At 39.6% G+C, this 144179-nt stretch overlaps 5 protein-coding genes, 1 long non-coding RNA gene and 1 pseudogene across 10 annotated transcripts in view; all 7 read right to left on the bottom strand.

The window, feature by feature from the left end:
• The window catches only part of LOC113018955 (uncharacterized), a 17424-nt gene extending 543 nt beyond the window's left edge, over window positions 1-16881 (bottom strand). The window contains exons 1-11 of one of the 3 annotated variants that reach the window (XM_026162416.1): window positions 16833-16881; window positions 15175-15300; window positions 14753-14788; window positions 6960-7226; window positions 6067-6333; window positions 3151-3432; window positions 1379-1498; window positions 1257-1272; window positions 1063-1118; window positions 671-721; window positions 533-589 (exon numbers count right to left, since the gene is read on the bottom strand). In XM_026162416.1, coding sequence (XP_026018201.1) covers window positions 533-589; window positions 671-721; window positions 1063-1118; window positions 1257-1272; window positions 1379-1498; window positions 3151-3432; window positions 6067-6333; window positions 6960-7226; window positions 14753-14788; window positions 15175-15211 — 1189 coding nt within the window. In that variant the 5' untranslated portion in view covers window positions 15212-15300; window positions 16833-16881. Of the gene's footprint in view, window positions 1-532; window positions 590-670; window positions 722-1062; window positions 1119-1256; window positions 1273-1378; window positions 1499-3150; window positions 3433-6066; window positions 6334-6959; window positions 7227-14752; window positions 14789-15174; window positions 15370-16832 lie in introns of those variants that run through there. The other 2 variants (XM_026162417.1, XM_026162414.1) reach the window with 2 other exon arrangements.
• A 20823-nt stretch (window positions 16882-37704) lies between these two features.
• LOC113018951 (immunoglobulin superfamily member 1-like) lies at window positions 37705-44889 on the bottom strand (annotated as a pseudogene).
• A 2642-nt stretch (window positions 44890-47531) lies between these two features.
• On the bottom strand, window positions 47532-51409 carry LOC113018970 (uncharacterized). The gene is made up of 3 exons (XR_003271895.1): window positions 51361-51409; window positions 50788-50906; window positions 47532-47589 (listed from the first exon to the last, which is right to left on the bottom strand). It is a non-coding gene; the product is annotated as an uncharacterized LOC113018970 (long non-coding RNA).
• Window positions 51410-63734: 12325 nt separating this feature from the next.
• LOC113018959 (uncharacterized) lies at window positions 63735-69636 on the bottom strand. The gene is made up of 9 exons (XM_026162421.1): window positions 69423-69636; window positions 69022-69300; window positions 67870-68142; window positions 66658-66768; window positions 66514-66529; window positions 66351-66430; window positions 64712-64768; window positions 64508-64570; window positions 63735-63860 (listed from the first exon to the last, which is right to left on the bottom strand). The coding sequence occupies exons 2-9, from the start codon at window positions 69095-69097 to the stop codon at window positions 63799-63801; spliced, it is 738 nt and encodes a 245-aa protein (XP_026018206.1). The 5' UTR covers window positions 69098-69300; window positions 69423-69636; the 3' UTR covers window positions 63735-63798.
• A 5274-nt stretch (window positions 69637-74910) lies between these two features.
• Window positions 74911-80942, bottom strand: LOC113018958 (uncharacterized). Its single transcript, XM_026162420.1, has 10 exons — window positions 80910-80942; window positions 80623-80658; window positions 79990-80292; window positions 79582-79851; window positions 77085-77327; window positions 76784-76892; window positions 76506-76597; window positions 75712-75774; window positions 75521-75590; window positions 74911-75466 (listed from the first exon to the last, which is right to left on the bottom strand). Exons 4-10 carry the CDS (start codon window positions 79739-79741, stop codon window positions 75460-75462), a joined length of 744 nt encoding a protein of 247 aa, XP_026018205.1. The 5' UTR covers window positions 79742-79851; window positions 79990-80292; window positions 80623-80658; window positions 80910-80942; the 3' UTR covers window positions 74911-75459.
• Window positions 80943-82975: 2033 nt separating this feature from the next.
• Window positions 82976-135993, bottom strand: LOC113018948 (obscurin-like). Of its 3 annotated transcripts, none has more exons than XM_026162403.1 (25): window positions 135910-135993; window positions 135309-135341; window positions 132743-133006; window positions 132342-132620; window positions 130823-131086; window positions 130422-130700; window positions 128625-128888; window positions 128225-128503; window positions 126707-126970; window positions 126306-126584; window positions 117428-117691; window positions 117027-117305; window positions 111522-111788; window positions 103333-103632; window positions 102687-102947; window positions 94580-94828; window positions 94209-94328; window positions 94080-94095; window positions 93909-93976; window positions 92782-92844; window positions 92626-92685; window positions 87894-87959; window positions 86748-86810; window positions 83717-83779; window positions 82976-83297 (listed from the first exon to the last, which is right to left on the bottom strand). In XM_026162403.1, the coding sequence occupies exons 1-25, from the start codon at window positions 135944-135946 to the stop codon at window positions 83290-83292; spliced, it is 4389 nt and encodes a 1462-aa protein (XP_026018188.1). In that variant the 5' UTR covers window positions 135947-135993; the 3' UTR covers window positions 82976-83289. The 3 variants fall into 3 exon arrangements, with proteins under 3 accessions (XP_026018188.1, XP_026018189.1, XP_026018190.1); XM_026162404.1 differs by having other exon boundaries at window positions 94209-94325; XM_026162405.1 differs by lacking the exons at window positions 132342-132620; window positions 132743-133006.
• Window positions 135994-141676: 5683 nt separating this feature from the next.
• The window catches only part of LOC113013673 (obscurin-like), a gene marked incomplete at its 3' end in the record, with an annotated part of 14682 nt that continues 12179 nt past the window's right edge, over window positions 141677-144179 (bottom strand). The window contains exons 4-10 of the mRNA XM_026154765.1: window positions 143677-143967; window positions 143277-143534; window positions 142778-143026; window positions 142499-142606; window positions 142183-142245; window positions 142043-142102; window positions 141677-141714 (exon numbers count right to left, since the gene is read on the bottom strand). Coding sequence (XP_026010550.1) covers window positions 141677-141714; window positions 142043-142102; window positions 142183-142245; window positions 142499-142606; window positions 142778-143026; window positions 143277-143534; window positions 143677-143967 — 1067 coding nt within the window. The remainder of the gene's footprint in view (window positions 141715-142042; window positions 142103-142182; window positions 142246-142498; window positions 142607-142777; window positions 143027-143276; window positions 143535-143676; window positions 143968-144179) is intronic.

Genomic DNA, 144179 nt, shown 5'->3' with positions numbered 1-144179 from the left:
CTGTCATGTTTAAAAATCTGTTTCTTTCTCTGCTGCTGTTAGCTCTCATTTCAGTGTCAGAGAAGCTCAACCCTCCTCCACCCCTGCAGAGGATTACAGATTACTGCTGTCTTCATATTCCTTCTGATTCTGGGAGACACAGCAAACCTTCTGGCAACAGCAAGTGTGGACGATCCATCCTGAAGGAGCTGGTCTACCTATCCAACTAGAATGGGATGCAGGTACTGTTGTCATTTTTGGGCTTGCCATTTTGTTGCCTCTCCAGTGAACCTGCTGTCACTTTTAGCAGGTCATATGGAGTCACCATGGTTTATGCTTCCTAACTGGATGTATTTATGCCTCTTAAATTTAACTGGCTTTTGTTTTATTTATTTATTTTTGAGGAATGCACATGACAAGCAGAGAGCATGTTTCTTCGTCTCTGTTAGAAGGCTCATATGAATGAATGATTTTAAATTTAATATAGATACTACTGTCCTATGAAAACATGTAAACTACTGTATTTCATGTTTTTATAACATCAAATTCTTACCTTTCATTGTGAAGTTTTTTAACTCAATCAAAGAATATGTGAAATCCCCAGATTCAGCTGGAACAGAGTTACATAGTCATACATAAATAAACATCACACAGACTCTATATACCTTATTGCCTTATTTATGTACTTTACCATTTTGTGTGTCGTCGCAGTCTTTGATTGATTCATAGAAACAAGCATCATCTACAAAATCAAGGCTGATGTTAAAATAACTAAAAAAATTAAAAAAAATATAAAAAATACTGACACTCAAAGCCATGTAAATATATTAAATGTGGTTACAACATTACAAACAGCAAATGCATAGCATTTTTACATCACTATAAACTTTCCAAAGAACATTTAAAAAGAATAAAGAAAACAAAAATGAAATGACAATTTCTGGGTAGATGATCAGATACATATACAAATTTTAATTATTAACCACTATAGTATGTGGATAGCATCCACTTCCTTATTTAGTACATTTGTTACATATTTACATTACAGACCAACAGCAACAATAATAGCAAACAAAGGCTGACCTTGGAGAGGAGAACTGTTTTGTCTCTCAATTTCATTCTGATTTGTGTTCTGAGTCCTGGTGGAACATAAGATGTAGTAAAACAGTAGATTATTATTATTATTATTATTATTATTATTATTATTATTATTATTATTTAATAAACACAGGATTTAATTCTTGTATGCTAAAAAGAGAAGTGAAATGTGAACCAACCTGACAAAGAATGAATCTGTAAAAAAAGACAATTACTTTTTTTAGTGTTGTAACACTACATGCAGCTTTTTAAACACATCATAGATCATATTCAATCTAATACCAGAAGAAAATGGTCTCACCCTTTGACCGCTTGAAGACATACAACAACAGAAGAAGAAGAAGAAGAATCAGTAAAATTCCACAAAGGAGTCCAACAATCAACCAGGTGAGAAATGAAGATCGTTCAGGCTCAGGTACTGCTGTAATAAATAATATACCCTAATTAGATTATTATGATGTGAATCACCACCACAATTTACATAGGGAGTTTACAAAACATGTCAGCTATATTACAATGTTCTTAATAATAACTGATAATTGCACCTTTTATTGCAATCTGTGGTGGGGTTTTTTTTCCTGCTTTATTTGTCATCAATTCATATTCCCATTCACTGTCTTCTTTGTCGATCTTATACTTTTCATATATACACTCAACAAAAAAATAAACGCAACACCTTTGTTACTGCTCCCATTCCCCATGGGATGGACGTAGAGACCTAAAATTCATTCCAGATACACAATATAACCATGTGGTCACAAATCAGTCCAAATGTGTGGTAGTGGGCACATCTGCCATATTGAGATAATCCATCCCACCTCACAGGTGTGCCACATCAGGATGCTGATCTGACATCATGAGTAGTGCACAGGTGTACCTCAGACTGCCCACAACAAAAGGCCACCCTGGAATGTGCAGTTTTGTCTCACAGCAAAATGCCACAGATGCCACAAGCAATGAGGGAGCGTGCAACTGGCATGCTGACAGCAGGAATGTCAACCAGATCTGTCGCCCGTGCATTGAATGTTCATTTCTCAACCATAAGCCGTCTCCACAGGCGTTTCAGAGAATATGGCAGCACATCCAACCGGCCTCACAACCGCAGACCTCGTGTAACCACACCAGCCCAGGACCTCCACATCCAGCAGGTTCACCTCCAAGATCGTCTGAGACCAGCCACCCAGACAGCTGCTGGAACAATTGGTTTGCACAACCAAACAATTTCTGCACAAACTGTCAGAAACCGTCTCAGGGACGCTCAACTGCATGCACGTCGTCCTCATCGGGGTCTTGACCTGACTCCAGCTCGTCGCCGTAACAGACTTGTGTGGGCAAATGCTCACATTCGATGGCGTCTGGCACGTTGGAGAGGTGTGCGCTTCACGGATGAATCATGGTTCACATTGTTCAGGGCAGATGGCAGCTGAGAATGTCCCAGTTCTTGCATGGCCAGCATACTCACCGGACATGTCACCCATTGAGCATGTTCGGGATGTGCTTGACCGGCGTATACGACAGCGTGTACCAGTTCCCACGAATATCCAACAACCTCGCACAGCCATTGACGTGGAGTGGACCAACATTCCACAGGCCAAAATTGACAATCTGATAGACTCCATGCGACGATGTGTTGCACTGCATGAGGCAAATGGTGGTCACACCAGATACTGACCGGTTCTGGGTCCCCAGACCCCCAATAGCGCAAAAAACTGCACATTCCAGGGTGGCCTTTTGTTGTGGGCAGTCTGAGGTACACCTGTGCACTACTCATGATGTCAGATCAGCATCCTGATGTGGCACACCTGTGAGGTGGGATGGATTATCTCAATATGGCAGATGTGCCCACTACCACACATTTGGACTGATTTGTGACCACTGTTTGGGAGGGATGGTTATATTGTGTATCTGGAATGAATTTTAGGTCTCTACGTCCATCCCATGGGGAATGGGAGCAGTAACAAAGGTGTTGCGTTTATATTTTTGTTGAGTGTATATAAATGACTAATGACAATATTGATTTCCACATTCTTTATTCCTGGAATATTCACTCTTTGATAGTGATGGAAAACTCACCCTTTTTATCAATCCTGACTGACTGGCTGTCCTCTGTGTAGTAAACTGGGTTTCCTCTTCCTCCTCTGCACCTGTAGAGTCCTTCCTGTGAGACACTGATTTGTCCATTTGGGTAGAAAACTCCATCTTGTATGATCAGAGGTTCAGATGAGTTCTCATCTCTGTACCAGTAGTATTTCCATCCAGATGATGATGATGAGTTCACAGAGCAGGTCAGGGTCACATTTCCTCCTACTGGGATGTTTCTCATATCAGATGTTATTTGGGACTTTGGTTGATCTGCTGTTGAGTTAAGATAGAAAAAGAAAAAAAGTAAATATATTATACTGTACACAAAGGTCAGGATCTACACTGTACTAATGTTACAAGCCTTCATTTCCCCTCTTGTCCACCTCTGCTTCAGTTTCCAAAAACAAATACAAGGAAAAGAGACCAAACTGAAATGGTACGAGCACATCACATTTTTATCACCCAACATTGTAAAAGCAGTGTTTCCCCTTTCCTACTCCATGTATAAAAAAATACTTTTACTTTTTTGTGTGATTCTTTGTAGGTCCCACTGCAACAACAAATTCGTGAGATAACCCAACAAGTGTTAGTAAGCTTAGTCTCAGATGTCAGACCACTCAGGAGGAGATGAACATGCTTTACAGAGAAACCAGCCATCTTCCCATGTCATAAAAAAAATCCCTTTTTAGTTTGGAAAAAAAGGCTCAAAACTCACAAATTACTGTTCATTAACTCAATAAACTCCTGGTCCAAACTTAATAAATAAATTCTAAAAATGTTCACAACACTTGGCTCTGTAAATGATGATCAATGTCACCAAATCATTATACATAGTTCTAGGATGTCTCATCCCACCTTAATCCAGCTGAACAAGGGAAATAGACTACTGATTATAGCTCTATCAGTCACCATGGCAACAAGTAAAAAATGAGTAAATTATTAGTAAGGAAAATTTTGACATCTCCTCCTGAAATATTACAACAACAAACCTACATCCATATGCTCTTTAACCTCCTACAAAACTTATTTTCTTCTTTTTACATTTTTTTCTCACTCGGCACGCCCAGCTGTGAGCCCTTTCTGTGGGTGCATAGACAGTGCACAGGCTACAACCTCCTCCATGCATCTGAACTCACGCACAAGGCTCAGATTATGTCCACTCTGGTTTTACTTCCATACCAATGGGTTCAGATTGTAGTAATGACTGGGTGTCAAGCTAAATCTGGCAACCTAATCATTTTTCCCCTCTTTATTTATGTTAATATTGCACTCAAGTGATGGAGCAGCAGGTCAGCATTGCGGTGACATCATTAGCCGTGTGCAGATCCAAACTCAGCACCAGGTCCTAAAGTCAAACGAACACTGTCGCATCACTGAGAGTTACAAACTGTCTAAATTCTTTCATCTTTAATAAAATGATCAGTGTTGTTGCTCTACCAGGTGTAACGATTAAATTTGACATCCAGGCATTCATGAAAACAGAATTTATGAAATTTAACAGAGTCAGAAGCTAGCAGGAAGTTACCTAAGGTGGTAACATGGTATAAAGATGATATACCATGTTCTGACTGAGGGAATTCTGAAAAATTCAAAGTACAGCTCTGCTATCACTTCCGACCTCAATAAAGACAGGAAACTAAACAGCAGTGATGTTTTTAGGGTTACTGAAGTTGGGCTAGCTGGTATATTATGAAGTGACACGGGGTGACTAGCTACACACCTACGTATAGCATAATATAAACACATTAGCACAGTTAAGCTGGAGGATGAACACTAATTTTTTTCAAGTTGATAAAAGTTAACGTGGGGGTTCCCAATGGTTAGGGACAAATGCAATGGTATGGCAGGATGCTGTAAACAGAACAAACTTAAGTCAGGGGAACAACTGAGATAATCCATCCAAAATACGAGGTTAGTCATTAACGCAGAGCTTCCCAAAGTGTGGGGCCCGGCCCCTAGGAGGGGTGGACTGCTAGCATAATGGACAGGTTTTTTGACGGGGCGCCCACACAAACGCAAAGCAGGAGATGCAGCATTTTTCTTGTGAAACAAAGGGGGTTGCGAAAAAAATTTGGAAACCACTGCATTAACATACTGCTGTATGGGCTCTAGGTGCATCGTAAGGTTTTCAAAACTGAGTTTTAAAATGAATAGTTCTAATAAAAAGCGAGGCAGACTGACAGTGATAACTGACTTTTTTTAGGGTTTTGTTCAGATTAAATAGAACAAGATACAAAGCATTAAAACATGTTAAAGACACAACAGCCTTAATAAATGAAGAGTAATTTGGACCCGGAAGCAGGGTTCATCACATCCTCACTTAAAGACTGCATACCAGTTGAAAGTTGATGACAAAGTGGTGACAAACTGTCTACAATGAGGCAACTATCAGGTGCAGCTCTTTGTCTGACTAACAATGTAACATGCTTTGTAGACCATTGAATTCATCCTGTGCTGACCATGATGACATTTGTCAAATGGAGATCACACAACAAACATGACTTACTTGATGCTGACAATGTGAAGGCTTCACTCCACTCTGTTGAAGAATATGAGTCATCTCTGCGTCGACTCTTACACATGTAGTCTCCACTGCTGGACTCAGAAACTCTGAATGTCACATCATTATTGTGTGTCCACTGTGTGGGTGTCCTGGGTCCTCTCCAATCATACTCCCAGTCAGTGGTTTCACCTCCTTCCTGCACCTCACATGTCAGAGTGATCGTCTCACCTCTGAATATCTGAGGCCAGTTGGGTCGTTGTTTTACAACAACTTTATTGGAAACTGTTTACACATATTAACAGTTGAGATACAAACAGAAACATGAAATCAACACAGAAAACTTAACATTGTATGTCTGATAATCATGAGTGAATGTATATTTCAAACTAAATTACTGAACTCACAGGTTTTCTCAATGGTGACTTCATCACTTCTATCAGTGTAGTAAACTGGGTTTCCTCTTGTTCCTCTGCAGCTGTAGATTCCTCCTTCAGATACTCTGATATCTCTGTTTTGTTGATCTCTGATTTTACCTTCAGAGGTTCTTTGGGTTCGTCTGAACCACTCATATTTCCATCCATCAGAGCTCTGCACAGAGCAGGTCAGTGTCACACTGCCCCCTACTGGTATGATTGTTGTTCCTGCTTTCACTGTGGCCCTGGGTTTATGTGCTAATATGAAATAAAATATACACATCATGATCTATTATAAAGCTACACTTTAAAATATGTTTTCAGTGGATTCAATTTCTGACTTGAGGTAAAATCTACATATTTCACTATGATCATATTTCAGTTTTGTTTTTTGTTTTTTTAATTTTTATTTTCTTTCCGGTGTCCATCTCAACACTGTTCCAGTGGTGTAGTAAATCTTACATCCCAACGTAAGAATGGTATACCAGTTTTTCAGTTTTCTGGCCTGAAGAAGTCGCACTTAATTAATACATGAACAAAATAGTGAACTACTTGTAACTAATTAGTAAAGTAATGCAGTTCACTGCTGAATGATAGACAATGATGGGTTAAGAGGGATTTGTATTTGTATGATTTTTGCTTAGATAACAGAAGTTTTTTTTTTCTAATTTCATTCACAAGTGCTGCTGTTACACATTAAAACGAATATGATGCATTATAGAGTGCATTAGCATTGTGTATACTGTGAGCAAAGTAACATGTAAGAAACAGTGGTCATGGTCAAATTTTCAAGTTTCCATGACAACATTATTTAAATGTACACTGTATTTTATCATCCAGATTAGTGTTTAAATGTATTGTTTGTTTTTTCACTGAGGACTTACCTAATACAGTTAGAGAGACAGTATTACTGTGCTTTGGTTTATGTGAGCTCTTTGTCCGACCTGAGCACTGGTATTCACCACTGTCACCAGTAGATCTAATTTCTAATCTGTAGTTTTTCAGTGTGTTGTACTGGATAAATTCTCGACCATTCTTGTTAATTTTGTATTCCCATTTACTGTCTTTTCCTTTGTTCATGTTACATTTGAAGGTAACAAACTCCCCGGTGAAAAAACTGGACCAGCTGGGTTGAATAGTTAGCACAGCATCTAGATTCAAACACAAGAACAATATAAGCAATCTGAAATACTTTTATGACATCAAAGGCAACATCTGTGTTGATGTTGTCATAAAATGAGAAACATATTAAAAATGAATAAATAAAAACAGAAATGGAAAGTGTTTAAGGGTGAGTATGCAGTATTTTCTGTTCAATCTTTACTAGATAGATAAAAAGGAAGTGTATCAGACATTTCTTTACTCTATATATTGATCACTTTAGTATTATTAATATCACTTGCTCACTTAGTTATATGCATGTACAATAGCACCCCAAATGGGCCTTATGCTCTATCACACATACACATACAGACAGAGTGGGGCCATTGTGAGTTCAGGTGAGATCTTAAACAGACAGACAGTGAAACTCCCATCCTTATCTCAGAGAAGATCGAGGGAGGATTCGGGATGTAATTCTTTAGGTGCTAAGTAAGAAAACAGCGTCGTAATTCTTAAACTCTGAAGAGAAGGATTTAAGGATGAGGCTGAAGGTATCGCCCCCTCGTGACATGAGCCAACTTGAATTTCCTTTGTCTGTGAGTTTGGTCAAGGTATAAAAGGACAGCTGGAAGACTTTGGGCTCTGGGGAGTAGTGATGGGAATAACAGCGTTACTAACAGCGTTACTTTTTCAGTAATTACTATTCCTATCGTTACAACGCCATTACCGTTACTAACAAGAAAATGCGGTGCGGTCCGTTACTATTTTTCAACAAACAGACGGTTGAAGCTGTGTTCAGCTTACCACACCCTATATCAGTTGAACGGAAGTAGCTGACTACGTAAGTAATCTGGAAGCTACAGCTTTAACCCTTTAAGACCTACCATAGAACCAAGTCCACCAGAGCTTATATTATATTTTTATATGCTGTAGTGCCATTTATGGGAGCATTTCAAGTTGCTATACATCAATACAACCATTATAGCCTAAATTTTAATAATATGTCTGCACATTAAGTGCACAGTAATTACATAAATTGCAAAAAAGTGCAATAAACTACAAAAAAATTGAAAATCGTTTTGGATTCTTTTAACATATATTTCTAGTTAGAGAAATTTAAGAGGCTTATCCCTCAAAACTGTAAATACAAAAAAGTTGCACAAAATAGTTTTCCACCACAGGAAATTTATTTTGAGTGTCTTCATAGTTTTATTTTTGAAATACACCAATTTTTATATGTAATGGGGAAGTCTTTAGGACCCAGGGGACCCAATGGAGGGTATAAAAGAGGAAGTAGCAGCAGGTGCTCTTCATTTTCCACTGACGAGCGGCTGTGAACAATGGTTGTGTGAGTAGGTGAAGAGCCTGAGAAGTTTTAATTGTCTGCTACACAAACAGTTGTTTTAAACCTCTACAGCAGAGGTTCGAGGTACAGGCTGTTTTTCTTTTAGTGTTTTTTTTAAATTTGTTGAAATGTATTTGATGTTTATTGTATTTTATGTTTTAGTAGTGATTTTTACAAGATAAGCCAAGATAAGCCAGGTGTGCAGCAAACACAGTTGTCTGCTGGAGGTATGTTAACTTAATATATTTGACATTAAAAAAAAGTATATTGATGCACTATAATCTAATTTATATTGTATTGCCTCCTGCAGGGCAGGCTGCACATGTGAATTTGTCACTGTTTTTTTTCTCCTCCTTCTCCTTGTTGTTGTGTTTTTGGTTTTGGTAGGGTCACCTTTTAAAACTGTTTTTTTATGCCGGGTTTGTTTTTATTTCTACTGGGCTGGTGCAATATTAGTCGGGCATTGTGCAATCCCTGAGTGGGGCTCTTACCTTAGGGGAATTAGGATCTTTAGAGGTGCTCTGTGTGGATTTGCAGTAAATAGGTTTTTATTAAGAGTGATTTTTAGTGCCACCGATTATTGCCTGAACTAGCACTTAGTGCATGCGATAAGTGTTCTGATTGGGCTCGTATTTATTTGGGGTGGATTTGTTTCTTTTAAAGCAGCGAGCATCTGGGACCGCCAAGGGAGAGCAAGCCCTCAGGTGATAGTTGCATTGCTGGCAGGTTGCACCAATAACACTATCTTGTGGTCGTTAGTGACCTTTTACCATTTTGATGTTTTAGGCCTTTTGCAAACCCTTTGTGTTCTTTTAAAATAATAAATTTTAACATATCTGACTGATATTGACCCTCTTGTCCTGTTTATTCTGGGCTCGTTCCTGTGAGAGCTTTGGGCCTGAAAGTTTGCACAAGTAGTATAGAGGCCCTTAGCGGTTACTCGGTGGCTTTCGCTCGCTACATATATACTGCAGGAAAAACGAAAATAAATATTATAATGCAAATTTGTAAACAAAAAACAGCATATGCATCAAAATAAACTATTTCCAGCAGTGCAATATGAGTCCTAAGCATCCCAGAAACGACACAGAAAGTCATAAAGTCAAAGATAACTTTTAAAAACACAAGTACAGGCTCATTAGGCCCTGATAGTAAAAAACTACATTTCCACGAAAATGATGTCACTTCCGGTTTCGGGCAGGTAATGGCGGACATGCGAAAATTCGCACTGACGTCTATTCTAACGTAGGAAGTGTTATGAACAGCTGATCGGATCGGCAAAGCGTGTTTCTGGAATATTGTGTTTTTGTTGCTGCAAGTGCTTTTTATGCAGTTTTTGCAAAGCTATATGTGGAAGGAAACCGTGACCTAGGACAAGCTGGTGGCATAAGATGTAAGTACAACTCCTTCGGTTTTATATGCAAAAAAAAAATATTGCGCTAGCTTACGTGGTTGCAGCGCTACCGGGATTTAAAAATAGTTATGCAAAACAGAGAGTGCCCGCTCCAACCGGCTTTAAAGGGTTAAGCAGCTATGGGCGCTCCCACTGACGGTAATCACAATTCTGCCCGACGATCACTTTCAAGCACAACAACTGAACCTAGGGGGACAAAACAATCGCATGAGTGCTGCTGTTTGACTGAGGAAGAATATAGTAGCCGTGGTAAGCCAATCACATGACCACTTCAAGATGACAAAGCAACAAGGTGATATATACCAGTTTTTAAATTGTGTTGATAGGCCACGTAAAACCAGAGTCATGATAAACAATATATATACTTTTTCCTCATAGTTTCTGTCTTAGGACAGCGCTAGCAAGCACTCTCTGCTTATGAGCAAAAAACAAAACAAAAAACAGCCCTTTCGTGTTGGTGGAAAAATGTACCATGTCAACCAATCAAAAATGATGTGGCAACATGACATTTGGTTGTTTAGGAAGAGGGGGACGTTTTACGAGTGACGGCGAGAGAGAGAAAGAGAGAAAGAAAGACAGCAGAAAAAGAGAAAGAGCGAGTTTTGAGATGTGAGAGATTTGTGACGTTTAGCGTGTTTGCAGTGTGTAGTTAATGTGTTGTCTTGTGTAGTTAGTGTGTAGTGTTGTGGATAGTTTTGTGTTGTGTGTCAGAACAATGAGGCGACTGCTGTCTCCAGGTAGAAAAAGGAGTGATACGCCTGCTGCTGTCAGACCTGCAGGTATCAGGCTGTGATGTTCTCCTTTATAGTGGACAGACATTTTTGGAGTGGCACAAATAATTTGTGTGGAATCTTATTGAATGTAGAACAGCTGATTGTTATGTAAATCGTTTTGAAATGGTTATTAAAAAAGGAGTAAAAGGTAAATGGCTGCAAATAATTTTGTTGTTTGCAAAACTTGTGCATATGATTTTCAAATTGATAATTTATATTTGCATTCAAAGTTATGAAATATGATTCAATAAACATGGGTGTGGTTGTTACAGTAAAAAAATATCACTTTTTCTACTAGGATTTTATGTTTTTTGTCTGATTTTAGATCAATTGTGTTAATACAGTATGTCAAAATGAAAACAGAACTGTAACAGACACGTGAGGTTGTGCTGAAAAGAATGATACCAAACAAGGCAAAGTAAATAGTTTTTAACCCTTTAAAACCAGTTGGAGCGTTACTCCATTTTGCGTAACTATTTTTAAATCTCTGTAGAATTACAACCACGTAAGGTAGCGCAATAAATAAATAATACATTTTTTGCATATGAAACCAGAGGAGTTGTATTGACATGTTATGCCATTAGCTTGTCCTAAGTCACGGTTTCCTTCCACATATAGCTTTCCAAAAATTGCATAAAAAGCTCTTGCAGCAACAAAAACATAATATTCCAGAAATATGCAACACTTCTTAGGTTGCAATAGACGTAAGTGCAAACTATCGTATGTCCGCCATTACCTGGCCGAAATCAGAAATGACGTCATTTTTGCAGAAAATGTAGTTTTTTACCTTCAGGGTCTGATAAGCCTATACTGGTGTTTTTGAAAGTCATATTTGGCTTTATTCTTTTCTGTATAGTTTCTGGGATGCTTAGAACTCAAATTGCACTTCTGCAAATAGTTTATTTTAATGCATATGCTGTTTTCTTTGCAAATTTGCATTATAATATATAAATGGTAAATGGCCTGTATTTATATAGCGCTTTACTAGTCCCTAAGGACCCCAAAGCGCTTTACATATCCAGTCATCCACCCATTCACACACACATTCACACACTGGTGATGGCAAGCTACATTGTAGCCACAGCCACCCTGGGGCGCACTGACAGAGGCGAGGCTGCCGGACACTGGCACCACCGGGCCCTCTGACCACCACCAGTAGGCAACAGGTGAAGTGTCTTGCACAACGACCAAGACTGTCCAAGCCGGGGCTCGAACCGGCAACCTTCCAATTACATGGCGAACTCCCAACTCTTGAGCCACAATCGCCCCATAATATAATACATAATATAATATTTATTTTCGTTGTTCCTGCAAGATATCAAAATTGGTGTATCTCAAAAGTAAAACTATGAAGACACATAAAATAAATTTCCTGTGGTAGGAAACTATTTTGTGCAACTTTTTTGTATTTACAGTTTTGAGGAATAAACCTCTGAAATCTCTCTAACTAGAAATATATGTAAATCTCCCTCTTCCCGCTCCACCACAACCACCCACACATGCAGGGCCTTGGAGTAGGGGTATGTCACCAGGGTGCAGAGGAGGCTACCCCCCCTCTGTCCCGTTCTGGCTGCCTCTGCCTCAATTTTATCCCACAACTTAGACATTCACATTACTCACACTCTCATTACACATACATATAGGATCTTGGGGGTGGGCACGATACACGGAGTCCAAGTTACCATCAGGGTGTACACCTCACCCCTGGCGTGGTTGCCCACCTCTCAATTTTAAATACACGTAGACATTGAGGGCTAGCAGGAGGGACTATGTGCTTACCTGCTGCTCCTTGGCAGGTAGCTCCATGCCCTCCTGGGTTTTAATTGCACCTTAGAACACACATGCAACAACACTACAATGAGCGGGTGGAGGGAGGTTTGGAGTCTTCTCTCACCCCCATTCTCTGCGGCCTGCTGGAGCGGGAGGGCTAGGAGGAGGAGTTGGCCGTCCGACTGCAGTCTGGAGTGTGGGGCCTCCCTGCTGCTGCGGAGTCGGGGCGGTCTGCCTCTCCCCACCGCAGGGAAAAGGGTAACACCACCTGGGTCTGGGTGCAGCTCCCCCCTCCAGGGGCAAGGGTACCTAGACCCGGTTCGTAGAGTACGCTTGGGGAGTGTGATCGTGTGTACAGCGTCTCTTTATGTCTGTCTCCACGTTGGTTGAGTGTGGAGTAAGTGCATATGAGAGCATGAGGGGGGGAATGGATGTTTGTGTCTGTGTGTGCCTGTATGTTTGTGTCTATATGTCAGGTTGGGTATCAGACACCACCTCTCTGGGGACATCTCAGGCCCTCCAAGGTTTGGAGGCCTATCTCCACCCACCACCACTTCCCCTGCCAGTGGCGGACTCCCTCAGGTGTCGGTGCGTTGGTGGTTCTTTGTGTCTGGGGATGGGCGTCCAGGTACACACCGGCTCACTCCTTGGCGGCCGCTTATCGGGGCCTGGAGCCTGGGGCTCGCTCGGGCCACTTCGGAGGTGGGGTGCCCCCGGGCTCTTGGCCTGGGGCTCGGTCACTCAGGCACAGCTGGCTGCCGGCGGAGCTCATGGGCGCGTCACTGCAACTCCCCCTGGCTTCTGCTCCGCGGCTGCTGAGTGAACCCTCATCTGGGACTCTCCTCAGCTCTTACTGGGACAGTGGCGCGGCTGCCCCTCTGTTGGTCTTCCATGGTCTCTTGTGTTCTGGGGGCCTCTGGGTGTCTGGAGTTTCGATCTCCTCCATACCTGCTTCATACCCTGGAGGACGGGGCTATGGCTCCCCACACTCCCTAGCAGATCGTTACATGGAGAAACCTTTGGAATGCAAGCATGCTGATCCACACAGGTATGCACACAGGTGTACATATGGGTGTTCACAGACGCGGACTACAGCTTTCTTGGCTGCTGCCTCAAAGCACATTGTGCGCTGTCTATCTTGTGTGCTGCACAATATCGTTTATTATTTAGTATCTACTGATATCTACTGCTAGCTAGTTTATTGTGATGGTGCTGTTTTTTTTATTATGTTGCTCTTTGCTGTTTGCTTTCTCTTCTGTTTTTTTTCTCCATACAGGTGACCCAGGTGCTTTGTTTGTTTTTTGCTTTTTTTTTTTGTTTTTTTTTGTTTTTTTCTTTCTTCCCCCCCTTCTCACCCTCTCTTCTCCCCTTTGGTTTTCTTTCTCTCCCTCTCTTTCTTTCATTCTTTCTCCCTGTCCTATCCCACAGTCATGTCCGTCCCGTTTGTAGCAACCGAAAATAAAATAAATTCATAATTATAATAAAGGTCAATCAAATAGACCAATATGGCAAGGCCATGATGATCCACTTGGTAAAATAAATCCGCTTGGCATCTTTCTTGGCCTTAAGACAACAATTCTGATGGCTAAAGATCCAAACGGGACACAAAAAAAAAAAAAAAAAAAAAAAAGAAATATATGTAAAAAAAAAAAAAAAAAGATTTGCAATTTTTTTGTAGTTTATTGCACTTTTTTGCAATTTATGTACTTTCTATGAACCTAGTGCATACATATTACTAAAATGTGGGCTATAACTGTTGTATTGATGCATAGCAACTTGAAATGCTCCCAAACATGGCGCTACAGCATGTAAAATATAAAGATAAGCTCTGGTGGACTTGGTTCTATGGTAGGTCTTAAAGGGTTAAAGGTGAAATGTAGAGGTAAAATCAAAAGTAGTTAAAAATGTCCAATTATACACTGGACCCCAGAGGGTTAGACTTTTTTTTTTAAGTAACGCAATAGTTACTTTTCATTATTTTTAGAATCTTGTAACTCAGTTACTAACTCAGTTATTTTTTTAAGTAACTATAATTAATTACTTTGTCAGTGTTACTTGCCCAGCACTGCTAGGGAGACAATTGGAGTAATTTTGAAGGTATAAAAGGATCAGGGTGGCTGATCTTCAGAGACCAATCTGATGTTGGACTAATGTGTTTCTCTCCATGTTGCAGCACAATATTAAACCACTTTAAATCATCTTCACCTGGTGTTAGCAGTTTATTTTAAAACTTCCACGACAAAAGAAAATAAAAAAGTAAAACTGTTCAGTCACCTTGAGCGTGTCCAGTGCAGAGAAGTGTACAAAGCACTATAATAAAGACAGAAACTTCAGACATTATCAAACTAAAGAGACTGAAGTACAGAAAATAAACAAATAAATGCATGCATAAGCACTTGTGGTTTATCAGTTTCTACTATAATGTGTTATTATCTTATATTATTATGTAAAATGCATCAAATTATTATTGAGGAAGAAACAAACCTTTCTTAGATAAACTAAAGCAGCTCCACTCTGATCTGAGTCAGTGCACTAAAATCTAATCCAGTCTACAAACAACCATGTTGGTAACAAACATGAGAGTCCTCTGATCACATGACCTGAAATGGTACAAATGACTGATGCTCTGTTCTTCTTACTAAAACATGTTTATGGTTCAGTATGAATCAAACAATAGAAGTCAGTGATGTACTCACAGAATAGGCCCAGCTCACAGAGCAAAGTGGCTCCCATCCTCACATCCAGCAGTGACACGTCTGAAAACTTCTACAACTTTCTGTAAAGAGAGAGAGTGAAGCAGCAGCACAGCAGATACCAAAGAGCTGTGAAGGAAACAAAGAGGTTATAAAACTTCTCTCTGCTTCCTTCCTTTTACAGAGAAATAACAAATTAACAAGATCTGACCAGATTTTTATGAAAAGGCCTTTAACACTTGGACTAAACTGACCAATAACAGACAGACAGTAAGTTTCATTACACATGTGTGAGCTGACTGAGGGTTAAAGAGGAAATGAGGAGAACACAAGTCCAAGACTTGTTTTAAATGTGAAATACATTTAGTTTATTGAAATATTATTCAAATGTAATAATAATAATAATAATAATAATAATAATAATAATAATAATAATAATAATAATCTTTTTCATAAACTGTAAGTATTATAAAACATTTGTCTTACATTATTTCAAAGGCTATTTATAATTTTAATAAATATTTCCAAACCTCAAGCACACAGATGTATGAATACAGGAGAGTAAATATCAATAAATATATCTACAGAGTAAAACCAAACTCCCTCTACCTGCAAGCAGACACTGCTGGAACTAATTAAAGGGTTTTTTTTTCTGCTTTCTTCCTTTTACACAGAAATAACAACTTAACACGATCTGACTACAGCATGCTGTGATGTGTTTATACTATAGTATAATAGTATAATAATATAGTATAATATTTACACAATAGATTCTCAGAACTATTACTAATCTTAATAAATTCATACATCCACTCACACAAAAATATGAATTAAAAACAATAAATGTCAACAAATTTGTCTAAACAGTTAAACAAAGTCTCTGAATGCTGTTACACTGCTGGATCTAGCAAAAAGTTTTTTCCCCCTGTGGAATTGTTGATACATTTGTGGGAACTTTTTATTTTACTGCTTTCCTCCAGTTTTTTATCAGTCTTCAAATTTCTAACAAATATCTGCTAACATTAAGTAATAAAATTACATCTCAGTAATATGTTTATTATGGATGCTGGGAGTGCCCTTGATGGACTCTAATATTATACAGTTAAGGGTTTTAATGTATTAAACGTCAAAGCCAGACAAAAACTTTGAAAAGCAGTTTGCTTGAAAGTGTTTCACACACTGGAATAACTGCATTGCAAGGCTTAAAACTTGACTGAGGTCTTACAGAAACAGGAGATTGCCTTTGCCTGCTCATTTTGTTATTAAGCAATTTTACCACTGATAATTATTACCCTCACAAACAATACACTACATAAACACCTCATTCAGATTGGTTCAAACTGCTGTAGATGGATAAGTGAATAAAAGCATTATAAAGGAAGAGAATACACTTTTCTTTACACTGTTTCTTTCATGCCACAGAGACAATCCCAAATAGGGTGCTGCTAATATCTAAGCAGCCATTAATTTCTCATACTAAAGGCTGTAACACAAAATTATTATATTGATTCAAATGTAAAGTAAATAAACCACAACATCTCACTCTAAAAACAGCTGGAGTATGATGGAGGCAACCTGCCACTTAAGTTTTATAAGCAGTTAAGAAAATAGTTTGAGAGATGAATAAAGCATTAACTGATAAACAGAGATGTCATACTCACGGACAGTAAACCTTCACAGCAGGTGTTGTTGATCCATGCACTTTCTCACAGAGCAGTTGAATCTATAACTAAAAATATTTCCTAATTGAAAAAAAACTGAGCTCAGTAATGTAAAGTACTGCATTACATCAGGGCCAATTCCTTTAACGTGAAATTCTGGAGTGGTCATAAATTCACACACAGAGAGTTAGCGGCCTCGAGCAAAACTGACATTTAGCAGAAGTGAGCTTGAGGCCAGATGGCGTGCTCTATGTTGTTTCTCTCTTCCTTAAAAGTAGCTGTAACTGCTGCACTCAGTAACCGCACAGTGGGGCAGTTGGGTAATGTTGCCCAAATCAAACATTGGCTAACTTTAAACAGGGACGCTGTTCAAACCACACCAGGTAATGGATGAGTGTCAAGGATTGCTGTCTGGCAGGCAGGAGATTGGGCCCAAAATTCAGGACTCACAACACACAGGAGTGAACTCAAAATACAGCTTTATTTACTGACTCAAGGAAATTATAGAAAACTAAACTACATGGGGAAATTATAACCTAAACTTCAAGGGAACACACAACATGAGGGAGAACACAACACTGACAAAAAGAAACACGGGGCTTAAATACACTGAGGGATAACGAGGGCAATGATACACAGAAGGAAAGCACAGCTGGGAGTAATTAGGCAGGACGAGACAAGGGAAGCAAACTAAAAACACTGACATGAGACACAGACCTTCAAAGTAAAACAGGAAACACACCGACTGTATTTATGGATGATGTAAGAAAAATTCTGCTTCTTGTTTGGTTTCCTGATGCACGTCTTTTTTTTTCAAAGATATTAAACCACAACAGAGCTATACTAAGGGTGATTGGACTTTCCACCTGTTGAATTAAATGTGCTTTTTGCTGTTCACTTTAAGAGTTTGTGTTTGGGTTCTCGATCTTGCACCCAAATAGATTCCTTTTTAAAATATTTCCAATGTGGTGAAATTCTGGTTTTAAAGATGGTCATAACTTAGTGGGCAGGATGTGGGTGAGCATGGGGAAAAGAGAAATACTGTTTTGAAACAGAAGTGTGAGGTGATATTTAATCCTGCTTCCTCTTTGAGCTAACACGTGTGTCCTTAAAAGTAGCTCTGAAAGCTCTATTCACAGAGATTTTTTCCCCTGAGGCTCATGGGAAAAGTTAAAGTTAAAGAATATTTGATAATCACAACGTAATAAGCTGTTTAAACTTCAGCAAATGAATTTAGTTGTAGTATATAGTGAAATCAACTGAGATCAAATCAAAGGTCTATTTCATATAAATAGAAGTCCGTTTCCAGTGAGAACACGTCTGCAGAAACTATATTTTTCTGTTTGTTTGTGTGTGTTTTTTAACAAGTCACATGCAAACAATGAATATCTGTGATTTTTTGGAGAGCACAGCAAAGCTGCAAACACAGCAGTATGGGTTAAGTAAGGGGTGAACAAACAAGAATGTAGTTTCAACATTTGCACTTCTTGTTTGGTTACATCATCAATGTCCTTTTTATGCACATTCAGTTGCAGCAAGACAAGTGTTAATTGTGCCATGCTATAGTTAATAGCTTCTAGCAGGATCTATGCTACATGTTTGACATCCAAGAAAATCTGAAAGCAGCAATAAAGGTATCCAAGCAGTTCAGTAGAACACAATCGATTTGGAAATATCATGATCAACAGTTATTAGTGAAATACAGCTGTGCTTCCTGCACTGCTCCCTAGTGATCAAATGGCTGTTACACTTGATGATGTATCATATTTATAAATCTCAGTGTTATTGGGTTTGGCTGTTATAGTTTACATTCAAGTCAATACAGCATCAGTCACAGCATTTATTTATTTATTTCAACATAATGTATAATACATTATGCAGTACAAATATGTATTGGTGCCCTAATGTAGCATGGCAAAACCTTTATTTAAACCTGTATTGTCAGTTAAACCAGATAATACAAAAAACCCCTCAAAACAACAACAAAACAGAATATTGTGTCTATATCATTACATACAAGCAAATCCCAGCACACTGCAATTACCATGGGAGACAGGGAATACAAATCTGTATATGCTACCACATATGAGATGCTATGATATATGCTATAATATGATGCTAAAATACATTAAATTAGACACGCCACTCTATTCTGATATTCCATTATTCCAATTGAACTGTCAAATATACAATTATATACGATTCTGAGACTTCAAATATTTACATATGCATGGGTCACTCACAGTGCCCTATGCAATGCTTATGCAAAGTTTTATCAAGAGTGTCTCACTCAGAGGATGTAGGGAACATATACAGCATGCATATGCTTTGATCATTATAGTATGATTATACTATGCTTCTCTTTGGCTTTGCTGCTGTTGCTCTCTTCACTGACCTGTAAGGCAAACACAAAAGACAAAAAGTAAGGATGTTATGTGGTGAGGCCATTTAATCTTGTCAAGGAATATTGTCAATTTAATGAGACAGTTCAGTGCATCACTGTTGTGAGTTCACCTGGATTTTCCATGTTCACATCAGTGGAAAGAGGACTCTCATGTGGTTTATGATGCTTCCTTGCTAAGATAATCAGATGAATGAGCAAAAGAAAATAATTAATACATTTACATTAGTACTGCAGGTCAAAACCTTTCCTAATTCGTTTTTTGCATGTATTTTATCTTTTTTGCATGTGCGAGTATTTGTACTATACTTACTGTTCTTTCTGGAATTTTTAAGGTCGGTAAGAGAGTATGTGGCTTCATGAACTTTATCTGCTTCTGAAATATATATATTTGTATTTATAGGATTATAAAAAAAATCACCAGAATTACTGTTTTTAACTCAAATGTTTATGTATCTCTAACCACTCTGTGATATTCAAAACATGACATGTACCATTTTCACAATTTGCGGTCTCTTCCAAGTCAGCGATTGTTTCATAGTCGTGATTATCACCTTAAAAAAATAATACGCCAGAGTCAGAATTACAATTTAAAGCTATGACCTGTAAGTATGTGTATTTCTAGCTGCTGTGTGCTATTCAAAAGATACTGTGTACCATTTGGACCATTAGCAGTCTCTTCCGCAAGATGGAGTGTTTCATAGGGTTCATAATGAGCTTGAAGAAACAAAGTCAGAGGATCATGTCAGTACTATTAGAGCAAATACATCAACACAGTTTTGTTAAAGTGCAAAGACACAAAATTCGAATTTAATTTAATTACAGTTTTAGAAAGTTTGATTAACAGTTTGATCTCCCTGTTGGAGCTCAGTCTGGGGAGAGTTCTTTTTTCTCCTCGTCTTTCCTCACATTGTGCATTTTCCATTGCTATAACTCTCTGACCTGTCTTCCCCGTGATGTTTGTGTAATGGATGTATGGTCGGAAGGCTAAGATGGCGCTGGGAAGGCTGGCAGCCTTAACCCAATTTCCCCCGGGATGAATAATATTATCAATCAATCAACAGTGTATTAAAAATATTGTGTTGTAATGATATGGAACAATAACTTTTGTTGATCCTTCAGTTCATTTAGTTAGATATACATTTCTGTGAGTAAATTCTGGTTTAACTCAGTTTTTAGGATTTTTTTGATTATTTGCACAACTTTTTGTGTTTTTGATATTTGATTGATGACCAGATGACCAGAACTCCTGGACTTTAAGAAGACTAATTATTAATACTAAACTTTGGTTTAAGCACTGACCATGCTGAAGAGATTTGTATTCATGGGTTTCATCCTGATTGTCTCCATGATTTCTGGTGGAGTCTTGACTGTTGATGTCCGACTGGATCGGCCTAATGAAAACATAACAAATGCACAGATAATAACATAATACAGTAAATTTAGTACAGTAAGAAAATTACTGCTGAATGTTTAAAATGAAAATAGGAATGCAGAGATTTATACCAACCCAGTGAAGCATAAATCTGTCAAAAAAGGAAAATGATTTTTTTTTGATAATCCAAACTGTTTTACTTCTATTTAGTGCTATGATGTTTTTATATTTTGTATCAAGTAAGAAAAATGTCTTACCCTTCACTTTTCTATAGCAATACAGAATACTCTTTCCTAAGAGCAAGAGAATAATAAGAAGAGAGACTCCACAAACCAGTCCAACCAACCAGGAACAGAGGAAATGAAGAGCTTTCAGGTCCTGATGGAGCTACTGTGATTGTAAACATTAACAGTAAACATTAAGAGACTTTATGTGAGAATTTTTTTCTAAACATTAAAAAACATATATTCTCAAAGAAGTAGAGTCAGGTGACAAGAAGACAAAACACATACTCAATGATATACGCCATCAATGAGTACTCTATTAAAAAAAAAAAAATCCATCAACTGTTTTGATCCTGCTCACCTTTAACTGACATCCAGCTCTGTGCTGACTCTCTTCCTGAGTACTGACACTTGTAGAAACCTTCATCAGACTTTGACACTGCAGAGATCTTCAGCTCCCCTCGGGGATCATTTTGAATAAGTTTGTCATTGTGATAGAAAAACACATTGGAAAGTATTTTTTGTGTTCTCAAACTGCAGCTCAGACTAACAGAAGCTCCCTCAGTCACAGGATGAACAGGACTCACCAGGATAGGATCATAATAATTATCTGTGAAACAATCAATGGTGGTCCTGTTAGATCAGAAAAAAAGCTGAAGGGCACCAAAGTTACATGATGATGTGATACCTGCTGTTCTGTGTATAAGAACTACTGTACACTAACTTTTTTTTACCAAATGGACAGCTGACCTATAAAATGTAGAGTGCCTTAGACATGAAATGTTAATCTCATGAGACTTGGGCTATTTCCATATATCAGTTAGTAACAGCTAAAAGACTTTGGGCTCTAGGTTGACAGTTGGAGGTATTTTGAAATATGGGAATTGTCCTTGTCTTCAGAGTGAGACTTGTGTTGTAATGTAATGTTGAGCTGATTTGATGCAGCATTAATGAAAACAACTCACCAGCTGCTTGTTTATGCAGTGGCACATAACAAACACAGCCACACAGGAAAAGAGGAACATGAGGTCTTACTTTAAGTGTACAGTGGTCCCTCGTTAATCACGGGTGTTACATTCTAAAAATAACCTGAAATCTGCAAAGTAGCCAACTTTATTTTTTACAATTATTATAGATGTTTTAAAGCTGTAAAACCCCTCACCACACACTTTATACACTTTTCTCAGACAGGCATCAACATTTTCACACTTTTCATTCTTGTTTAAACATTCTCAAAGTTCAAACCTTCGTAGAAAAATAAGTCCAGTATTATAGAATGAAACCAAAGATCAAACCCTGTTTTCAGGTCCAGAACATGAGAATCAATGGTACGGAAGTAGAGGAAGCAAGAAGAATAAGTTGAGTAAAGTTTGACTTATCTGACTATTTTGTTTTGCTTAATGCGCCTTATAATCCACCTATGGTCCAAAAAATACAGTAACTTCTACTTTCCTTTAGCAAGTCCAAAAGTCCAACTTTTTGTGCAATGGCTAGAATCTTCCTCTGCCTTTTGGTTGCAACCACAGGTGCCTTTGACAGTGCAAAATGTTTCATCAACATTGTTGTGTTTGTTGGGGAGAAAACTTACAAACATGCAGTTCAGCACTTCAGAGTGATAGAAGATTTATGTAAATTTGACAAACTGAACGCATTCTGTACACGACAGGAGACAGCACGAGATTGATTGGCAATGGTCTACAGCCAACCAGGACGCAGAACACAATGCGCTGTAAAAGAAAAACCAACCCAAAAACCATGCAAAATCGCACGAAAAAAAATTTGCAAAACAGCGAGGCCACGAAAGGTGAATCGCATTATAGTGAGGGACCACTGTACTGTACTCTGCTTTGCTGGGTTTTGCAGTTTTTGTTTGTTTGCTTGTTGTAAATATGTTAAAAAGTAAAACTTAGTGGTTTGAGCACTCTGTGGAGAACCCACAAAAACATACGTATAATAACATACTCAGACATTTACTGCTTATTCACTGATAAGGGTTGAGCTAAAATAAGACTGAAAATTGCCTAAATGTCCCACATTTTGTCCATTTTTAACAGATTTACTTTCATACAGCAGTGTAGTGGGGAAAAACTGTGAGGTAATGATTAACATAAAGGGGGAAAAAACGACCAAAAGAACATGAAGAATGTATAATAACATACTCTGTACAGTGATGTTGACTGCATTGCTGAAATCTCCTGATCCAGACTCACACCAGTACACTGCAGTAGGTGACTTTAATATGTAACTGATGTTACATGTGGATCCAGTCGTTCTCACACAGTTGGAATAGAACAGGGGGCCATCGTTGGGGAACCGCTTCACTCTCCACTCAGTGAAGTTTCCCTCACAGGTCAGTGAGACAGAGGCATACATCGAATTTTGCACACTGTCAGGACTCACTTTGAGAGTTGCTGCTGAATGAACACCTGAAAACAACATGCAGAGAGGAGAACGTGAAATAGCAATTACAACTGCACATGTGCTTGTTAGGCAAAGATATATACCAATATCACAAATGAAAAAAAAATCATTTATTCTTTGGGGGACCTTTAAAGGTAAATAACAGCTGCACTGGTTACAAGAGAATCAAACTGACCTGCAGACCAGACAAACTTTGGTTGACTGTGATCAGTGTGATACTCTGGGTCTCCTCTTCCAGCTCTGCACACATATCCTGCTGTGTGTGTCTGTCCATGAATGATGTAGGAGTCCTGTGCAGTCCCACTGCCATCAGGTAGCAGCTCATAACTGGAGGATTTCTCTGATAGATCAGGAACAGCTTTATACCAGTAGAAGCTCCATCCTGCAGACGGATGTTCAACCTCACAGTTCAGAGTTACTGAGGCTCCAGGACTCAGCCATGATGGAGACACAGTGAGGACAGGACGGGGTTCATCTGTTCAACAAAGATTTGCTCTCAATGTTTCGTCTCTTAACTCTGAATTCAATGTCACTAAAATGTTGACTCACAAATATTTATGATGAACTTTAAGAGTGAGACTATCTAAACATGTCAAATATCTCAACATGTACTAATAAAAACACATTTTTACAAACTGTTTCTATTTCCAGGTTAAATGAACTATGACTCTACTTACTGTCAGAAACTGTCAGTGTGACTGAATCACTCCACTCTGTTGTTTCATGCTGTGAACTTTTCATTCTGCCCTTACAGCGATAGTTTCCACTGTTGGATGATGAAGCAGATCTAATCCTGTATTCATTTTGATTTGGAGCTTTTATCATGCTGTTTGTTTCCCACTCATAATCCCACTCAGTGTCTCCTCCATGGATCTCACATCTGACAGTGATCGTCTCACCACTGTATATCTGAGTCCAGGATGGCTGCAGGGTCACATTGGGCTTATTGGAAACTGTTCACAGAAAAGCATAAACAACAACAAGTAAAATTAGAGTAGATCTAGAAAAAAAAAATCAGTCAACGACACAAAATTTTGTGACCATTAAGTTATTCACAGGCAACAAACCTTGAATGTGACACATGAAACTAACAAAACAGATAATGTAACATTTTCAGGGGATGATGAATACAAAAATCAAAAGAAATGGGATTAATAAATGGATGCTTATTACTAAAATGTATAGTTAATAGCTTTTGTATGTGTGATGATCTTTGTGCAAAGATTTGTTGAGATTATCACACTTGTTAAGGAACTGGGTATATACATACATACATACATACATATGATGTAATTACAGTAAGATGACTGTAAAACAGACATTTGTGTCACAGATAAACTGTTTGGCACACCAGCATCTCTACACTCCACTGTCAGACTCAGCAGCTCTGCTGAATACACAATGTAATGTTATCATGTGTCATCATTTCAACAGCTTTTAAATTGTAAATGTTTAAAATTTACTTGGTATGCATTACTTGGTTACTTTCAGCTGCTCCTTTATTCACATAAAATAAAGAGCTACACGTTTTGTTTGGAAAATGCTCTTCCTGACACAATCCAGGATTCGGTGTCTCCTCCCAGCACTGAACTCATTGCCTTGTCAGACAATATATAAACCAGCATCTACATCATGCAGCCACAGCTACAAGCTTTTATTTATAATCTATAATTGACTGTGTTTTTGTTAGTTTCAGGTGGACAAACACATTTTTAGGAGAAAAACACAGTAGAACTGTGAATAGGTCTGTGTCCACACAGAAACAGTAGGAATACTTGCATCTGAACACTTTGTTTTTACTTGATGTCATTACTGGTTATTATTAAAAAAAAATGCATTACACATATATTCATATACTTTTTGTAATTACTCATCTGAGAAAGTAACTTTGTTTTGGATAAAGTAATTTATCCAAAACAACAGTTATCACAACATTCAAGGCTTGAGCGGTCAGCAAAAGTCGCATTCTCCCATCATCCACTCATTCAAAAATTCCCTCGATAAGCGAACAGGTGATATAACAATCACTACTACTGCCAACACCACCAGAAAGTCAGCACAAGAAAGCAAAGTTGAAAACCAGCACAAAAACACTTCAAAGCAACAGTTCAAATATACACAGGTATGGAGAATGCAATGCAATGCTCTACGCTTGAGTGCTCATCACTGTCTTTGTTACCTGCGCAAGTCAGTGAGTTAGCAGGGCAGTTTCCAAAGTGGATATAGACATAACTACTTTTTTTTTGCACAATAAGATAAGGTCACAATGGTAAATTCAAACTGCTTCCAGGACAAAAACAGTTGCATTATGTAGCTAACACAACTTTAGATCTTTGCAAGCACCTGCACACATAGAATGCTAACGCTAAGCTAGCCAAGAGCCCAGAGTGACGCTAAAGCTGAATAAATGCAGACCCCGCTTGACCCAACCCAGTCAAGTAAGCTGTAGTGAAGCCAGCTGCTGATAAACTTTTTCAGGTAACAAATGGATGAGCAGTCAGACTGCAGTCTCTATTTCTACCTGTTTTTTTTTTTTTTCATGTAATTATTTAGCGGCAAATCTCATCTACAGTTGTCTCAAGGTGCTTTATTTTGTTGGGTAAAGACCCTACAACAATACAATCCTGTTCATGCTTCTAAAGTAGAATTACATTGGAGATCACTTTAAAGTCTGTTTGTTCTGGTTTTTATTTTTGCTTTGTGTTCATACCTAAATACTAAGAAAAAGATCATATGTATGCCTTCATCAGTGTTGCCAACTTAGCAACTTTTTCGCTATCTTTTTCAGACCCCTTAGTGACTTTTTTCTAAAAAGCGACTAGCGACAAATCTGGTGACTTTTGCTGGTGTTATTAGGAAATTATGACCACTCTTTGACTGAAAGCTCGCTCTTACTCTCAAGAAGCAGCGGGCGCTGCCCTGCGCACTTTGCCCATGCCAAAGCGCTCACAGACGGCAGATCATCCTCACTCAGCAGTCGCCCCCAGCTGCTGTCAGAGATGCTGGCCTCTACGTGTCCAAACTAGGGATGGGTACCGGTGGTTCTGACATAAACGGTAGTAACCAGACCAAAAAGCAGCACACATTTCGGTGTGAAATGTCCCTGAAATGTCATACACTTTGGATTCTAGCCAATCATTTTACCTTTGCAAGCGTAGTAGGTGGGCCCAGGTACGTACGTTCTTTTAGAGGAGAGCTACAGATTAAAAATGCCCAAGGCGAAGGGTCAAAAGTCTGGCTGTACTTCACAGCAAAAGATGCAAACTCAGCAGCCTGCAACAAGTGCTTCAAGCTGATACTGTGCAAAGAAGGTAACACCTCGAATCTGATGAAACACCTGGCGACGCATAGCGTTTTTTTAAAAGCCGATAAATGCACCGTATTTGATAGCTTGCTGCGAGACCTCACACAGAGCACATCTACTGCGGGTGAGTTGCCTGTTATCTGACCCGGAGTTAGCAACATCCCCCAAGAACCCGAAGAGGAGAGTCCTGGCCCCTAGCCCTGCCAGTGTAGCAGAAATGATGACGGTTGATGATGGCAGCAGCAGCTGTTCTTCTCTGCATGAGTAGCTTAATGTTGTTCGTGTGTAATTTACGTTGAGTAGGCTAACCACGTTATTAAATTAACGCATGTAAGGTGAACTAGCAAACACCGTCGTAGTTACATGCGGCTGTCTTCTTGTTTGATGGCAGATGCTCCCTTCACCCTGGCCAAAAAGGCTAAAATGACCAAAGAAAAAAGTGGAAAACAGCTCAACATGAGAGGTTTTTGGACAAAATTTGTGTTTTTTCCATTGTTTAAGCACTGCTTCCAGCCAAGAGTGATACCATATATGCCCTATAGCTGCAGAAAAGGCTAACATTGTTATCTTTTTAGAAAAAACAGCTAAACATGAGAGGTTTTTGGACAAAGTGTGTGTTCTCCATTCTTTAAGCACCGCTTCGAGCACGGTTTAAGCACCAGCACCGTTTCAAAAGTACCGGTTTGGTTCTGGTATAGGATAAAACCTAAACGATACCCATCCCTAGTCCAAACTGAAAATGAATCGCGCATGAACAAAGCCACTGCTCCCGCCCTTCTTTTACTCTTATTTTTTGTGAATCACAAGGTTTAAAACTCCATAAACACACACACACAAAGTAACTCCACCAGAGTGCCCATTTCGGGTCACTTTTGCCGGCACCAAGACCGAGTAAGGGAGATGGAAATGTGATAGCTAAAAGAATTTAATTTGTAGTTGTAAATGTATTATAAATGCACTTAGGATGTTTTTTACTCACTTTGTCTCTTCCACAATGTTATTTCTCTCTCCTACAACATGTTACAGGTTACAATTACATAAACATGATCAATTATGCAGATTAGGAGATGACGTTATTTAGCGACTTCTACTGACTTTTAGGATAGCCAATAGTGATTTTCCTTACTGAGGAGTTGGCAACACTGGTCCTCATTAGGATAGGGATTTGTGTTGGTGTGTGGGGCTGTAGCCTAAGTGTTATATTGCTAAATGGTAATTACGTGACAATGTGTTTGAGGTCATTTTACAGGGAAATGCAATAGTAATGTAACAAAGAGTGCAACACATGACCTACTTCTTGGAGTAATCAGTAATGTCCTGCATTACTTTTAATAAAAATGTTCTGTGTAATACATTACTTTTTTGAGTAACAACCCCAGCACTGATCACAATAAAGACCTGAAATAACTCTGCCATCCACAAACATTTCATCCACAGCCTGTAATTAATTTGCATGAATGTGATGTCTTTGTTATGATGCTTAGAGATGGCAGTGACTCTCAAAATGGAGCCAATGAGAATCAAAAGCGAATTGGGATTGCTAAATTCTTATCAATCCCCATCTCTAGAGAGAAGCTACTGAAGTTACATCATTCAAATATTATGTTCGAATTTTTATGACTTCAAATACTGGTCTAAAAAATTTGGTACAAAATTTTCACTTTCACACACAATCAAAACTTTGTATTCCAAAAGAAATATAAAGTTCACCATTTTCCTCAATGGTGACTGGATCGCTTTCTATTGTGAGTGAATTTTTCTTGCTCCTTCCTCTGCAGGTGTAGATGCTCCTTTAGAGATACTGATCTGTCTATCCGATCCAACTTCTAATGTGGACCTGCTTTTGGATGAGGTTTCTCTGAACCACTGATATTCAAAGTCACCAGAGTGCTTCAGGTCACAGGTCAGTGTTACATTGCCCCCTGCTGGTATGGTTGTGTTGTCTGCTCTGAGAGTGGCCTTGATTTCAAGTTCTGTCATTTGGTAATGCAAAGACACAAAAAAAATAAACAAAAACCCTGAATTTACATTTAATACAAACTAAAATATGACTCACACTGGAGTCATGAGATTACAACACATCTGGGAGCAACATCTTAAACAGCAAAATAAAGACAACGTGGTTCAGAAAAGGTAAATGTGTAATATTAGTTGGTTAACCTATAATTTTCAATTCAAGACTTTTAAAAGTTACTATGTGGGATAATCACTACAAAGAAGAATATGATGACTACCTGTGCTTGTGGCTGTTCTTGTCTTCTCAGTGGTGGCTTTTGCTGGATTACTATTGGAATCTGCTGACATGATCACATACATTCACAAGAAGAAAACTGATCGGCACGAAGGCAACAAACTACAAAATACAAAAAATCAACCTCACGGGTGAATTTAACATGTTGTATGTAACATCCAAATATTACTTACAATATAGAATGTATAAAATTTTTTATCAAATATATCAACGAAGGTGCTGGGTCAAGGGAAATATAAAACACTTCACAAAATTGAAAGGCGAAGACAACTATTTCTCACCTTCTGCATTTCCACAGAAAAATGTGCTGAACACTAGAACAAATATTAATATCAAGACATTATCAATCTGGCAGAAAATCAGAATGATGAATAGAATATCAATAATGTTTGTTTGTACGTATATACTATGAGATCATAAACACGCTGGGAACATGACAAAAAATAACTGACAGGAATTTTTTGAAATAAGAAAGAATTACAAGAAATACTAACAGGGTAACTTAAAAAAAACATAACTACAGTAAGTTTAATTACGTTTTCTAAACTTAGTCAAAGAACCAGGTAAAATTTTAAATAAACAATCATATTGATTTAAAAACAAAATTAATAAAAACAAAACAAAACAAACAAACAAACTAAAACATCAACTGAATCCAATCAAACAAAACATATTTTTCTTTAATTAGTTGCACACAAACACAGAAAAACAATGTACTTACAGAAAAATGCCAGCAAAGTATTGCCCATCATCACAGTCCGCAGCTCTCTGATCCACAGATAATCTCAGAGTGTGCTACTTCGAAGAAAGAGAAGTCACTGTTAATAAAAATGAGATGCCACTGTGACCCACTATTATTGTTTTTAAAATATTGGAGTCAATTAAATTTTAAAATGGATTATTAATGAAATAAATCAAATGTAAATAGTAAATGCATTGGTTCTTATATATATTTTTTCTATACCTGAGAAAACAAACCACTTTGTACAACAAGTCTCAATTATTCACACACTTATTCAAATAAGTGCATCTGATATCGCAGCGAAGCATGTGACAGCAATGTGACGATTTGCCTCTCCTGAGCGTGAAATGCAGACAAATGCAAAAGCTGCAGTACCAGCAGAGGGAATATAGATTTAAAGTCAACGGGTGGCGAGTGACCAAGGAAGGTATGAAATACATACCAGACTCCTACTACGCCAGAAATGATTTTTTTTTTTTTTTTTTTTTTTTTTGTGAAATGATTAAGCTAGGTGGCTGATATGTATTTGACTATAATTACAATGTGTTAATAATGTTTCTCTAAATGTTTTCCATGACTGTTTTCATGTTGGCTTGAAATAGAATGTCTCCATCTGCTGGTACTGCAGTTTAATGCAACCTATTACATCCATAAAAGTGTGACATCCACATGTAGATGAGTATGGCTAATGCATACAGGGCGATCGTGGCTCAAGAGTTGGGTGTTCGCCTTGTAATCGGAAGGTTGCTGGTTTGAGCCCTGGCTTGGACAGTCTCGGTCGTTGTGTCCTTGGGCAAGACACTTCACCTACCGCCTACAGGCGCCGATGGCGCGACATAGCAGCCTCGCCTCTGTCAGTGCGCCCCAGGGCAGCTGTGGCTACAACTGTAGCTTGCCTTCACCAGTGTATGAATGTGAGAGTGAATGAATAGTGGTATTGTAAAGCGCTATATAAATGCAATCCATCATTATTATTATTATTACTACATGCTTAGTCGAGTTGCAAAGTGTTTTCTATCAACAATGATGAAAGCATCAGGAGCAACTCTGGACCAGTATCTTGCCCAAGGATACTGGAACATGAAGCCTGGAGCAGCCAGGGGTTGAACCAGCAACCTTGCATTAGTAGCTGACCCGCTCTAGATGACAAATCCATAAATGACAGATGCCATTTATAAGCCCTGTAACAAGACTGAGTTCACTATCTGTTTTTCAGCAGTCAAGGGCACTTTGATGGCATCGTTCTTGGCATCATTTTAAGAGGACGGCTCTAATAACCAGCACTAAAACTCATAATGTTGCCTGCCTTCTAATGACTGCTTGTAGAGTGTGTTTTCAGTTTGCAACTGATTTCCATCTTTTTAACATCACACTGTCAGATGTGCAGATAGACACAGCCTTTTTCTTTCTTTTCTTTCTTGTTTCCCTTTATTTTTATCATGTTTCAGAAACACTTATTTTGCTTGACTCTGATCTTGCAGCTCATAATCAGCACAGATCTATAAATAATCTTAATCTGCGGTTCTGAGCTTTGTCGTGAACACAGACACAGGAAACAACTCTCTGTATGGTTAAACTGAAGCGAGGAATTTCTTTGTTTGTAAGTAATGAGCTGTAAAACTCAGGTGTAATGTCATAACTGACATCTGTTGAACTGTTCTACAGTTAACAGCTGTGAACCTGGGCTACTGCAGGGTTGACAGACAGAAGAAAAAATAATAAGACTTGCCTGATCCCTGTCTGTTAGCACCAGATGTAATTTCATTCTGATACTGAACAGGAAGCATATGCTTATTAAACACTAAAAAACAGTCTAAACCTTTTCACAACGTTCTGCTCTGACATTTACAAGCTGCAGTTCACCTGTCTTTTGATCTACAATGGTCAACCACAAAATGAATGTGCTACCAGTGTTCGATTTTTTGATTAGCTTTTTTGCTTTTTTTTGTTCTGTGGCCACAGTGAAGAGACAAGAGAGCGCAAAAGCATTCAAGCCAATAGATATATAGATCAGTGGAAATGATCAATGGGATATTCAACAACCATCAATGGGGCTACAACGCAGCACAACATCAGATGCAAAATCCCCACAGCTGTTTGGTGGGGGTCTAACTTTCAATGGTGTCTGATAACAGCAAAACTCACAGAGAGAAAAGTGTCACACAAAAAATTCAAGGTTTTAAAAACAAATTAGTAGCTGATCTGCAAAATCCTTTTGCAGCATCTCAAAAATAAAGTGTTAAATTAACCAAACCATACTTCAAAAACAGGCATTCATCGTACCTTGCGATCATGTTCCTGATTGCGTTTCGTAACGAAATGAAAATAAGTTAAAAATCACTTTTGAGTTTTCCTTCTGCTGCTGCTGAATTTGTACTGCTGAAACATTCCACAGAAAACCATTTTGACCAGAGAGCGTACAGTCCACAGCTGTTGCATCCAGTGGGCAGGCAGAAGATAGTAGGGTCAAAGTTCATTCTTTATAAAGCTATATTGTGAAATCATATATATATATATATATATATATATATATATATATATATATATATATATATATATATATATATATATATATATATATATATATACACACACACACACATTTGGTAACAACATGTCCACGTTGTCCAATGCATTAAACACAAGGAGGAGGATAACGTACGAAAAATATCCACACAGTGACACATATGCAAGTATAAAAGGTTAGCCTTAGCATAAGCCTTGGTTTAGTTTAGAGCTGCTAAAAAAGGATTATACATATATAAAGTATACTCACGGTAGTTTATCAGGCTTGTCAGCAAACTGTAGTTACACATCAATATAAATATTTATAAAACTGCTAACTACTGATCAATTTAGATTTAATATTCACATCTGTGCTAGAATCCAAACTAAGAGTGACAATAATGAGGGGACTCAAATACCTGAACTGCTGCTGCCCCTGCTGCACAGTTTCATCAGCTAACAGTGCTGTGGTTTCACTGGTCTCTTGTCATGTTAATGTGATGGAAGATAACGAGAATACTACCAAATTGAAACTCAGTGTGGTGTTTCTGTGTAAAACGCCTGCAGACTGCCTGTATGTGAACAACAAGATTGTTCTCATTCCGGAAGCGTAACATACCGACGATTTATCACATACCGTATAATGCTACGTTTTGGGATGAGAACGTGTTAGAACTACTAACACCTCATAAAAATGTGACAGTCACACAGTTTGGTTACAGCTTTATAGAGAAGTCTACAGTTTTTTAACTGAAATCTTAATAGACAAGTTCACCGATTCCATGTTTTATGTTTTTACAGTCATTGGTACTTTCTTTATAAAGTTGATCATTCAGAAAAACCCACTGTTTGACTGCTGAAACCATGAAATTTAAAACCAGTTTGGTTTATATTTACAAATAATTGACGCAGTCCTGAGCACTTCTAACTGACCAGTCAGTCATTAAAGAATCAGAACCAAGACAATCTAGATGTCTTTAGTACCCTCTCTGATAATCATTTTAAATAAATGCCCAAAAGAGTTGAAAAACGAATATCAATATATTTTTTGCAATAAAGTTTCCACCAATTTATATTTATTCTATATTTGAAATAAGAAGTCTGCGAAATGTGTTCGTATTTTATCATGCACAGAAACAACATCTCCAAAGTATATTCTTCCACAGATATGTTGCTATTAACATTGTACTGGTACATAGGTTAAATGGCCACTCTTGCTTACACTCACAGAAGCATCTAGAATAATTATTTAGGTCAACAAACCACCAAGCAGAAAATAACTAAAGGAAAACCACAGGAAACCATAAGGAGGTTAAAAAATGCAACATTTTAAGTAAGTCACTGGGAACTCAATACAACAAGAGCACAAAACCCACAGAACAAAAAACAAGTGAAGAAAAAACAATGTATGAAACTCAAATAAAAAACTCCACAAATATTAGACTGCCAAACCAAGACATCAAACTAACAAGAGCTAAAAGACTCAAACAGGAACCCAATAAGGAAACACCAAAAGATAAACAATACGACAAATCTCAAAAACCATGTTATACAACTGATTCTAGGAAGATTAATAATATTGATAAATAAAAGGAACCTAGAATAAATAACAAACTATCAAACTAAACTTAAAACCTGTATTTCTAAATTAACAGGAACAAAAGTCATAAGTTAACATAAGTTAAGCAAAAAAAAAAAAAAAAGACTGCAGCATCCAACTCACCATCTGGTTGGCTGGGTCATCATTTCATCCTCATTTGTCTTCTGTTCTTGTTCAGTTATTGTTGCTGCATAAGATATTGTTCACATCCCATTTTATTTTGATAGTATTTTGTCTCTTGTGCCTTGCATTTAGTTTCACTTCCTCCCATTCATCATTTTTTTTTTCAATGCAGGTTCCACTCTTCAAATTAGCCCTCAGTGATTTTCTATAACGGTGTCTTTCATTCGTTCATTCTCAAGTTGCACTGTGGACTCACTTAAAGGGCTGTGAATTATGTTTCATTTTTTACTTTAATTTAAAAACAAGATAAAGAGCTGTTTTTAAGATTTTATAGCGGTGGCTAAATTTGGGTTTACATTACATTAGTTCTCCTCTGAGTCACCACATTGAGGTTGTAATGAATGAAAGCATTTCAAAACAAACACCTCTGTGTCATGAACCGAAGTTCAGCACACAAGCTGGACCCAGAAGCAGAGCCAACACACACAGGAGTACGAGAAAATAAACTTTATTTTAACTGAAGGTGTCCCGGGAGGGTAGAAGGAAAACACACGTGAAACTCGAGAAACCAAGGGACCGGGAGATGAGTCGCGCAGGAACGCCGAAAATGAGACTGTGGGAGGCTGCAACAGAAAAAGGACAAGAATTATTGGGGCGCGGGGAAATAGCAGCATACGTGGGGGAAGAGTATGAGTCTTACGGTGACAGCGGGGCCGTGGGAGCCGGAGGGAGGGGTGAGGGTCCGCGGGGGAGCTCCAAGAAAGTCGAGGTGGCGAGTACTGAAGGCGATCCAAATTCCAGACGGGCAGGTGGCTCAAAAAACACGCCGAGTTGTTTATCTGAGTGCACAGGACAGAATTAGCGCTCGTTCAGACAGATGAGTTCTCACAATCGCTTTCCCGCAGGTGTACGTTACCACTGTAACGTACACCTGCGGACTGGCGTGGAGCAGCAGGCTGGGCTGGATCAAATAGTCCACCTGATGATCGCCTGGGATGGGGTGCAGGTGTGGAGTCAACAGCCACGCCCGTGGGCGTGGGCATCCTATCAGCTTCTCGGACGCCGGGCCGCGGACCATGACACTCTGTTGTTGTTAGCGATCACATGCTTTTTAATATCCCATTTTGTGCACTTTTAACAATGAAATCTGCAGCTTTAAATCCATTATTGAGAGTATTAACAGTGTCTTGCACATGTATAATTTTGAACAGTACAACTAGATTGCAGCAGTCATGGTTCCATCAGTAAAGGAAAGTCATCCAGGTCCTGAAGTAGTAAACAAGTTTCAGATAATCACATTGTTGCCATTATGTTTGACATTTGGTATGATGTTTCTTTATGAAGTTATGTGTTATTTTAATGCCACAGTCCACAGAATATTTTCCCTAAGCTGACCCCACAAGTATTCAGTGGGGTTGAGTCAAGACTGCCATTTCATCCTCTCCACTCCCAAATTCTGGAGGTACTTTGATAAACTCTTTGTGTGAAAGTGAGCATTGTCATTTTAGATGATAGAGTTTGGTCTCAGGGATTGCCACTTGTTGCAGAATGTGTGTCTTCTTACATTCAGGAGTTTCCTGCTTTACTATTGTCGTTTTTGTAAAGATTTAGTTTTTTGTTTTTTGGCTTGGGCCAGCGGATATAAAAGTGCTTTTTGCAGTTTGGTTTAAGAGTTTGTGTTTAAGTGTCTGATTTTACAACCACACAGAATCTTTTTTTTACATCTTATCGTGACATCCTGGTTTTAAGGCTGGTCATGATGCTGTGCAGGATGTGGGTGAGCTTGAGGAGAAGAGAAATAGCGTTTTGAAACAGAAGTGCATGTGAGGCAGGATGAGGTCCTGCTTCCTCTTTGAGCTAACATGTGTCCTTAAAAGTAGCTCTGACGGTGTATTCACAGAAATTTGTTTTCTTTAAGCTTTCAGTTACCTCACAGTAGGCCTGTTCCTGGGGCTCTTGGGAAAAGGTCAAAGTCAAACAATCTCAACATAATAAGCTGTTTAAACTTCAGCAAATGAGTTTCAGTATATAGTGAGATTCAGTGAGATCAGACTACATGAAGTGTAACTTTAAATGAAATCCAACATCTATTTCACAATAAAATAGTTTCCACTGAGAACACATCTGTAGTAATCAGATTTTGTAATTTGTGTCACATACAAACATCTGCAAATTTCTGATTTTTGGAGAGCAGAGCAAAGCTGCAAACAACAGTATGGGTTAGGTAAGTGGTGAATAAACAAGAATGTAGTTTCCTCATCAATCTTTTTTATAAATAATTAGTTGTAGCAAAAGAAATGTTAATTGTGCCATGCTAGAGTTAATAGTTTCTTATAGGATCTATGCTACATGTTTGGCATTTAAGTAAAACTGAAAGCAGCAATAAAGGTATGCAAGCACTCAGGGGCGGTCCTAGCATGTTTGGTGCCTTGGGCAAACAGAGGCAGATATCATCCAAAATGAGGACAATGCTAGATAATACCTCAAACCCACTCAATGACGTGCTGGCTAGTCACAGGAGCACGCTCAGTGAGAGACTGAGATTACCAAAAAGCACCACTGAACGACACAGGAAATCATTCCTGCCTGTGGCCATCTCCCTGTACAACTCCTCCATCTAATACACTGTAAACACTGCAACTGCACTGTAAAAACTTTTTTTTCCTAAACTGAGCGCCTGATGGCTTTGAACCTTTCTCGTCCATCTTCCATTGGTTTTAATTTTGCACTCCAGTATGAACACCCGGATGATCTGATATCCTCGTGTTGGTGTTGTTCCCAGACCATCATGAAAATGTTGTTCCAGGTTCAACATTGCAAGTGACCAATCACATTGTTGTGACGTTATACTTTTGCGCACCAAGCCATTCGTGCATTTATGAAATTCCAATGTTGCAAGGACAATATCAATTCTGCTTACTGTTTATTAAAGGGTTAGGGTTAGGGTCAGGGTCAGGGTCAGTTGATCGGCGGACAGAGGCGGTTTCACGCAGCTTAAGTACAGTTTTTTGTTTTACGCCGGTTTTTCCCGAAGTCGCAAAAGTATGACGTCACAACATTCTGATTGGTCACTTGCAATGTTGATCCTGGAACAACATTTAGTATGATGATCTGGGAACAACACCAACACGAGGATATCAGATCAACCATGAACACCCATCCCCCAACCCGAGGATCACCACAACATAACCTAACAGACCTACACCTTAGTGCACAGATCTGGTTTGTCTAGGGTTTAGTTCTGGGATTTCGCCCAACCCAGGAAAAAATCATGAATATATAATGGGCTTGGATTGACAATATTATGAATAAAATGTGCTCTATTTGGAAGCAGCCGGACTCCTTCCCCTTTCGACAGGTTGTTTGTGAGACTTCAGCACTGAAGCGGCAGCAAGCAGGCGCACCGAGGGCCCTCACGCTCACGCGTATATGTGTGTGATAGAATTCAGAAAAAAACATTGGTGAAGATTATAAGTCTGTATCACAATGTCTGGTGTTTTAGATTTTGTTGGTTTATTTTAATTTTGTTTTGTTTTTTTGCTAGCTGGTTATTAGATGCCGCTCCAGCCAACCAGAACCCCCCCCCCCCCTCCCTCTCCTCCCTGTGGGCAAGAAACAGGCGCACCTCGCATTTACTTCCCGCTAATGGGGGATAGAAAACCAAAACACACCACTGCACAAACATTTCAATAGAGCACAGTCCATTTGGAAATCTCACGATTAACAGTGCACTGCCCCCTAGTGATGGCTGTTACTTGACGATTTATCATATTTCTAAACCTCAGTGTTATTGGATTTTACAGTTATAGTTTACAATTATGATATACAGCAGCATGATGCAAGAAAAATACTGCTGACAGACTGGAAATTTAAAAAGAAATCCATAGAAGTATAAGCTTTTCAAAACTGGACAAAATTCAACTCCATACAGTATCAGTCACACTATTTATTTATGTTAATATAATGTATAATACATTATACTGCACAAAAATGTATTGTTGCCCTTGTGTAAAAACAGAGTATTGGGTCTATATTATTACATACTAGCAAATCCGTGTACCCTGCACTGGAGATAGGGACTAGAAATATTTATATACTATGATATACAAGATGCTATGATATATGCTATAATATGATGCTAAAATACATTAAATCAGACACGCCACTCTAATCTGATATTCCATTATTGCTCAGTTGAACTGTCAAATACACAATTCTATATGATTCTGAGACTTTTGTAAAATATTTATGCATTGCATGGGCCACTCACAGTGCCCTATGCAGTGCTTATGGAAAGTTTTATCAAGATTGTCTCACTCAGAGGATGCAAGGAAGACATATGGCATGCATATGATCTGATCATTATAGTATGATTACATTATGCTTCTCTTTGGCTTTGCTGCTGTTGCTCTCTTCACTGACCTGTAAGGCAAACACAAAAGACAAAAAGTAAGGATGTTATGTGGTGAGGCCATTTAATCTTGTCAAGGCATATTGTCAATGTAATCAGACATTTCAGTGCATGACTGTTGTGAGTTTACCTGCAGTTCCCATATTCACATCAGTGTAAATAATACTCTTATGTGGTTTATGATGCTTCCCTGCTGAGATAATCAGATGAATGAGCAAAAGAAAATAATTAATGTGCATTTCAGTGCTGGAGGTGAAAACCTTTCTTAACTAGATTTTTAAATGTATTTTAATTTTTTTTTTTGTAATTTTAAATTGCACATGTTAGATACTCACTCTCCATCCCAAAGTCTTTAACCTCTATAAGAGAGTATGTGGCTTCAGGTGATTCATCTTCCTCTGAAATGTAATTTTTTTTAGTTAGAGGATTATAAAAAATGATCATCTGGATTAGTGTTTTTAATTCAAATGTTTATACATCTTTAACCACCAGAAGTAACAAAGTACAAATACTTCATCATTGTGCAATTTTCATCTGTATTTGTATTTTTTTTCTGACAACTTTTTTCTTTTACTTCCCACTTTTTAAACAATCATCTGTACTTCCCACTCCCATTTTCAAAACAGGTTTGTTACTTATGGTTTTGTGCATTTATGGGGAGTTATTATTTCATCACTGCGCTTCTTCACAGTAACACATGAAAGGAAATCCTGTTTTTGTACATTATCCTTTAACTCTCAAATCAATAATGTCACTCGCTCAGCATATTTCCAACTCCATAACATCAATCGCCTCCGCCCCTTCCTCACTCCACATGCCACTGCTATTCTCATCCATAGACTCGTTACCTCTCGGATTGACTACTGTAACTCACTCTCAGATAATCCTGCTCCCTTTCTCTTTCTGTTCCTTCCTCTCGTCTTGTTTCTATGGGGGGCAGGGCTTTTAGCCACTGTGCACCCCGACTTTGGAATTCCTTATCCCCTGACCTCAGAAACATCACCTCATTCCCTCTTTTTAAGTCCAACCTCAAAACCCACCTGTTTAAAATTGCCTACTCCTCATAACCTATCCCTGATATTAAACTTTCTATCTGCTATTCTTATTATTGTGTGTATTTCATGTTTTTTATGCCTGTTTTTATTTGCTGTACAGTATCCTTGGGTGTTTTGAAAGGTGCTTTTAAATAAATAAAATGTATTATGATGATGATGATGATGATGATGATTATTATTATTATTATTATTGCATTTTTTAAGAGGCAAAACCATGTGTAATAGTCGGGGGTTACAGTAGGCTGTTTTTTAATGGGTTTTTCAGGCACTTTGTCAGACGTTTTTAAGTGTCAGATAATTTCAAATGAATCGTATTTATCGGAAGAAGGGTTAGATTTAAAGGTAGGGACTGCTCAGTGAAATTTTAATAAACTGGAAATTTAAAGCTTCCATGTAAGTCTTATTGTTTTTAAATCAGACATCAGGTCTGTACATATGAAGTTATGTTATTCAGATTGTGAAACCTGCTTCAAACAAACTGAGGTAACTGTAAAACTAACACTAACTGTGTTTCTTAAAGGTTGCATGAAAATCCACTGCAGTTTAGTGCAGATTAAACAGGTTAGTTTGGTGTATTGTGATGGATTTATAGTAAAGAACAGTGTGCGACTGGTGCTCATTATCAGAGAGGTTGCATAAAGGGTATTAAAGATGAATTTGAAATTAAGCAGATGATGGTTGTATAGTGTATAATATTAGAAAGCATAAACAGTGTAAAGGATAGAAATTAGCAGTAATAACACATCTTGTTGAATTCAAATCCACAAAGAGCAGCAGGTACATTAACTCTATGATATTCAAAAGATAATGTGTACCTTTTGCAGTATCTTCCAAGTCTTGGATTGTTTCATAGATGTGATGATCACCTTGACAAAGATAATAAAATCAGAGTCAGAGTTTCATTTCAATACATTTAAAATAATTATTTATATTTCAAACTGCTGTGTGCTATTCAAAAGATCCCATTTACCATTTGCAGTGTCTTCTGAGTGATGGGCTGTTTCATAGAGTTCATATTCACCTTAAAAAGCCAAGGTCAGAGTATCATGTTAGAGTTTAATGCATTACAGCAATTAAATATTTTTGTGCAAAGACACCAAATTAATTTAACTTGATTTTTTTCCCCCTAACTTTTTGTGTTCTGGATTTTTGCCCTTGATTGATGGTCTTTGAAAAAAAGTTGACCAGAACTTTATGAAGACTAATTATTAATGCTAAACCTTGGGTTTATGACTGACCAGGGTGAAGAGATTTGTATACATGGGTTTCATTCTGATTGACTCCAGGATTTCTGGTGGAGTCTTGACTGTTGATGTCTGACTGGATCGGCCTAATGAAAACATAACAAATGCACAGATAATAACATTGTGCAGAAAATTCAGAACAGTAAAAGAAAACACTGCTGAATGTTTAGAGTGAAAATAGGAATATAAAGTTTATACCAACCCAGTGAAGCATAAATCTGTTAAAAGAGAAAAAAAAGTATTGTTTCTCTCAGTGCAAATCATTTTACTTCTATTTTGTGCCATGACATCATCATATGTTGATGTATTTGTAAAAATGTCTCACCCTTTGCCTTTCTATAGCGATACATTACAAGCAGGAAAATAAGAAGAAGAGAGACTCCACAAACAAGTCCAACAACCAACCACACAGGACATGAAGTCCTTTTAGATCCTGATGGAGCTACTGTGACTGTAAACATTAGCAGTAAACATTTAGAGACTTGAGAAATCTTTCTAAAAATGTTCTTACGAAAGTAGAGTCAGGTGAAAGAAAGACAAACACATACTCATTAATATACTCTATGGTGGCTATGTTAATCATTTGCAGAAATCCATCAAATGTTTTGATCCTGCTCACCTTTAACTGACATCCAGCTCTGTGCTGACTCTCTTCCTGAGTACTGACACTTGTAGAAACCTTCATCAGACTTTGACACTGCAGAGATCTTCAGCTCCCCTCGGGTATCATTTTGAATAAGTTTGTAATTGTGATAGAAAAACACATTAGAAAGTATTTTTTGTGTTTTTCTCAAACTGCAGCTCAGACTAACAGAAGCTCCCTCAGTCACAGGATGAACAGGACTCACCAGGATAGGACCATAATAATTATCTGTGAAATAATGAATGATGTTCCTGTTAGTCAGTGGGTAACCTTGAGAAAAAAAAAGCTGAAGGTCACAAAAATCACATCATCATGTTATTTTGGCAACTTCAGCTTTTTGAAGGTTTTCTGAAGGTTAGGGTTGTGATGTGTTGAAGAACTACTGTACATTTCCTAAAAGGAACTTTTTTTTTTTTTTACCAAATATACATATGACCTATAAAATATATAGTGCCTTAGACACCAAACGTTAATCTCATAAGACATTCCAAATCAAATCTGTCTACTCACCAGCTGCTTGTTTATGCATTAGCACATATCAAACACAGCCACACAAGAAAAGAGGAACATGAGGTGTTATTTTAGATGTACTCTGATTTGATGGGTTTCTGTTGAGTTTACGATTTTCTTTTTATTAATTTATTTTTTTTTTTAGTATATATGTTAAAAAGGAATATTTGGTACTCTGAAAACTCTATGCAGCGGCGACCCCACCTCTAGCAGAATTATGAAAACAATTTTTCTTTTTTTCATGACATTTACTGCTTATTCACTGATAAGGGTCGAGCTAAAATAAGACTTACAATTGCCTAAATGTCCCACTTTTGTCTCTTTTGATAGATTTACTTTCAAACAGTACCGTAGTGGGGAAACACTATGAGCTAATAAATAACATAAACGGGAAAAAAATGACCAAAAGAACATGATGAATGTATAATAACATACTCTGTACAGTGATGTTGACTGCATTGCTGAAATCTCCTGATCCAGACTCACACCAGTACACTGCAGTATCTGACTTTAATATGTTGATGTCACATGTGGATCCAGTCATTCTCCTACAGTCAGAGTACAGTCGGCCGTCCTCAGAGAACTTCCTCACTCTCCACTCAGTGAAGTTTCCCTCACAGGTCAGTGAGACAGAGTCAGAGGTGAAGTGTTGCACTCTGTCAGGACTCACTGTGAGAGACGCTGCTGAACGAACATCTGGAAACAACATGCAGTGAAGACACAAAGCTCACAGATGTTAGGATTCAAAATATCACAGTGAAAATATTCTTTTGCTTTAATGTTTAAAGGTCAGTGCTAAAAGACACAGTGTTCGTATTGGTCAAACTATAATTTTCACTTTCAATGCTAAGCCAAAAACAACCCATTAATTCACATTTTTTGGTTGTTGCATTACTTGAAAAAAGATAGAATCAAACTGACCTGCAGACCAGACAAACTTTGGTTGACTGTGATCAGTGTGATACTCTGGGTCTCCTCTTCCAGCTCTGCACACATATCCTGCTGTGTGTGTCTGTCCATGAATGATGTAGGAGTCCTGTGCAGTCCCACTGCCATCAGGTAGCAGCTCATAACTGGAGGATTTCTCTGATAGATCAGGAACAGCTTTATACCAGTAGAAGCTCCATCCTGCAGACGGATGTTCAACCTCACAGTTCAGAGTTACTGAGGCTCCAGGACTCAGCCATGATGGAGACACAGTGAGGACAGGACGGGGTTCATCTGTTCAACAAAGATTTTCTCTCAATCTTTCGTCTCTTAACTCTGAATTCAATGTCACTAAAATGTTGACTCACAAATATTTATGATGAACTTTAAGAGTGAGACTATCTAAACATGTCAAATATCTCAACATGTACTAATAAAAACACATTTTTACAAACTGTTTCTATTTCCAGGTTAAATGAACTATGACTCTACTTACTGTCAGAAACTGTCAGTGTGACTGAATCACTCCACTCTGTTGTTTCATGCTGTGAACTTTTCATTCTGCCCTTACAGCGATAGTTTCCACTGTTGGATGATGAAGCAGATCTAATCCTGTATTCATTTTGATTTGGAGCTTTTATCCTGCTGTTTGTTTCCCACTCATAATCCCACTCAGTGTCTCCTCCATGGATCTCACATCTGACAGTGATCGTCTCTCCTCTGTATATCTCAGACCAGTTTGGATACAGAGTCACAACAGGTCTGATTGGGACTGTATGTATTCACAAAATGAGTAAATGAATGACAAAAGGGGTCAATTTCCATCAAATGTAGTGATTTTTGGTTCGTTAACTTTGAACTCACCAGTTTTCCACATCCTGACTGACTGGCTGTCCTCTGTGTAGTAAACTGGGTTTCCTCTTCCTCCTCTGCACCTGTAGAGTCCTTCCTGTGAGACACTGATTTGTCCATTTGAGTGGAAAACTGCATCTTGTGTAGTCAGGGCTTCAGAGGATTTCTCATCTCTGTACCAGTAGTATTTCCATCCAGATGATGATGATGGGTTCACAGAGCAGGTCAGGGTCACACTGCCCCTACTGGAACAGCTGTGTTATCAGCTCTCAGTTTGGCCTTTGGTTTATCTGCAGTTCAGTTTAGAAAAAGAACAAAAGTCAATGACTGAATCAAACCAGTTGAAATAACTTGGTGGAAATATGGAAATAATAAATATCACATAACTTTAATGGTGAAGCTGCAACAAACTGTACAACTATCACACAAACACAACACTAATCTTTCATATTTAATTTGCTGCATTTCTAAGTTAAAAACACACATGAGGAACAATCAGTGGATTTAATGTTTCTTAGTGGATGTGGTGGAGCAGCTGAGACAGATCCAGCATTTGTTCTGCATTTCATCTTTCATGTATTAGAGCTGCACAGCATAGAAGTTACTCTCATATGTTTTGTTCTCTTCACTGTGAATAAAAAGCTGCTGTTCAGGTTTTTGTTGTTGGAAAAAAAAACTAAACATTTTACTGACCAACATGAAAGACAGTTATAAAGCTGTAAGAAAGAAGAAGTGCTTTTTCCTTATTTAGATACTCTGGATGAAAGATCTTACATGATACAGTCAGTGTGATGATATCACTCCACTCTGAGAAGAAATAGTCCCTCCTGCCCCGGCAGCTGTATCCTCCACTGTCAGACTCAGTAGCTCTGATGATTCTGTATTCATTGGATGTTGGAGGTGTGTTTAACTTGGCTGCTCTCCATTCATACGTCCACTGAGCTCCTTCACCTCCCTGAATCTCACATCTGACAGTGACTGTCTCACCGCTGTATATCTGAGTCCAGGATGGCTGCAGGGTCACAGTGGGCTTACTGGGAACTGTTCACAGGAAAATATCTGGTTAGACACAAGAAGAAACATGAAGATAAAAAAAAATAAGACTGAATAAATTCTTCTATTTGTCAGGAGTTGTCTCTCATCTCAGGTTTAATAAACTCATAGTTGTTGAATGAAATTGTTAGCACAGAACACAACATAACATCTCTCAGTTTGGCAGCAATAAAATTATTAATCTCACGAGTTTCTGTAACTGTGACGTCACTGCTGTCCTCTGTGTAGTAAACTGGATCTCCTCTCCCTCCTCTGCAGTGGTACAGACCTCCTTGTGAGACACTAATAACTCTGTTTGCTTCATTTCCTCTCATGAGCTGAGCTTTAGAAGAGACTGAATCACGTCTGAACCAGTCAAACTTCCAGCCAGCAGAGCCCTCCACAGAGCAGCTCAGTGTCACACTGCCCCCTGCTGGTATGATTGAACGTTGTGCTGTCAGTGTGGCTCTGGGTTTACTTGCTGTTGAAGAAACAGGAAAACATACATCATGTTATCATTTAGTTCAGGGAAAATAACAATAAGAAAATTAATTAATTAATAAGAAAATAAATATTAAAACTTCAAATACCAGTTCAGTTTTGAATGAACACCAATGAGTAGTAGACAAATGTAAACATGAAAACATTAAATGTTAGCATGAATCATGGTCCAACTCACATGAAACTGTCAGTCTGAAGGCATCACTCCATCCTGTTAAGAGATAGTCACTGCTACCCCGACATCTGTAGTCTCCACTGTGGGACACTGAAACTCTGCTGATCCTGTATTCACTGGATGTTGGAGGGCTGTTTGTGTTGGGTGCTGTCCATTCATATTTCCACACCTTTCTTTCACCTCCCTGAATCTCACATCTGAGAGTGATTGTCTCACCAGTGAATATCTGAGACGAGCTGTGCTGCAGTTTCACAGCAGCCCAAACTGTTCAACAAACAAATAAACACAAATATTCATGAACAAACCAACAGTGAACGAAATAAAATCAAAGTTACAAAGTTCTACTTTAATTTAATCATGAATTTTTGTTTTACTGTGTTTCACAACAAAATTTCACCCTCACGTTGTTTCTGAATTGTAACTGGAGCACTGTACTCTGTGTAGAAAACTGGATCTCCTCTCCTTCCAATGCAGTAATAGATGCCTCCTTCTGAAATACTGATAGTGTGCTCTGATCTTCCAGCTCCTATTTCTGAGCTCCAGAAAACTCTGAATCACGTCTGAACCAGTCAAACTTCCAGCCAGCAGAGCCCTCCACAGAGCAGCTCAGTGTCACACTGCCCCCTGCTGGTATGATTGAACGTTGTGCTGTCAGTGTGGCTCTGGGTTTACTTGCTGTTGAAGAAACAGGAAAACATACATCATGTTATCATTTAGTTCAGGGAAAATAACAATAAGAAAATTAATTAATTAATAAGAAAATAAATATTCAAACTTCAAATACCAGTTCAGTTTTGAATGAACACCAAAGAGTAGTAGACAGATGTAAACAGGAAAACATGAAATGTCAGCATGAATCATGGTCCAACTCACATGAAACTGTCAGTCTGAAGGCATCACTCCATCCTGTTAAGAGATAGTCACTGCTACCCCGACATCTGTAGTCTCCACTGTGGGACACTGAAACTGTGCTGATCCTGTATTCACTGGATGTTGGAGGGCTGTTTGTGTTGGGTGCTGTCCATTCATATTTCCACACCTTTCCTTCACCTCCCTGAATCTCACATCTGAGAGTGATTGTCTCACCAGTGAATATCTGAGACCAGCTGGGATGCAGTTTCACAGCAGCCCAAACTGTTCAACAAACAAATAAACACAAATATTCATGAACAAACCAACAGTGAACGAAATAAAATCAAAGTTACAAAGTTCTACTTTAATTTAATCATGAATTTTTGTTTTACTGTGTTTCACAACAAAATTTCACCCTCACGTTGTTTCTGAATTGTAACTGGAGCACTGTACTCTGTGTAGAAAACTGGATCTCCTCTCCTTCCAATGCAGTAATAGATGCCTCCTTCTGAAATACTGATAGTGTGCTCTGATCTTCCAGCTCCTATTTTCTGAGCTCCAGAAAACTCTGAATCACGTCTGAACCAGTCAAACTTCCAGCCAGCAGAGCCCTCCACAGAGCAGCTCAGTGTCACACTGCCCCCTGCTGGTATGACTGAACTTTGTGCTCTCAGTGTGGCTCTAGGTTTATTTGCTGTTGAGTTAAAAGAAATAAAATGAATGTTGGAGAATATCTCATCCAAATTAAAACATGACTCACACTGGAGTCATGAGATTACAACACATGGATGTATATGGAGGCTATAGTTTGACATATTAATCTAAAAATTTCAATTTCAGAGACTTTTAAAAGTGAGTTTGTGAGATAATCACTACAAAGAAGATTATGATAACTGTCTGTGTTTATAGTTGTTCTTGTCTTCTCAGCGGTGGCTTCTTCTGGATTGCTATCTAAATCTGCTGAGATAATCAGATGAATTCAGGAAAAGAGCTGATCTGCATGAAGTACAAAACCAGAGAATTAGCCTCATGGGTGAGTTTAACAACATGGATGTAATATCCAAATGTTACACACATAATTAAGTATATAAACCTATATAATTTTATAAAATATAAGAAAAAAAAGGAGCTGCAAAAAAGTAAGTACTAAACACATCACACAAATAGGAAACAAAGAAAACAATTTCTCACCTTCTGCATTTCCTGAGAAGAATGTACTGAACACTAGAACAAACATTAATATCCACACATTATCAATCATGAACAGATTTTTTCAGATGCCCCATCAACATATTTGTACCCATATATTATGTGATAATAAACAGGCTCGAAACATCACAAAAACATAATTGAATTTTGTAATTTGTAAAATAATGAAGAAGTAAAAGAAACTCAACTCAAAGTAACTTTAAAAAATGTTTAAATCAATAAGAACAACAACAACAAAAAAAAAACCCAACTGGATCTAATCAAACTCTCAAAGTAACAGAGAGATTTTTTTTTCTCAGTTAGTGGCACACAAACAGAGAAAATCAGTGTACTTACAGAATAATGCCAGCAAAGTATTCCCCATCATCACAGTCCTGCAGCTCTCTCATCCACAGATGTTCTACTTTGAAGAAAGAGAAATCACAGTTAATGTAAATTAAATTTGAGATCCCACTCCACTCTCACCTGCCAGCATGTCCTTGATGTAAAGTGAACAGTGTACCAAGGGTCCTGGAGTTATTGTCATGATCATGGGTCTGTGAACCAGTGTTATGGTTTTTAAAATATTGGAGTAAATGGAACTGGAAAATGGATTATTAATGAAATTAGTCTAAATAAGTTAAACATTTTGAAGCCTGCTCATTAAATTCTGTACATTAAGCATTTTGGGTGCTCAAGTCTAGCAGAGATGGCTGTACAACAATCAGTCCACATTGCATGTCATAATGACTCAGGCTACAAGTCAAATGTAAATGGTAAATGCATTGGTTCTTATAAAACTCTGCTCTATTCTACCTGAGGACTCAAAAAACTTTATACAGCAAGTCTCAATTATTCAGACACAGTTGCAAATGACCAAGGAAGGTATGAAGTACATACCAGATGCCAGAAATGATTGAGCTAGGCGGCAGATCTAAATCTGTTAATAATGTTTCTTTAAATGTTTTCCATGACTGTTTTCATGTTGGCTTGAAATAAAATGTCTCCCTCTGCTGGCACTGCAGTTTACTGCAACCTATTACATCCATAAAACGTGTGACATCCACATGTAGAACTGTGTGTCTACTACATGCTTAGTCGTGTAACTGTGTTGCAAAGTGTTTTCAGTCTAACATTGACACAATGATGAAAGCATCAGGAGCAACTCTGGACCAGTATCTTGCCCAAGGATACTGGAACATGAAGCCTGGAGCAGCCAGGGATTGAACCAGCAACCTTGTATTAGTAGCTGACCCGCTCTAGATGACAGAAGCAAAAGGAACAGTGTGTCATTTATAACCCCTGTGAGACTGAGGTCACTATCTGTTTTTCAGCAGTGGAGTGAACTTTGATGGCATCATTTTAAAAGGACGGCTCTAATTAGCAGTACTAAAACTCATAATGTAGCCTGCTTTCTAATTACTGTAGAGTCTATTTCAGCTGACTTTTAGTTGGCGGTTGATCTGATTTCCAGCTTTTTAACATCACACTGTCAGATGTGCAGTCTGATCTTGCAGCTCAGCCTCAGCACAGAGCTATAAATAATCTTACTCTGTGGTTCTGAGCTTTGTCGTGAACACAGGCACAGGAAAAAACTACCTGTGATGGTTAAACTGCGAGGGATTTCTTTGTTTCACAAACTAGATGTTAGTAGTTAGCAGGAAGTTAGCTCGCTAGCTTCCACCAAAACATGATATCTAGACTTTAAGTGAAGACGTGATGAATCTTGCTTTCGGGCCCAAACTATTCTCCGTTTAATAAGGCTGTTGTGTTTTTAACTTGTTTTAATACTTTGTATCTTGTTCTGTTTAATCTCAACAAACAGTCAGTGATCATTGTCAGCCTCTCTCGGCAATGATGGTTTGGCTTTGGGATCTGCAGCAGAGTTTGGACCCAGACATGGCTAATGACGTCAGACTTAAGACCGGATGCCATGTTCTGACTGAGAGATTTCTGAAAAAACTAAAACGTACAACTCTGTTATCACTTCCAACATAAATTAAGACAGGAAACTAAACAGCAGTGACGTTGGTAGGGTTACTGAAGATGGGCTAGCTGGTATATATTGATGTCCTATGTGATCGCTAGCAAAACAGCTACGTAAGCATAAGATAAACACTAAAGCTCGAGGATGAATTCTAACTTTTTTCCACTCTATAAAAGTTAACTTGAGGTTTCCCGATGGTTAGGGACAAATGCAGTCGCATGGCAGGATGCTGTAAACAGACCAAACTTCAGTCAGAAGAACAACTGAGATAATCCATCCACAATATGAGGTTAGTCATTAATATACTGCAACAACATGGGAATAGAGCAGCTGTGAGAAAATTCATCATTATTGAATCAATGGTACAGAATTGGAGGAATTAAGAAGAATGAGTTGAGTAAAGTTTGACTTATCTGACTGTTTTGTTTCGCTTAATGCGCCTTATCATTCTGTGCACCTTATGTATGAAAACTGACCTGTTCATCGACAGTATGCCTTATGGTCCGAAAAAAAAAAAAGGTACATAAATGAGACACATCTACACCATCCTGCCGTCCTGCCCTGTGTTAGCAGATAACGCTGTAAAGCTCTGTAATGTCATAACTGACAGCTATTGAACTGTTTTGCAGTAACAGTTGTGAACCAGGGCTACTGCAGGATTCTTATACTTTAAGTTAATCTGCAAATGGACATAATTAATGATATGATTCATTAATAGATGTGAGGAAAAAGGCAGTTGATAATTCAGGTATTCATTCTATTCTGCTTGAATATTAAATAGTGACTACAGACTGGGTGTTGCAGCACTCACAGCAGTTTACAAACAGGAAGAACATGATGTAAAGTGAGACACTTAAACTGTTTATATAAGAAACAGAAGAAAAGTCAGACCTGCCTGATCCATATGTGTTAGCAGCAGCTGTACTTTGATTGATACTGAACAGGAAGCACATATTTTTTAAATATCATGAAGCACAAGACTGTGTCCACATACTGTGTATATGTCAAGTAATAATAATAATAATAATAATAATAATATAATATAATAATAATAATAATAATAATAATAATACAGACCAAATTACTCTGTGTTAATCACAGATAAATTACTAAGAGCACTCAAAACTTGTTCACAGCTTTCCTCTCTGACATTCACAAGCTGCAGTTCACCTATCTTTAGATCTATAGCGGTCAACCACTAAATGACTGTGCTACCACTGTTCGATTTTTTGCTCTGTGGCCACAGTAAAGGAGACAAAAGAGCGCAAAAGCATGCAAGCTAGTAGATATACTCTAGAAGTAGCTGTAAATTTACAATCAAATATAAACAGGTGGAAATTATCAACAGGATATTCAATAAGCATCAGAGGGGCTACAACGCAGCACAACATCAGATGCAGAATCCCCAGCAGCTGTTTGGAGGGGATTCTAACTTTCAGTGGTGTCTGATAACAGTAAAACTCACAGAAAGAAACCTTTATAGAAGTGGAAAGTAGAGCATTTAAAAATAAATCAATGGCTGACCTGTACAATGGTTTTGAAGCACCTCATTTATAAACAGTGTTAATTTAACCAAACCATGCGTAAAAAAAAACAACCAGGTATTCAGAATAAAACACTGGAGCATCCTACCTTGTGATCATGATGTAGCTTTGAAGAGTTAGAAAAAGAAAAAAAGTTTTTAAAAGTCACTTTTGAGTTTTCCTTCTGCCCACATTCAGTTTCTGTTCACATCTGCTGAAGTTGTAAAGCTGAAAGATTTCACAGAAATGCATGCTGTTCACTTCTGATCAGAGAGCATATAGTCCACACAGCTGTCACATCCAGTGGGCAGGCAGAAGATAGTAAGGGCAAAACTCATTCAGTATAAAGAAGCATTGTAAAATTCATAAAAATCTGCATGTATATATATATATATATATATATATATATATATATATATATACAATTATGGAGATGAATTATGAAAAAGTCACCACAGTAACACTTATATAAAAATAAAAGATTAGCCTTTAGGACACCATTCATCTGTAACATATATAAAGTAAAGTCAGAGCAGTTTATCAGGCTTGTCAATACAATATAGTTATTAATAGTTATATTGATGTGTAACTGCTGATTACTGATCAATTTAGATTTAGATTTTAGATTTAGACCTGACTAGAATCTAAACTAAAAGTGACAATAATGAAGGGACTCAAATACCTGAACTGCTATCACTGCTGCACAGTTTCATCAGCCAACAGCGCTGTGGTTTCACTGGTCTCTTGTCATGTTAATGTGACGGAAGTGAGAGAACACTAGCAATGTGAAACTCAGTGTGGTTTTTCTGAGCGAAACACCTGCGTGATGCATGTATGTTACCTACGTACACTGTTACTTTTTGTGTCTCTTATTTACTTAAAGGAACACCTCACAAAACTGTGACAGCCACATGGTTTGGTTGCCAATTCATAGAGACATCTATATTTTTTTAACTGAAATCTTAATCGACAAGTGAAGTGTTTCCATATTTTATGTTTTTACATTCATCATTAGCGTCATTTTAAACTTGATCCTTCAGCAAAACAAACTGTTTGACTGCTGAAACGATGAAATCTAAAACACGTTTGGTTATATTTACAAATAAGTGATGCAGTCCTGAGCAATTCTAACTGAGCAAAGCAATTCTGACCAGTCAGTCATTAAAGAAACAGAACCAAGACAGACTAGATATGTTTAATACGCACTCTGAAAATCCTTTTAAAGATAACGCTCCAACACAGAGTTAAATCATGTATATCAATATATCTTGCAATAAAGTTTTCACCAAGTTATATTTATTGTAATTACTGATTTCTGCAAAATGCGCTCACATTATCACAAAAAGACCAAAATAACACCTGCAAAGCATATTTTTCAACTGATATGTTGCTATTCACATTGTACTCATACAAAGATTAAAGGAGTGCTCTTGCTTGCACTCACAGAAGCACCTAATTATTAAGGTCAACAAACCACCAAGCAGAAAGTAACTAAAGGAAAACCACAGGAAACCATCAGAAAGTTTAAAAATGCAATCTTTTAAGAAAGCCGCTGGGAACTAAATAAAATAAGAGGAGAAAACACACAGAACAAAACACACAGAGAAGAATGAACAATGTATAAAACTTAAATAAGAAACTCCACAAATATTACATATATACAAAACCAAGACACCACTAATGCAAACAAAAAGACAGACAGGAACTGAATATGGAAATACCAAAAGACAAACAAATGACAAATCTCAAAGACAGGATTTAAAATTCCATACATTTAAAACAAAAACTTATATTCCCAGTTGATGCCTAGACAGTAGAGGCAAAAACAGGAAGACACCACAGCCAAGGACAGTCAGAATGAATGGGTGAAGAACTTTTCAGACAGGAACCTCACTGAACCTGAAAAGAAGGTGCTGGCCAAAGGACTCAATGTTGCTATTTCCTTACAATAGCTGCCCATAGTGTCACAAGTTTTCATGTTAGTTTGGTTATAAGTTTGTGTGTTATTCTTATTTAGGGTTTAGTGGAGATTGAGGTTAGTGATTTTTTATCATCTGTCTCCTTGGTTTCTGTGTTTGGTTCCTTGTCCAGTCTCATGTGTTTTAGGTCTGTTAAGCTTTTGTTGTTGTGTATAAGTCTTCATGTTCTCTATTTTATTTTGAAAAGGGTCTTATGTTCTGTGTTCGTGTGGTTAGTTTTACTCTCCCTGTGTCATTATGTTTCATTCCAGCTGTGTCCTCATGTGTCTCCACTTCCCCTGATCATCTCATGTGTGTATTTAAGTCCTCAGTCTTCCTGTGCTCAGTGTTGCGTCATCTGTGTTATCTCTCCTACCCATTGTCACAGTTTCCCAGTCAGATCACAGTAACTCACAGTTGTTATCTTGGTTAATCGTAGTATAAATTCACTGTGAGTCCTAGTCATAGTTTCCCAGTTTATGTTCAGGTTTTCCCTCAGTTTTGCATTTTTGTGAATTTTCAGCCCTAAATAAAGGTTGGCTTTTCGTTAAGTCCAGCTTTGTCTCCTTGCCTCTGTCTGCGCTTGGGTCTGCCCCAGCAGCAGCAACAGCGATTAGGATAGGAACTAACAAATGAACACAACCTGTAGCAGAGCTATCAGGATAAAGATTTCGGCCACCCTCTCTAATGCAAAAAAAATTAAAAATCCTCCATCTAACCTCACAACACAAGAAAAGAAGCCCTTCAAATCCCTGAGCAAACACCAAAACACCGTAAATCACCATATCACCAGCTGATGACGGGGAGGTGCACTGTTGTCTAAACACAACTGAGAATCAAACAAAACTCCACATAGTTTGTTTTTGTTTTTGTTTTTTTCAGTGCGCATGCGCCAACCAGCGTGCAGCCTATTACAGTCGCTCCTGCTTTTCTCTTAGTTTAGCTTTTTTTTCTTACGTATTCTTTTTTTTTCTGACTTGTATTTTCCTCCATTTTCTATCTCTTACTCAATCATGTGGATTGAGAGAGTTTTTGTTCTTCTGGTGGCCGTGGAACTGTTACTTTTATCAAGGAACGGGACCGCGGCACATCTCCTACATGCACGGACTGTTTACTCCAGAGATCAGCTGATCGCCCTGATGCCGGCCTAGTTCGCTGGCCAGGCCCGCAGAAGTACCAGCTGAAATTTGGAGGAAAACACATCGGGGATGCAGAGGTCAAGGACAGAAGAGAAGAAAAAAGGTGACGGTGAGACAGCGGAGGCTCGAAGCGAGGAGGAGGTTTAAACCGTGTCTGCCGTCTATCGTGATGGGTAATGTGCGATCGTTGGCAATTAAAATCGACGAGCTCTCAGCACTGGTACGGAGTCAGAGGGAATACCGAGAGTGTAGCCTGATGTGTTTCACCGAATCATGGCTGCACCAGGACATTCCCGATGAGAATGCTTCCGTGGAAGGCTTCCACACTGTTCGGGCGGACAGGGACAGCATCGGAAAGCGGAAAGGAGGTGGGCTTGCTGTTTTAGTTAACAACCGGTGGTGTAACCCTGCCAACATAACAATCAAAGAAAGGATTTGTTGCCCGGACACTGAACTGTGTGCTGTTGGACTCAGGCCGTATTATTTACCCAGGGAATTCTCTCACGTCATCTTGGTGGCTGTTTATGTTCCCCCCTCTGCTAACCCCACAGCTGCATGTGACACTATCCACTCTGCCATAGCTCGGTACAGACTCAGCACCCGAGTGCCTTTATTGTGATCTCGGGTGACTTCAACCATGTATCACTGGACAATACACTATCAACATTCAAACAATATGTGGACTGTCCCACCAGGGGAGAGAAAACTTTAGACTTACTGTATGCTAACGTCAAGGATGCATACAGCTCCTCCTCCCTCCCCCCACTTGGTAGGTCAGATCATAACCTGATTCACCTCACCCCCCACTATGTGCCAATTGTGAGGAGGGAACCTGTGACCACCAGGACTGTCAGGAGGTGGTCAGAGGAGGCCTTAGCAGAACTACAGGGCTGTTTCGAGGTGACCGACTGGGAAACACTCTGTGAGCCTCACGCCGAGGACATCAATGGGCTTACTGAGTGTATCACAGACTACATAACTTTCTGCACCGACTCCATTGTTCCAGCTCAGACTGTTCATTGTTACCCAAATAACAAGCCGTGGGTGACTAAGGACATCAAAGCCCTCCTCAACAACAAGAAGAGGGCTTTCAGAGGGGGCAACAAAGAGGAGGTGAGGAAGATCCAGGTGTTACTAAAGGACAAGATCAGAGAGGCTAAGGACAATTACAGGAGGAAGCTGGAGTGGAAACTCCAGCAGAACAGCATGAGAGAGGTGTGGAGGGGCATGAAGACCATCACTGGATTCAGGCCAACCAACAGCAGGGGAACTGAGGGAGGTGAGAATAGAGCCAATGAGTTGAATCTGTTTTTCAATAGATTCGACACCACAGTGTCTGCTCCCACCCCCACAACCTCACCTGTAGTCAGCCTGGAATCGAGAGCCACACCACTGTGCCAGCCTCTCTCTTCACATGTTGCCTCCTGTGAGATTCCTGACACCCCTCCCCCACCCATCACCTTCACTCAATACCAGGTTGAGATGCAAATGAGGAGACTTCACTCAGGCAAGTCTGCTGGACCAGATGGAGTGAGTCCCCTTGTCCTCAAGACCTGTGCCCCCAGCTGTGTGGAGTCTTTCATAAACTGTTTATGCTGAGTCTGAGTCTGCAGAGGGTCCCGGTGATGTGGAAGACATCATGCCTCGTCCCTGTACCAAAGACGCCACGTCCCAGTGGCCCCCAGGATTACAGGCCCGTGGCATTGACCTCCCACATCATGAAGACCCTGGAAAGGCTCATCCTGGACCAGCTGCGACCCATAGTAAGACCACACCTGGATCCCCTTCAGTTCGCTTATCAGCCTCGTCTCGGAACTGAGGACGCCATCATCTACCTGCTCAATCGTGTCTACACCCATCTGGACCAGCCGGCGAGCACTGTGAGGGTCATGTTTTTTACTTTTCCAGTGCTTTCAACACCATCAGGCCGACCCTCCTGGTTGATAAGTTAGCAGCGATGCAGGTGGATGCTTCTCTGGTGTCCTGGATTGTTGATTACCTGACAGGAAGACCACAATATGTACGTCTCCCACAGTGTGTGTCTGACAAGGTGATCAGCAACACAGGGGCACCACAGGGGACTGTCCTCTCCCCCTTCCTCTTCACCCTCTACACCACAGACTTCAGCCACTGCACAGAGACCTGCCATCTTCAGAAGTTTTCTGATGACTCTTCGGTGGTTGGATGCATCAGCAGGGATGATGAGACAGAGTACCGGGCTGTGGTCGACTCCTTTGTCACGTGGTGTGAGCAGAATCATCTGCAGCTCAACGTGGCAAAGACCAAGGAACTGATCGTGGACTTCAGGAAGACAGGAAACACTTGACCCCTGTTTCAATTCAGGGGGTCAGTGTTGACATTGTGGAGGACTATAAATACCTTGGAGTACACATTGACAATAAACTGGACTGGGCTAAAAACACCACAGCACTTTACAGGAAGGGCCAGAGTCGTCTCTATTTTTTGAGGCGACTGAGGTCCTTCAACATCTGCCAGAAAATGCTGAGGATTTTCTATGAGTCTGTTGTGGCCAGTGCGATCCTCTATGCTGTTGCATGCTGGGGGAGCAGGCTGAGGGTCGCAGATGCCAACAGACTTAATAAACTGATCCGTAAGGCCAGCAATGTTGTGGGGATGGAGCTGGACTCCCTCAAGGTGGTGTCGGAGAGGCGGATGCTGTCCAAGATAAAGACAATGTTGGATAACACCTCCCACCCACTCCATGACATGCTGGTCAGTCACAGGAGCACGTTCAGTGAGAGACTGAGATTACCAAAAAGCACCACTGAACGACACAGGAAATCATTCCTGCCTGTGGCCATCTCCCTGTACAACGCATCCACTTAACACACTGTTTGCTGCTACAACTACACATGTTTCTTTTCCAACTATTTATTTATGAGTGACTTATGTATGTATGTATGTATGTATATATATGTATATATTGTACTATTCTTAGTTAGTGTATTGTCTGTCTTGTCTTAATGTTGGTTTAAAATGGAGCACTGTAACAAAAAATAATTTCCCCCAGGGATCAATAAAGTATTCTGATTCTGATTCTGATTTTGTTGGTTTTTGGTTTTTGCCCTTTATCACCGTCCCTCTTCCCCGCTCTTTTCCTTTCCCTCTTTCTTTCTCCCCTTTCTTTTCCCCAGTCAAGTCTGTCCCGTATTTAACAAGTGAAAATAAAATAAACAATAAAAGCAAAGGTGAATCAAATAGACCAATACGGCAAGGCTGGGATGGTCCATTTGGTAAAGTAAATCTGTTGAGCATCTTTCTTTGTCTTTACACAATAATTCTGATGGCAAAAGAACCATTGTTAGCAGCATAAACTCAGCAACCTAAAATATTGCCAAGAAGCTCACCAGCATCCTAGTGCCTCTTGTGGGGGACACACCACATCACATCTAAAACTGCCTTCACCAACAAGGTCCATAAACTATCCCTGGATCCAGATGAAACCGTAGTGTCCTTTTATCACTTCGCTTCCATACGTACAAGTGAGGCAGTAGATATTGTTGCAAAAATTTGTTGCATTGTATCATGTGCTGGTTCCACTCTTCACATTAGCTCTGAGTGAGTTTCTGTAATGCTGTCTTTCATTTGTTCCTTCTTAAATTGACCTGTGGACTCCTTCCCACTTGATGTGCCTTGAATTATTATTTTATTTTTTATTCTTTACTTCAATTTAAGCACAATATAAGAGCTGCTTTTAAGATTTTATAGCTGTGGCTGAATTTGGGTTTATATCAGGGGGGCGGCAACTCTGGGCATGCGTGCCACAGCTGGCATGCGAAGGGTTAACTGATGGCATGACCATAGCTGGGACTGGCCCAGTGGGCCAATGGTGATTTTTCATTTTTATGGGCCGATGATTTTTTTTTTTTTTGTAACGGTATAAACAATGAAAGGTGATGGATTGGCCAGATGCTGGCAGATGTGTAGAAATAACTCAGTTGTTTGGTGGTGGCTATGGCGGAGCTTCCACAGAGGCCAGCAGGTGGGTAAGGGAAAGGGGAGGCAGGAGGAGCAGAGACCCGAGGCGGTGAACTGAACTTCAGGTAAGAAGTTATGACCTGCAGTCTATCTGGATCAGATATAAACCAAGTTTAGGTGGAGTTTATTTTCGTTGTGCTGACTTTTTACAGTCAGTTACAATAACTCCTACTGCGTACTAGCTAGCATGACGGAGTTTATATACAACTGGGTGGGTGCTATGATGTTACTGATAGTGAACTTTATTTTATTCATAAAGTTAGTTAGTAGAGTTGCCAACTGACCCGTAAAAATGGAGAGAAATATTACGCGTTTCGTATTGAGCTGAAAAGGAACACAGTTTGTCCCGTACTTCAGCTAGGATGGAAAAAGACACAAAGGTGGAGTTATTCTGTCTTTATGCTGTCAGCTGTCTCTTCTTCTCTCATTCAATCATGAAACTGATCAATGATCAGCTGATCGGCTTTTCTCTCTTGTTTGTTTATCGCCCACTTTGCGCCAGAAACAGGAAACAGGCGGATGTCGCGCTAAACAACAGCAGCACATTTAAGCTTGATCATCTGTTGTTAGAATTTATTTAATATTAATTTCTAGTATCAGCTGATGTTTGCTGGAGCCACAGATGTAAAACTGCTGGTCATGATATCGGTTTGGATATGTGGTGAGAGGGAAACATGAAGATGAAACCAGGAGATGTCCTTACTGAATCATCAGAGCTGAACAGGTGATGGAGAAACAGGTTTACCTTTTAGGTGACATGAATGAGTTGAAGTTATGAACTGTTTCTGAGAGACAAATAACACCAGGATTTAGAACTAGATTTTAGATTCAGACTTAACTAGAATTTAAACTTAAAGTTACAATAATGAAGGTACTCAAATACCTGAATTGCTGTAAATGCTGCACAGTGTCATGTCATGTGAATGTGACAGACGAGTGAAAATGCTAGCAAACTGAAACTAAGTGTGGTTTATCTGTGTAAAACACATGTAGACTGCATGCACATGAATTTTACTTTTTGTTGCGTGTGTTTCTTATGAACTTCATGTGAAAGCCACAGCAGACTCGGGTGTGCATTCTTGCTGTACGCACTCAGCTGCAGCTATGCCACTGCCAGCCACACACATCAACAACAACAACCACAAACACAGAACCTTACACAGCTAGCGCGGCATGATTGTGATGCAGCACAGGTGCATCTGCCTTCCCTGCTGTGTCACCAGTGATCACGCCCCGCCAGAGTAATATTCCCAAATAAGTGATGCAAAGCAATTCTGACCAGTTTGTCTGTCTTTGAAGGTTCTCAGTCATCCGGGTCATTGAAGCTTAACGAGCTTGGAAATAAAAGAGTCTGGACTTCTTGAAGTTGCTTGAAGACGTTTCACCTCTCACCCAAGAAGCTTCTTCGGTTCTAGGGTCAAATGGTGGAGAGTCGACACAGAAAGTCATAAAGTCAAACATAACTTTTAAAAACACCAGCATAAGCTCATGAGGCCTTGATGGTAAAAAACTACATTTCCGCAAAATGACATCACTTCCGGTTTCAGGCAGGTCATGGCGGACATGCGATAGTTCGTGCTGATGGACGTAGGAAGTGTTACGAACAGCTGATCGGATCGGCAAAGCGTGTTTCTGGAATATTATGTTTTTGTTGCTGCAAGCGGTTTTTATGCAGTTTTTGCAAAGCTATATGTGGAAGGAAACTGTGGACTAGGACAAGCTGATGGCATAGGATGTAAGTACAACTCCTCCGGTTTCATATGCAAAAAAAATTATTGCGCTAGCTCACGTGGTTGCAGTGCTACCGGGATTTAAAACTAGTTACGCAAAACAGAGTGTGCCCGCTCTGACCGGTTTTAAAGGGTTAAGACCTACCATAGCACCAAGTCCGCCAGAGCTTATATTATATTTTACATGTTGTAGTACCATTTTTGGGAGCATTTCAAGTTGATATACATCAATACAACCATTATAGCCCAAATTGTAACAATATGTATGCATTAAGTGCATAGTAATTACATACATTGCAAAAAGGTGCAATAAACTACAAAAAAATGTAAATCATTTTTGTTTTTTTAACATATATTTCTAGTTAGAGAAATTTAAGAGGCTTATCCCTCAAAACTGTAAATACAAAAAAGTTGCACAAAATAGTTTCCTACCACAGGAAATTTATTTTAAGTGTCTTCATAGTTTTATTTTTGAAATACATCAATTTTTATACACTGCAGGAAAAATGAAAATAAATATTGTAATGCAAACCTGCAATAAAAACAACGTATGCATCAAAATAAACTATTTCCAGCAGTGCAATATGAGTCCTAAGCATCCCAGAAATGACACAGAAAGTCATAAAGTCAAACATAACTTTTAAAAACACCAGTATAAGCTCATAAGGCCTTGATGGTAAAAAACTACATTTCGGCAAAATGACGTCACTTCCGGTTTCGGGCAGGACATGGAGGACATGCAATAGTTTGCGCTGACATCTGTAGGAAGTGTTACAAACAGCTGATCGGATCGGCAAAGCTGTTTCTGGAATATTATGTTTTTGTTCCTGCAAGCGCTTTTTATGCAGTTTTTGCAAAGCTATATGTGGAAGGAAACTGTGACCTAGGACAAGCTGATGGCATAAGATGTAAGTACAACTCCTCCGGTTTCATATGCAAAAAAAAATATTGCACTAGCTTACGTGGTTGCAGTGCTACCGGGATTTAAAAATAGTTACGCAAAACAAAGCGTGCCTGCTCCGACCGGCTTTACAGGGAGTGCAGAATTATTAGGCAAGTTGTATTTTTGAGGAATAATTTTATTATTGAACAACAACCATGTTCTCAATGAACCCAAAAAACTCATTAATATCAAAGCTGAATGTTTTTGGAAGTAGTTTTTAGTTTGTTTTTAGTTTTAGCTATTTTAGGGGGATATCTGTGTGTGCAGGTGACTATAACTGTGCATAATTATTAGGCAACTTAGGCAACAAAAACCAAATATATACCCATTTCAATTACTTATTTTTACCAGTGAAACCAATATAACATCTCCACATTCACAAATATACATTTCTGACATTCAAAAACAAAACAAAAACAAATCAGCGACCAATATAGCCGCCTTTCTTTGCAAGGACACTCAAAAGCCTGCCATCCATGGATTCTGTCAGTGTTTTGATCTGTTCACCATCAACATTGCGTGCAGCAGCAACCACAGCCTCCCAGACACTGTTCAGAGAGGTGTACTGTTTTCCCTCCTTGTAAATCTCACATTTGATGATGGACCACAGGTTCTCTTTTTTTTTTTTTTTTTTTTTTTTTTTAAATGACATCAGAAACAGCAGTATGCGACATTACGTGATGGCAGAGCTTCAGTTCATCCTTTGTCATTTTTTTTTTTTTTTTTTTTTTTTAATAAATAGGACAGGGGGAATGAATGAGAGAGAGAGGGGGAGAGAAAGAAAGAAAACCAAAGGGGAGAAGAGACGGTGAGAAGGGGGGGGGGAAAGAGAGAGAGAAAAAAAAAAAAAAAGAACTCCTGGGTCACCTGTATGAAGAAAAAAAAAAAAAAAAAAACAAACAAAAAAACAAACAGAGGAGACAGCAAACAACAAAGAGCAACATAATAATAGAGAAAACAAAGCACCATCACAATAAACTAGCTAGTCATAGATATCAATATTTACTAAATAATAAACGATATTGTGCAGCACGCAAGATAGACAGCGCACAGTGTGCTTTGAGGCAGCAGCCAAGAAAGCTTTAGTCCGCGTCTGTGAATACCCATGTGTGCATACCTGTGTGGATCAGCATGCTTGCATTCCAAAGGTTTCTCCATGTAATGATCTGCTAGGGAGTGTGGGGGGGCCACAGCCCCGTCCTCCAGGGTGTGAAGCGGGTATGGAGGAGATCAAAACTCCAGACATCCAGAGGCCCCCAGAACACAAGAGACCATGGAAGACCAACAGAGGGGCAGCCGCGCCACTGTTCCAGTAAGAGCTGAGGAGAGTCCCAGATGAAGGCTCGCCCAGCAGCCGCGGAGCAGAAGTCAGGGGGAGTTGCAGTGACGCGCCCGTGAGCTCCGCCGGCCCCCAGCTGTGCCTGAGTGACCGAGCCCCAGGCCGAGAGGCCGGGGGCACCCCACCTCCAAAGGGGCCCGAGCGAGCCCCAGGCCCCAGGCCCCGACAAGCGGCCGCCAAGGAGTGAGCCGGTGTGTACCCGGACGCCCACCCCCAGACACAAAGAACCACCAACACACCGACACCTGAGGGAGTCCGCCACCGGCAGGGGAAGTGGTGGTGGGTGGAGATAGGCCTCCAAACCTTGGAGGGCCTGAGGTGTCCCCAGAGAGGTGGCGTCTGATACCCAACCTGACATATAGACACAGACATACAGGCACACACAGACACAAACATCCATTCCCACCCTCATGCTCTCATATGCACTCACTCCACACTCAACCAACGTGGAGACAGACATAAAGAGACGCTGTACACACAATCACACTCCCCAAGCGTACTCTACAAACCGGGTCTAGGTACCCTTGCCCCTGGAGGGGGGAATCGCACCCAGACCCAGGTGGTGTTACCCTTTTCCCTGCGGTGGGGAGAGGCAGACCACCCCGACTCCGCAGCAGCAGGGAGGCCCCACACCCCAGACCGCAGTCGGACGGCCAACTCCTCATACTAGCCCTCCCGCTCCAGCAGGCCGCAGAGAATGGGGGTGGGAGAAGACTCCAAACCTCCCTCCACCCGCTCATTGTAGTGTTGATGCATATGTGTTCTAAGGTGCAATTAAAACCCAGGAGGGCATGGAGCTACCTGCCAAGGAGCAGCAGGTAAGCGCATAGTCCCTCCTGCTAGCCCTCAATGACTAAGTGCATTTAAAATTGAGAGGTGGGCAACGACGTCAGGGGTGAGGTGTACACCCTGATGGTACTTTGGACTCCGTGTATCGTGCCCACCCCCAAGACCACAGGTTCTCAATGGGGTTCAGATCAGGTGAACAAGGTGGCCATGTCATTAGTTTTTCTTCTTTTATACCCTTTCTTGCCAGCCACGCTGTGGAGTACTTGGACGCGTGTGATGGAGCATTGTCCTGCATGAAAAGCATGTTTTTCTTGAAGGATGCAGACTTCTTCCTGTACCACTGCTTGAAGAAGGTGTCTTCCAGAAACTGGCAGTAGGACTGGGAGTTGAGCTTGACTCCATCCTCAACCCGAAAAGGCCCCACAAGCTCATCTGTGATGATACCAGCCCAAACCAGTACTCCACCTCCACCTTGCTGGCGTCTGAGTCGGACTGGAGCTCTCTGCCCTTTACCAATCCAGCCACGGGCCCATCCATCTGGCCCATCAAGACTCACTCTCATTTCATCAGTCCATAAAACCTTAGAAAAATCAGTCTTGAGATATTTCTTGGCCCAGTCTTGACGTTTCAGCTTGTGTGTCTTGTTCAGTGGTGGTCGTCTTTCAGCCTTTCTTACCTTGGCCATGTCTCTGAGTATTGCACACCTTGTGCTTTTGGGCTATTTGCACGAAGAGGATGATGTGGACAAAATACTCATTTGCCTAATAATTCTGCACTCCCTGTATAGTGGAAACTGAGGAGCATGATCCACTGAAATGCTTCAGTCCCTATTATTGAAGAGGGGAACCACCACCCCAGTTCACCAATCCAGTGTCCCTCTCCCCAAAGTGCACACTATATTACAAACATGAAAAGAAAAAAAAAGGGACTGATAGTTTTAAAAGTTTACCACTGCCACTTAATTTGGGGTATTTTTAGGTTTGGGGGATATTCTGGATTAAATTGGTTAGGGTTTAGTTGCTCTTTTGTCATCATTTCCCTTGATTTTGTTTATACAGAACTTTTTATTGAGCTGGAGAAAAAGCCAAAAAAATTCCTCAGTAATTAATGGTAACTTGCAGATATATTTATTTTGTTTACAATACATTCTAATGTGTCTAAAAGTACATAATTACAGTGAAAAATCTCTGCTGGGGCTTGGTGACTGCTGTACAGTCACCAAGTTATTTTCCCGGTTTGAGTCCAGAATAAACCATTTCATGGGCTGTGGCAGGATCTGATTTTCCTAAAAAAATAAATAAAAATAGACAATTAATCAAAAACATTTTCCCAGCAAGATTGTAATTTAAACTGGATCAGTACGTGTTTATAAATTTTATTCAGGATTTATAAATTGTGGAAGAGAAAGTGCTAGAAAAAATTATCTGATATATTACTTTACTTACCTTTCCTTGTCTTGGCTATCGATTTAATATTCGAGACCTGTGCGTACAACAGGCTAACGTCTAAAACAAAGTCTACCACTGAATTCATAAGTAGTCCTGCTCCTAATCACATCCATCCAACCTTCACTTCTTTAGGGCTTTCTTGGACTTTACTGATACAGGTCTCATAACATTAAACATTAGCCTTGTCACAAAGATTTATGCTTCAGTTGGCACTTTTTTCTTCATTTTTGTTAAGACGCGATAATCAACAGATGATATGACAACACTTCTACTGTAGAAGTAAGGGGTGAAAAAATTGATTGCCTCTGACTGACCAGCTGTCAAAAACAGTCCTAAATTTCTCCTAACTGTTCCCAGATGGGTTTCTCCAGGAATGTCTTACTGCGACACCAAGGAATAAAATACAGATTGCTGATTATTCTTTATGTGATATTAAAAAAAGAAACATTTAAAAGCAGGATTGTTGTCACTGACTGTACTGTACCTGTGGAAGGTCGTATTTTAACATCAGAGTAAACACAACTCTCCTCTGGTATCTTGGGCTTCTCTGTCAGAAGGATAAGACAAATGTCAAAAACCAAACAAAAAAAAGAAAAAAAAAGAAAACACAATTTTCTTTATTTTCTTTAAATATTGCTCGCTTTAAAAACATCTAAACCCCTAAATGTTTCCAACATAAAGTACTTACTCCTTGGAGTGGTGTTTTTAAGCTCCACCAAAGAATATGTGACATCCTCTGATTCAACTGAAATAGTGAAACAGTTATCCATTAATTAATAGATTATTAAAGGTCCGGGCGGGGTTACCTGGACCTGGGATATAGAGTTTGGGGAGTGCGACTGTCTGTGCAGTGTCTATTTGTGTCTGTCTACACGTTGGGTGAGTGCCGAGTATTTGGTTGTGCATATGGGGTGGGAATGCACGTCTGTGTCCGCGTGTGCCTGTTCGTCTGTGTCTATATGTCAGGTTGGGTCTTAAACCCAACCTCTCTGGGTACATCTCAGGCCCTCTAAAGTACGGAGGCCTATCTCCCCTCACCACACTCCCTGCCGGTGGCTGATGCCCTCAGATGTTGGTGTGTTGGTGGTCCTTGTCGGCTGGGCGCTCATATATGTACCGGCTCACTCCTGGTGGCTGATTGGCGGGGCCGGGTGCCTGTGGCCCGGCAGGGGTGGGATGCCCTCAGGCCTCTGGCCTCGAGGCCTGAAGCTCGGTCCTCTCTGACACAGCTGGCTGCCGGCAGAGCCCGCGGGCACGCCACTGCAACCCCCTCTGGCCTCTGCTCCGTAGCTGCGGGGTGACCTCTCCTTTGGGGCTCTACTCAGCTCTTCCCAGGAGGGTGGCACGGTTTCCCCCCCTTTGGTGGTCCTCCTTGGGTCCTTGTACTCTGGGGCCTCTGGATATCTGGGGCCTGGATCTCCTCCATACCTGCTTCATACCCTGGGAGACGGGGCTGTGGCTCCCCACACTCCCTAGCAGATCGTTACATGGAGAAACCTTTGGAATACAAGCATGCTGATCCACACAGGTATGCACACAGGTGTACACACGGGTGTTCACAGACGAGGACTACAGCTTTCTTGGCTGCTGCCTCAAAGCACATTGTGCACTGTCTATCTTGCGTGCTGCACAATATCGTTTAATATTTAGTATCTACTGTTATCTACTGCTAGCTAGTTTATTGTGATGGTGCTGTTTTTTTATTATGTTGCTCTTTTTTGTTTGCTTTCTCTTCTGTTTTTTTTCTCCATGCAGGTGATCCAGGTGTTTTGTTTGTTTTTCTTTTTTTCTTCCCCCCTTTCTCACCGTCCCTTCTCCCCTTTGGTTTTCTTTCTCTCCCTCTCTTTCTTTCATTCTTTCCCCCTGTCCTATCCCCAGTCATGTCTGTCCCGTTTGTAGCAACTGAAAATAAAATAAATTCATAATTATAATAAAGGTCAATCAAATGGACCAATATGGCAAGGCCATGATGATCCACTTGGTAAAATAAATCCGCTTGGCATCTTTCTTGGCCTTAAGACAACAAGTCTGATGGCTAAAGATCCAAACGGGACAAAAAAAAAAAAAAAAGATTATTAAAAGTCCTACTCATTTTTATTTTCCATGGTACATACTGTGCCTTTTTCTGTGTCATTGATGTCTTTATTTGATTTGTAGAAAAAGGAATCACATACAGAGTAAAATCAAGCCAATGGTTAAATAAATAATACAAAATAAATAGTCATATATAGCAATTTGAGCATCTTCTAATACAGCTAATCAGGACGTAATGTATTAAGCTCAGAGTTTACAATTTGTCAAGAAAACAATTCAGGGTGAAGGCTGACCTTGAACAGGAGAAATGTGTTGAGTTTCATCTTGCTTGGTCATGTGGTTTGTAGCAGAGTGCTGATTTTTGCTCTGAGGCCTGGAGGAATAAAAATATAACATAAATTTGTAAATGTAACAATTCCAGAAGGTTGAAAAAGGGGTGGGAAGGGTTGAACCAACCTCTTAAAGCATGAATCTGTAAAACAACAAAAAAGAAAATAATTTCAAACTGCTCTGGTGCAATGACAGTACATCTACTTCAGACTAGATGCATGAATACTTAGATCACATAATAAGGCAAAAACAAGATGGAAATGGCCTCACCCTTTGACAGTTTGAAGCGACACAACAGCAGAAGAAGAATCAGTAAAATTCCACAAACAAGTCCAACAATCAAAGGAGTGAGAAACGAAGAGTTTTCAGGCCCAGGCTCTGCTGTAATAAATGTTAGGTTCTAATTAGATTTATGTATAAAGATTCTCCAAAATGATTTAGAGTTCTTTAATGGCACAAGAACAACACATATTCCTAATAACAGTATTTCTGCATAAACCTGAAGGTTACAAACATATGCTAGAGCCCAACATTCTTTTCCTGTATATTGACACCTATGGAAATCTTCTTATAATTATGTCACTGCATGGCAGGAATCATCATTTCCTCTCCTTTACTTTGTGTGTGTGTGTGTGTGTGTGTGTGTGTGTGTGTGTGTGTGTGTGTGTGTGTGTGTGTGTGTCTGGGGGGGGGGGGGGGGGGGGGTAGATGCTGCAGATTTGTTATCGTCACATGCATGATGTAAATCTCCTGTTCAACCATATCCATAAGGTGCCCCACTGGATTGAGATCTGGTGGCTGTGAGTACACAGAGAACTCATTGTCATATTCGAAAAACCAGTTTGTAATGACTTTAGTTTTGTGACACGTTAACCTGCTGGAAGCATTCATTAGAAGCTGGGTACACTATGGTCATAAAGGTGGATGGACATGGTCAAAAACAATACTTAGTATTGTTTTCTGCAGTAGTATTCTGTGGTATATAGACAATGCTCACTTAGTACAAAGGGGACAAAAGTGTACTAAGAATATCTCTCGCACTATTACACAACCACCAGTATCCTGGACTGTTAATACAATACAGGATGGAGCTGTGCTTTTGTGCTGTTAGGTCTCCACTGACCAAAAACATCTTACTTAAACCACAATATGTCGATGTGATGGTGTAACTTCTGTCAACAATTAGCAAAATTACATGTACTAAAAATCAGCCGTAGAGGAAAAAATATATATTATTGCATAGTTATACTTTAAATATGGCTCTGTAGTACTGAACCTTTTAACCTATAAATAATGTTGATGTTTTCAAAAACTATGGTATTTCTACGCAGCTAAAGTCAATTTGTAACAATGACCCAGTGGTAAACAAGAGCTATTCAAACTTTAAATATTATACAAATATCATATTGAATATTGTCAAATTGAAAGGCTCACAACAATCTTTTGAAGGTTGTATACTCATTAACTTTCAGTCAAACTCACTGTTTTTATCAATGTTGACTGGATCACTGTAGTCTGTGTAGTAAACTGGGTTTCCTCTTCCTGCTCTGCACCTGTAGAGTCCTTCCTGTGAGACACTGATTTGTCCGTCTGAAGGAGCAGCATCTTGTGTAGTCAGGGGTTCAGAGGATTTATTACCTCTGTACCAGAAGTATTTCCATTCAGATGACAGGTTCACTGAGCAGTTCAGAGTCACTTTGCCTGCTACTGGAACGTCTCTGCTGTTAGTAGTCAGTTGGGCCTTTGGTTTAACTGCTGTTGTATGTAGAACAAAGGCAGGAGAAAAAAGACATATTATTTAACATCACAATTTACAGGTCAGGATCACACTGCCCTGGTCTGTGCTACCTGAGGCATGCAAGGCTATTATCTGCCTTTAAATTAGACCTTGACCTTTTCTTCAGTGCATGATGCTCTAGCAGTATTACTTCCATTTCCTGTGACCACACAGTTAAAGGTTCCGAGCAGCTTTAACACTGATGGCTTTACGTCAACTCACTCTTTCATCATTTCTGTCTTTTTTATTATCTAGTAAGTAGCCACATAATTCAATAATTATAGCATATGCATTAATACAGAAGAAGAAGACGCACATGATGTTTCATCAAGTAGAAACAAAAACACATTAACAGCAATTTATGACCTTATGGTTTCTTTATGATTTTCTTTATGATATTTAATTAAGTATTTTTATGTCTTTAAATTCTCTGCAAAGTGCAACACTTTGTTCTTTTTAGGCTTTTAGATCTTATGTTACGGTTGGATTGAGTTGGGCCCAGCTTTTGACCCTTTTTCAAAAATACAAGTCATGGTTTTTCTTCTGGATAAACCTTCCAGTATTCATTATTGACAAAACTTCACTTATTTAAATTTCAATACTCCCATCCATCCATCTTCTTCCATTTATCCAGGGCCGGAAGAAGATGGATGGATGGGAGTATTGAAATTTAAATGAGTGAAGCTTTGTCAATAATGAATACTGGAAGGTTTTCAGAAGAAAATCATGACTTTCAATACTTCCAAATATAAAATATTTTAGCTTATATAGTTAGGTGGTTCAACTCACTAGATTCATTTGCCTCAAAATACTACAATAATAATAATAATAATAATGTATATACACACATGACTTACTTGATGCTGACAATGTGAAGGCTTCACTCCACTCTGTTGAAGAATATAAGTCATCTCTGCGTCGACTCTTACACATGTAGTCTCCACTGCTGGACTCAGAAACTCTGAATGTCACATCATTATTGTGTGTCCACTGTGTGGGTGTGCTGGGTCCTCTCCATTCATACTCCCACTCAGTGGTTTCACCTCCTTCCTGCACCTCACATGTCAGAGTGATCGTCTCACCTCTGAATATCTGAGGCCAGTTGGGTTGTTGTTTTACAACAACTTTATTGGAAACTGTTCACACATATTAACAGTTGAGATACAAACAGAAACATGAAATCAACACAGAAAACTCAACATTGTACGTTTGATAATCATGAGTGAATGTATATTTCAAACTAAGTGACTGAACTCACAGGTTATCTCAATGGTGACATCATAACTTATATCAGTGTAGTAAGCTGGGTTTCCTCTTTTTCCTCTGCAGCGGTAGATTCCTCCTTCACATACTCTGATATCTCTGTTTTGTTGATCTCTGATTTTACCTTCAGAGGTTGTTTGGGTTCGTCTGAACCACTCATATTTCCATCCATCAGAGCTCTGCACAGAGCAGGTCAGTGTCACACTGCCCCCTACTGGTATGATTGTTGTTCCTGCTGTCAGTGTGGCCCTGAGTTTATCTGCTGTTATAAAAAAGAAGGGAAGGAAATAATTTGAACAGAACAATACATGCTATTGTTCACAGAGGACTTACCTAATGCAATTATAGAGACAGTATTACTGTTCTTTGTTTTATGTGACCTCTTTTTGCGACCAGAGCACTGATATTCACCACTGTCACCCTTAGAGCTAATTTCTAATGTATAGTCTTTGTGTGTGTTGTAGGGGATAAATTCTCGACCATCCTTGTTGATTTTGTATTCCCAGTCAGCGTCTTCACCTTCATTCATGTCACATATGAAGGTAACAAACTCTTGAATAACAAAACTGGACCAGTTGGGTTCAATAGTTAGCACAGCAGCTAGAATCCAACACAAACACACCATTAGAAATCTGAAACACTTTTACGCATGAAACAATCTGTGTTTGTGTTCATAAAATATTTTTTTTTTAGTTAAAATGTCAGTTCTAAATAAATAAATACAGAATTACAGAAAGATAAAATGCTAAAGAGTGATGCCGTATGTGGAGATAAAAAAAAAATCATAAATAAAATAAAACAACTGTTCAGTCACCTTGAGTGTGTCCAGTACAGAGGAGCGTACAGAGCACTACAATAAAGACAGAAACTTCAGACATTGGTTCAAATAATCAAGTATGGCATAAATAAAACATTTGGGGTTTTACTAGTGTCTACTATGATTGGTTTTAAATTATGATTTTAAATGCATCAAATTATCACTGATGGAGAAACAAACCTTTCTTAGATAAACTAAACCAGCTCCACTCTGATCTGAGTCAGTGCACTAAAATCTAATCCAGTCTACAAACAAACATGTTGGTAACAAACATGAGAGTCCTCTGATCACATGACCTGCAATGGTACAAACGACTGATGCTCTGTTCTTCTTACTAAAACGTGTTTATGGATCAGTATGAATCAAACAATAGAAGTCAGTGATGTACTCACAGAATAGGCCCAGCTCACAGAGCAAAGTGGCTCCCATCCTCACATCCAGCAGTGACACGTCTGAAAACTTCTACAACTTTCTGTAAAGAGAGAGAGTGAAGCAGCAGCACAGCAGATACCAAAGAGCTGAGAAGGAAACAAAGAGGGTTTAACACTTCTTCTTTCAGCTTCCTTCCCTTTTTCAACAGAACTAACACACCTTAAGAAGATCTGGCCACAGCATACTGTGACATGTTTATACTGTCCTGGTGCTGCACAAACTTATCAAGCAGTTTTTATCAAATGACCTGTCATACAAATATAGTGAAACTAAACAATACAAATACACCGATGATAATTTGCATTACGAAAGTATTTTTTTTTGACCAGCACTAAACTTTGTTAAGTAATTAAACAGCTACAGATAAAATGACTTATATTAAACTATGATGCTTTTTCCCCCTGCTTATTTTAATGTACTACGCAAATACAGTTAGTTAAACAATGACTGACAAGTCGCATGGGACTAATAATAAAAAAAAATGTTTATTAAGTATTTGTGGTGTTGTGAAAGTTTTTTCTGTTAAACTAATTTGCACACCCACACAAAAGAGTGAATTTGGATTATGGTCAGTTGTAGGGAACACAAAACACAAAAACCTTTATTCCACTAAACCACTTCTTGTGTACTTTCTCTGGTGTGGATTCAGTTTTTGCTTCTTTTTTCTAATTGTTACAATTCTCTGTAGCATGTGTTACAACACACCCCAGTAATGGGGCAGGTTGTAGCAGAGGAACGCCATGTATTTAACGTTAACACACAAGGTCTGCGGTATTCTTGCAGGGTTTTGAATAGATGCAATTTACAGGAAACAAAATTGGGTGCTTTTCGTGTAAAAGTTTGAGAACTTTATTGCAAAACTCTTTGGGAAAAAAAAGCAGTAAATATCAACAAATATCTAAACAGTAAAAAAAAACAAAACTCTGTTCTACCTGCATGCTGTTACTCTACTGGAACTTATAAAAGGTATTCGTGATCCCTGTAAATTAATTTAAGCATGCTGGGAGATGAGGAACAGGCAGACGTAAGTTTGTGAAAAGTTTTTATTTTTTTCCTGTAGACTCATATGTGTCTTCAAATTATTAACAAATATCAAGCTAACACCAAGTTATAATGTTATAAGTTAGTAATGTGATTATTATGGCTGCTGAGAGTCTCATCAATTGACTCTTTTTCTTTGTTAGTTATAGTTAAGGGTTTTAACATATTGAACTTTAAGGCCAGACAAAACCTTTGAAATGCACTATTCTCTCTCTGAAAACTTCACTGAGAACATTTTGTTGTCTTTGTCTGCTACTTGTCTGCATGTTAGGTTTGGTACAAGGTTTACCAGCAATAATAATTACTCTCACAACCATCATTGGTGATTGTAGGCATAACTACTGTACACTCATTGCTGAGGGCCACAAACCGTTGATGACACACTAAAGAAAAATATTAAACTGCTTGATTAATAAATGCACCTTTAAACTTTTATTTCCTTTTAGAGTTTACAAAGTAATCTCAAAGCACTTTGTAACAAAGTAACAGGGTGTACACAGTACTTTTCACATTAAGACATCCGGGCCCTCACTACCAGACTACAGAACAGTTTCTTCCCGCAAGCCGTCAGACTCCTGAACACTCAGTGATTGGACTGACACACACATGCACACTTAAATACACGTCACTACCAAGCACTTATCTGCAGTTTCTCTCTCTCTCTCACACACACACACACACACACACACACACACACACACACACACACACACACACACACACACACACACACACACACACACACACACACCTACAGACACCAAGTTACTTTTGCACAATACTCAGCATTTTGCTTTCTTCCATTGCACTGTCTTGTGTCTGTATCATCCTGCTCTGTCTAGTGTTGCACTGTCTTGTCTTGTTTATTTTTGTTTACATTGCACTTTACGTAGTTCTGTGTTTGTCCGTTATATGTGAACAGCAGGGTCTCGGAGGAATGCAGTGTCATTTCACTCTGTACTGTACAAGTGTACATGGCTGAAATGACAATAAAAGCCACTTGACTTGACTTGAAGACAGCTGGGAGAGACTGCGACCAACGAAACCAAGTTTTATAAGCACTTTAAAAAATGCTTAATAGATGAATAACGTATCAAATTATACTGATAAAGAGAGGTGCCATACATACCCGGGCTAAATTTTCACGTGTTAATGATCCTGGCACTTTCACAACAGTGAAATGTGTGTCTAAAAAAGTGAAATTTTTCATGTTAACTGACAAAGCTGAACTTCACTAATGTGAGGTATCCCATTACATCAATGCAGACTCTTTTAACGTGTTTTTCCATTATGAAGAAATTGTGGTTTGGTCATAAATTCACCCACAGGAAGCAAGTGAAACTAACGTGTGAGGCAAGATGAAGTCCTGCTCCCTCTCTCAGCTTTTCTCGGCTGCTAAAAATGCAGCTCTAAAACTAAGGCATTCATAGATAACTGTTTACATAATTGTGTAATAGCATTCAGTAATCACACAGCACAGAACCACACAGAAATAAAAATGTTAAATCTTTGACTACATAAATAAAAAAAACTATAAAAATAAACACTGATTCTCCAACATTTGGATAACAGAGCACAACTGCAAACACAACTGTTATGTGAGAGCTGTAAGTTCATTTGTCCTTCTTTTTTGATTTTCTGATGCATGTGTTTTTATAGATAATGAACTCCAGCCCAGCAAAGTAACAGAGGTGTAAGCATGCCATATAAGACTTGACAGTTATTTGCAGAATCAATGCTGCATGTATCACAAGTGAAGCCTCAAGCAATAAGGCGAAGCGAGAAGATCCCCACAGTTGCTCTGGCAATCTGATCGTAATAGTTATTACTGAAATACAGCTGGGTTCACTGCAACACGCCAAATGCAGCCAAATGCTACAAAACTTTTAGCATTTCCTCACAATTTGCCCAACAACACCATCTGATTTGTTCATGTTTGTTACCTTTTTGTAATTAAGCAGACGTTTTTTTATATGATAGCAGCAAAACAACTCAGTAAATATTTATGTAGCTTATGCTGCAAGTGTTTGTATTTTACATTCTGTCACTCATAATGTCATTTAGATAAACATAAAATTGTGTTTTACAAACTGATGCACAGAATGACTGTTTTGTCCATGTGTTTTGGCTTTTAGAAAAGCACATGACAAATCACATCTATGGGTCCTGTAACAGTGAGAAACTGGGAGACAATTGGAAAAATATCTTGGAGCAATTTTGTTATTGATATACTTTAGGGTTATTGATATCCATCCACACAGAGACAGACAACCATTTGCACTCAGATTCACACCAATGGGCAATTTAGAGTTACCAGTTAACCTATCCCCACTAACTGCATATGTTTGGACTATGGGAGGAAGCTCGAGTACCTGGAGAGAATCCACGCAAACGTGGGGAGAGCATGCAAACCCGACAAAGAAAGACCCCAGCTTGATGGTGGAATTGATCTTCTCAGGACCTTCTTGATGTGAGGCAACAGTGCTAACCACAGTGCCACCATACTGCCCATAATGGACATCCAGCTGCCCTAGGGTGCACTGACAGAGGCGAGGCTGCCAGACACTGGCGCCATCCTTATCTTTTGTTGCTGCAACAGGTAGTGCTCTTTCTAACTCACATGACACAGTCAGTGTGATGATATCACTCCACTCTGAGAAGAAATAGTCCCTTCTGCCCCGGCAGCTGTATCCTCCACTGTCAGACTCAGTAGCTCTGATGATTCTGTATTCATTGGATGTTGGAGGTGTGTTTAACTTGGCTGCTCTCTATTCATGCAAGTTAACAACATACATAACTGCAACAAAATGTAAAAACTGAAGGCAAATTTCACATTTAATTTACTAATTAATCAGTAAATTAAATTTCAAATTCACCAAATCACATAATTTGGCTTTGTGGTGAGCAATATTCCCCTAGTGTAGAATGATCCTCCCTTGAGTAGTGCTGATGAATGCAGTCTTAACCTTGAGTCCCCCTCTCACTCCCCAATGTGATTAAAAATTAAAAATTTATGCAAAGATCACATTTTAGCAGTAGTAGTAACGTTAAATGAAAATTTTCTGGAGCACACTATTACACATGCATTTTGTTAATGATGACCACATTTTTTTTATTCGTCAAATCAAGTAAGGTTTATTTGTATAGCACATCACCACATGTGATATTTATATATATTCTTTATGTGGTACTAAAAAGGCACAGAAATTAACAGTGACACATTTATTGACAGTTTGGCAGGTTTGAACAGAATATGTTATAAACAATTTCCAAACAGGAGGGGGACTTTACAAAAGAGGGGAGACTCAGAGAAAGACCTCTCACCTTTAGATTTTAAGTGGAAGTGTGGACAAGACTGAAGGACAAGCAGAATTCAAGTGGAAAAGTGCAAAAGTATTAAAAAAAAAAATGAAAGAAGCAGCTTTAACACCAATCCAGACAACTGTAAGGGCTACAGATGCAAAATATGTTCAATTACAGAGAAAATCTTCCTGGACCCTCTCCCAGCTGTCACAGGGAAAAAGGTGGGATACACCCTGAACATTTTGGCTAACACAGTCAGATGACTTTGGACATTCACAGACACAGTTAACCTAACATGCATGTCTTTGGACTGTAGGAGGAAGCGGAGTACTCTGAGAGAACCCACACAGGCACACATAAAATGCAAGCTGCACACAGAAAGGTCCAACTAGGTCGATTCAAACTCAGGAAATTCTTGCTGTAAAGCTGAAGCTTCTTTCTATGAACTTGGATGAAAATATATATACAGATGATGTAGACTTAATATGTGCCTATATTACCAAGAGCTGTTTTCCTGTAGTCTGACTTCAGAATAGATAGCGCCATCCGCTGCTGCCTGTGATGGTCTACCTGTAAATGGAGAAACCAGTTAAGGTCCAGATTATGTGTGTTAGATGTTACATAAATTACAAAAACAATCAAGTTTAACTAACATGAACAGAAAATTGAATTGAATGCTAGTTTAAAATACCTGCATTGTTCTGGGTTTCACCTTTGTTTTTGTGCATTACCAGGGCATACAGCAGATTATCATCTAAAAGATGACAGAAAACAGACAGTTTAATGATATTTCAGAAACTGAAATGCTGCAAAAGTGGAATCTAATTTTAAAAATATGTCCGTACATTTAAAAAAGGTACATCATAAAGGTTTTTTGTCAGTAACTTTTAAAAACTTTTGAAGATTTTGTCACGGCTGGCGGAGGGAGCCGTGTGGTGTGGAGGAAAAGGAGGACCCAAGATGCAGCAAACTGATGATACGAGTGATGTTTTATTTACAAAGGTGGTGGTGACAAAAACAGGCAACGAGGTATGAGTACTTTACAAACGGAAACCTAAACTGGGAGAACTAAATGCCAAACCTGAGACCATACAAAAGGGTTGCGGGGCAGAGAGACGCAGAGACGGGAACACCATAGAACGCAGAGATAGACGGAAGAATGCAGTGATACATGGATGAACGCAGACGAGCCGACAATGAACATAGACCGACACCCACTAAATATACAAACGCAAGGTAATCAGGTAATCACACACAGGAGGGAAGAACAGCTGAACCTAATACACATGAGGAGCAGAGGACAAGCTGAACACAATGACAACAGACACAGACTTTCAGAACAAAACAGGAAATCTAGAACCCGAACCGGACACAAGGGGGGAGGACACAGAATAACTAGAACAGAGGAAAATAATCACAAAACACAAAACGCTGGGTCAACGACCCAGGACCATGACAGATTTGGGTTAGTTAATCAAAACTGACCATGGACTTCAGAGTAGAGCGCTTCAAGCTGACATGCATTCTGGCTAACCTCAGAAACTGCAGAATCAACATGGGTTTGTTTGCACTGTGTTCTGTAAAATAATTGAAAGAAAATAATGTTAAGAATATTGAAAAAAAAAAAGTGAATAGAAATAATTGATAACTAATAAACATGTATGCTCTTTAAGATGATTACTCAATTTTTATAAGGAAAATATATTATTTTGCATTAGAAACTGAAGGCAGAATCAGATTTTAATCAATTGAAAAGGCCTCACCCTTTGACTTTCAGATAAATCACGAGTAGGATAGCAATCAGTAAAATCCCACAAACAAATCCAATAATCATCTGCACAGTAAATGAAGACTTTAAAGGCCTGGATACCGCTACAATAAAAAACAAATACATTTTATTTTTAAGTTTTATGTTCAGTTGTTTTCACAAAGTATGAATACTCACTACTATTAGTACATTAATGTGATTTAAAATGATCCATATTCACATAAAAACACCAAAAGTGTTGTTGCAGGGAGTATTTGCAAAAAGAAGGGCTGAAGAAGAGTTTTAAACAAACTTACCCTTTACTGACATCCAGCTCTGTGGTGACTGTTTTTCTGAATATTGACACTTGTAAAAGCCTTCATCTGATTTTGACACTGCAGGGATATTCAGCCTCCCTCTGGTGTCATTGCTGATGAGGTTATTATTTCGAAAGAAAAGCACAGAGGATTTTAAAGTTTTGTTCCTCAGTTTGCAGTGGAGCGTAACAGCTTCTCCCTCAGTAACTGGGTGGACGGGGCTCACAAGTATTATATTGCTTTCTGTAAAACAGTCAGACAATGTCACATCAGAATACGTACTAGAGGACGGCCCTGGTTATCAGAATCAGAATCAGAATCAGAATACTTTATTGATCCCTGGGGGAAATTATTTTTTGTTACAGTGCTCCATTTTAAACCAACATTAAGACAAGACAGACAATACGCTAACTAAGAATAGTACAATATATACATATATATACATACATACATACATAAGTCACTTATAAATAAATATTTGGAAAAGAAACGTGTAGTTGTAGCAGCAAACAGTGTGTTAAGTGGATGCGTTGTACAGGGAGATGGCCACAGGCAGGAATGATTTCCTGTGTCGTTCAGTGGTGCTTTTCGGTAATCTCAGTCTCTCACTGAACGAGCTCCTGTGACTGACCAACATGTCATGGAGTGGGTGGGAGGTGTTATCCAACATTGTCTTTATCTTGGACAGCATCCGCCTCTCCGACACCACCTTGAGGGAGTCCAGCTCCATCCCCACAACATTGCTGGCCTTACGGATCAGTTTATTAAGTCTGTTGGCATAATAAACTACAAAAGACTTGTAGAAAATTCAGAGCATTGTCTGACAGATGTTAAAAGACCTCAGTTGCCTCACAAAATAGAGAGAGCTCTGGTCCATCCTGTAGAGTGGAGTTGTGCTTTTAACCCAGTCCAGTTTATTGTCAGTGTGTACTCCGAGGTATTTATTGTTCTCCACACTGTCTACACTGTCGACCCCCTGCATAAAACAGGGTTTACTGGTTTCCTGGTCCTCCTAAAGTCCACAGTCACTTCCTTGGTTTTTGTCACATTGAGCTGCAGATTATTCTGCTCCCACCATGAGACAAAGAGTGAACCACAGCCTGATACTCTGTCTCATCATCCCCACCGATGAATTCACCCTTCACAGAGTTATCAGAAATCATCTGAAGATGGCAGGTCTCAGTGCAGTGGCTGAAGTCTGTGGTGTAAAGGTACCAGGACACAAGAGAAGCATCCATCTGCATTACTGTCAGCTTATCACCCAGGAGGGCTGGCCTGATGGTATTGAATGCACTGTAAAAGTCAAAAAGTGTGACCCTCACAGTGCTTGCTGGCTGGTCCAGATCGGCATAAACACAATTGAGAAGTTAGATGATGACATCTGCTGATGTCTGAAGTGGAGCTACTAAGATAAGTGAAGAGGTTCCTAATGTGGCCTGACTATAGATCGGAGCTGGTCGATGATGGAGGCACAGCCCTTGATGAGGCAGGGACTCGCCCCATCTGTCCAGTAGACTTCCCCAAGTGGAGTCTTACTATTTGTCTCTGAACCTGGTTGTGAGTGAAAGTGAAAGGTGGGGGAGAGGTGTCTGTTCTTTCATACTAGATTATGGTGCAGTGAGGAGACGGGAGAGAGTTGCATGGCTGTGGGTTGCAGGCTGACTACAGCTAAGTGAGTAGAAGGGTGAGCATTAACTACAGTATCGAATCTGTTGACGATTTGACACTGCTGAATGTAACTGACAAGACAGAGGAAGTAAATTGAACATCACATCACATGAAAAGAGGGACTGTCAGAGCAGAACAGGAAGTGGCTAACAGAGACCATAACAATGTACTAATATTGCAAAGAAATTTTAAAAAAACAACACTTAAACACAAGAAACCAAATACTACAGAAAACTTAAAATACTGTGTTGGAGACACAGGACCATGACAGGAACAGGAGACTACTAAAATAAAACAGGAAGTGACTAAACAAAGAAGCACCTAAGACAGGAATCTAAAGAGCTTGGAAAGGTTTTGGGTTAACCTCGGCCGATTGACAGGGACAGAGATTTAATAACAGATTTAATACAGGGAGGCAAGGAGAATTGAAACCAATGAAATTTGCAAAAGTCTAAAGACAAAACTGAGCAGATATCCATAAAGAACCAAACCAGAAATAAATAAAATTCAAAACTCAAAAACTCAGAACAATTAAACATAAAAGGTAAATACAAAAATTCAAAACTCAGGCAGAAAGATTGGGGCCTGTGGTAATGTTTTCACATTAATGACAAATTGAATAAAAAAATAATAAGATAAAAGTGAGGAATGAGTATGTTGCATTTTTATATTTACAGAAACATAACTCTAACACTTTCAAAAATATAATCTTATTGACTGAAAGGATGCTTACTGTGACACAATGTGGGCAGAACCTGCAGAGTCATACAGGAAAACAAACAAACAAACAAAAAAGAAAAAAAGAAAAAAAGGATGTAAAAATACTTACTTTGCACCGTGTTGTTGACAGCATTGCTGAAGCCACCCAGTTTAGACTCACACCAGTACACGGCTGGTTTGGTTGTAGCATTTTTGATCGTGCAGGTGGATCCACTCATTGTTCCCCAGACAGAACAGTTTGCAAGGTAGCCTGCTTCACTCAGCCTCATCACTCTCCACTCAGAAGGTTTCCCCTCACAGCGCAGTGAGACAGACTCTTCAGAGAAGTGCTGCACTCTGTCAGGAGTCACTTTGACAGTTGCAGTTGCTGAACTAGAATCTTAGAAACATGTAATGTGGGATCAAAACAGCCACTGAGATATTATGAAATTAGGAATCTAAGTGTTTCTTGAAGTAACTGTATTAACAGAAGCTGTATTGTTATGCATCATGGCAGTGATATTACATTCACACTTACCTGCAGACCAAACAAATACAGGTTTGCTGTCCGAAGTGAAATGCTCTGGCTGTTGTCTTCCAGCTCTACATGCATATCCTGCCGTCTGTTTCTGTCCATGAACAATGTAGGAATTTTGTGCAGTTCCATTTTTACCACCTGGTAGCAGCTCAAAGTAGTAGGCCTTGCTTGAATTTTTGAAAAAAGCCTGATACCAGTAGAACCTCCATTCTGCAGAGTGACTTCTAACACTGCAGTGTAGAGTCACTGATGCCCCAGGACTCAGCCATGATGAAGACACACTGAGATCAGGTTTGGGTTTATCTTTCAGAATGAACACATGCATGTCCACGTAAGTAAAGCAAACAATACTCAGCAGTTCTTCAAGATATTTTTGTCATTTTCTTACACAATCTTTAGTAACTATATTAGTTTTGTGTTCCTTGTCGTAATACATTGTCAAAGAAACTGCTCAAGTAGCAAAGATGAGTAATCACAGCACGCATAAGTAGTGTTTGTGTTAAAGAAATAAGATGCAGAATTACTGCCTAAACTGGCAGTAATTCTGCAAATAAAATATGGTTGATGGTATTTATGTGATATATATCTATCTGAAGTGATGCAACAGAAACAAAAGAAAAAGCATTCAATCACCTTCAGTTTGTCCGCAAGACAGAAGTGTGTTCAGCACTGAAATAGAAGTTAATACTTATAAAACTTAAAATTAACCTTGCATTTAAAACTTCCTGGTGGTTTACTGATGACAGTATTGTGTGTAATTAACAATGTCACTACTAAGTTAAGTTAGACCTGTGCCAGCTACCCTGCATTAACTAAAAGGTGATCAAAGTGAAGTGGATAAAAATACCATACTGTCTGCGCTCTTAAAGAAACTAATATAAAAATAGACATTGCATAATGTAAATATTCTGTATACTTACAAACCAACCCAGATGCACAGAAGAAAGCATGTCCCATCCTGACATTCAACACTGAAAATGGTGAAAATGTCTCTGTACTTGTGAGAAATGTTTCCACTTTGATGCTCTGATGCATATGAACAAGATAAAAAGAGAAGTGTGGGTGAAAGGAAGCTATATCTCTTATCAGCGTGAGCACACTTGCTTTCTGCGGAGTCCTTTTCTCAGGCCACACCATCTCTCCTCCCTTTCCTGTTTTAAATAAAGCTCTCACAACTGCAGTTATATTGAAATTCCCACTTCGTTATGAGGAACCACAAATACTTCAGTTTTGAACATGTCCCCTGTCAACACAATAATGATAAATAGTAACTCATGAATAGTGACTTGACAGCTGCATGAGGGTTTACATTTTATTTCATGTGTCATTTTTGGCTTGGTAATTATTGTGGCTGTTATTAGAATAAGTCATGAGAATAACTTTAAAGGGTTAAACTAATGTTTTCTGCAATTAAACTAATGACATTTTCAGGACATTGTCTGTGTAGAGAAAACATGTTAGAGCAAAATGAATAATATACCGTATTTATGAAATACATTTCTACATAATATATGTAGGAATATGTTTGAAACAGTAGTTTTGATTGCTATTTTTAGTCCCTATTTAGGATTACAAAAGATGCAATTTGTACTAAGCTGTTACTGTGATACTGCAGGGTTTAGCAGACAGGTTGCAGTCAAACACTGACTGATAGGTCTTGGAACCATTTCTACCAAAGGTTAACATAGATTCAATAAATTATAAATGACATAATATCACCCTCTAGTGCCTATCTGCTGTAAACACAGTCCATCATTGTACTGTGCTTTGTGTTATAAGATTGACGTAGGAAATATGGGACAAAGAGCTAGAGCTGTATAGTCGAGTAGAGTGAGTAATTTATTTATGTTTTAGGTTTATATTTCGGAGATTTCTTCCTATTAAAAAGGAGTTTTTCTGGAGGGGGTGGTCTGACTTTTTTTTGTTCCTGTATTATTATTTTTGTGATTTTGATGCTTTAAAAGTAAAACTGAATTGAATTGCGTGTAAAGTTAAATATTTCATTGTTTACATTTTTTACAATTTTGATGATTACAGCTTACAGCCTAAAAAAATACATCTAACAATTACAGACATATAAACTCAAGTCAAGTGGCTTTATTGTCATGTCAACCATATACAGTGGTTCAGTACACAGTGAAACGAGACAGCATTCCTCCAAGACCTTGGTGCTACATAAAACAGTAAATCAATACAGGACTACATAAAGTGCACACTACATTGGATCAATACCAAAATGTTGTTGCCCATCGTTAATGCAGGATGCATAGCAAAGCATGTAGAAAGCAACAAAAAATGACTCAAGAAATCATGCTATATCCTGGCTTGTCCAAGTCAGAAGGCTTTAAACAAAAATCCAGACAGAGAGCAATGGAGAGGTGTGACTGCAGAAAGGAGGGCACTTTTATAACCAAGCTCACTCAGAACAGGGGTACCTCAAGCCCAGGTGTTCCAACATTATATGCAGAGATGAAAGGATAAAGCTGTTCAGTTGGTCTCAAAATTGCGAAGAAAAAAAAAAAAAGTTGCTTGGTTGATTTTTGACCAACCCAGATTGCCAAAATTTTGAGATTTTGAGTCTTTGTCTGAAAATAGTATTTTCCCATTTTCAGTGAAGATCGGAAGAAAAATGGTGCATGAGCAAATTATTAGGTCCAATGTAGAGGAAAATTTTTATAGCGGAGAATTTACTCTGATTGGATTTTCTAAACACTCGTTTTTCAAAATAATAGAACCCCAGTACTAAATGTCTATTAACTTTAAGCTGTCTCTGTGATTTGCTATTCATATTGTATACATGGTCATTTAGTTGAAAGTTACAAAAGATAAATCCTTTACATTTTTACAATTATATTGTAGAGCTATATCATGATAGAACAAAAACACTGCTCAGGCCAAAATAAAAAAAGATAAAAACCCAAACTATAACTGCATACAATTTCCATGAAGAAATGCATTTATTCACACATTTAAATCCATACGGTATTATATCAGTCCTCTTTTAGGTAATGTTCAAAAACTTTCTATACATGCATTTATAGTATTTCTTTGTACCCATAGAGGAACCTATCTTATGTTACACTGCAAAAGCTAACTTTAAATCATGTTTTATTATTAAATGAATACAGATAATATGAACACTAAATGAAAACACCTTGTCTGTACCATATATTATATATATTGTATACTGTATATTATAATGATGATGACTATCACTAAAAAAACTGTACAAAATACTGAACAAGCTACAGACATTTCTGTATAAGAAGCTTGAGGTTGGTTTTACTGCTACAATTCGGTTCAATGACCTGTAAAACAGCCACAAAAAGGACATAGGGATTATCATTTAGTAACAATATTATAAGCTAAAGAGTACAAATAAATCACTAAATATAACAGTCATGTTAGCTTAATTACAGAGGGCACTTCCTAATTTAACTTCAGAATAAACTGCTTCATCAGCTGATGCATGACTCGAGTTTACTGTGACTGGAGAGAATATTATTTAAAAGGCTTAGCTGTAAACTCATAATAAAAAGTAAGTCTTTAACTCACAGGTCAATTAAGTTAGTTCTCAATTGTATCTGAGACAAATACAGAGTATGACATATTAGTGATACAAACTAAAATGTATTCAAGTAAAAAAATAAGTAAAGCAGATTTTCATGTTATTTATTCCAGTCAAATTTTAAGATCATCACTGGAGAGGATGGCAGGCTTTACTTACGCTGGTTGTTCTTGGATGCTCTTTTATTGTGACGGTTGACCTGGGCATACGTTGGACTGTCTTCTAAAAAGAAATGAGATCTCAGGATGCATTTATGCCGCAGAAAACAATGATATACAGCTGCTGAACTTGTGGACAGCCTTAGAAGTTGACATAAATCGTATGAATTTCATAATATTCTTTACTATTATTATTATTACACAAAACTGTGTGTTTGTTTGTTTGTTTGTTTGTTTTAACCCCCCTGTGTGGCACCATTCCAGGAAGCATATTCATCAAACTCTGACTTTAAAAACAAACAATAAGTTGATTAACTCTGAAATTGGCAACTCTGTGTCTTCTGTTCCAGAACAGCTGATCAGAGTTAGTTCAGTCAAATCTGAATATGTTCACCCGATGCATGAGCAGAGAAAAAAGCAATCATCAGTGGATCCCCAATACTGCAATTCAACATGCCAATGGGTAAAAAAAATAGCAGACCATTCATTTTAATACCGAGGACCAAGAAATAAGATATGACAAGAGATTGATATTCACAATATGAATGTCAATCTTTAAAAACAGAAAAGAAGACAACAGTATTTTTTTTTTCTTAATCCTATCCTGTCTGGCAGCTTTTGCAATCAATGTCATGTCCTCAACAGCTGACCTGTCCTAAGTGGCTCAGTGCAGGGAGTGAGCACTGCTGTAAATAAGTCATTTTGGATTAATCTTGCACTACGGATCGGGAGGAGAGCACTGCACAAGAGTCGGGAATTTTGCCACGGAAGAAATCGCACTGTTTGTTCTAACACTGTAAATAAATTCACTGCCACAACCAGGAAAGTCCTGCATTTGGGTCCAGTTCCTAACTAAATGTGATAAACTGTTGTTCCAAACACATTTTGGTTTTTCAAGATCAGCTCTATAAATTTGCTATGGGCACTTCCTTTTCAGGGTTTATCTGTTTATTTTGTCACTTTTATCCATGTTATTTCAATTATTACATTGTATATGGTACACAATATGACAATGTCTAAGACAGGACAGCCGGGCAGGGGAGGGGAACCTAATAAAAGGAACGAGTACAAATAGAATTGCACAATGTATCACCAACTGCCACACCGGTAAGAAAAATGAACATACAGCACCTGGAACACAAAAATTCAAAAAATGCACCTATACTTGGTACTAACTGAATGAATGTGGAAGCAGTCATGTTAAGTACACAAAATAGCAAACTAATTCAAGTCTAGGATTTCAGTTCTTGTTAAAACATAAACTTCTGCAAATTACCGTAATTGTCGGGCTATAAGCCGCTACTTTTTGCACAAGCTTTGAACCCTGCGGCTTTTAGTCAGGTGCGGCTTTTCTATGGATTGTCCATGATTTTTGTGGTATCGTAAGACGATTTGTTTTGTTTGTTCCGCTGTTGTACGGCACTACGTTGCCTGATCGGGGTTCAAGAGTGGTATGTTGGTCACATGTCTGTCCGCCAGGCAACGTAGTGCCGTACGAAGTAGCGCAAAAAAACAAACTTCAAAGTAGCGCTACGCGTTCAGCGGGAGGCGTGGATGATGAGCGGCGATAAACTTGCGAAAAGCAAGTTATGCTCAACTCCACCACTGGATTCTGACAGCGTGGAAAAGTGTGAAAACATCCACGATCACCAACGGATTTCGAAGGGCTGGACTGCTGCATGATGGAGAGGAGGACACCGCCACGGCCCTTCTGAGGGTGTTCGACTCTGACACTAACAACGAGGATTTGTTTGGTTTTGAAAGTGACAACGAAGGAGAGAAGCGGAGAGTGGATGACGAAGCCATCCTGAGCCTGTTCGTTTCCGACACTGGAGAAGAGGACTTTGGTGGTTTTAGTGTGCAGGAAGAAGAGAAAGATGGTGGTGAATGACTGACTTTTCTTCTTGTTAAAGCCGTGTCACTGCACCTGAGCCTAAAAGGTAGGCCGAATCTATTTTTCTGGTGTGCTATAGGTTATTGTTATGTACTACATTTGTTACTCATTTATGAAGCACAGTACATGTTTCATACTTGTAATTACCGCTACTTGTACATATACCTAAAAAGTTATGCAAATATGTACCCATAACTTGTTTTTCAAAATATTAATAAAAGTGATGTGTCTCCAAACAGCCATCTCTTTCCTGACAATTCGCTTTGTGCATATTCTCTTACATATGATAAGTCAACATTGAAACACCTGCGGCTTTTAGTCAGGTGCGGCTAATGTATGTACAAAACAGGATTTTCCCCTGATTTTAGCTTGTGCGGCTAATATTCGGGTGCGCTTTGTAGTCCGGTAAATACGGTAATTCACTTGTCAATGCATCTTTATGAATGAGGAAATGAATGTGTCAGTCAGCTGGTTCAAGTCTAGAAGAAGGGGAGGAGTCAGAGAAACTCAGAGTTTATAGAAGAAAACCTGCCAGTGAGCAGGTTAGGTTTACAGAGACTGTCACCCCAGAAACCGACTAAGAGTTGAAGTTAACACTCTTTCTGGAACAGAAAACCCCAGTTTCACTTATTACAACTCAGAGCTGTTAGCTAACCCTGCTTTCTAGAACAGGACAGTACAGACACTAGATAATGCAGAAGATGGACTATAAGACAATCTATGGGTGCACCAACTCTTTGTGTAAGGTACAGATAGAAGAGAAACTACCAAACAAATCTCTTTGAGACTCAGAAGGAACTGATGCATACAGTTGGCCAAAAATTGAAAGGAAAAAAAAACCCTAAACAAAACAACAACACACATCCACAACACAAAAAGGATCAGGCAATTGACAAAGGCAAGCAAACATCAATATCACAGCTTTTGTTAGTGATTTAAACTGTGAGTACATACAAACAAAAAAGTAAAACAGATTCACAATTTTAGAGTTCACAATCATTAATTATGACAGTAAATTATTAATATAAACTAAAATGCATACACAAATAAGAAAAAAGACTTAATTTTTAATCAGAAATTATTATTTTTATAATAATTATCAAGTTCAACACTGGAGATTATAGCAGGCTTTACTTACCCTGGTTTTCCTTAGCTTTTGCTTTATTGTGACGGTTGATCTCGGCATATGTTGGAATGTCTTCTATAATAAGAAAGGAGATTTGAGAATATATTTCTATCAGTGGCTCACTGGCTTACTAAGAATTTTGATTCCCTTGTAGTTGGAGCACACCCTCTGGCCCCCTTTCTTAGAAAGGGGAACCACCAACAGTGAGTGTCCCAGTTCAGAGGCAATGCCCCTGATGTCCATGCAATGTTGCAAAGGAATGTCAACGAAGACAGCCCTACAACATCCAGATCCTCAAGGAACTCAAGGTGAATCTCATCCATCTCCTGCTACCAAGGACCTGTTTAACTACTGACTCCGCCTCCAGTGATGGGTGAGTAATCCCCCTCGCCCCAGACTCAGCACATGATGATTTAATCTTTTTTTTTTCTTTTGGGCCTTTAAATAAAGAGAATTGGGTGTACATGTTTTGTTTGGGATTTTCCCCAGTTTACACAAATGTGTACATATGGGGTCAAAAGTATACATACACTCTTACAAATAATTTGGTAAGAGGTCCTTCAGCAAGTTGCACCTTGATCAAGTGCTTTGGGTCACAATAAGCAAGCTTCTGGATTAATTTTTGAGATCAAGCTTTTGGGAAAGCCATTCCAAAGGTTTACTTTTAGCCTGCTTTATCGATTAAAAAAATAACTTTGATCTGTGGTTGTTATCATTGTCCTGTTGAAACACTCAGTTGTGCCCAAGTTTAAACCCTCTAGCTACTGAGTAAGGGTGAAGTTTAAGAATTTAGAGGTAGTCCTCCTTTCATTATTCTAACCACTTCCAGACCTTGGCAAGGTGGTGAGAAATTTGAATAACTTGTACTTACATACAGTTGTTTAGGACTGTCCCATTGGAAAGTTCATTCCCGAAGCTCAAAGTTCTGACATTAGCCCAATTGAAAATATGTTGACTTCACTTAACTGTGTCAAAAGAAATTAATAAAAGCTGAGAACTACCATGATACTCATGCCCTTGATGAGTGTATGTAAACTTTTGACCACAGCTATATGTGTATGTGTATATATACATGTATGTATGTTTATATGTATGTGATTAAATGTGAATGCACTTCTATAACTTATAGATTTTTATATAGACTTATATATTTATTACCGAGACTGCTTTCTAATCTGACTTCGGAGTAAAGTTCCTCATTAGATGCTGCAGGACTTGATTTTTCTGTGAATGGAGAGAAGATCATTTAAAGCACTGATCTGCAGTGTTATGATTACCAATTATAATGTACTTGAAAGGAAGACAATTGATATCTCTACTAAGGAAAAGAAAGAAGGAGTATGATAGCATCAACTGATTTACAAATCTTGATGTAAACTGTGACTACAGACATAAAAATGCATAAAAAGATTTATATTTTCAAGAAAAGATAAGCATATTGAAAAATATTCAGTGGGACTGATGACAGATGTTGCCAGTTATTTCCTTTCTTTACTTTTTTGGGTGGTGTGTGACCTCAACATAAATCAGACTCATATTAAAAAAAAAAAAAAAAGTCAGATTTTTTTCATCCAAAATGTGATACAGAGCTGTTGAATTAATAAACAGATTCAGAGGTGGACTAAAACTATTTTTAAGACACTGAAAAGAAAATCAGCTTTTTGTCACTGACACCGCAGCTAATGCATGCTTATTGATTTTATATATAAGATAAAACAATGTAACAAAAGATTTCTTTGTTGTAAAAATAATTCTCAGCAATAAATATTATACCATTGTGAATCCTGTTTATTTCTCCTTTAATGGTGTCACATTTGTAAGGAAAATGTATTTGTGAGTTGAGCAGCAGCAGAGCTGGGGTGGCGGTAGCTCAGGTGGTGGAGCGGGTCACCTACTCACCGGAAGGTTGGTGGTTTGATCCCAGGCTCCTTTAGTCTACATGCCAAATATCCTTGGGCAAGATATTAACCCCATTTTGCCCTCCGATGCATCCATCGGAGTGTGAATGCGAGTGAATGTTTGATAGAAACACTAAAAACCTTAGATAACGCGCTTGTATGATTGGGTTAGAATGCAGCTTAGAATGCACGAGTTGTATAAAGTGCTTTGAGTGCTCAGTGAGAGTAGAAAAGTGCTACATAAGAACCAGTCCATTTACCATTTAGTTGAGTATGTGGCCTGCGTCCAAGAAAAAAATCCATGCCAAATGTTCTCTGCCAGTGTAATGGTAAATGGACTGACTCTTATATAGCGCTTTTCTACTCTCCAGGAGTAAGCACTCTTTACAACATGCCACATCACCCAATCACACCCATTCTCACAAGCACTTTCTCTAAACTCAGTGCTTCCTACATTCATTCACACATTCATACTCCGATGAATGCATCGGAGAGCAAAGGATAGGTACTAGTTGCACATTCTAATCTTGATATCTCTCTTCATTGAAATGACCGCCAATGATGAAAAGACTTGTTTTTCCATTGAGGGAGAGGTTGCTCCCAAACCGTCATACTAGCTCTACCCTGTCAGTCCAGCATATAGCATAGTGCTCTTAGTGTCTTCTCAACACTTTGACTCTATAATCCATAAGTAGAATCTTGACTCATTGCTGAACACAACTTTCCTCCATATGTTCAGGTTCTAGTGCACAAGTTGCTGACACCAGTATAAGTGGGCCTGATTGTGAAGAACAATTATGGCAGGGCCTCCTGGCAGCTCCATGAGACTGGAGATTTGGTCTGTGAAATTTATTTTGGGTACAATGAGCTATCAGTTATATCATTTTGCAAACCTTAACTGCAAATCTGTAGAAGATGTTTCCTGAGTGCTGACAGGGTAAGGAAACGGTCTTCTTGTGGTGTGATCTTTTTGGGAAGACATCCTCCATTACAAGGATCTTCCTCTTCAATTTGGAGATGGTACCAGGGCCAAATCTGAATAACACTGGAACATTTTGTGGAACTCCAGCTTGAAGTTGACCTATTGCATGGGCAATATCAGTCAAATGTGACATGCTTGGTGCAGATACCAACTGACAGCTGTAGCAGTCTATCCTCACAGGCGCTACTAATCAGGCCCCACTCAGTCACCGGACTGCCAGCCCCTGTAGTAGTTTTTCATGGGCACAACCAGCATACTCAGCTTTATTGCTCAAATGCAATTTCCTTACAAATGTGGTACCATTTAAGGGACCATTTAACAGACTTAATTGCCAAGAAGCCTTTTACAACAAAAAATAATCAACCACATAAAAACGTCCTCTTTTTTTCTCATATATATATATATATATACTGAGGGGATTGAACTACCAGAAGGCAACATTGCAGACATAGAGGACAGTTACAAATACCTGGGGATCCCGCAGGCAAATGGGAACCATGAAGAGGCCGCTAGAAAGGCTGCAACCACCAACTACCTGCAGAGGGTCAGGCAAGTCCTGAGGAGTCAGCTGAATGGTAAGAACAAGATCCGGGCCATCAACACGTACGCCCTGCCCGTGATCAGGTACCCTGCTGGGGTAATAGGCTGGCCAAAGGAGGAGATAGAAGCCACTGACATAAAGACAAGAAAGCTCCTTACCATGCATGGAGGGTTTCACCCCAAGTCCAGCACCCTGAGGCTGTACGCTAAGCGGAAGGAAGGGGGCTGGGTGCTGAGTGTCAGCACCACAGTCCAGGATGAGACAACGAACATCCAAGAATACATTGGGAAGATGGCCCCAACTGACCGAGTGCTCAGTGAATACCTCAGGCAGCAGAAACCCAAGAAAGAGGAGGGAGACGAGGAACCATCATGGAAGGACAGGCCCCTGCACGGTATGTACCACCGGCAGATAGAGGAGGTGGCTGATATCCAGAAATCCTACCAGTGGCTGGACAAAGCTGGACTGAAAGACAGCACAGAGGCACTAATCATGGCAGCACAAGAACAAGCTCTGAGTACAAGATCCATAGAGGCTGGGGTCTATCACACCAGGCAAGACCCCAGGTGCAGGCTGTGTAAAGATGCCCCAGAGACAATCCAGCACATAACAGCAGGGTGCAAGATGCTAGCAGGCAAGGCATACATGGAACGCCATAACCAAGTGGCCGGCATAGTGTACAGGAACATCTGTGCCGAGTATAACCTGGAAGTCCCGAGGTCAAAATGGGAGATGCCCCCAAGGGTGGTGGAGAATGACCGAGCTAAGATCCTGTGGGACTTCCAGATACAGACGGACAAAATGGTGGTGGCTAACCAACCGGACATAGTGGTGGTAGAAAAAAAAGAAGAAGACGGCCGTAGTGATCGATGTAGCGGTTCCGAATGACAGCAATATCAGGAAGAAGGAACACGAGAAGCTGGAGAAATACCAAGGGCTCAGAGAAGAGCTCGAGAGGATGTGGAGGGTGAAGGTAACGGTGGTCCCCGTGGTAATCGGAGCACTAGGTGCGGTGACTCCCAAGCTAGGCGAGTGGCTCCAGCAGATCCCGGGAATAACATCGGAGATCTCTGTCCAGAAGAGCGCAGTCCTGGGAACAGCTAAGATACTGCGCAGGACCCTCAAGCTCCCAGGCCTCTGGTAGAGGACCCGAGCTTGAAGGATAAACCGCCCGCAGGGGCGTGCTGGGTGTTTTATATATATATATGCACCCCTAATAAATATATATATATATATATATATATATATATATATATATATATATATATATATATATATATATATATATATATATATATATATATATATATATATATTTATTTATTAGGGGTGCAACGTCGTATGACCCTGAAGGTAAGCGCGTCATGGACTAAAGTAAAACAGTATGTCTGATGTGCCACGCAATGCTCAATTACATTGGTGGGAACTAGTGTGATAGCGCAGTTAGCTCGTTAACGTGTTGGCCGTCCAGCCCCACGCACGGGGCGATCCGCGGTAGCTCGTTAACGGAGATTTGCCGTGTTGTGGCATTAACGTCATTTCAGATTAACGCTGACAGCACTAGTGGGAACACAACGAATATGACTGCACATTTACGGCGACAGCATGCTAGTGCAAAGACAAGTGAAAGCAGACAAAAACAACAAGCACGCATGCTACAAACTTTACCCGAGTCATTTAGACAGCCGTTAGCACATGATTCTCCTCATGGGGACCGGATGTGTTTAATATGCTGCTGAGAATATAGCCCAGAAGAAGCGTATAGTATAGCTGTTATTTTGGAAAGAGCCATTTCTCTGTAATAAACTCTCTTTTCCAAAGATGAGTGATTCCTCAATCAGATATATATATATATTTTTTTATTACTTTGTTGTTTCAGCAACATTAAATTTAAAAACTGTACTTTTGAGTTAAAATATATATTTATAATTTTAATAAATGACAAATTAAAAAGGCATGAACAATTTTTTTTCGTATCGAAAAAATATCGAACCGTGACACCAAAGTATCGAACCGAACTGAATTTTGTATATCGTTGCACCCCTAATATATATATATATATATATATATATATATATATATATATATATATATATATATATATATATATATCATACAGTATGTATGAGTTCATGTACAACCTGCAAACAACCAGCAAAATAAAAAATCCAATAAATTTTATTCTAGGAATATGAATAGAGAGTGAAAACATAGGAAAAAGCTATTTATCTGTCATGCATATATCTAAGAAACAAATGGAAAGCAACTATAAATCACAAATTGGTTGAAAAATACTGTATATAAAGCAGGCAAATGTAATAATATCCAAAATATCCAAATGATCTTCGATGTGTGCAAGATTCAACTCTGGTAATATTTATTAATCCTATGAAAGTAGCCAAGCTTGGTAACTGCTAAGCTGACCTGAAACTGCATGCAATGCAAACAATGAGACTGTTATGACTTTACCTTCAACTCCCACCTTCACCTCTGAGTAAATAGTATGCTCCTGTGATTTATGACGCTTCCCTGTTTAGATAATCATATGAAAAACTTTAATAATTTGAACTTTCTCAATTATGAAAAATTATATATTCATGTTCAATGTTTTTTTTACATACTCACTCTTTTTTCCAACATGTTTAAGCTGAATTACAGAGTATGTAACATCGTGTATTTCACCTGCACCTGTAATGCAAATATATCACATGGAATTAGTTTCCTTAAATTAGAGAAACAAAAATAAAAATACTAACAACAAGAAGATAGCTTTATTTGTAACTACTTTATATATTAAATCATCTCCAGTTTTTTTCCCACATGGGTTACTGATTCATTGTTATGCCTTTTGGTCAAAAGTCAGTAGTTAGTGCATAGTCTGATTAAGTTACATAAGCAAGGTGATAAATAAGTTCAAAGTTAAGAAATATTATAAGTGATTCATGTTAAAAACAGTTAAAATGTCTGGGTTCGAAATTTGCTCAGAGTGAGTCATCGTTATCACAAGTGATCTTTGTGGAGCGAGGGAGCGCTCTGATCATTAACCTATCTTTGACGTATTTTCTCCGTTAATCCTGTGAAAAGTGCTTCGGCAGTATTAAAAGAGTGAACGAGTTCATGTACACGCTAAGAGTGCCCTACACGCTTGTACCTTGGAAAACGTTCGTCTTTGTGAGTATTAATGTGTTCAGAAACAACCTTTATATGTGTTTACCTGGAGTGAACTGCGATGCTAATGTAACGCACGTGTTAAGCTAGGCTAATCTTTAAGTTTGTCATTAAGATGTGTATTAGCTAGCAATTTATTTTCACTTTCTGTATATTTCAGTTACAAATAAGAAATAGCAAGGAGAAGCCTTGAGAGAGGATAAGGTTTTAAAGGATCTTCATGAAAAGCAAGAAAAGCAAGCCTTGTGTGGAAGATCTAGTCTATTTTGTTCGCTAGCTGTCTAGCTTCACATGATCACATGTCGTGAGGGCAGCATAGTCATAATGGTGTTATAGTATGTGTAATTAATATACAACAATAACCTTTGTAGATTTTTTCAATCAAGTAATAAAGGATACAATCAGGTATAAAAAAAAATCTGGTTTATTGTCATTTTACTTTAGTTCAACTGAAAAAAGTTTCATTCTCACAGCTTTTGATTTTTAAATATATATTTTAAATAACATTCTTTTGAAAACAGGTGACCAAAAACTGAAGCAAAGAATTAGAGTTAAGGGTAAATGAAACTTAAAGAAGAACTGACCATGGTCAAGACAGTTGTGTTTGTGAATTTCACTCTGGTTGACTACATGATTGGTGGTGGTCATTGGACTGTATGGCATAATAAAAACATAACAATTACATGCAAAAAGTCTGATGAACGCATGCATTGCAGGTTAATAAATATATTTACTACAATAAAAAAAATACCAACCTGATGAAGCCTGAATCTGTAAAAAAAGACAATTGTTTCGCTGTTAATGTAAATAAAATTCCCTGTTATAAATGTCGCAGTTATCTTTACATTTAAATTTTGAAGTTTGAATCAAGGAAAAGGTCTCACCCTTTTTTTTTCTAAAGTGATAAAACGAGAGCAGGACAATAATAAAGACAGAGATTCCACAAGCCAATCCAACAATCAACCACACAGGCAAAGAAGAGCTTTCAGGACATAACACACCTACTGCAAATTCAAAGAAATAATAACAACAATAGAAATAAAATAATAATAATTATTAGAAAAAACATTTAAAATGGTAAGATAATTGCAAAAGTAGAATCAAATGACTTCAAACTTCAAAACAGCCAACATTCTTTATGGAGAGCACATCACTTTATTCTTTATGATGACTGTACTTAATGATAATCATGCTAGTTCTCAAATATCAAAATGGTTTACAAAAAAACTCCATCAAATGTTTTGATCCTGCTCACCTTTAACTGACATCCAGCTCTGTGCTGACTCTCTTCCTGAGTACTGACACTTGTAGAAACCTTCATCAGACTTTGACACTGCAGAGATCTTCAGCTCCCCTCGGGGATCATTTTCAATAAGTTTGTCATTGTGATAGAAAAACACATTGGAAAGTATTTTTTGTGTTCTCAAACTGCAGCTCAGACTAACAGAAGCTCCCTCAGTCACAGGATGAACAGGACTCACCAGGATTGGACCATTACCATCATCTGTGAAACAATCACACACAATTGTTTCAGTCACATCAGCTGGTGCACACTTTTAGAAAAGAAAAGAAAAAAGAAAGAAGACATAATATAGGAAGAGATAAGAATAGATTGCACAAATGCTACAAATGGCTTTTAAAATCAATCTCTGATTTCCAATCCTGAATATTTAAAAACTATTTTCTGTTTTGTTGCTTACAAATAACCGCACAAACCAGTACAAATTAATTGGGTTCGATTATAATAGTAGTTTTTAATAGTTAAAATAGTTGTGAGTATGTTAACCCTTTGAGGTCCACACCAAGAAAAAAGCAATGGAAAAAAAAAATTCTCTTTGCATTTCTTATTGACTTGGGTGAGTAATAACCACAATCAATATTTTTTTTCAATAGACCCTGTAGTTTTTAAAATATTGATCTCTACTAAATGGTTGAGATGTCACTTAATGGTTAACGTATGAAATGTCATGCAAATACAAGTACAGTAGATAATACAGTTGTAAAGAAAAATCAAATAAAGGGCCAAATTATAATTCAATTAATAACAAAAACTATCCAGGGCATTGGATACTAGGGCTGGGCCATATTATACTGTTCACGGTAATACCGGTATAATGTTAGGCAACGATAGGAAAATGAAATATCGCGATAGAATGAGTAAAACGCGCATGTGCAGTGCCTTTGTTTTCATACGCACATGGCCGATTGTTGAGTGAAACAGATGAACCAGAATTGGTTTGTAAAAATGGTGCAACTTCAGTGATGTGGAACGGGTTTGGTGTTTGTCCGTCAGATACACGACAAAGCACATTTTTTTGCAGAACATGCAAGCGGCCGTCATTATTGTCGTATTTGTCGGACTAAGATGCTCTTAAATCTGGGAGTAATCTGGGTCCTAAATTCCGTCTTTTCAGGTCAAACGAACACTGCAGCATCACTGAGAGTTAAAAACTGTCTAAATTCTTTCATCTTTAATAAAACGATCAGCATTGCTGCTTTACCAGGTGTAACTATGAAGTTTAACTTCCAGGCATCTATGAAAACAAAATTTATTACATTTAACAGAGTTAGAAGTTAGCAGGAAGCTAGCGGAAGTTAGCTCGCTAGTTTCGCTAGTTACCTAAGCATGATATTGCATGTTCTGACTGAGAGATTTCTGGAAAAATTCAAACGTACAGCTCTGCTATCACGTCCAACATAAATGAAGACAGGAAACTAAACAGCAGTGACGTTTGTAGGGTTACTGAAGTTGGGCTAGCTGGTATATAATGATGTGCTACCTGATCGCTAGCGACACAGCTATGTTAGCATAACATAAACAGTGAAGCTGGAGGACAAACACTAACACTTTTCCACTTATAAAAGTTAACGTTAAAGTTCCTGATAGTTAGAGACAAATGCAATCGCATGGCAGGATGCTGTAAACGGACCAATTTTCAGTCAGGAGAACAACTGAGATAATCCATCCACAATACAAGGTTAGTCATTAATATACTGCAACAACATGGGAATAGAGCAGAATTCATTCATTAATAAATCAATGGTACAGAAGTGGAGGAAGCAAGAAGAATGAGTTTAATAAAGTTTGATTTATCTGACTGCTTTGTTTCGCTTAATGTGCCTTATAATCCCGTGCACCTTATGGTCCGAAAAATACGTACTGCACACTGCAGTTTAATGTTGCAAAGCACCTCTTTTTAACTTCAGTGGATATTATACATGGTTATGCTCAGGATATGTCAGCCCATTTCTACTGGAAATGCCTTTTGGTTAAACTTTCAGCAAGGAATTTGCATTTGCACTGTTACATTTTTATAAAGCTTTAATGTACATAAAAACCAGCTTCTTGTTTAAGTGAAAATAAATGGAAGGTTGTCTTTTTGCGCTAGTAATGTTGTGGAGTTGTATTTTGTCTCGCATCAATTGTATCGTCGGTTATATCGTTATCGCAAATTTTCAAATATATATCGTGATAAATATTTTTGGCCATATCGCCCTGCTCTAATGCAAACTGCATTTCGTTGCCCTGTACCTGTGCATGTGCAATGACAATAAAGTTGAATTCTATTCTAATTCTATTAATAAGTACTATATGGACGCTAAACAATTATATGGCTAAAAATCACATGGTCTTGTGGCATGACACTCATGATACCATCCACCTTCAACCACAGTGTGTTTGAGGTCATGGTTTCATATGAAGCCAACAGGGCTGGCAGCTCTGGAAAACCTCCTGTGTTGTACCAGTGCCAAAGACTTCACGCCCCAAGGACCTCAACAGCTACAGGCCGGTGGCTCTGACATCCCACCTGATGAAGACCCTGGAGCGGTTGGTCCTGGCTCAGCTTCGGCGCCTAATAAGCTCATCACTGGACCCACTTCAGTTTGCCTACCAGCCTGGCATTGGAGCGGATGATGCCGTCATTCACCTCCTACATCGTTCCCTCGCTCACCTGGAGACCGCTGGAAGCACTGTGAGAATCATGTTCTTTGATTTCTCCAGTGCCTTCAACACCATTCTTCCCTCGGTTCTAAAGGACAAGCTGGTGAACTCTGGAGTGGACCATCACCTCACTACCTGGATCCTGGACTACCTCACCGACCGACCACAGTATGTGAGGACTCAGGGCTGTGTGTCGGACAGGGTCGTCTGCAGTACGGGGGCCCCACAGGGAACGGTTCTGGCTCCGTTCCTCTTCACCATCTACACTGCAGACTTCTCCCACAATTCCACCCAGTGCTTCCTGCAGAAGTTCTCTGATGACTCTGCAATAGTCGGCCTCATCACTGATGGGGACGACAAGGAGTACAGAGGTCTGACCCAAGACTTTGTGGACTGGTGCCAGCTGAACTACCTCCAGATCAACGCCAGTAAAACCAAGGAACTGGTGGTAGACTTCCGCAGGCACAAGCATTCTCCACTGCAACCACTGAACATCCAAGGTATGGACATTGAGGCTGTGGACAGCTACAGGTACCTTGGTGTTCATCTGAACAATAGACTGGACTGGACTCATAACTCAGACGCCCTCTACAGGAAAGGGCAGAGCAGGCTGTACCTGCTGCGGAGACTCAGGTCGTTTGGAGTGGAGGGCCCACTCCTGAAGACCTTCTATGACTCTGTTGTGGCTTCTGCTATCTTTTATGGTGTGGTCTGCTGGGGCGGCAGCATCTCTGCTGGGGACAGGAAGAGACTGAACAGGCTGATCCGAAGGGCCAGCTCTGTTCTAGGATGCCCTCTGGACCCAGTGGAGGTGGTGAGTGACAGGAGAACGGCGGCTAAGCTGTCATCCCTGTTGGACAACATCTCCCACCCCATGCAGCAGACTGTGACAGCACTGAGCAGCTCCTTCAGTGGGAGACTGCGGCACCCACGGTGTGGGACGGAGAGATTTCGCAGGTCTTTCCTCCCCACTGCTGTCAGACTCCATAATAAAGACTTTAACTGATCAAGCACACACATCCATACATATGCAATAATACTAAGTGCAATAATCCTTTCTGTCATCGTTGTATTTTTACTCAGTTGTATATAGTATTTATATTTGTATTCTATTTTTATCTTATTGTATATTTATTTTATTTTATTCTACTGTATATAGTATTTTATTTTATTCTATTCTGTACAGTTGTGTACTGTATTTATTCTTATTGTATTCTAATTGCCTCATAACTTTTGCACTGTCCACTTCCTGCTGTGACAAAACAAATTTCCCACGTGTGGGACTAATAAAGGTTATCTTATCTTATCTTATCTTATCTTATCTCCACCAGTATATTGCCAACAAACCAGATGAGTGGGGCTTTAAATGGTTTTGCCAAGCAAGTTCATCTGGCATCATCCATGACTTGCTGCTGTATCAAGGGGGATCTACATTCTTCAATGCTCCCCTCAGTGACAAGGAACAGAAGCTACCTCTAAGGGGCCAAAGTTGTAAAAAACACTAAGCAAACCCATAAAAGAACCTCAGCTCTTCACAAGTTTCAGCTTGGTCCAGAACTTGCACACCTCCTTCGGTGTCAGGTGCATTGGTACTCTATGACCAAACTGCACCGGTGGAGCTCCCCTGATGGCAGACAAAGACCTGATGAAGAAGGGCCATGGAGCCTGTTATTACAGGTCTGGTGAAGGTCTGATTCCAGTAAAATGGTCTGACAGCAAATGTGTCAACCTTCTAAAGAATGCCTGTGGGTTCAAGCCTCTTATATCGGTCAAACGGTGGAGCAAAGAGTCCAATGCAAAGATCACCATTCCATGCCCATCACTCATCCCTGTATATAATTAGCATATGGGAGGAATTAAGCTTTCTGATATGCTATTACACCTGTATAAGACAAGTTAAACATACATCCCTGACTTGAATACCTGATCTACAAGAGGGACTGTGCCCTACTAGAGCTGGGCGATATAAGATTTTTTCATATCACGATATGTTTTTTTCATTTCAGGCGATAACGATATCTATCACGATATAAGCCAAATAACTATATTTGTAAGATTTAAATGTGCCGTTGCTCACAAGTAAAATGTGAAATAATCAGCAGCTTGTTTTTATTTAAATATTTATTTCCCATAATAAGTTCAACAGGGTAGATGTACTTAAGGAACATGAGACTTTTTCAGATAAATAAAGGCAAATATTGCAAACTACACAAAAGGCAGCCGCTAAAGCGTTTAAGTTTCAAAATAGAACAAACGAAACAGACTACTAAATTGTCAATTCCACTTAGAAACAAAATATTAATTCCAAAAATAAATCTTTGTTTTACAGAAGAACAGACAAAACTGACTAACTTTTGTCAATATCAAATAAACTGAGAACTAAAAGGAAATTCTCAATCTCTCCTTGTTGTATAGCTTAGCTTTTCAAACAATTTTAACAGTTACTTTAGTCTGACAAAAGCCGAATGACGAATTAGCGCTTCCAGTCAGAGACTGAGGCTACGTCCACACGTACACGGGTATTTTTGACACGTGACGTGACGCTGCGGCTGTGATTGGTTCGGCTCTGCGCTACTTAATTTGGATTGGCTGTTCTCTTTTTTATTTTTTATTTTTTTTAAGAGGACAAGAGCGGCGAGGTCTATCGCGATAGTTTAATTTTTCTATCGAGAAAAAGTTATATTGCGATACATATCGTTATCGTTCTATCGCCCAGCTCTAGTTTGCATCCATCCAGAAGTGCTTAGTGATATAGATATATTACAATATATATTAGCAATAATATAGATATGTAAGTATATTACAGAAATGGGTCTATTATGTTATAATGTACACGGTATGAAGTATGTTGTGAATATTCTATAACTATAAGTATGTACAGGCTGTAGTGAGTACAAGCTATGGACAGGATATGGACAGGATATAAATATGAAAAACTATACAGAATATGAAATAAATAACTTTACAGGAATCTGAGATATACAGCTATACAGAAATGGGAACTATGCAAGTTGTAAACAGTTGTAGGGTTAAAAATTATCGTATGTACAGAATGAAATTATAATTTTGACTTCTCAGAAAAATTTATTTACCAGCTACTGTACTTTGGTTAAAAGGTAATTAGTTGTGATATTTGTGATTTCCACATGTTACTCTTGATTTTTACAGTATTTACTAATGTTAACTCAGAAAGTTACAAAAATTACTTACTGAGGAAATTATTTCAGCATATTCTTGCTGTGCTAACACTTAATGGGATTTATCAACAGCAATGGATAAACAAAATGGGAATAGTGGTCTGATATTATGACAAATAATGAATTATAATAACATTAAGTTTTGTTAGCATTAGCACCATAAAGTGACAAATCAGCCGTTTGGTTGGGCAATCATGTTTAAATGATTAAACATTTAATTTCACATTTTTAATGCTTTCAAGTGACATACATCTGTTTAGTAAGTCCTCTAACACTATCATATATCAAAAAATTATATCTTCCTACCTTAGTTTCATCAAAAACACTCAAAATATGTTGGATGATTTTTTGTTTCTGACTTCCTGGTTGGGAGAGTGATAAGAAGAGCCAACCGTTTACATTCACAGTGCCTTCTGGTGGATTTTTTGGCATTACAGATGTAAACCAATTGGTAGAAAAGATTCAATAAGGTAGGTCAATTTCAGTGAAAGCCTCAGTTAGATATAGGGCCTGAAAATGTGCTCTACCAGTTGGTTGAGCAAAACTCTAAAGGTCAAGAGAGCTTTTGTAAATACTTTGTTAATTGTAAGCCATGGTTAAAGATATTTTAAATCATAACCCTAGATGTACCAAGTGATGCACTGTCATTTACGCCAGAATTTAAAGCTAAACACACATGTAAGAGCTATATTAAAATAGATATTGTTGCTGTTTTATGATCATAATCGCTGATTAAATAGAAGCTATAGAATAATAGAATAAATAGAAGCTAAAAAGGAAGTCACAATACATACAAAAAGGAGAAAATTGTGTGGGAAATGCTGCACTAAAATGGCGTTATATTAATCTACAGATTTACTAACGTGTTAGAGTAGTATTTTGAGAATTTTGATTTTATATGCATTATGGCCATTGAATACTGGTATTTCTAGATTTTAAGGAAGTAACATTTCTGTTTTACACAGACAAAGATTTTGATATTCCGGGCTGACAGACTGCTTTTTCCTCCAGGAGCACCCACCCCCACCCGGTGGAGCTTGAGTTGTCTTCAGCTTGTCCTGACCGCCCATGCCAGTCTTGTCCCCCACCGGGAAAGCAGTCAGTTTTGTCAGTTCTCAGGCGAAGAATAAAGTTGGAGTGAGAAGTGAGGTCTCTTATGTCATGTTTGTTTACCTCCACATTACTATAAAATAATTTTTACAGCAGTTTTTAGGATCTTTAGGTCTTTAGGATCACGAATGTCAATTTAAAAAAAAAAAATACAAAATATGACATTAGAGAAAACATGAATGGGTCAATGTTGTTGCCAATCATTCAGCCAACTTAGGACCTAATGAAAATAATAACCAAAGACTTCTTGAAATGTAGTTTATAGAATATGTCTATGAAGGTTCTCAGTCATCCAGGTCATCGTAGTCTAAGGAGCTTGGAAAGAAAAGCGTCTGGACTTGTTTAAGTTGCTTGAAGACATGGGATGGTGGGACTCTCCACCATTTGACCCTAGAACTGTAGAAGCTTCTCGGATGAGAGGTGAAACCTCTTCAATCAACTTAGAGAAGTCTAGATGCTATTCTTTCCAAGCTCCTTAGTTTATAGAAATTATTTTGTTTTTGTTTGTTTTTTTGTTTTTTGATCAAAAAAAAAACAGTGGACCTAAATATACATACTTAAACAAACAGACCTTAAATAAAAAGAATTACAATTACTTTTTTTAAATGTATATTTTAAGCTAAAGTAATTTTAAAAGACTGAGTCATTTAAAGTGGAAAAAAAATATAATAGCAGTTTTTGGGAAGGTCACATTTTTTTGTTTATAGGGTAAAAAGAGTCAGATTTTTTAAGGAAACATGTCTTTGCTTACAAAGAATGCTGTGAAACATATATTATGTAACCTTATTATTAAGTAAGACTAAACCATTTAAATTCGGGTTTTTATATGACATGCTAAAGGGCTGTAAAGTTGTGTAAAAATGGTGAATGAAATATTGTATGTTAAAAGAAAAAAAAATCTTTGAAATGTAAAATCTGGCACTGGCTAAAATTTGGATGTAATTTGTTTCAATCAATAAAGTTACTTTGTAGATATACCTAAAACTGCCATTGTGTCGCACAGAATTCTGTAACATTCAGAGGGAAAATTGGATAAATATTCACAATATGTGTCTTCTAAATGGTTGAAATGGAAAAAAAAAGCAGTTAAGGAAATGTGTGTAAAAACATACCATGAACAGTGATGTTGACTGCACTGCTGAACTCTCCTGATCCAGACTCACACCAGTACACTGCAATATCTGACTTTGATGTGTTGATGTTACATGTGGATCCAGTCATTCTCCTACAGTCAGAGTACAGTCGGCCGTCCTCAGAGAACTTTCTCACTCTCCACTCAGCGAACTTTCCCTCACAGGTCAGTGAGACAGAGTCAGAGGTGAAGTGTTGCACTCTGTCAGGACTCACTGTGAGAGACGCTGCTGAATGAACATCTGGAAACAACATGCAGTGAAGAGACAAAGCTCACAGATGTTAGGATTCAAAATATCGTGATGAAAATGTACCCTATTTATCCAAATCCTATGTGCGAAATAATGACTATAAAAAATAAAATGAATTTAAATATCCAAAATAAAAATACTCATTGCAAAGAACAAAAAACGTTTAAAAAAATAGTTGTTTCCATATTATCACATTATACAAGTGCAAAAATAATGAAAAGAAACAAAGAAATTCAGTTTGATCATAAATAAAAATGGAAATATTCAATATACACAGACATTAAATTGTCGTTATTGAATTTTAATGAGCTGATTTTTGGTGAAAAGAGTTGACATAAAATTGGTTTATTGTGATGATAAACAGAATCAAACTGACCTGCAGACCAGACAAATTTTGGTTGACTGTGATCAGTGTGATACTCTGGGTCTCCTCTTCCAGCTCTGCACGCATACCCTGCTGTGTGTGTCTGTCCATGAATGATGTAGGAGTTGTTTGCAGTCCTATTGCCATCAGGTAGCAGCTCATAACTGGAGGATTTCTCTGATAGATCAGGAACAGCTTTATACCAGTAGATGTGCCATCCTGCAGATGGATGTTCAACCTCACAGTTCAGAGTTACTGAGGCTCCAGGACTCAGCCATGATGGAGACACAGTGAGGACAGGACGGGCTTTATCTGTTGAAAAACAATTTTCTCAGCAAACATGTCTAGTAGCATTTCTTAAGACTGAATTAAACTTTTCACCATGTATATATATATATATATATATATATATATATATATATATATATATATATATATATATATATATATATATATATATATATATATATATATATATATATATATATATATGTCTGCGCTGATCTACAATACGGCAGCAGTGATCAGTGAGATGCTTGGCTACAAGTTGAACAGCCACAAGGGGCAGTACCCTTCATGGAGAAGGAGGCTAGAGGGCAAGATCAAAGTAGCACGGAGGGAGGTTAGCCAACTAACGGAGTTGCAGAAAGGTGCGGCAAAGAAGATGCATAAGAAATACAGCAAGCTGTCCATACCTGAGGCCTTGGAAACAAAGACTCACAGCCTTGGCCAGCCGCTTGAGGAGGTACACCAGAGAGATAGAAGGCAGGAGAATAAACCAGCTGTTCTCCACAGAACCAGCAAAGGTGTACTCTCAGTGGCAAGGGAACAATAATAATAATAAGAGAACAGCACCACCAAGGCTGGAGACGGAGCAATACTGGAAGAGCATATGGGAGAAGGACGCAACCCATAACGGCAATGCTCAGTGGCTAGTGGATCTGAGGGCAGACCATAGCGACCTCCCTGAACAGGGTCCAGTAACCATCACAGTGGCAGATATCCAAGAAAGGGTCTCCAGTATGAAGAGTTGGACAGCACCAGGGCCCGACATGGTTCACGCCTACTGGCTAAAGAAGCTGACTGCACTCCACGAGCGTCTGGCAGCACAAATGAACCAGCTGCTAGTTAACGAGAGACACCCGGAATGGCTAACTGAAGGTCGGACGGTCCTGATCCCCAAGGACCCCAAGAAGGGACCGGTCCCCTCCAACTACCGACCAATAACCTGCCTCAGTACTACATGAAAGCTCCTGTCAGGCATCATATCGGCTAAGATGAACAGGCACATGGGTCAATACATGAGCGGGACACAGAAAGAAATTGGCAAGAATACCAGAGGCGCAAAACACCAGCTACTGGTAGACAGAACAGTCAGCCGAGACTGCAAGACCAGACTGACCAACCTGTGCACTGCCTGGATTGATTACAAGAAGGCCTATGACTCAATGCCCCACAGCTGGATACTGGAATGCCTAGAATTGTACAAGATCAATGGGACCCTAAGAGCCTTCATCAGGAACTCAATGGGGATGTGGCGCACAACACTAGAGGCCAACTCCAAGCCCATAGCACAAGTCACCATCAAGTGTGGGATCTACCAAGGAGATGCTCTGTCCCCACTGCTGTTCTGCATAGGCCTGAACCCCCTCAGTGGGATCATTAACAAGACTGGCTACGGATACCGACTACGGAACGGAGCAGTTGTCAGCCACCTCCTGTACATGGATGACATCAAGCTGTATGCCAAGAGTGAACGAGACATCGATTCACTGATCCACACTACCAGGCTATACAGCAATGACATTGGAATGTCGTTCGGACTGGAGAAGTGTAGTCGGATGGTAGGGCTGGGCGATATATCGAGTTTTTTAAAAATATCGATATATTTTCATACGAGATATAAGATGTGACAATATCGTTTATATCGATATAGTCTATGTTACGTTGTGGAGCCGCAGGTTTGCCTCTCTTTCGTCCACTTTTGTCTCTCCTTCACTGAACACAACTCCCCCTCCCCCATAGCTTCACCTGCAGGCAATGACAAGATGAAAGCGGAAAATCTCCGTTAGCGAGTTACCGCGGATCGCCCCGTGCGTGGGGCTGGACGGCGTCAACGTGTTAGCGAGCTAACGAGCTAACCGTGCTAACGACATGCAGCCCGGAGGGGCTGCACGGCCTAAAATCCTTTCATTTTCTCAAAACTCGACAGTGCGCCTTATGTATGAATTCTGGTTGTGCTTACTGACCGCGAACCGATTTTATGTGGTACACAGCACTCAGCAATCTGTCAAAAAATGTTCTAATATGACTTTGCTAAGCTACGGAGCTGCACCGCTTGATGGATTGTCGGAGGATTACGGCTACCGGGGAGGAGCCTCGCAGAGTGATACGTACTGTGCTTCAACGTAATATTACCGTACTGTGTGTTTATAAGGACCACAAATGGCACCTGTTCAGAGACGTGGTGCAGCTGTGAAATCTGTCTCTTTGTTATTATGCTCAGCGTCTATTAGTTTACATTTTGACTGCACAATTGTGAGCTTTTTGTTATGCACAAAAACAACATTGTTTTCTTTTATTTATGGACCATGATTATTTAATAAATGCTGATAATTTATTTTTGAGTAATTTCTTCATGTACATCTACGCTGTATGTAAAGAAAAGTGCCCGTGTGACATCTGGGACACAGTGTGACTAAGAACTCTCTTTTTGTTCTTAACTTATGGCTTTTAAAAAAAAAATCGAGATATATATCTTATATCGCCATGCAGCTAAAAAATATCGAGATATGAATTTTGGGTCATATCGCCCAGCCCTATCGGATGGTAACAAAGAGAGGGAAGGTAGTCAGAACTGAGGGGATTGAACTACCAGAAGGCAACATTGCAGACATAGAGGCGAATGGGAACAATGAAGAGGCCGCTAGAAAAGCTGCAACCACCAAGTACCTGCAGAGGGTCAGGCAAGTCCTGAGGAGTCAGCTGAATGGTAAGAACAAGATCCGGGCCATCAACACGTACGCCCTGCCCGTGATCAGGTACCCTGCTGGGGTAATAGGCTGGCCAAAGGAGGAGATAGAAGCCACTGACATAAAGACAAGAAAGCTCCTTACCATGTATGGAGAGTTTCACCCCAAGTCCAGCACCCTGAGGCTGTACGCTAAGCGGAAGGAAGGGGGCCGGGGACTGGTGAGTGTCAGCACCACAGTCCAGGATGAGACAACGAACATCCAAGAATACATTGGGAAGATGGCCCCAACTGACCGAGTGCTCAGTGAATACCTCAGGCAGCAGAAACCCAAGAAAGAGGAGGGAGACGTATGTATGCAAACACGCGTTGCAACTTCTTATCTTGTTCCCGTTTTTTATTTTGACAGCGAATGCGCACCTGCAGACCACTTATGTGCAGCCCTGGTTATTTCGCTTGTCATATTGCAGCCACAGAAATTCTTTTGTCCATGAAACCATAAAGCTGCACTTTCTTTTTGCCTTATTGTCTGATTTGTCATAACTTTTCCGTTTTGTGGTAAGCTTTTCTTTGGCTGTCACTTCTTCACCCTGACCTGTCTTATTTGGCTCAGCAGAACTAAAATATTGTGGTGAGCTCAGACAAGGAGGAGACGGAGGTATCGTTTGGTCTTGCTTCCCGTGAGCTAGCCAGGGAGCACAGCCGTTTATTGACATCTGCAGAAGAACACTGCCGCTAGCTAACTGCTCAGCGCGGCAACAGCACAGCAACAACAACAACACACAGGGCGCCCTCTGACCCCGGAAGGACACACCGTCGCAGCGAGAGGGCGTCACCCGTCACTATGGCAACATAAACAAAACATAACTGTACAAACAGAACCCCGAACAGCCCTGACCCGCTACAATATATATCCTGCTGCTTTTACACACGCACTCACATAACGCTCAGCGATTCTCTGCGCGATCAACCTCTCACATGTTTAAGCTTGCTGCGGGAGATTTCACTTGTCATGTTTGCATAGTAAGCTAACGATTGATAAGACGATGTCAGAGGAATTGGTGCGCAAATTATCATCACTCACCAATCAGTGCTGTCGCTCTCTATACACAGTTCGCGCGATTGCAAAGTGAAAGCAAAAAACAAGCGCAAATTCAAATGCGATTTCAATATGTCACATATTGACAGTGGCTCACCGATGCCAATGACATAATTACCCAGCTACATTTCCGAAAGAATGCAAAAGCATTGACATATATTTTTCCTTCCTACGATAGGCCGACGGGCAGGGCAGAGATAGATTTTGGTAGCCCGACTGGAAAAATCGCTAGCCCCGGGACGTCGGGCTAGTGATTTTGCGAGCCCTGTATCTGATTGAGGAATCACTCATCTTTGGAAAAGAGAGTTTATTACAGAGAAATGGCTCTTTCCAAAATAAAAGCTATACTATACGCTTCTTCTGGGCTATATTCTCAGCAGCATATTAAACATATCAGGTCCTCATGAGGAGAATCATGTGCTAACGGCTGTCTAAATGACTCAGGTAAAGTTTGTAGCATGCGTGCTTGTTGTTTTTGTCTGCTTCCACTTCTCTTTGCACTAGGATGATGTCGGTGTAAATGTGCAGTCATATTTGTTGTGTTCCCACTAGTGCTGTCAGCGTAAATCTCGTTGAAATGACGTTAACGCCACAACACGGCAAATCTCCGTTAACGAGCTACCGCGGATCGCCCGTGCATGGGGCTGGACCACATGTCTTTTAGATCCAATCCCTTCTTCACTCTTTAAAACACTTTTGATTTTTTGAGGCTGAGCTTTTATACATGATGAATTGCTCTCTTCAGTTGGGTGTCTTCCCTGCTGCCTTTAAAACGGCGGTGGTGAGGCCCCTTCTGAAGAAGAGCAATTTGGATTGTAATGATTTTAATAACTACAGACCTGTATCCAACTTACCATTTTTAAGTAAAATCTTAGAAAAACTTGTTTTTACTCAGATTAATGACTTTTTGAATGATAGACAGATCCTGGAGATATTCCCGTCTGGATTTAGGGTGAACCACAGCACAGAGACTGCTCTCCTAAAGGTTCTAAATGATCTTAGATGTAACTGGGACTCCCAAATGCTCTCAGTCCTGGTGCTACTGGATCTAAGCGCAGCCTTTGATACAGTAGACCACGCTATTCTTTTAAACAGACTTAAACACATGGTGGGCCTCTCTGGTGCTGTACACAACTGGTTCACTTCCTATCTCTCTGACAGAACTTTTATGGTGAGTATGGATACATGCTCCTCTAAGATCCATAAAATGACATGTGGTGTGCCTCAAGGGTCGGTTCTAGGCCCTGTACTTTTTAATTTGTATATACTCCCTCTCGGCGGTGTCATCAGGAGGCATGGAGTGAACTTTCACAGTTACGCTGATGACACGCAGCTGTACATCTCTGTGTCTCCTGATGACACCAGACCAATGGATGCCCTTTTTAACTGTATTTTAGATATAAGATCTTGGATGTCAGAAAACTTTTTACAGCTTAACCAGGACAAAACTGAAGTTTTAATCATCGGTCCTGAGGCTCAGAGAGAGAAACTCTTGTCTAAATTAGAGGCATTTTCACTATGTCCTTCGCTACAAGTGAAAAACCTGGGTGTTATTTTTGACTCTGAGCTTGGTTTTATCCCACATATTAAACATGTAACCAAAATTGGATTTTATCATCTAAAAAATATAGCCAGAGTCCGCCCTATTCTCTCTCAGGCCAACACAGAGATGTTGATGCATGCTTTTATTACCAGTCGCATTGATTACTGTAATGCCCTGCTCTCTGGTCTTCCTAAGAAGAATATTTCAACTTTACAACTTTTGCAAAACTCGGCAGCTCGTGTGCTGACGAAGACCAGAGGGCGGGCCCACATTACACCGGTTTTAGAATCGCTGCATTGGCTCCCCGTGTGTTTCAGGATCGATTTTAAAGTTCTTTTATTGGTTTTTTAAATGTCTTAATGGTCTTGGGCCTTCTTATCTCTCAGATCTGCTTTTACCATATGAACCCTCGCGGACCCTGAGGTCCTCTGGTGCTGGCCTTTTGATTGTCCCTAAAGTCAGGACACATACTCACGGAGAGGCAGCTTTTCAGTGGTATGGTCCTCGTCTGTGGAACAGCCTGCCAGAGGACCTCAGGGCCGCAGAGAACGTACATGTTTTTAAGAACAGGCTCAAGACCCACCTTTTTAATTTAGCTTTTACTTAGCGTTTATTTATTTTATGCTTATTTATTCTATCCTGTTATTCTATTATTAATTTAGACTTTACCTAATATTTATTGATTTTATTCTTATTCATTTTTTAATCTTCTTACTCTATTTATATTTATATTTATATTGTATCCCGTTCTTATTTATTTTATCATTTTACCCTGTACATATCCTATTGTGTCATATCTCCAGTGTTTCCTCGGAGGGGGCTCTCTGCACCGGGGCTGTGATCGACCGTGGCTGCTGGGTCTCTGGGGGTCCCCTCAGCCTGGCTGGGGGGCTCCTTGGCCTCCCTCCTGCTGTGTGCCCAGCCTGGAGGCTGCGGTCTGTGACCGGCTCCCGGTGCAGACGGCTCCCTGTTATAGTGTTTCCTCACTTGGCTCATGCGAACCCAGCCCAATTTTTACTCTTTAAGTGTGCGCGTGTGTGTGTGTGTGGGGGGATATGTGTGTATTCACATCATTTATGTTAATGAGAGTGTGGGGAGTGAGTTGGAGGGTGGGGTGGGCTGCTTTTAACTATGTAAAGCACTTTGTGCTACATTTTTTGTATGAAAAGTGCTTTATAAATAAAGACTGATTGATTGATTGACGGCCAACACGTTAACGAGCTAACTGCGCTAACACACTAGCTCCCACCCATGTAATTGAGCACTGCGTGGCACATCCAACATACTGTTTTACTTTAGTCCATGACGCGCTTACCTTCAGGGTCATACGTCACATGAAAACCAAAATAGTTCCAAACGCCAGATCTGAATGAGGGTGGGGGAGGTTCAATTTGCCATGTTGCAAGGAGAGCTTAACTTCTGTCTCGCTAGCTTGCCCTGCGCTCAGTGAATCTGCGTTCGACTACTCCGCAGCCTAGGCTGCACTGTCGAGCGCAGATCCACTGAGCGCTCAACACAGACAGCATCGTCAGAAGGAAAGTTGATAAAATAAATTAAAAATTTATTTTGTATTGTTCGATACATATGCGTACCGAACCGAAAGCACTGTATCGAACGGTTCAATATCGATACGAGTATCGTTGCACCCCTAGTATGTATGTATGTATATATATATATATATATATATATATATATATATATATATATATATATATATATATATATACACACAAGTAATTCTATCATGACTCACAAAGATCACTCAGTGTGAGCTCCAATGTGAATTTTTTTTATTTAATTCACTGTTTTAGGAATATATTTGTTATAATAATAGTAAATGTTATACTTGAAGTGTGACATAATTTACTGATCAGACTCTAGAAGAATCAGATGTTCTACTGCAGAAAAATGAACACTTTCTAATCCTAAATAGATTTAGTGGATACATTTTATGTACTTTGATTTCGTCTAAGAGTTAATGTCAATAATAATATTAATAATGTAAATGGAGATAAATGATAAATGATATCAGCACCAGCCAAATCTTTAAAGAAAATTGGGCCATTTTACAGTTTTAAATCACAGCTAGACTTCTTCCAAATTTTCTATTTAAAAAAAGTGTGTCTAGCAATCCACTTAAAAATAAATTCAGGCTAAAAAAACTGAACTAACTACACCATAATACAGTAAGTTGCTGGAATAGGTAAAACTCCACCTGTGGAGCCACGGGAAAAATGCTCAGATACTCAGAAGACAAACCAGTGAATATAGAAATGGAGGAAAGGAAGAAGAAATAAATAATAAATTAGACAAATACATAATTTTTTCTTACTGGATGTGCTAAGACAGGTTCACCCTCTGTACAGTAGATGTTGACAGGGCAGATAAGAAAGATGATGCTGTGATACACATTGTTCTGTACTGGATCTTTCACTGTGAATACTTTTATTCAACAAAAAAAAAAAAAAACAGTTCTTTTGTTGCCATCTGAAAGTCGAGCAGCACTAAGATAGCTAGAAAGCTGTATCATAGAATAAGCCTTTTTTTTTTTTTTTTTACCTATTATAGATGAAACATCTCCAACTTACATGACACAGTCAGTGTGATGGTATCACTCCACTCTGAGAAGAAATTGTCCCTTCTGCCCCGGCAGCTGTATCCTCCACTGTCAGACTCAGTAGTTCTGATAATTCTGTATTCATTGGATGTTGGAGGTGTGTTTAACTTGGCTGTTCTCCATTCATACCTCCACTGAGCTCCTTCACCTCCCTGAATCTCACATCTGACAGTGACTGTCTCACCGCTGTATATCTGAATCCAGGATGGCTGCAGGGTCACAGTGGGCTTATTGAGACCTGTTCACAGAAAAATATTCATAAAATAGAAACAAAATCAACAGAGACTATTAAGATATGTATTTCATAATAATGGTAAATTTGTTGTTTTATAGTTAGGAATGGACCTGCACAAAAATAAAAGGATCATTTTGTGTTGATTTAACAGATGGAGAAAAACAGTGAGACCGTGAGGAGAAACTGTATGACTATATGACTGCCTTTTCTGGTGCCACTGTGGCTGTGGGTTTATCTGCTGTTATGAAAAGAATATATACATACATACACACACATATACTACCAGACAAAAAGTTGGACACATGTTCTTATTTAAAGGTTTTTTCTTTATTTTCATGACTATTTACACTGTAAATTCTCACAAGATATAGCCACCCCTCGCTTCAATTACTGCTTTACACACTCATTATCTCAATGACCCTCATGAGGTCGTCACCTGAAATGGTTTTCCAACAGTCTTGAAGGAGTTCACAGAGATGGTGAGAAATATCAAACAATCAAACACAAGAAACACAAGCCGGATGGGATGGCACATTGCTGCACAATGCTGTGATAACCACGCTGGTTCAGCGTGCCTTCAATTTTGAATAAATCCCCAACAGTGTCACCAACAAAGCAGCACACCATCACACCTCCTCCTCTATGCTTCACGGTGGGAACCATGCATGTAGAGACCATCTTTTTACCTTTCCTGTGTCACACAAAGACACAACAGGTCGAACCAAACATCTCAAATTTTGACTCATCAAACCAAAGCACAGATTCCCACTGGTCTAATGTCAATTCCTTGAGTTTCATGGTCCAAACAAATCTGTTCTGCTTGTTGCTTTTCCCTAGTCGTGGGTTCTTAGCAGCTATTTGACCATAAAAGCCCGATTTGCGCAGTCTCCTCTGGACAGTTGATGTAGAGATGTGTCTTCTACTGGAAATCTGTGTGGCATTTATCTGGGCTCTAATTTGAGGTGCTGTTAAGTTGCAATTTGTGAGGCTGAATTTATCCTCAGCAGCAGAGGTGACTCTTGGTCTTCCTTTCCTGGGGCGGTCCTCATGTGAGCCAGTTTCATTGTAGCGTTTGATGGTTATTGCAACTGCACTTGTGACACATTCAAAGTAGAGATGGCACGATACCACTTTTTTATGTGCGATACTGATAACTATCATAAATTTGGATATCTGCTGATACCGATATGAATCCGATATATAGTGTGTGTTTTAATCAATAAAACTGTTTTTTTAATATATTGCTGCATTTTCTATAAGTTCATACTCAAGTTTAAATAAACAACAACACTAAAGCTATTCTGTTATACCTGTATGTAAAAAATACACTGCACCCAAAATATTTCATAGTTCAGCAAAACTGATCAATCTAATAAACTTAAACCTACTCGATCCTTCCTATTCTGGCATCTTAAAGAGTACTTAGCAGAAAAATTAAGCAACCTAACTAATAGGGTTGCAAACTCCCAGCAAAAAAAAAAAAAAAGGAACCACCCTCCACCTCATGATGCTTAATCGACGTAATCAACTTTAATTTGATGCAGGGTGAAAAAAAAATGCACAGAAATAAATACTTTTTTAAGAAAAATTAAATAGATTCAACATCTTTCTTCAACAGAACTGCAGACTGCACAGATGGTATCTTCCCAAAGGAAAAAGTAGTATAGCTTACTAGGGTATATTAGATTTAACAGTTACTATATACAGTAATGGACTTCTATACATTTTACATCAGATTAAAACTTTGGGTGTAAGATTCAGATAATTATTTATTAAAAGCTAGACATTTTAAATGAGAACAAGAAAGAAAAGTATGTCTTTGTGCCCCCTTTTCCCTGTTCATGCCCTATCGGCCCCCCTGGCTAAACTTTGCTAAATCCGCCCCTGCACAGTTACCAGCCGTCAGCTACGTAGAAAAGGATCCTGGTGTAGAAAGTAATATTAAATAAATTTTAACAACAGCTTATCAAGCTTAAACGTTCTGCTGTTGTTCAGCCGCTGGTTTCCTCTTTCTGGCGCGAAGTGGGCCAAAAACAAAGAAGAGAGACAGACTCGCGACAGAAAAGCCGATCAGCTGATCATTAATCAGTTTCATAATTGAAGTAGCAGCAAGAACAGGTAGTCGCTCCATATGTCGGTTGTTAAGCTTAACGTGGGAATGCTTTACAAACATTCAGAGATGAACTTACACACTTGCTTTACTTCTCTCTGGGATCACTTCCTCGGAGATGAAATGCTGGTTTGGTAGCGAGGCTACAAATACACACAGCCCCTCTATCACGTGATGCACACTGCTCCGACGTGCTACAGTTATGAGCTGAGTTACGCCGTGTCGCAAGTTTTGTGAGCTGCTTTTTTGATATTTAATGGATCGGATTACATGTTTTTATTTCTCTCCGATATCTACGGTGACCCCTAGAGACAAAGCACGTACAAACTCCAAAACACTTACAAAATCCAAAACACATGCAAACTCCAAAACACTTGCAAACTCCAAAACACATGCAAACTCCAAAACACTTGCAAACTCCAAAACACTTGCAAACTCCAAAACACATGCTGAATATTATGTCACTTATTTATGCGCAAATGTTTTTATAATGAAGAACATTAAAACATTACTGTTGGCCACATGTCGGGAAAGTTATGTGACATTAGCGATGTTTGTACTAACTTGGTTTTAAAGCCTTTACTTCAAAATATACACCGTTCAATAGTTGACTTTAATCTTACAGAGAATCTGATGATTTTGTGGATAATTAAAGTCAGTCATATATCCACAAACACAACAAGCTGAAAGTCAGTGATGCTGCTCGGTTTGCAGTCATGAATATCACGGCACAAGCAGGATTCACTGCACTGTTAACGTTAGCTATGTTATATTGCTGCCTCTGTTCGGTGGTGTCGAGCCAAACGGACTTTAACGTGTGTTTGAACGAGCTGACGGTTCACTCGTTAAGCTGAAAGAAAGATGCTTTAATCACAGGAGTCACACGTGTGTCCACTGTACCATCTGGGAACTCTTCTTGTTTCGTAATAACACAATCCTCCTTCTTTTGTGCTGTTTTGTAGCAGTGTATACACCTGAGACTGTCACCTGTCTGTCTGTCCTGCACTCTCTCTCTGTTTCTTTCTCTCTGATTGTGTAATAAAAGTATGAACATGTATTTATAAGTTACACTTGTGTTTGAATCCTGCAGCTTATCACACATTTGATTTCCATGTGTGACAACTGCAAGTGTCCAGAGTGAGGACAGACTGAGGGACCCACTGCTGCACATCATCTGTGAGGCTTTGCACCCCTGATGATCCACCAGGACAAACTCAGCAGTGTGTGAGGAAGAGGAGGAGGAAGAGCCAGCAGCAGCTGACAGATGGAGAGAATAGACAGACTGTTCCCTGTTTGTGAAGGACTGCTAGAAAAGTTTAACATAACGAATTGTCTGTCCTGAATCAGTCTTATTAGGTAATGTTCAAATAATTTGATCATTTCAGTGTTTTCAGTGTGGGAGAAAGTACTCAGGGCCTTCAAGTTACACACTATGAAAGGCAGTAACAAGTTTAATATTCAGAAACCTTAAGTATGTATCAGCAGCAGAATGGAGCTAAAAATAAATGTTTGTTTCAGTTCTATGAAGCTTTGAGTATTTTGGATTAGTAGCACTGCTGTGTTTGTTGCATCATATTGCTGTAATTGTTTATATGCTTTATATATTCTAAGGTAAGTTGATCTATAGTGTTATATCATATATTCTATAAGGATGTTATGTGTTTGTATACTTTCTGCCCAGTTTGACCCATTTAGCAGAAGTTAGCCTGTTTAAGGCTCTGATATCTATTCTGTATGACTTAAAGCAGTTATGACATGGTCTGATTTTCTCACCCAATAAAGGAATATTCAATATATCAGTCTACTCTTCATTTTATCAGAAACAGTTTTCTTTTTATAAATATATGTAAGCAATGAGCCAAATTTAGTAATGCCAACATACTGAAGGACCAACATTTGTCCCTTATATATGATACACCTATATATGCACTGTCAAAGATACTTGTCTTTGAGTGAAGATTTAAGGTGATAAGACATATAAATAACTGCAACTTGAATCTGTACTGAGGCTCAGTATTTGACACAGTTCATGTTCACTGCTGTAATAGCTAATAATGATTAATATAATAACTATAATATTGGCCATATTATATTTACATTACCAAAGTGATATGACTTTAGTCTCATGAACAACATTAGCTAATTGTTATTTACTAACTAATCTTAAATGACTGTTTAGTACAGAAGCCCAAAAATCATGTTTTACTGTCCTGTGGTCTCAGCCTCAGATACTTATCAAATCACACAAAGCTCTTGTAGAAACAAACAAACAAATGAACAAAATATGTTCTTCTTCATTTCTGTCAAACAAAGTTGTATGACACGTTTCCAGCGGTTAGTATGATGGTTGCTAGGCAACCTGGGAAGCGCGACGGAGACTAGACCGTCCCATACAGACAAACTTGTCATTTATTTTGCAAATCGAGCTCAACACTACCCCTAGCGTCCTGGAGCACTTCCGTTGTGTTTTGGAATTTGCATGTGTTTTGGGGTTTGCATGTGTTTTGGAGTTTGCATGTGTTTTGGATTTTGCAAGTGTTTTGGAGCTTGCAAGTGTTTTGGAGCTTGCAAGTGTTTTGGAGTTTGCAAGTGTTTTGGAGTTTGCAAGTGTTTTGTCTCTAGGGGCCACCGTAGACATCCGATCCAGTAATTTACGTCAGTATTGGACCGATACCGATACGTAATATCAGATCGGTCAATCTCTAATTCAAAGTTTTAGCAGTTTCCAGACTGACTGACTGAAGCTCTTAAAGTAATGATGGACTGTTGTTTCTCTTTACTTAACTGATTGGTTCTTGCTATAGTATAAATTCCAGCAGTTGTCAAATAGGGCTGTCAGCTGTGTACCAACCTGACTTCTGCACAACACAACTGATGGGGTTTGTTTTCATCCTGTTTATTTATATTATTATTGTCCTCAGGTGATGCAGCAGCAGGTCAGCATTGGCATCTCTAGACCAGCTGAAAGTTCATGACACAAAGTGGTGACAAACTGTCTACAATGAGGCTACTATCAGCTGCAGCTCTTTGTCTGACTAACAATGTAACATGCTTTGTAGACCATTGAATCCATCCTGTTCTGACCATTATGACATTTGTCAAATGGAGATCACACAACAAACATGACTTACTTGATACTGACAATGTGAAGGATTCACTCCACTCTGTTGAAGAATATGAGTCATCTCTGCGTCGACTCTTACACATGTAGTCTCCACTGCTGGACTCAGAAACACTGAATGTCACATCATTATTGTGTGTCCACTGTGTGAGTGTCCTGGGTCCTCTCCATTTATACTCCCACTCAGTGGTTTTACCTCCTTCCTGCACCTCACATGTCAGAGTGATCGTCTCACCTCTGAATATCTGAGGCCAGTTGGGTCGTTGTTTTACAACAACTTTATTGGAAACTGTTTACACATATTAACAGTTGAGATACAAATATAAACATGAAATCAACACAGAAAACTTCACATTGTATGTTTGATAATCATGAGTGAATGTATATTTCAAACTAAATGACTGAACTCACAGGTTATCTCAATGGTGACATCATAACTTATATCAGTGTAGTAAACTGGGTTTCCTCTTGTTCCTCTGCAGCGGTAGATTCCTCCTTGAGATACTCTGATATCTCTGTTTTGTTGACCTCTGATTTGACCTTCATAGGTTCTTTGGGTTCGTCTGAACCACTCATATTTCCATCCATCAGAGCTCTGCACAGTGCAGGTCAGTGTCACACTGCCCCCTACTGGTATGATTGTTGTTCCTGCTGTCAGTGTGGCCCTGGGTTTATCTGCAATTAATTTACAGGAAAAAGTAGAATAGATTGTCATTTGTCTCAGGAAGAAATTTCTTACAGCACTGATCACACTTTAAATATTCACTGAGTAGTTTTGTATAAATGAGTAATCAGCAAATCAGACATATTAGACTGTGTTACAAAATCAAATTCCCTCTGATTTATTACCTGCCTATATTATATAATTTCCTCCTCGCCCTCTGCGGGCGGTCTTCTTTCAAGGTCAGGTCCTCTACCAGAGGCCTGGGAGCTTGAGGGTCTTGCACAGTATCTTTCCTGTTCTTAGGACTGCACTTGTCTGGACAGAGATCTTGGATGTTGGTTCCTGGGATCTGCTGGAGCCACTTGCCTAGCTTGGGATCACTGCACCTAGCGCTCCGATTACCTCTGGGACCCCTGTTACTTTCACCCTCCACATATTCTCAAGGTCTTCTCTGAGCCCTTGTTACTTCTCCATCTTCTTGTATTCCTTTTTCCTGATGTTGCTGTCATTCGGTATCACTACGTCTATTACTAAGGCCGTCTTCTTCCGTTAATCTACCACCACTATGTCTGGTTGGTTAGGCATCACCATTTTGTGCACCTGTAACTGGAAGTCCCACAGGATCTTAGCTTGGTCATTCTTGACCACCCTACAGGTCTCCCATTTTGGCCTCAGGGCTTCCAGGCCATACTCGGCACAGATGTTTCTGTACACTATGCTGGCCACTTGGTTATGGCGTTCCATGTGTGCCCTGCCTGCTAGCATCTTGCACCCCACTGTTATGTGCTGGATTCTCTCAGGGGCATCTTTACACAGCCTGCCCCTGGGGTCTTGCCTGATGTGGCAGACCCCAGCCTCTATGGATCTTGTGTTCAGAGTTTGTGCCTGTGCTGCCCTTATTAGTGCCTCTGTGTTGTCTTTCAGTCCAGCTTTGTCCAGCCACTGGCAGGACTTCTGGATGTCATCCACTTCCTCTATCTGCCGGTTGTACATAACGTGCAGATACTATATTATATTTTCATCCTGTTTATTCATGTCATTATTGTCCTCAGATGATGGATGACGGCAAACATAGTCAATTGTCTTCCAGGGGCCAGAGCAGGCGACATTGAAGGAAATTTAAAACTGCTGGCTAAGAGTAAACGTAAATTCAGTAAAATCATAATTCACGTCGGCAGTAATGACACCCGGTTACGCCAATCGGAGGTCACTAAAATCAATATTGAATCGATGTGCAACTTTGCCAAAACAATGTCGGACTCTGTAGTTTTCTCTGGTCCCCTCCCCAATCAGACCAGGAGTGACATGTTTAGCCGCATGTTCTCCTTAAATTGCTGGCTGTCTGAGTGGTGTCCCAGAAACGATGTGGGCTTCATAGATAATTGGCAAACCTTCTGGAGGAAACCTGGTCTTGTTAGGAGAGACGGCATCCATCCCACTTTGGATGGAGCAGCTCTCATTTCTAGAAATATGGACAAATTTATTAAACCCCCCAAAATATGACTATCCAGAGTTGGGACCAGGAAGCAGAGTTATAGTCTTACACGCCTCTCTGCAGCTTCTCTCCTCTTGCTACCCCCCCCCCCCCCAAAAAAACCCCATCTCCATAGAGACTGTGTCAGCTTCCAAAAAGACAAAAAACAAACTAAAAACCAGCAACAAACAACTTAAACATAAACAATTACAAAGAAAGAACAATACAGTATCCACATCTGAACCAAAGAGTAAAGCAGTGAAATGTGGATTATTAAATATTAGGTCTCTCTCCTCCAAGTCTCTATTAGTACATGACTTAATAATTGATCAACAAATTGATTTACTCTGCCTTACAGAAACCTGGTTGCAGCAGGATGATTATGTTAGTTTAAATGAATCAACACCCCCGAGTCATTCTAACTACCAGAAATCTCGAAGCACAGGCCGAGGGGGCGGTGTGGCAGCAATTTTTCACACCAGCCTATTAATTAATGAAAGACCAAGACAGACTTTTAATTCATTTGAAAGCCTGATGCTTAACATTGTCCACCCCAGCTGTGAAACTCAGAAACCAGTCTTACTTGTTATCATCTATCGTCCACCTGGGCCTTACACAGAGATTCTTTCTGATTTCTCAGACTTTTTATCTGATTTAGTTCTGAGCTCAGATAAAATAATTATTGTGGGTGATTTTAACATCCATGTAGATGCTAAAAATGACAGCCTCAACATGGCATTTAATCTGTTATTAGACTCAATTGGTTTTTCTCAAAATGTAAAAGAACCCACCCACCACTTTAATCACACTCTAGATCTTGTTTTAACATATGGCATAGAAACTGAACATTTAACAGTGTTTCCTGAAAACCCTCTCCTGTCTGATCATTTCCTGATAACATTTACATTTACAATAATTGATTACACAGCGGTGGAGAGTAGACTTTATCAAAGTAGATGTCTTTCTGAAAGCGCTGTAACTAAGTTTAAGAATATAATCCACCCACTGTTATCATCTTCAATGCCCTGTACCAACACAGAGCAGAGCAGCTATCTGAACGCTACCCCAACAGAGGTCGATTATCTTGTTAATAATTTCACCTCCTCACTACGTACGACTCTGGATACTGTAGCTCCTGTGAAAACTAAGGTCTCTAATCAGAAGTACCTGACTCCGTGGTATAATTCTGAAACACGTACCCTAAAGCAGATGACTCGTAATCTGGAGAGGAAATGGCGTGTCACAAATTTAGAGGATCATCATTTTGCCTGGAGAAATAGTTTGCTGCTTTATAAGAAAGCCCTCCGCAAAGCCAGAACATCTTACTATTCATCACTGATTGAAGAAAATAAGAACAACCCCAGGTTTCTCTTCAGCACTGTAGCCAGGCTGACAAAAAGTCAGAGCTCTTTTGAGCCAACCATCCCTTTAACGTTAACTAGTAATGACTTCATGAACTTCTTCACAAAAAATTTTTTTATCATTAGAGAAAAAATTACCAATAATCATCCCACAGATGTAATATTATCTACAGCTACTCTTAGTACCATTGATGTTAAGTTAGACTCTTTTTCTCTAATTGATCTTTCTGAGTTAACTTCAATAATTACTTCCTCCAAACCATCAACGTGTCTTTTAGACCCCATTCCTACAAAACTGCTCAAAGAAGTCCTGCCATTAATTAATTCTTCGATCTTAAATATGATCAACCTATCTCTAATAATCGGCTATATACCACAGGCCTTCAAGCTGGCTGTAGTTAAACCTTTACTCAAAAAGCCATCTCTAGACCCAGCAGTCTTAGCTAATTATAGGCCAATCTCCAACCTTCCTTTCATATCAAAAATCCTTGAAAGAGTAGTTGTCAAACAGCTAACAGATCATCTGCAGAGGAATGGTTTATTTGAAGAGTTTCAGTCAGGTTTCAGAGCTCAGCACAGCACAGAAACAGCTTTAGTGAAGGTTACAAATGATCTTCTTATGGCCTCTGACAGTGGACTCATCTCTGTGCTTGTCCTGCTAGACCTTAGTGCAGCATTCGATACTGTTGACCATAATATCCTATTAGAGCGATTAGAACATGCTGTAGGTATTACAGGTACTGCACTGCAGTGGTTTGTATCATATCTATCTAATAGACTCCAATTTGTGCATCTAAATGGAGAGTCCTCTTCACACACTGAGGTTAATTATGGAGTTCCACAGGGTTCAGTGCTAGGACCAATTCTGTTTACATTATACATGCTTCCCTTAGGCAGCATCATTAGAAGACATAGCATACATTTTCACTGCTATGCAGATGACACCCAGCTCTATCTGTCCATGAAGCCAGATAACACACACCAATTAGTTAAACTGCAGGAATGTCTTAAAGACATAAAGACCTGGATGGCCGCTAACTTTCTGCTTCTTAATTCAGATAAAACTGAGGTTATTGTACTCGGCCCTGAAAAGCTTAGAAAAATGGTATCTAACCAGATTCTTACTCTGGATAGCATTACCTTGGCCTCCAGTAACGCTGTGAGGAACCTTGGAGTCATTTTTGACCAAGATATGTCCTTCAACGCACATATTAAACAAATATGTAAGACTGCGTTCTTCCATTTGCGCAACATCTCTAAAATTAGAAATATCCTGTCTCAGAGTGACGCTGAAAAACTAGTTCATGCATTTATTACTTCCAGGCTGGACTACTGTAATTCATTATTATCAGGATGTCCAAAAACTCACTGAAAAGCCTTCAGCTAATCCAAAATGCTGCAGCAAGAGTGCTGACAGGGACTAGAAAGAGAGAGCATATTTCTCCTGTTTTGGCTTCCCTTCATTGGCTTCCTGTTAAATCCAGAATTGAATTCAAAATCCTGCTCCTCACATACAAGGTCTTAAATAATCAGGCCCCATCTTATCTTAATGACCTTGTAGTACCATATCACCCTATTAGAGCACTTCACTCTCGCTCTGCAGGCCTACTTGTTGTTCCTAGAGTATTTAAACCAACCAAGTATTTAAACCAACCAACCAACCAACCAAGATGGCACCGCGTATGGATGCCCTGGTGCTTCAGTGCGTTACTTTTGTTTTGTTTTTGTGCATTTCTTCTGTGTCTGGGCACTCCTCTGGATACTCTTACACCAGAGAAGAGCTCCTTAACTACAGGACCACAACACCTGTGGATTTATTTCCAATATTTGTCGCATCTGCGGCAGATTTACTGCAGACTCTGACCAGGAGAGCGAGACGCCGAAAGAGAGGAAAGCGAGCCGGCGCACTCGTGCGTTTGAGGAGACGCGGACTGCGAACGGCTCTTCCTGGGATCTTCCTTTCTAATGTACGCTCACTTGGGAATAAGATCGACGAACTGGCCCTGATGAGAAGCATGAACAGAGACTTTGCCTCATCCTGTGTCTTATGTTTTACGGAGTCGTGGCTCTGTGAGGACATCCCGGACAGCGCGCTCAAGCTGGAGGGCTTTCATCTGCTGCGCGCGGACCGGCAGGCCGCTCTCTCCGGTAAGTCCAAAGGTGGAGGGGTCTGCTTCTACATCAATAGTGGCTGGTGCACAGATGTGACAGTGATTGCTCAGCACTGCTCTTCCTCTCTGGAATATCTTTTTATTCACTGCAAACCGTTTTATTCTCCGCGGGAGTTTGCTTCATTCATCCTGGCCGCTGTTTACATCCCGCCAGACGCGGATGCGCAAGCAGCCCAGTGCGCACTCGCAGGGCAGATTCTCCACATGGAGCGGACATACCCGGACTCTCTCATCATTGCTCTTGGGGACTTTAACAAAGCCAATCTGAGCCATGAGCTTCCAAAATATAAGCAGTATATTAAATGCCCGACCAGAGAGGAGAGGACATTAGACCACTGCTACAGCACAATCAGCGGGGCCTATCGCGCGGTGCCCCGCGCTTCACTCGGACTTTCTGACCACGTCATGATCCACCTGATCCCCGCGTGCAGACAGAGGCTGAAGCTCTCCAAACCTGTCGTGAGGACCAAAAAACTGTGGAGCAACGAGGCTATCGAGGAGCTTCGCACGTGTTTGGAGACCACAGACTGGGACACAATGAAGGCTGCTTCTAACAGCTTGGACGAGTTTACGGACACTGTCACCTCCTATATCCACTTCTGTGAGGACAGCATTGTGCCATCACGCACCAGGGTGAGTTATAACAATGACAAACCCTGGTTCACCCCTAAACTCAAAAAGCTGTGGCTGGAAAAGAGAAAGGCGTTCAGAAGCGGAGACAGGGACTGCTACAGAGAGGCCAAGTACAGGTTCACTAAAGAAGTGGACATTGCTAAACATCAGCACTCTGAGAAGATGCAGCAGCAGATCTCAGAGAATGACTCGGCCTCTGTGTGGAAAGGTTTTAGGAATATTACCAACTACAAGCCTAAAACCCCCCACTCCACTGATGACTTGCTCTTAGCCAACACCCTTAACGACTTTTACTGCCGTTTTGACGAGCCATCAGGCAGCTTTCACACCTCCAACGGCCCCAGCAATAGAGGCACTTTGGACACTCATTCCCCCACCTCTCCCCCCTCCATAGAGCCATCACCACCTTCAAACACTTCACCTACAACACCCCCCTCCTCACCCCACACAAAAGAGGATTTCACACCACCTCCTCCCACCACAACTCTTCATATTCATGAAGCAGATGTGAGGAAGCAGTTTAAGAGTCTGAATGCTCGAAAAGCTCCCGGCCCAGACGGTGTGTCTCCTGCCACCCTCAGACACTGTGCAAACGAGCTGGCCCCAGTGTTTTCTGGCATTTTCAACTCCTCACTGCAGGCATGTCATGTGCCTGCCTGCTTCAAGTCCTCTACCATAATCCCTGTCCCCAAGAAACCTAGGATCACTGGACTAAATGACTACAGACCCGTGGCTCTGACATCTGTGGTCATGAAGTCATTTGAGTGCTTGGTTCTCTCCCATCTCAAGACCCTCACGGCCCCCCTCCTGGACCCCCTGCAGTTTGCATACAGAGCCAACAGGTCTGTAGACGACGCCATCAACATGGCCCTACACTTCATCCTGCAGCATCTAGACTCCCCAGGAACCTACGCCAGGATCCTGTTTGTTGACTTCAGCTCTGCCTTCAACACCATCCTTCCAGACCATCTCCGAGGCAAGCTTTCCCAGATGAATGTGCCTCATCCCATCTGCCGGTGGATCACTGACTTCCTGACGGACAGGAAGCAGCATGTGAGGCTGGGAAAGAATGTCTCGGACTCCCGGACCATCAGCACCGGCTCCCCTCAGGGCTGTGTTCTTTCTCCTCTGCTCTTCTCCCTGTACACCAACTGCTGCACCTCCACCCACCAGTCTGTCAAGCTAATCAAGTTTGCAGATGACACCACCGTCATTGGGCTCATCTCTGACGGGGATGAGTCTGCCTACAGGAGGGAGGTTGAACGTCTGGTGTCTTGGTGCAGCCACAACAACCTGGTGCTGAATGCCCAGAAGACAGTGGAGATTATTGTGGACTTCAGGAAGCACACAGCCCCACTCCCCCCCATCATCCTGACTGACACCCCCATCACCTCTGTGGACTCATTCCGCTTCCTGGGTACCACCATCACCCAGGACCTGAAGTGGGAGCCCACCATCACCTCCGTCATCAAGAAAGCCCAGCAGAGGATGTACTTCCTGAGGCAGCTGAAGAAATTCAACCTGCCAACACGGACGATGATGCAATTCTACACTGCAATCATCGAGTCCATCCTCACCTCCTCCATCACCGTGTGGTACGCTGGAGCCACTATCAGGGACAAACAGAGACTGCAGCGTGTTGTGCGCTCTGCTGAGAAGGTGATTGGCTGCAGACTCCCATCTCTGCAGGACCTGTACACCTCCAGGACATTGCGGCGTGCAGCTCGGATCTCAGCTGACCCTTCTCACCCTGGACACAGTCTGTTTGACCTGCTCCCCTCAGGCAGGAGGCTCCGGTCCATTCGCACCAGAACCTCTCGCCATAAGAACAGTTTCTTCCCCTCTGCTGTCGGACACATGAACAATAACCATATGACTGTCCCCGCCACAAACACATGACCCTACGCTGTGTCACTGCATCATTCCATGTTTGGCACTGATCACCACCTGCACTCATGTATATATCTTTCTACGCAGCACTTTAATTCTTATTCTCATGTATATATCTCATGTATATCTCATGCACATATCTTTCTACGTAGCACTTTTAATTCTTATTCCTACTTTTATTTTTTCATGTCTATATAATCGCAATTTATGACAGTATGTTTGCACTGAAGCACCGCAGCAATTTCCTAATGTTGTAAACCTGCTCAACATTTGGCAATAAACCCCTTTCTGATTCTGATTCTGATTCTGAGTATTTAAAAGTAGAATGGGAGGAAGAGGCTTCAGTTTTCAGGCCCCTCTTCTGTGGAACCAGCTTCCAGTTTGGATTCGGGAGACAGACACTATCTCTACTTTTAAGATTAGGCTTAAAACTTTCCTTTTTGCTAAAGCATATAGTTAGGGCTGGACCAGGTGACCCTGAATCCTCCCTTAGTTATGCTGCAATAGACATAGGCTGCCGGGGGATTCCCATGATGCATTGAGTTTTTCCTTTCCAGTCACCTTTCTCACTCACTATGTATTAATAGACCTCTCTGCATTGAATCAAATCTGTTATTAACCTCTGTCTCTCTTCCACAGCATGTCTTTTATCCTGTCTTCCTTCTCTCACCCCAACCAGTCGCAGCAGATGGCCGCCCCTCCCTGAGCCTGGTTCTGCCGGAGGTTTCTTCCTGTTAAAAGGGAGTTTTACCTTCCCACTGTTGCCAAAGTGCTTGCTCATAGGGGGTCATATGATTGTTGGGTTTTTCTCTGTATCTATGAAGCGCCTTGAGGCAAATTTTGTTGTGATTTGGCGCTATATAAATAAAATTGAATTGAATTGAATTGAATGGAGCAGCAGGTCAGCATTGGTGTCTCTAGACCAGCTGAAAGTTCATGACACAAAGTGGTGACAAACTGTCTACAATGAGGCTACTATCAGCTGCAGCTCTTTGTCTGACTAACAATGTAACATGCTTTGTAGACCATTGAATTCATCCTGTTCTGACCATTATGACATTTGTCAAATGGAGATCACACAACAAACATGACTTACTTGATACTGACAATGTGATGGATTCACTCCACTCTGTTGAAGAATATGAGTCATCTCTGCGTCGACTCTTACACATGTAGTCTTCACTGCTGGACTCAGAAACACTGAATATCCAACCACTATAGTGTGTCCACTGTGTGGGTGTCCTGGGTCCTCTCCATTTATACTCCCACTCAGTGGTTTCACCTCCTTCCTGCACCTCACATGTCAGAGTGATCGTCTCACCACTGAATATCTGAGGCCAGTTGGGTCGTTGTTTTACAACAACTTTACTGGAAACTGTTTACACATATTAACAGTTGAGATACAAATAGAAACATGAAATCAACACAGAAAACTTCACATTGTATGTTTGATAATCATGAGTGAATGTATATTTCAAACTAAATGACTGAACTCACAGGTTATCTCAATGGTGACATCATCACTTCTATCAGTGTAGTAAACTGGGTTTCCTCTTGTTCCTCTGCAGCTGTAGATTCCTCCTTCAGATACTCTGATATCTCTGTTTTGTTGACCTCTGATTTGACCTTCAGAGGTTCTTTGGATTCGTCTGAACCACTCATATTTCCATCCATCAGAGCTCTGCACAGAGCAGGTCAGTGTCACACTGCCCCCTACTGGTATGATTGTTGTTCCTGCTGTCAGCGTGGCCCTGGGTTTATCTGCAATTAATTTACAGGAAAAAGTAGAATAGATTGTAACTTGTCTCAGGAAGAAATTTCTTACAGCACTGATCACACTTTAAATATTCACTGAGTAGTTTTGTATAAATGAGTAATCAGCAAATCAGACATATTAGACTGTGTTACAACATCAAATTCCCTCTGATTTATTACCTGCCTATATTATATAATTTCCTCCTCGCCCTCTGCGGGCGGTCTTCTTTCAAGGTCAGGTCCTCTACCAGAGGCCTGGGAGCTTGAGGGTCTTGCACAGTATCTTTCCTGTTCGTAGGACTGCACTCGTCTGGACAGAGATCTTGGATGTTGGTTCCTGGGATCTGCTGGAGCCACTTGACTAGCTTGGGATCACTGCACCTAGCGCTCCGATTACCTCTGGGACCCCTGTTACTTTCACCCTCCACATATTCTCAAGGTCTTCTCTGAGCCCTTGTTACTTCTCCATCTTCTTGTGTTCCTTTTTCCTGATGTTGCTGTCATTCGGTATCACTATATCTATTACTAAAGCCGTCTTCTTCCCCTTATCTACCACCCCTATGTCCGGTTGGTTAGGCATCACCACTTTGTGCACCTGTAACTGGAAGTCCCACAGGATCTTAGCTTGGTCATTCTTGACCACCCTACAGGAGGTCTCCCATTTTGGCCTCAGGGCTTCCAGGCCATACTCGGCACAGATGTTTCTGTATACTATGCTGGCCACTTGGTTATGGCGTTCCATGTGTGCCCTGCCTGCTAGCATCTTGCACCCCACTGTTATGTGCTGGATTCTCTCAGGGGCATCTTTACAAAGCCTGCCCCTGGGGTCTTGCCTGATGTGGCAGACCCCAGCCTCTATGGATCTTGTGTTCAGAGTTTGTGTCTGTGCTCCCCTTATTAGTGCCTCTGTGTTGTCTTTCAGTCCAGCTTTGTCCAGCCACTGGCAGGACTTCTGGATGTCATCCACTTCCTCTATCTGCCGGTTGTACATAACCTGCAGATACTATACTATATTTTCATCCTGTTTATTTATGTCATTATTGTTCTCAGGTGATGGAGCAGCAGGTCAGCATTGGCGTCTCTATACCAGCTGAAAGTTCATGACACAAAGTGGTGACAAACTGTCTACAATGAGGCTACTATCAGCTGCAGCTCTTTGTCTGACTAACAATGTAACATGCTTTGTAGACCATAGAATCCATCCTGTTCTGACCATTATGACATTTGTCAAATGGAGATCACACAACAAACATGACTTACTTGATACTGACAATGTGATGGATTCACTCCACTCTGTTGAAGAATATGAGTCATCTCTGCGTCGACTCTTACACATGTAGTCTTCACTGCTGGACTCAGAAACACTGAATATCCAACCATTATAGTGTGTCCACTGTGTGGGTGTCCTGGGTCCTCTCCATTTATACTCCCATTCAGTGGTTTCACCTCCTTCCTGCACCTCACATGTCAGAGTGATCGTCTCACCACTGAATATCTGAGGCCAGTTGGGTCGTTGTTTTACAACAACTTTATTGGAAACTGTTTACACATATTAACAGTTGAGATAAAAACAGAAACAGAAATCAACACAGAAAACTTAACATTGTATGTTTGATAATCATGAGTGAATGTATATTTCAAACTAAATGACTGAACTCACTGGTTTTCTCAATGGTGACATCATCACTTATATCAGTGTAGTAAACTGGGTTTCCTCTTGTTCCTCTGCAGCGGTAGATTCCTCCTTCAGATACTCTGATATCTCTGTTTTGTTGATCTCTGATTTGAACTTCATAGGGTCTTTGGGTTCGTCTGAACCACTCATATTTCCATCCATCAGAGCTCTGCACAGAGCAGGTCAGTGTCACACTGCCCCCTACTGGTATGATTGTTGTTCCTGCTGTCACTGTGGCCCTGGGTTTATCTACAATTAATTTACAGGAAAAAGTAGAATAGATTGTCACTTGTCTCAGGAAGAAATTTCTTACAGCACTGATCACACTTTAAATATTCACTGAGTAGTTTTGTATAAATGAGTAATCAGCAAATCAGACATATTAGACTGTGTTACAAAATCAAATTCCCTCTGATTTATTACCTGCCTATATTATATAATTTCCTCCTCGCCCTCTGCGGGCGGTCTTCTTTCAAGGTCGGGTCCTCTACCAGAGGCCTGGGAGCTTGAGGGTCTTGTACAGTAAATTTCCTGTTCGTAGGACTGCACTCGTCTGGACAGAGATCTTGGAATTTTGGTTCCTGGGATCTGCTGGAGCCACTTGCCTAGCTTGGGATCACTGCACCTAGCGCTCCGATTACACTACGTCTATTACTAAGGCCGTCTTCTTCCGTTAATCTACCACCCCTATGTCCGGTTGGTTAGGCATCACCATTTTGTGCACCTGTAACTGGAAGTCCCACAGGATCTTAGCTTGGTCATTCTTGACCACCCTACAGGAGGTCTCCCATTTTGGCCTCAGGGCTTCCAGGCCATACTCGGCACAGATGTTTCTGTACACTATGCTGGCCACTTGGTTATGGCGTTCCATGTGTGCCCTGCCTGCTAACATCTTGCACCCCACTGTTATGTGCTGGATTCTCTCAGGGGCATCTTTACACAGCCTGCCCCTGGGGTCTTGCCTGATGTGGCAGACCCCAGCCTCTATGGATCTTGTGTTCAGAGTTTGTGCCTGTGCTGCCCTGATTAGTGCCTCTGTGTTGTCTTTCAGTCCAGCTTTGTCCAGCCACTGGCAGGACTTCTGGATGTCATCCACTTCCTCTATCTGCCGGTTGTACATAACGTGCAGATACTATACTATATTTTCATCCTGTTTATTCATGTCATTATTGTCCTCAGATGATGGAGCAGCAGGTCAGCATTGGTGTCTCTAGACCAGCTGAAACTTCATGACACAAAGTGGTGACAAACTGTCTACAATGAGGCTACTATCAGTGTAGCGACTTCCACAGTCGCTAGAGCCCGGGGATGAAGCCTGCCTATTTGCCTGACGCGCTGTCAACTTTACTTAATAGTGCGAGAGGTGGAATTGTTTGCTTGTTTATTAAAGTGCTTTGAGAGTTTACAGTAATGTCATTGGCTCCTGATTCAGACTCTTACAACGTCACAGGCTCTAATGTAACAAGGCGAAACATGTTGTGCAGCGGTCAACAAAAACTATGGCTACCCAGCCCTCCTCTCTTTCAAAATCAAAACCAGTGAATTACAGACTGACGACGCCCTCTTAATGTCACCGCTAGCACCCACGTGACTCCCATAACAACCAAACAAATAAAAACCCAGTGATCATCAAAATTCAATACATTCAATTATGGCTCCTACAATCAGCTGCAGCTCTTTGTCTGACTAACAATGTAACATGCTTTGCAGACCATTGAATTCATCCTGTTCTGACCATTATGACATTTGTCAAATGGAGATCACACAACAAACATGACTTACTTGATACTGACAATGTGAAGGCTTCACTCCACTCTGTTGAAGAATATGAGTCATCTCTGCGTCGACTCTTACACATGTAGTCTTCACTGCTGGACTCAGAAACACTGAATGTCACATCATTATTGTGTGTCCACTGTGTGGGTGTCCTGGGTCCTCTCCATTTATACTCCCACTCAGTGGTTTCACCTCCTTCCTGCACCTCACATGTCAGAGTGATCGTCTCACCACTGAATATCTGAGGCCAGTTGGGTTGTTGTTTTACAACAACTTTACTGGAAACTGTTTACACATATTAACAGTTGAGATACAAATATAAACATGAAATCAACACAGAAAACTTCACATTGTATGTTTGATAATCATGAGTGAATGTATATTTCAAACTAAATTACTGAACTCACTGGTTTTCTCAATGGTGGCATCATCACTTTTATCAGTGTAGTAATCTGGGTTTCCTCTTGTTCCTCTGCAGCTGTAGATTCCTCCTTCAGATACTCTGATATCTCTGTTTTGTTGATCTCTGATTTGAACTTCATAGGGTCTTTGGGTTCGTCTGAACCACTCATATTTCCATCCATCAGAGCTCTGCACAGAGCAGGTCAGTGTCACACTGCCCCCTACTGGTATGATTGTTGTTCCTGCTGTCACTGTGGCCCTGGGTTTATCTACAATTAATTTACAGGAAAAAGTAGAATAGATTGTCACTTGTCTCAGGAAGAAATTTCTTACAGCACTGATCACACTTTAAATATTCACTGAGTAGTTTTGTATAAATGAGTAATCAGCAAATCAGACATATTAGACTGTGTTACAAAATCAAATTCCCTCTGATTTATTACCTGCCTATATTATATAATTTCCTCCTCGCCCTCTGCGGGCGGTCTTCTTTCAAGGTCGGGTCCTCTACCAGAGGCCTGGGAGCTTGAGGGTCTTGTACAGTATCTTTCCTGTTCGTAGGACTGCACTCGTCTGGACAGAGATCTTGGAATTTTGGTTCCTGGGATCTGCTGGAGCCACTTGCCTAGCTTGGGATCACTGCACCTAGCGCTCCGATTACCTCTGGGACCCCTGTTACTTTCACCCTCCACATATTCTCAAGGTCTTCTCTGAGCCCTTGTTACTTCTCCATCTTCTTGTGTTCCTTTTTCCTGATGTTGCTGTCATTCGGTATCACTATGTCTATTACTAAAGCCGTCTTCTTCCACTTATCTACCACCCCTATGACCGGTTGGTTAGGCATCACCATTTTGTGCAGCTCTAACTGGAAGTCCCACAGGATCTTAGCTTGGTCATTCTTGACCACCCTACAGGAGGTCTCCCATTTTGGCCTCAGGGCTTCCAGGCCATACTCGGCACAGATGTTTTTGTATACTATGCTGGCCACTTGGTTATGGCGTTCCATGTGTGCCCTGCCTGCTAGCATCTTGCACCCCACTGTTATGTGCTGGATTCTCTCAGGGGCATCTTTACAAAGCCTGCCCCTGGGGTCTTGCCTGATGTGGCAGACCCCAGCCTCTATGGATCTTGTGTTCAGAGTTTGTGCCTGTGCTGCCCTGATTAGTGCCTCTGTGTTGTCTTTCAGTCCAGCTTTGTCCAGCCACTGGCAGGACTTCTGGATGTCATCCACTTCCTCTTTCTGCCGGTTGTACATAACCTGCAGATACTATACTATATTTTCATCCTGTTTATTTATGTCATTATTGTCCTCAGGTGATGGAGCAGCAGGTCAGCATTGGCGTCTCTATACCAGCTGAAAGTTCATGACACAAAGTGGTGACAAACTGTCTACAATGAGGCTACTATCAGCTGCAGCTCTTTGTCTGACTAACAATGTAACATGCTTTGTAGACCATTGAATCCATCCTGTTCTGACCATTATGACATTTGTCAAATGGAGATCACACAACAAACATGACTTACTTGATGCTGACAATGTGATGGATTCACTCCACTCTGTTGAAGAATATGAGTCATCTCTGCGTCGACTCTTACACATGTAGTCTTCACTGCTGGACTCAGAAACACTGAATGTCACATCATTATTGTGTGTCCACTGTGTGGGTGTCCTGGGTCCTCTCCATTTATACTCCCACTCAGTGGTTTCACCTCCTTCCTGCACCTCACATGTCAGAGTTATCGTCTCACCTCTGAATATCTGAGGCCAGTTGGGTCGTTGTTTTACAACAACTTTATTGGAAACTGTTTACACATATTAACAGTTGAGATAAAAACAGAAACATGAAATCAACACAGAAAACTTAACATTGTATGTTTGATAATCATGAGTGAATGTATATTTCAAACTAAATGACTGAACTCACAGGTTATCTCAATGGTGACATCATCACTTCTATCAGTGTAGTAAACTGGGTTTCCTCTTGTTCCTCTGCAGCGGTAGATTCCTCCTTGAGATACTCTGATATCTCTGTTTTGTTGATCTCTGATTTGACCTTCAGAGGTTCTTTGGGTTCGTCTGAACCACTCATATTTCCATCCATCAGAGCTCTGCACAGAGCAGGTCAGTGTCACACTGCCCCCTACTGGTATGATTGTTGTTCCTGCTGTCAGTGTGGCCCTGGGTTTATCTGCAATTAATTTACAGGAAAATGTAAAACAGATTGTCACTTGTCTCAGGAAGAAATTTCTTACAGCACTGATCACACTTTAAATATTTACTCTTAGTAGAAATGACTAATTACTCTGCACGTGACATATTGGACTGTGTTACACAATCAAACTCGCTCTGATTTATTATTTATAAAAAGAGAAATGTCAGATAAAACATTTTTAAATTTCTCATCATATCTGTTTCCCTTTTCATTAATATTTTAATAGTTTCAGTGCACTGAACAACAACCTTTATTTCTGTTGGAGTCTGTTGAGTGTTATCATGAATTTTCAATGTAAAATGTTATTTAGCAGTTGTCATTGAATTATTTAAAATTGAAACATTAAATCAATGAAAATAACTTTCAGTCATTTTAAATGTTTGAATATTGTCATGGATGGCCGATCATAAGTGTTCAGTGCAACGCGTGCTATCTTCCTTTTCCCAAACAATCATTTTGAATATGTTTTTGATAGTAGTTAAAAATACTAAAACACTACTATTAATAGTTCTATTTTAATATAGTACTGTTAAAATTAATTAAAATTTAATAGTAGTAAAATTACTTTATAAACTCTGATAAGAACAAATAGTCTGGGTATAAGAATAATAAACCTCTCCCACACTCCAGAAGAAATGAAAGATGGCAGTCAGTGCACTGTAACTATTGAAATATGATTTTCTGATTTTCACAGATTCAAATAAAGTAATAATAATAATAATAATAATCAAATAATATGATCACTTCTTTCTTGGCTCTTGACGGAGGTGGTCGCACTTTCTCCTTCTTCCTCTCACTTTCCCTTATCTGTCCTGCTTGGCCCTACATAGCAAACAGGTCTGGCCCAGAGCTGGTGTCAAGCCGGCACTGCTGGCTGACTTCTGGCATGGTAAGTGGTATGTCATCCAGATATGGGCCAGACCTGGCAAAGATGGCACTGTCTATGTGATGGCATGACACATCTGGCTTGATTGTGGTTTGGTTTATGTGGCCCAGGTTCATAGAAAACAGGTCTGGCCCGGATCCGACATCAAGCTGGCACTTCTGACTGACTGCACAGCAAAATCTCCAGTGTTAAATTAACACTAGAGAGTGTCTATATGGGTCCACACCTCTGAGTGTTAAATACAACACTGTTGAGTGTTAAATTAACACTTTTGACAGTGTCATATGTTTAAAAGTAACCTAGTCAGTTTTGAAGATTAACAATGGCTAACACTGAGCAGTGCTGATTTTCTAACACTGGAATACTTCTAACATTTTGAGTTATTTTCCAGTGTTAGAAAATCAGCACTGCTCAGTGTTAGTCATTGTTAATCTTCAAAACTGACTAGGTTACTTTTAAACATATAACACTGTCAAAAGTGTTAATTTAACACTCAGAGGTGTGGACCCATATAGACACTCTCTAGTGTTAATTTAACACTGGAGATTTTGCTGGGTGGTGTCATGGCAGAGTGTATGTCAACCAGATGTGGGCCAGGTCTGGCAATGAACTATTTATGAACTATTTATGTTCCTATTTTCTGATCGGAAGGTTAGTGGTTCAATCCCTAGCTCCTCCAGTCTCCATGTCAAGCACTCAGTTTAGAGAAAGTGTGTGATTGGGTGAATATGGCATGTTGTATAGAGCACTTTGAGTAATCTGTTAGATGAGATTCTATTAAAGAATCAGTCCATTCACTATCTGACCAGAGTTTTGTCATGTTACTTTTGCACTATTATGTTCCGGCACATGTTATTATTACATGGCTTGATTAAGGTACACATTAGGCTGACATCAGGGCCAGCACAGGGCCAGCAGTGTGTCTGCAACTGGCCCGTGGCTGCACACAACTTACACATGGCCCACATACCGCAAAGAATGACGGCCATTTGGTGGCCCGGTTCAGGTTTGCCAGAGATGATCCACATATGGGCCAGCACAGGGCCACCAGTGTGTCTACAACTAGCCTTGTGCTGGCCCATGTGTGGGCAGCGCTCGCTCCTGCTTCCTGTCAGTCAACTCAAATCAATTCTAACTCACCCTGTTCCTGGCTTTGTTCACCAAATCAAAAAGCTGGTTCTCTCCTGATGGATAATCAGCCCCCTACGTTTACCATAGACACCTGTTTCTCTCAGCTACTGGTGTCTGTGAAAGTAAACTCCTGATAAGTTTGTCAGTTCTTGTCTGTGTCTGGATTTTGATTCAGCCGTGACAACACATAAACAGAAAGATACAGGAGATACATCAATGCTGTTCATACTTTGTAAACAGGAAGAAAAAAAACTGTCGTACCTTCAGCATTTACATCGAAGAGTGTACTGAGCACTGAAATCAAGATTGAAACATCATCAAAACAGCAGCAAATCAATTCACTATGAAGTAAAAGATTTTTTAACCTCCTAGGACATTTTGGGTTATTTAGACCAAAATACTCAATTTTGCTCTACAAGGGCCTGATATTCACTTACAACATTATACTGCTACTGTTCTATCAAAATTATAAACAAATATCCTCATAGGTGGCTCTTATTTTTTATTAAAAACAAAAATAAGGCAAAAAAAAAAATCTGTTAATTCTTTGTTTTTACATTCATCGGGCCCCAATGTGACCAAATATCAAAGAGAACTTTAAAATGCATGCTGTGGAAGAGTTCAGGTCTTAGGAGGTTAAAGTAAATTTTCAGATCGGAGACTCATCCTCAAATTTCTTTGCTTATATGCTCTAAACTAGTAATGTAAAACAGCAGTGTTTCCAACGCAATACCCTGCTTTAAATGGACATAAGGTAATACCATTCGAATTCTCAGAGACTTGTTAACCACCTCATACACTTTAATTTACACCAATATAGTTTCTTAAATTGGTCACAAGAGAAAGTCAGTGATGTACTTACAGAATAACTCCAGCATGCAGAGCAAAGAGCGCTTCATCCTCACATCCAGCTCTGCAGCTCTCTGATGCACAGCTAAGCTTTCAGTGTTTTACTTTCACAAATAAGCAGAAGAAAGAGATGCTGTGCTTAATATAGATGAGACCGTAACTTCTTCTTCTCAGTGGCTTCCATGCTTCCTTCCCTTTTACTCTGAGCTCAACCATCTGCTATAACTTCAGCCGCATCAATGTTTACGTTTCCTGTCCATTCAGAACATTCAAGCTTGTTCTCAGTGTTGTTCTCTTTCTCTGCGTTATAAAATAACAGTTCTGTTACTTCAAGTCAGGCAAAGCTTTCATTTAGGTTTAGTTTTACTTCTGTCTTCTTTAGAAACTCACTTTTTTCCCATACAAAAAAAGTCATACAACCCCATACATTTAGATTGCTATAATTCTGGAATATTTGTCTGGGTTTTTGAGACTGTCAGTGGCCGGATGGCAGCATATCATTTATTTCTGGCTGTCCTGAGCAGGTTCATGCAAAACATGCTGGGCCATAGTTGAGGTGAACAAACTTGCTTTGACATAATTAGACCAAAGAATATGCCTATAACAGGAAACAAGGTTAAGATACTCCCTTTTAAGTTGCAGGAAAAAAATAGACTTTTAGCTTGTTTTTTGTACTATTACAATGGAAAACATCCTTTCACTTCTGCTTTGATATGTAAATGTTTTCATCTTGTGGTTGAATTTTGGTTAGAAGGTGGTTGTGACCGGATTATTTATGTGGCTGAACTGATGGAAATGAGATGCAGTTTTTACAAACCAGAGGAATAAATGAACCAACGCACAAATTCATTTTCTTGCTTGCTAAATTGCAATGGTACAGATGCACACAGACCTTATTTGGTGGGTAAATGTGCCAAATAAAATACCAAAACACAATAATCAATATCTTTCTGCCAAAAACTATATATTTCTTAACTGAAAACAAAGCATAGCACTCAGTAACGTAAGCCATTGCCATGCTTCTTTGCTATTCTACCATGTACCATGTGTTCACATGTTCCTTGTTTGCACTTCTAAGGTAGTTTCTAGTACCAGGTTCTCGACTCTAAAGCAGCCACCAAAAATCAGGATCTTATAGATCCAACACTATTAAAAGATTTGAACTTTATTAACAATTTATTGAATAGTATGTTTTTGAATTTTATAGCAGTACTAACTTTAAAAGTTGAAAGCATATTGAGAAATACACAAAGCAAAAACCATGTATTGCCTCATTATGCTAAACGGTTGACTGAATTTTCTGTTCCCCTTTACACAAAAAAAGATGTGATATGTCAGGGATAAGATGCCACCATATACTCACTAGAGGTTATGTGCGAGCAGACGACAAATGTGTTTAGTGCATGTGCAATCAGTTTTTATTTTGAATTATATAGCAGACATTATTATTATTAGACATTATTTGGGGCGACTGTGGCTCAGGGAAGCGTATCTGTAACCGGAAGGTTGCCGGTTCGATCCCCGGGCTCTCTGTCCTAGTCGTTGTGTCCTTGTGCAAGACACTTTACCCTACTGCCTACTGGTGTTGGGCCGATGGCGCGATATGGCAGCCTCGCTTCTGTCAGTCTGCCCCAGGGCAGCTGTGGCTACAACTGTAGCTTGCCTCCACCAGTGTATGAATGTGAGAGTGAATGAATAGTGGTATTGTAAAGCGCTTTGGGTGCCTAGAAAAGCGCTATATAAATCCAATCCATTATTATTATTATTATATATAGTAACTAAAGCACATCATTTGCAAAATAAAACAGAAAAAAGGAAGTGGCTAGTCAGTAATTAATGTCTGCAGCAACGTGATGACAGATGAGAGTGGAGTTTTAAAAACTTGGTATCTTGAGTTCTGCCTATGATCTATCTCTGCTATCAGCTGTCAGGGCTCAATGGTGTTCTTTGGAAGGCTGTACAAATTCAGCTCAAACTGTTCTTCCTCTTTTTGGTTTAGTAGGCCAGAGAAAAAATGATAAAGTCACTGTGTTTTTTACTTAGCAGATACACAATACACAATTACTTTAAGTTGCACTTGAATTTATTTTCACAGGCATAATAACTCTGTGAAAGGCCTGTACCAAATAAGCACATTCATTTCCTCAGCCAACAATTATGTTCAGTGGAATAAGTGGTAGCAAAGTTTCAGTCCGTGGTGGTTGGGTGTGGTTTGTGGTTCAGCTGCAGGGAAGGGGTGGTGCAGTGGGTTCAGGGGGAATGCCAGAGGAGGCTGACCAGCACAACTGCTAGGCATCCACTAATATTCTATCCTGTTTTACACAGTAGCAGGCCTGGAACTGATATGTGTGTGATTTCTGGAAGGAAACTGTCTGAGACTCTATGTGTGTACAGTGGGAGATGTGCTACAAACAGACTGATTATAATCACAAGCCAAAGAAAGCTTATTCACCACAACAGTAATTCATCACTCACTATAGCAGCTTAAATAAACTCAGAACTTTCTACTAACCACACATCAGAGCCAGGCTGATGTGTGAGCTACGGCTGATAAAAGACAGAGTACATGCTTACTGTATTGCTATGATGGTTTCTAGAGCACGTATGACTTTTGTTGCCATGGAAACCCTGGCAACCCTGGCCCATTGGCTCCAACAAGAGAGGGAGACTGACCGAGGTGATAACTAAGTAAGAATAGATTAATGGCAATATAAATAAAGAAAACATGTTTGCCAGCAGGTCAGTAGTGTAAAGCATGCATGTATGTGTGGCAGAGTGTAAAAATAGCAAAATAACTCAAGAAATCATGCTGCAGTTAAGCACGATCAAGTAAGGATGTGGATGCCAAAGTCAGGACAGAGAGAAGCCTTCATAGCCAAGCTCACTGGGTCCAGGTGCAGCTCATGCAGGTAGTTAGCCTCCAGCAGAACAAAGCACAGTACAAACAACATAAATCTAAGACTGAGGGCACAAAAGGCCAAGGGGTCATCACACTTCTAAGGCATGTGCTAAATTTAAGTGAATAAGGAGATTCAGTTTTACAGACTCATCTGCAAAAAAAAAAGAAAAAAAAAAGGAATGCTGCATGGAATGTAAATCTAAAAAAAGAGAGAATTGTGATTTGAAAATCTTATAAATCCATATATTATTTACAAACAAGCATGCTTAAATGTTTAATTGTTTAAAGTGATATATTTCATTTAATTTTACTATGTTGTTCAAATATTTGTTATGATCTCTATGTCTTGGACACAGGGTTTAGATTTTCATAGGATTTTTATGGTTCATCTAGTTTTGTATTTTTTATAATCTTTGTATAATGGTACTATGTTCTGTATGATAGATATATTGATAGTCTTTAGTTTATAATGATAGTTGTTGTTTGTTTGTTTTTTTTTTTTTTTGGGGGGGGGGGGGGGTTGCTTTCCTTATGAGTTTGTTATCAGTGCCTTTAGTTCCTTGACTTCTTTATTTAAATGATTGTTTATCCCCTTTAGTATTCCCATTCTGTCCCTCCAGTCTTGTCTCCTTGTTTGTTTATCTTCTGTCTCTATGGTCTTCTGGTCTCATCTTATCTTCCTGTCTTATTTTGATCTCTTGTGTCCATAGTGCTTTGTGTTTAGTTAGATTGGTTTTAGCTGTCCTCCCACCTATCTTCCTTGTCCTTTGCCATGTTTTCTTTTATGTTTGTGTCTGTCCTTGTGTTTGTGTTTTGTTGCAAGAGGTGTAGTTTCAGATTATTTGGACCTGACCTGCTGTTTGTTGTATTTATTAAGGAGCTCAGCAGTAAAGCTGTTTTTGACTTTTACTTCTTGTCTCCTTAGATATGCATTAAGGGAGAATATTTAGAGAATATTTAAGTGGCAGAGTTTCACCAACTTGCAGAAAACTATATCTACAAAACGCAGAACCATTCCAGAATAATTTTTGTCAGCTTAAAATTGTGAAGACTGTGAATATATGATCATAAAAATACATAATGTCTAAATATTCACAAAGACTATAGAAACTGCATACAAGGACAACACTGAAATCTGGCATGAAAATCACAGTATGATTGTATTAACAGGAAATTTTCCAGGTTAAAAGTAGAGACACTTCATATAAGATAGATTCAGTTTGCATTTCACTGTGGTGTTCTTCTTTGTCCTTTTCAAACACAAATTCAAAATGACTTAAATGCTGTCTTGCTGGCATAATAATAGCTGAGCTATCTGACACAACCTGCAATCCAGCTGCCAGCAAGTAGGGGAGGGAGGGAAACATACAGATTTTCCAAAGACTGATTTTTGCTGTTGGTGATGTTTGAGTTTGTTTGTTGGCAACAATAGAAATGGGGAAATACACTAATGTAACCTGCTGTTTATGGTATATTATTTGTTGTTTATATACTGCCTATACAAGTTTCAATAGCTATTCAGCAGGGTGGCTTTGACATATAAAGGTTTGAAAAAAAAAACATGGGGAAAATATTGAAAAGACCAGATTTATTTTTATTTTTTAAACAGACTCATACAGGCTGTTTCAGTGTGAGGAGTTTCAGTTTTACGACATGTCACATTTTTTGTTGCTTTTTTTCCACCTTCCATGTCTCAGCACCACAATGACCACAATTATTTTTCATTGCTTTTCACAGTGTCATGCATTCTTAAATGTAACAGTGATAATTATCAAAGTGATTTTTCCACTGTGCTTTTTGTCTGAACTCCTTGTTTACTCTCTGCTATGTGCTGATACCATGAAAAAAGACATCTCATAAACAGAAGGCTTTTCGTTGAAACCACATGCTTAGTTTCCCCATTTTGGGGAAATCATGAGGCTTTTCGGTTGATAAAAATAAGCCAGAGGCAAAATAGGAAGTAACCAATAAAGGCCTTTTACACCCAAAAGAGTAGCAAATAAAAACATTTATTTTATTCACAATATATAAAATGACTCTAAAAAGAGGTAAAAGATAAATCCCTCTCAAATAGATATAATAAAACTAAGACAGGACAAACAAAATAACTAAAGTAAAATGGACAGAGCAAGCTTGAAGTCCAGCAGTATCCTGTTTTCATGGCAACAAAAGTCATGGCAAACAACTCTGACTTTAAGTTGCGCTATATAAGAAACTAAATATATGATCACATATTTCAAACTATTTTTTTTTGCAGCTGTTGGAACAGGATACATTCAAAGTTTTATACAAAACCTTTAACAATGAATATATATATATATATTTTTTTAAAAAGTATATTTTAAAAATATATAATCTTCATAAAAATGAGAGCATAGATTTAAATAAAAAATATCAGAGGAGCAAGAGTGGGTTCATAAAAAGCTTCTTCTTGGCTTTGCTGCTACAGCTCTCCTCACTGACCTGTAAGACAAGCACAAAGAGACAAAGTGATTTCCAACATGTAAAGATATTATGAGCTGAAGACATTTAATAATGTGAAGAATAAATCAGCCTGCATGGCAGCAGAATTACTGAGAGAGCTTCCTGATGTGACTTCAGAATAAACTGCTGCATCAGCTGCAGGACTTGATTTTCCTGTGAATGAAGAGAAGATCATTGAAAACAATAATGTCATTAACCAGGAGGAAACTGGATGTCTCCACTGATGCAAAGACAATTGAGTATGATAGATTTTAATCAGCTGATGAATTGTGAATACATAAATATAAACTGTAAAATAAACAGATTTACATTGTAAGAGCAGATAAACATGTTGAACAATATTCAGTGGAGATGATGGCAGACTTTGCTCACCTTTGTTTTTCTTGGCTTTTTCTTTTTTGGCCTGTTTGACCTCAGCATACATCAGACTGTCCTCTAAAAGAGACGTCAGAGCTCAGGACACATTTGTTCAGCACATATATGATACAAAGATGTTGGATACACATGGAATTTAAACTTTTTGCAACTACAGTGAAAGAAATCTAAGTGAAATCATTTGTTGCCTGTGACACTTCAGCTTTGCATGTGTGTGTTTTGTGATTGAGGTCTGAGTCAGAATCTGTGGATGCTGTGATTCAGTAAAGCTGAAACACTGATCAGTAAGTGAATAACTAAACTCCATGTTGACCTATAATTACCTGCAAAATAATGATGTGATGACACATTCAAGTACAAACACTGAATGAGACTGTTGTGACTGTACCTGCAGCTCCTGTCTTCACCTCAGAGTAAATAACACACTCTTCTGGTTTGTGATGCTTCCCTGTTAAGATGATCAGATTAATTCACAAAAGAAAATAATTAATACAATTTTTTCCCCCACACAATGTGTGCTTTGCATACTCCTCTTTTCAAAATCTTTAAGCTTAATGAGAGAATATGTGACATCTCGGGTTTCATCTGGAACTGCAATAAAAAAAAAGAAAAGACAAAGAAAAAGTTAAATGTTTATAAACATATCACGAGATAGTCTTCTTAAATTTCACACCTTTTTCATATCTAGGTGTTGCGTGCTTTTCGAACTGGAGTACACCAATTTCACTGTATTCAACTTGTGTGATTACATAAAGATAACAGTAGTATTAGTATATGTGTGAATAATTAAAGTGTGTGTACTAAATAAACTCTCTAATACAGAGTGAAAAGAAGAGGCTCTTACACTTGGACTGTCTGCAGCAATACAACAAGAGCAGGAGAATAATAATGAGAGAGACTCCACTAACCAGTCCAACCATCAACCACACAGGAGATGAAGAGCTGTCAGCTCCTGACACAGTTACGTAACAAAAAACAGAAATTAATTAATAAATTATAATCTTATAAATAAATACATTCATAAAATAGAGCCAAGTGACTTTGAGACTTAAATCAGACAATCTAACGTTCCTTCTCAGTCATTGGTTTATAAAACTCCATCACATGTTTTGATCCTGCTCACCTTTAACTGACATCCAGCTCTGTGCTGACTCTCTTCCTGAGTACTGACACTTGTAGAAACCTTCATCAGACTTTGACACTGCAGAGATCTTCACCTCCCCTCGGGGATCATTTTGAATAAGTTTGTCATTGTGATAGAAAAACACATTGGAAAGTATTTTTTGTGTTCTCAAACTGCAGCTCAGACTAACAGAAGCTCCCTCAGTCACAGGATGAACAGGACTCACCAGGATAGGACCATTACCATCATCTGTGACACAATCACACACAATTGTTTCAGTCACATCAGCTGATGCACACTTTGAGAAAAAGCTGACAAACAATAATAAGAACAGATTGTACAAATGTTCATCATGAAGATCTGATCTTGTGTATTTAAAACTGCTGTATGTGTTTTATTTTTCCCACATGAAATGACTTCACATACAGCAAAGCTGGGACAAATGTTCATGTGACGTCTAAATCATCCAAATCCAAGAAGTAAATGTATAATAACATACTCTGTACAGTGATGTTGACTGCACTGCTGAACTCTCCTGATCCAGACTCACACCAGTACACTGCAGTATCTGACTTTGATGTGTTGATGTCACATGTGGATCCAGTCATTCTCCTACAGTCAGAGAGTCGGCCGTCCTCAGAGAACTTCCTCACTCTCCACTCAGTGAAGTTTCCCTCACAGGTCAGTGAGACAGAGTCAGAGGTGAAGTGTTGCACTCTGTCAGGACTCACTGTGAGAGACGCTGCTGAATGAACATCTGGAAACGACATGCAGTGAAGAGACAAAGCTCACAGATGTTAGGAACAAAAAATGTCAAATTAGTATTAGAAAAAAAATAATGAGCTGAACCTTGGTGGATTACAGTGATGACACAACTTATTAGACAGAATCAAACTGACCTGCAGACCAGACAAACTTTGGTTGACTGTGATCAGTGTGATACTCTGGGTCTCCTCTTCCAGCTCTGCACACATATCCTGCTGTGTGTGTCTGTCCATGAATGATGTAGGAGTCCTGTGCAGTCCCACTGCCATCAGGTAGCAGCTCATAACTGGAGGATTTCTCTGATAGATCAGGAACAGCTTTATACCAGTAGAAGCTCCATCCTGCAGACGGATGTTCAACCTCACAGTTCAGAGTTACTGAGGCTCCAGGACTCAGCCATGATGGAGACACAGTGAGGACAGATCCTGTTGGAAAGTAATGAATATTATTTCGTCAGGCTCACTCTCCGTTTTTTCTCAATGCTTTTCTCAGTGTTTTTTTCCCCCAATATGTTTTCCTTTTTTATGTTCTGTTAATCTGTGATATTTATGTTTCATATTTGTATTCTTGTGAAAATTAATATATTTTACTTGACTAGAGAGCACTTTTAGTCAGTTCCCATGGACTCTACATTTTA

This window comes from Astatotilapia calliptera, chromosome 3 (genome assembly GCF_900246225.1).
Source record: "Astatotilapia calliptera chromosome 3, fAstCal1.2, whole genome shotgun sequence".
Taxonomy (NCBI): Eukaryota; Metazoa; Chordata; class Actinopteri; order Cichliformes; family Cichlidae; genus Astatotilapia; species Astatotilapia calliptera.
Note: the sequence above shows the minus strand (reverse complement) of the source record. Positions and strands in the feature narration are given on the sequence as shown.

What these genes read in the sequence shown, in the direction of transcription:
- LOC113018948 (XM_026162403.1), bottom strand. Translation starts at nt 135,946, where the DNA reads ATGAAGCGCTCTTTGCTCTGCATGCTGGAGTTATTCT. An exon ending in AGTCAACATCACTGTTCATG is followed by an intron (nt 94,829 to 102,686) that starts GTATGTTTTTAC and finishes ATTGTTTCACAG; the next exon opens with ATGATGGTAATGGTCCAATC. An exon ending in CAGATTAGAAAGCAGTCTCG is followed by an intron (nt 86,811 to 87,893) that starts GTAATAAATATA and finishes TTCTTATTATAG; the next exon opens with AAGACATTCCAACATATGCC.
- LOC113018958 (XM_026162420.1), bottom strand. Translation starts at nt 79,741, where the DNA reads ATGAGGCTGAGTGAAGCAGGCTACCTTGCAAACTGTTCTGTCTGGGGA. An exon ending in TGTCAACAACACGGTGCAAA is followed by an intron (nt 77,328 to 79,581) that starts GTAAGTATTTTT and finishes ACTGTTTTACAG; the next exon opens with AAAGCAATATAATACTTGTG. An exon ending in GAGCTGGATGTCAGTAAAGG is followed by an intron (nt 76,893 to 77,084) that starts GTAAGTTTGTTT and finishes TTTTTATTGTAG; the next exon opens with CGGTATCCAGGCCTTTAAAG.
- LOC113018959 (XM_026162421.1), bottom strand. Translation starts at nt 69,097, where the DNA reads ATGTGTAAGAGTCGACGCAGAGATGACTTATATTCTTCAACAGAGTGG. An exon ending in AGTCAACATTGATAAAAACA is followed by an intron (nt 66,769 to 67,869) that starts GTGAGTTTGACT and finishes CATTTATTACAG; the next exon opens with CAGAGCCTGGGCCTGAAAAC. An exon ending in TAAAAACACCACTCCAAGGA is followed by an intron (nt 64,571 to 64,711) that starts GTAAGTACTTTA and finishes TCCTTCTGACAG; the next exon opens with AGAAGCCCAAGATACCAGAG.